Genomic DNA, 144,179 nt, shown 5'->3' with positions numbered 1-144,179 from the left:
CGGCCAGACCTACTCAGCTGGAAACGAGACGACAAAAAAACAAACAACCTCAGTCCATTTTCATTTCAACTCCGGGTAGCACTTGAAGCGGCAAACGGCCGGCAAAACTCAGCTGTACCGCCAGCTCTCAACTCGATCGAGGAATTGCGAACGACAGGCTCTCGACTCGACCCACTCTCGGCGGCTCGGTGGTGAACCAGCAGGGAGTAGATGAAAGCCGAAGTCTTTCTGTTGCCGGTTCGAATGAGGATCAGGTGCCCTAATTAAGGAGCCCAGTAGAACACGGGAGAAGGGAAATAACTGAAATGAGTTGTTAAGGACCAGACCAAGCCATTTGCTCCTTGTATTTTGTCTTGTTTGTGTTGTGGGTCGAGTTCGAAACTGTGGTGTACGGTTTTGGAGGACCCAGCTTTATGCTGTGTCTGGAGAGCTGCTTCATCGGAATGAGAGACGGGAGTACGAGGCGGAAAAGACCGGGGACACAAGCTGAGTCATAGAAAAGACCAGAGATCAGGAGCGTGTCATGAGCGACTCCACCTTGACGCAGCGAAGACGACTGAAACATCAAGATAAGTACTTACGGCGTCAGCAGTGGTTCACGACGGAGACGGTCAGCAGCTGGGTCGGCGTATTCGGCCGCGCTGTCTGAAGGACTGAGCTCGTCGGCTGATATCCTCCTATGCAGACGAAAATGTTTCCGATATTCTGAGATTTATGTGATAATTGGACTATACGTTAAAGTGTTTTCTTTTCTCATCTTTTCGGTGTTTTATTTCTTGTGGCCGATTGGACGGTCGATTGATTTTTTTTTGTTGAAGTAGAAATTGGGAATCTGATGCTGCTGTTGCTGTTCTTTTCTGCGAGTGGGGTGGGGCGTATCAGTATTTGTGATTGTCGCCATTCTTCTCTGCGAGTCAGTGGGACGGGCTCTGTTATTGTTTTTTTTCTTTCTTTTGTTGCTGTGGAGGTGGTTGCTTCGGGTTTGAGAGACTTGTTCCTTCTCTTTTTGTGCCATGGATCGGGATTGGGTTTGGGTATTGATGTCTTTTCCCCACTCAGCATCAATGGTGCTTTGCTATTTAATGTCTATCTGACTAGATGCAGAGTTCTATTATACATGCATACATTTACAGAAAAATGAAACCTTTGAACCTTTGAACTGTTCTTCCCACAGGTATTGTGCATTCTGCTCCTTAATTCTCGCATCATTGTTCACTACCGTCCTAATAATCGTTAAATACGTCTGACATTGCACCTCCCCTACTTTCAAACTTATACGTTAAATTTACGCTACACATTGGCAAGTCAATTCCGAGTGATTTCGCCTCTGCATAGGGGTTTCTGTATGGTGACTCAATCATACACTTTTCTACTGAATAATGTCTCAAATTGACTGATTTATTTTTGAATACCACGTGTGTTCTGGTAATTCACCGTTCCACTTAATTTCTTTTCAGAATCTAGTAACCTTTATGTCTTTTTTATTTTAATTTTATGCAGCACACTCTAAGTTCTACGGAAGCGTTCATCGGATATTGGGAAGAATGAAATAGGAAGATATGATTTATGGCGAGTCCGCTTCTGGCCTGAAGGGTGTTTAAAGAAGAACTACAGAGGAAAAGAAATGCGTAGTTCAGGAAGGACAACGATGCAAGGCAAGGAAACCTAATATTACCAGGTAGTTGATGAATTTAGTCAAAAGAAAAAAAAGTGTATGCAACCGAGCCTTAGAGGATTACACATCTGCGACAACAAAAATCCAGAAAGGAAATGTGAGTCTGATTGAAGTAAAATCAGAAATATTCTATAAAAAAAACATCAAGACAAAAGGCTTAACTACAATAAGAATTAATCACAAAAGGATAAATTAGGCAAAATATACTTTGAGGAGGACGATGCGGGAGTGGTACTAAATAAATCATTTACATTAATGTTTCCCAGAGGGAAATACACGTAGGATAGGGAGATTACTCCTTGTGCTGGTTGATGTGCTACAACTTTTTGAAACGAAGAAGGAAAGCCCTTTAAAATATTATGGCAAATAAATGCGCAGGGTTTTCTGGCGAATTCCAGAGTTCATTGAGAGAGACAAGAGAAAAAATGGGTGTAGCTTTGATAAATATCGTGATGTCCTCTCTAACCCATGCTGGTTCTTAGAGGACTGACGAATAGCTAATGTCTTTCGATTATTCAAGGAATGAGAGAGGAATAATCCTGGAAGCGATAGATTGGTGAGCCTCAAGTCAATGGCAGTTTGCCATCGTTTTCTTGGGTGATGACTTCTGATGATCCTCGCCCCACAGCATTTTCACAGAATGATGTCCTTCAATAAAACTGTTCAATCCGATACTTTTACCGAACATCCTCTCATGGGTTAATACAAGTATTGCTGCAAAGTGGGACAACAATTGTAAAACAAGAATTTAAACTTTCAGACATAAGTTACTTTACTAACGGAAACAAACAATTGGAGAACAAAAGGTGGCATAAAGGGCAATTTTCTTTTGTCTATTCCAATAGGAACATTTTAAAACCGTCTTTACTCTTTTCCGAAGTTTTCAAACATCGATCGGTGATGGAAATATAAACAGTATAAACTTCAACAGTGTAATTAGAATTATCTAATACATGATGGTAAGATTACAACAGTGACGCAAATACGGTTCAGTTCTGCAGTTACTTTGAATACGAGAGGATATTAGCATAAGATTGCATAAGATAAAATAAAAATGTAATTATGCCGAAGGAAATTACTGTTGCAAGGTTGCTCAGTCAGAGATTTAGAATTTTACATATGTGCATTAAACAGAAATTGTGCAAAGTACAGATGAGCAATTAAACCATACTTACACATTTAATGACGGGGGGTTGTAGCGTGGTATAGCCACAGTGAGAAAGGATCTCCTGTGGCATTCAGTGTTGCACCATGGTGGAATCAGTCTGTTCCTAAAGATGCTCCTCTATTTGTCCTGTATACCATGAAAGGATAGGAGCAATTGATCATAATGTTCCGTAGCTTCTGCAGCAAGTCCCGCTCTGACTCAACCACCAGAGAATCCAGATTCACCCCTTTAACCGTAGCCGTGCACGCAGCCTGTTACAGCCGCTCCAACTAGTTTTCCTACTTTTCTAACTTACGTTATTTTTTTCTTTCACGGTAACACGTCGAAGCTGCACCCCCTCTAACATACTGGTGAAGAGAGTTTTATTCTGGTTTTTAGCGCTGGAAATATTTACATTGGGACACGTCTCATTAGCGGAGCAGCAGTCTGGTCGCATTGTTTATTCCAGGGACCAGCTGATCGCGCTTCAGCCGGCCGGTTTAGCGAACAGAGCGGCGGATACCCCTGCTGAAATCTGGGAAAAAACACACAGAGGATGCAGAGAGGGATCAAAAAGGCGAGGAAAGAGGACCGGGTCGAGACAACAGAGACTTATGGAGAAGAGGAGTTATAAGCCGTGTCTCCCCTCTCTCATTATGGGCAATCTGAGATCTCTGGGTAATAAAATGGACGAGTTGACAGCGCTAGCCAGGAGTCAGAAGACTTTTCAGGAGAGCAGTATTATGTGTTTTACTGAAACGTGGCTGCACGAGGACATACCCGACCAAAAGGTTTCCATAGAGGGCTTCCAGACCGTTCGGGCAGATCAGAATTGCACTGAGAGCGGTAAGCGTAAAGGAGGGGGGCTTGATATTCTGGTTAACAACAGATGGTGCAATCCTGGTCATATTACGATCAAGGAACGTGTTTGTAGCCCGGATATTGAACTTTTTGCTGTTGGACTCCGGCCATATTATTTGCCAAGGGAAATCTCACATGCAATTGTGGTTGTTGTGTACATCCCTCCTTCTGCCAATCCGACGTCGGCGTGTAACTTCATTCACACCGTCGTAGCCAGACTACAAACCCAGCACCCGAGTGCCTTCATTACCATCTCGGGTAAATTCAACCATATTACCATGGCTAGAACACTGCCCAACTTCACGCAGTATGTGAGCTGAACAACCAGAGGACCCTGGACTTGATGTATGCTAACGTTAAGGATACTTACAGCTCCTCTCTCCTCCCCCCACTGGGAAGGTCAGATCACAACCTGGTGCATCGCAAACCCTGCTGCGTGCCTCTGGTGAAGAGTAAACCTGCAACCTCGAACACAGTGAGGAAATGTTCGGGGGCGGCTTATGAGGCACTCCAGGATTGTTTTGAGGCAACAGACTGGCAGGCACTCTGTGAGCCACATGGAGAGGACATTGATGGGCTCACAGAGTGCATCACTGGTTACATCAACTTCTGTGTGGACTGCAATGTTCCGGCAAGAACTGTCCTTTGTTATTCAAATAACAAGCCATGGGTAACAAAGGACATTAAGGACATCCTGAACGCTAAAAAGAGGGCGTTTAGAGATGGAAATAGTGAGGAGCTGAGGACAATACAGAGGGACCTGAAAGCCAAGATCAGGGAGGCTAAAGACAGGTATTGGAGGAAGCTTGAGTGGAAACTCCAGCAGAACAGCATGAGAGAGGTCTGGAGTGGGATGAGGACCATCACTGGGTTCCGGCAAACTAGCAACATAGGAGCTGAAGGCAGTGTGGATAGGGCCAACGAACTTAACCTGTTCTTCAACAGATTTGACACTGTGGCCCCTGCCTATCCCCTACATGATTCATCTGTTGTCGGCTCCCAACCAACACATACTCCACTCTCCCCTCCTACCCCTCCTCGCAGCCCCCCACCCTGCTCTCGTGACTACACCCCTCCCCCACCTGAAACCACCACGGTGGGCTTCACAGCTGAGCAGGTGAGAAGACAGCTGAAACGTCTCCACCCAAGCAAGGCTGCAGGCCCGGATGGTGTCAGCCCCAGGGTGCTCAAAGCCTGTGCCCCCCAGCTATGTGGAGTACTTCACCATGTCTTCAACCTGAGCCTGAGTCTCCAGAGGGTTCCTGTGCTGTGGAAAACGTCCTGCCTCGTCCCTGTACCGAAGACGCTGCGCCCCAGTGGCTCCAATGACTACAGAACGGTGGCATTGACCTCCCACATCATGAAGACCCTGGAGAGACTTGTTCTAGAGCAGCTCCCGCCCTATGGTTAGGCCACACTTAGACCCCTTCCAGTTCGCCTACCAGCCCCGACTAGGAGTTGAGAATGCCATCGACTACCTGCTGAACCGTGTCTACGTCCACCTGGACAAGCCGGCGAGCACTGTGAAGGTCATGTTGTTGGACTTCTCCAGTGCGTTCAACACCATCCGTCCTGCTCTGCTGGGTGAGAAGCTGACAATGATGCAGGTGAATGCTTCCCTGGTGTCATGGATTATTCATTACCTGACTGGCAGACCACAGTACGTGTGCTTGCAACACTGTGTGTAAGACAGAGTGGTGAGCAGCACTGGGGCTCCACAGCGGACTGTCCTGTCTTCCTTTCTCTTCACCATCTACACCTCGGATTTCAACTACTGCGCAGAGTCTTGCCATCTTCAGAGGTTTTCTGATGACTCTGCCATAGTTGGATGCATCAGCGAGGGAGATGAGGCTGAGTACAGGGCTACGGTGGGAAATTTTGTCACATGGTGCGAGCAGAGTCATCTGCAGCTTAATGTGAAAAAGACTAAGTAGCTGGTGGTGGACCTGAGGAGGGCTAAGGCACCGGTGACCCCTGTTTCCATCCAAGGGGCCAGTGTGGACATGGTGGAGGATTACAAATACCTGGGGATATGAGTTGACAATAAACTACCTGGTCAAAGAACACTGAGGCTGTCTACAAGAAGGGTCAGAGCCGTCTCTACTTCCTGGGGAGACTGAGGTCCTTTAACATCTGCCGGACGATGCTAAGGATTTTCTACGAGGCTGTGGTGGCCAGTGCTATCATGTTTGCTGTTGTGTGCTGGGGCAGCAGGCTGAGGGTAGCAGACACCAACATAATCAACAAACTCATTTGTAAGGCCAGTGATGTTGTGGGGTGGAACTGGACTCTCTGACGGTGGTGTCTGAAAAGAGGATGCTGTCCAAGTTGCATGTCACCTTGGACAATGCTCCCATCCACTCCATAATGTACTGATTAGGCACAGGAGTACATTCAGCCAGAGTCTCATTCCACCGAGATGCAACACTGAGCGTCATAGGAAGTCATTCCTGCCTGTGGCCATCAAACTTTACAACTCCCCCCTCGGAGTGTCAAGCACCCTGAGCCAATAGGCTGGTCCTGGACTTGTTTCCACTTGGCATAATTTACTTATTATTATTTAATTATTTATGGTTTTTATGTTGCTGTATCTCATCACTATTCTTGGTTGGTGCGGCTGTAACGAAACCCAATTTCCCCTCGGGATCAATAAATTATGTCTGTCTGGCTTAACAGAACAAGCCTTCCTTACTTGCTTATCAATCTTCTTGGGGTCTGCTGCTCTCACCATGCCGCTCCAGCAGATGGCAGTGTGGAATAGGATGCTGGGGACAACTGAGTCGTAGAATATCTGTAGCATATGTTATGAGTGATGAACAGACCTGATGGATAATGGGATGCAGAGTTAACTCTCCCCCCCCCCCCCCGAGAACCACGAACTATTGCTGTTGCTATGCTGCTAATGAGAGAGAGAGAGAGAGAGAGAGAGAGAGAGAGAGAGAGAGAGAGAGAGAGAGAGAGAGAGAGAGAGATGAAGCACAGGCAAGAACATCTGCTACAGATAAGAGGGAGAGAGAGACTGTTGATTTATTGTATTTTGACTCTTCCTGGATTATTTATCTTTTCACTACAAGGACTTTACTTTGCTCGTTAACATTCCTCAGGAGACAGCAGGAGTGGCCTGATTTGATGGACACAGTCATTCAGAGTTGATGGATAGCTAAGACCCCGTTAGTAGGGATAAAAGACAGGTCTGTGGAGACACCCCTCAGACACACCAGTGGACACTGACTGAGTGTTGGGAACCCACAGAAAGGTGGGGGCCTTCGGAGACCGAATCAGGAGATTGGTCAATAAAACTCGCAGTGTAACGGCAGGGCCGGTGGGGATGTGTGTGTGTCCACTCATGCCAGAGTGACGAGTCCACCACAGAAGAACGGTCCAGCTGAAGGACGAAGGGGTCACAGCTGAATGACCACAACGGTAGGACGGATTAAGAAAGCAACAGAAGGTTTGCCTGCTGCAGCTGTTACATCTCGCACTCTCTCTCTCTCTCTCTCTCTCTCTCTCTCTCTCTCTCTCTCTCTCTCTCTCTCTCTCTCTCTCTCTCTCTCTCTCTCCAACGATTACAACACAACAAACCATAACTACCTCAACACGCATGAACTGAACTGCACTTTATACTCTCCTATGATAATTCATTTACCCCTAGACATCAATAGAGCTTGTTTATTATTGCTTATTATTATTCCTACACTTTTAGGTCTATTATTGTTAACCTGTGTTATATGTATATTTTCATTATTGGTAATGTTTTGCTCATTTTACTAATAAACACCTTTAGTTTTGGTACCATCTGACTCCAACGGATATTTCTTTCTCTGCTGGTCTGACACTCAGTTACGGGGTACGGAACACATATACTGCAGACATTGATGGACCAGAGCCTCCAAAGAAAATACAGTCGTCTCTGTCCCTTCTTCTACAGGTCCTATGTATTTTCAGTCCAGTCCAGATAATTGTCCAAGTGAATTCCCGGGTACTTGTAGTCCCGGACGATTTCCACTTGATAGATACAGGAATGCAAGGCACAACTCCTTTCTGTTCGTAATGTTGAGCAGTAGGTGTTTCAATTCACTGCACTCAGTGATGTTTTCCACCTCTCTTCTGTACTCAGCCTGTTGACCCAGCCTGATGCAGCCAACAACGGCCAATTTGCATCTGGAAGTCTGAGGTAGATGGTGAACAGGAAGGAGCACTGGATAGACCGCTGAGGCGCTCCTGTGTCTCTAACCACAGTAACTGATACACAGCTCTGCAATCTCACACAGTGTGGCCATCTGGATATGCAATCTGTAATCCACTACAATAGTGAGGTATCGACCTGCTTCTCCCTGAGCTTACACCCTGGTAAAGTATGGTATTAAAAACTCTGGAGAAATGAAAGAGCTTGAATCTCACAGTGTTGCGTGGCTCGTCCAGATGGGTGCACGCCCGTTAAAGCAGGAAGAAAATGGCGTACTCGCATCGGGAGCATTCTTTTAAATGTGAAATCAGTGCCACTGGGCTGTAGTCTCTTGGCGTGGTAGGGCATGTCTTCTTGGGTACTGGAACTAGAAATGGTGTTTTCCAAAGCAGCTGGACCCTCTCCAGCCTCAGGTTAAATTAAAGATGTATTGAAAGACGGCACCCAGGGGTGTAGCACACACATTCCTAACCTTCAGGTGATGCCGCCCGGTCCCACAGCCTTTCCTGGGTGACTCCATTGACTTCTATCTTTATCTTACCTGGTCAGCAGTGAGAGTCCGTGTGTCTGTGTTCGTTGGCTCCACCGTGTCCTTGGAGAGAGACGGATGGCGAGGGATGAGAGAGAGCCGCTCGGGGTGGATGGATTCTAAAGGGGTGAACAGAAGCCTCCTCATCAAACTGATTGAAAAATAAACAATTTAAAACGTTGGCTGTGTCCCGGTCCCCCTTCAATCACAATATAATGCACTCTTCAATTACAATGCATTCTTAAAGCGAATATATCAGAGATCAACAATTGACTACAACGACCTGTCATTTCAGTGTGAGATCCCAGTTCGGTCCGGCAGAGTGATTTATTTGTGTCGGGGGATGTAATGCATTTTATCTGATTATAAATTACACACAACTCCACGTTGTGTCTCATTAAACTATTTCGAAGTAACGATTTGGGTGGATTTATGTCAGAAGAGATAGGTAATATCTTTAGAAATGTTTCTCTGTTACACAACACTCGCGGTGGTAACATTTAGGACTTAAATAGCCGGTGAAGCGCGTCCGTGGCGTGAATCGGCCAGATTCTGTGTTAAAGCCATTACCTCATTTTACAAGTCCTTGTGTTGCTCTGCTGTAATGTTTATGGTCACATGGGGCGATTTCCAAGTAACGTTGATGAACTGAAGAACTGTATTCAAGCAACAGAAACCTCATGTCGAGGACACAACTTAAAACCCGACATCGAACAAGTTGCATAAGGAAATGCCCATACTCATAGAGAAATGAAATGTATTTCACAATGATACAAAGTTAATTGGGTTTGTTCAGTGGGTTGTGGCTGATTGGAGTGATGAGTCGTTCCATGGATTGTCCCAGTGGATGTCCCTTGTATAATATAAAAGCTGGAGAAGCACTTTGCCAGTACGTAGGACATTTGGAACAACTTAGAAAAAAAGAAAGCAGCTCTGAGGTTCTTACTGGAGATGCCATATGTAACTATTTACGACGTAGCACGCATCTATTATCCGATCCTTGCAGCGTTCGGCATTCCAGGTAGGGCACTACATCTAGTTCCTATTTGAGTGGCTTCGTCTTCCTATTGCTCGTGAATCTTACAGCAAACTGACTTGACTACTTTCCAGTCCTCAATTTTATCATTTTTGTTCCTGGTAATGCTGGTAGTTTTCTTTCCCACTGCTAATCCTACTTCAAATTCCGAGGAGATTTTTGGCTGCATTTCTTCTGTCTGAGTCCACATCAACATCGAAACAATTGTTCTTCTAGGGACAAGTCAATCACCCGCAACATCAGCAGCTCTTCTAAACTGCTTGAAAGTGAATTGCGGGGGACTGGATATATCATCAACAACACAACGAATTACTCTTTATTTCAATCGCAGTCACATAACTACGTAAGTGTGAACCAAATTTCCGTTACATTGATATTTTTCTTCCAAACTACCTGATGCTCCATGTGTCCAAACATCAGATAGATTCCGAGTTCTCTGCTCCGTTCATGATGAAACAACTGAGATGTGGACTGCTCTGGACACAAACAGGATTGTTCCTCTTCACAGAAAAGCCGCAGTGAAAGATTGGTTGAATTTTCTCGGAGTGGCAGTCTTCCACAAGCATGAAGATGGCCGAAGCGAGGAATCAACCTTGGTTCTCAGTTTGGGTGATCGGATTGATCGGAGACAATTTGTCGTTTTATAAATGACAATCAACACAGAGTGAGTGCAAACAAAATGACGAGGGAGAACAATTAAAGAAACAAATGTTTTAGGAAGCAGAAAGCAGAATACACGAGTTTTGTGGAAAGAGGAGCACGCAGAGCGTTTGGGATCATAAACCCTTTATCTGCATCGGTCAAGTGAGAATCTAGGTTCCCGAAGATAAAGATTCATCATTCGGAAAACACGAGGGCGACTGCAAATGACGCTATTTACTGATTGTGTGCGTCGTGTCTTCGAGAGCGAGGGTACATTTGATATTCGTACATAACATCAAGCACATTGCACAGTTAGAGACTGCGAATACAGTCAGATGAACGTACAAACTGTAGCTGCATCATGTGCCCCTGTCAGACCGGAGAAGGGATGACTGAGTGAGTGTCACAGATAGATGATTGGTCACTATGATCAGATAGAGAATGAGACAACTGGCTGCAGAGTAGTAACCAAAGGAAATTGGATGACAGTCTCGAGAAGAAGCTGTATAGTGATAACCTTTCCGGTGTTATATTCAATCCATTTCCATTTCTGATCATCTCTGTCTGTGGAGCAATGGCCCGTTTGTATGAAGCTCGGCGCAAGTTTGCCTTCAGGAATTAATATCAAAAATCTATTTTCGGATATCTCGCACTCCCGCCTGTACCCCATTCTTCTGCAACTCGTCCACCTGTAATACTGAACTAGTTTTTTCTTTTCTTTATCTATCAGTGCAAACTTAACAACAAGTGAGTTGGCAGCTCTGCGCCCTGAAACTCCAGCAGTCCGGGTTTTTTTTTAAATTTTGTTTTCACAGCATTTTAACACATTGAGAACATAGCAAGTTCTTTCGAAGATCAAACTGACAGTCCGTTGAATCCACCAGACAAAGTTGTTTATTGCTACTGTACCGTAGCAGTCACGGTGTCGAACACGGCCCATTTCTTCTCTCTATCTCAGCCCATTCCCGCTGCAACACAATAACAGCGCGTTTTCCTTTATTTGCTGAATCCTACATTTGCTGAAAGATTTATCGACTTGAAACATTAACCATTGGTTTCCACATCCTTCGCATGACCAGTTGAGATAGGTACGTCTTTTTTTCTTTACTTCTTGTCGGACATCTGTAATATTTACGGAAGGCAGACACACAACTGCATATTCCTCCCCGTGCACTACAGCTCCACGTTAGGAAGCATTATTCGAGTCTGTTATTTACATCCTGACTTCTTAAGCGCAAGTACGCCGGTAAAGCAGGTAACGATACATGTACTGGTGTCTGCTTAGTGTATTCAGCATCTTTCTCATCTGTCAATCGGGGGGAGTGTTTGAACTTCTGTAAAGTTACCCTCTGTTTCTCTTTATATTGCAGTGAATTTAACGGCAATTGTGATTCTGTCCCGTGGAAAATGTGGACTCTCCAAATGTATCACTCACTACCTGGTGGGAATGGCTGCGGCGGATCTTATTGTGGTTGTCATTGCATTTACCGTGCAGGATATCAATAATCTCTACTCATACGCCAACTTCTTGCACATTACTCCGGTTTGTGCTTTGACGCTTGTGCTTAAAATTGCAGGCCTGGACTGCTCCGTATGGCTTACAGTTGCTTTCACATTCGATCGCTATGTTGCGATTTGCTGTCAAAATCTTCGGAAACGATACTGTACAGAGAGAGCAGCGACCGTAGTTATAGTAATAGTGGGGGCTATTGGCTTTCTCAGGTGTATTCCGTTTTACTTTATGATGGAGCCTCATGTAACAATAAACAACGTACCTTGGCGTTGCGTGCTCATACCTGAATACTTTACTTCGCCAGTGTGGAAGGCGTACGAGTTGTTTGACAGCATAAAAACACCTTTATTACCCATTTGCTTAATCCTTCTATGTAACGCTTTAACAGCGAGACACATTTTAGCGGCAAATAGAGTCCGCAAGGGACTCCGGAGTAATAATGAAAATCAAAAAGACCCTGAAGTGGAGAACCGCCTAAAGTCTATTATCCTGTTGTTCGCTCTGTCGGGTAATTTCATTTTACTGTGGATGCCCTATATCATTCACTCTATGAACTGGCAAGCGGTGAATTATTCCTTCGCAGACAAACATTTGAATACTCCGATATACATCTTTCAAGAATGTGGTATTATGCTAACGTCTCTGAGTACCTGCACAAACACTTGCATCTATGGGCTTACGCAAAGAAAGTTCAGAGAGGAACTGACAAATGGGATGAAATATGTATTGACATTAAATGGATTGCTATGTAAGTAACAAAAATCCAGCCAACTAGAACTTGGTTAAATTTGTATCAGATATCCTATAAGCTTTATTGTTTTCGTCAGCACTCCATTGACCCGGAAATGTAAATAGAAATCGCACCTTAGATAATTAAGGACTATGAAAATGGAATAAATATCTTCACTGCACAAGCGAGTCAATTCTGGTATCGATAACACTGACTTTCAACGATATTACTCACAAATAATGGGTCATGAAAAGCACACTGCTGGTAAAATTAACGCCCGCAGTTACGCCACGACATGAACCATTTTATTTCTCCACGGTGCACTGAATGTCGTCGTCAACTTGTGTTTATAACAACAGCCCGAGAGAATTTGGTGTCTAGACTCCACTCTACACTGCACAGCACTATTAATTTCATAAAGGATTACTGTGTCCAATTGATTTCGTTAACAAACAAAATCCGGTGTTAATTAATTTTTTACTATTAAAGCTGTTTTCATTTTTTTTTCATTCACTCGCGAATATTTTGTTGGTTTTTGGTGTTGGTAGATTATTTTGTTTAGTCATCAAGATATTTGCCGTCTTCGTCAGCCGCAAATGAGGAAGTTTCAGCACATCTCCTATTAACTCTTACGTTCCCATTTTCCATGGTCATTACAGGTAAATCAGACATTGGTTATACTTCTTCGAGCCTTGGTATTTACTGTCTTGGGCAGAATCAAAGATGCTGACGAATCTGTAAATAGGAGAGAGACTGAAAATCTGTCGGCGTTGTGCCACAGCAGCATCCTCTCACTCAGTGTCAGCAAGACCAAGGAGCAGAATATTGACTTCAGGAGGAGAAAAACGGGGATCCATAGGCCAATTCCTCATCAAAGGATTAGACATGTAAAGGGTTAGCAATTTCAAATACTACACTGTTATTATTTCAGAGGATCTGTCCTGATGCCTGAATGTTAGTGCCATTGCAACCAAACCACGTCAGCCACCCAGTCCATGCTTTGTTCTGAATGTTACTATTAGGTTCTAGAGCAGTTATTCACTCAGCTTCACTCTTCCCATCATTGGAATGTTCCCATTACCTATGGAATCAATTCAGGGAATCTCCATCTCATGTTCTCAATATTTATTGCTTATTTCTATGTGTCGATGATGATGATGATGATGATTTTTATTTGCATTGTGTGCTGTATTTTGCACATTGGTTGTTTTTCTGCTCGTTACGTTTACCGACTTTAAATGATTCCATTGCATTCCTTGCATTTTATTGTGGATGCCCACAAGAATATGGTGACCTATACATACTTGTATAATAAATGTATATTGTATTTTCAACTTCCAACGTTGCGCATTGTGTTCCATTCACAAATTTGCCCAATTTACATAGATGTAGCGAAACACAGATTAACATATTTCCTTGTGAATCACCTGCGTTCATTGAATCTGAGTCAACCGGATGGGCTTGTTTAATGTCATTGTATCTCAACAAACTACTTCCATCGCAACCTCTCTGCCTTCAGGAGAACAACTCCGGATCATTGGATCACAAATCGAGAAAATAAGCAACTTGATCATTTCAGAGGATTAGTCCTTGGCGCAGCATGTTAGTGCCAATAGAAGCAAAACACGACAGCATCACAGGCTGTGCTATCTTCTCGCTGTTGCCATTAAGACGAAGATATAAGAGCCTCAAGGCACACACCTATAAGTTCGAGTAGTTATTCACTCTACTACACCCTCCCCATCACTGATCTGATCCCATAACCTATTGACTCGCTTTCAAGGACTCCACATCTGATGTCGTTAATATCTATTGTTCATTACTTAAGGGGGATGATGATGATGATGATAATAACGATAATGAAGTTGATGATAATGATGATGATGGTGATGATAATGGTGCTAATGTCTTCTGTACATTGTTTTTTGCCTGTCCTGTTCGGTGAGAGTTTTCAGTGATTCTATTGTATTTCTTGAATCTACTATGCATGCCCACAAGGAAACGAATCTTACGTTGGTATATGTCGACATGTATGTACTTGGATTATATTCTTTGCCATTTAAACCTTCAACGTTGTACCCTGTATTCTGTTTACAATTTTACCTCCTCTACATAGAGGAAGCCAAACACAGATGAACATATTTCTTTGCGATCCACGTGTTCTCAATGCCCCTGAATTTCCTGTTGAATGCCACTGTATCTCAACAATCTACTCCCACCTTAATCTTTCTGTTTGCAACTCTTGCTTTATTTTTTATCGTCACCAAACGCGGGTTCGATTAAAGTGCGCAATTTAATGTCCAAAGACTCGATACTGAAGTGCATAGCTTTAAATCTGTTCGTTATTTCTGTTTGCATTGCAACTGATAGTGTGTATGCGACATTCCCTGCAATTTGCACTGTCCTTTTCATTCTATACTCTGGCACTTCTTCTACGTCTCAGGAGGCGAGAACCGAAATCATCATTCAGAACTGATGTTTGCTGCCTCCAGATTGCACTAGCGGAAGTGTCAAACTCTGTTGATGGTCTACATGTTAAATATATTAATTCGATTCAGTCCACACTATTAACAGGATAATAAGGAATAGCGGACAACAAATGCTCCAAGCGATCAAAGCATTCTGGTAATTCCACTGAAGCCGTGTGTCTGGAGCTGACCTCGTTCTTTGGCAAGTTGCTATATTAGAGCCACAAAACTGGCATTTACCCGGCAAGGTCGAAGATTTCCGGTGTATACTCTGCCAATTACCGCCCATTCTATTGCTGATCAGCTGGGAAGCAACCTGCCCACGATAGCTATGTTTGTGTTCCTCCAAAATGCCACGCAGCTCCAGTCGATATTACAGCCATATACCAAATGGTAAATCTGGTCATTAGCCATCAACGTGATAATACCCAAAACGATGTAGTCGGCAAGACACAAAGTAATTTGTAGGGGTAGTTATTCGACAGCGGTCCACGCCATTCCATACTCAAAGTGCTGGAGGAATTCAGCAGGTGCGGTAGGAAGAAAACGAATAGCTTCGAAGTTTCTGGCCGAGATCCTTCGGCAGGAAGAAATATTCCAGACATCGTGTAGTCCCAAATCTGTAATGGAATACTGTAAATCCCAAAATGCAGTGTCACAAGTCAACAAAGTTGAGGAGATTTATCACTGATCATCCGTGTCCGAGATGGGGAGACGGGGAAGTCATGTCTTGCAGAGCCTGCCAGAGTTGCCGTGCATCTGATAGCGCCTCCAACTTCGTTAGAAATTGTCTCTTCGTCCTTGAAATAGCCCTCCGCAGATCATACTTGGTTTTTCTTTTGGTACAGGCCCGGGTTGCCAGACTTGAATACCACAGATCTAGCCTTCAGCAGACGATGTACCTCCTGATACATCGTCAGCTTTTGGTTTGCGAATGTACATTAATTCTTTGAAGGCACGCACTCATCCATGCAAGCTTTAATGAAATCGCTAACTGCAGCATACTAATCCAGATCCAAAGATCAATCCCTGAATACAGTCCAGTCCAGCGATTCAGAGCAGTCCTGTAGGCGTTCCTGTGCTTCCCTTGTCCAAACCTTCTTGGTCCTCACTACTGGTGCTGCAGTCTTCAGTCTGAGCCTATACTCAGGGAGTAGGAGTACAGTTACGTGAACAGACTTCCAGAAGTGAAGGTGTGGAATAGTACGGTAGGCATTCTTGATGGGAGTGTAGTGCGTTGTTTCCTCTGGTATTGCAAGTGATCTGTTGATGGTAATAGCTTAGTGATTTTTTTTTTCAGACTGGCCTTGTTAAAATCTCCCAAAACGATGGTGAAAGCGTTATGGTGCGCTGTTTCGTCCATGTTGATCCCATTGCTCAGATCATCTAAAGCCTGCTTGATAGTGGCCTGAGGTGGAATGTAAACCGCCACCAGAATGACCCCAGAGAACTCCCGCGGTAGGTAAAAACGACGGCACTTAACTGTTGGATATTCCTTAAAATACATTCAGCCCACAATGTTGTGCTGACTCTGTAACCTACACGAGAAGCTGCTTTGAATTTCGCTACTGCATAGCTTTTTTTCCATGTATCCATCTATCTGTCCAACAGCCTCCTAAAAGACATCATTATACCCGTCTGCACCGGTTAACTCCACGCCTCACCACTCAGTGTGAAATACTTACCTCTGACGTCCCCCTTGAACCTATTAGCACCTTAAACCTATTGCCACCCGTGTTAGCTATTTCATCCCTGAGGAAAAGCCTCTGATTATCCCCACGATCAATGCCTCTCACCATCTTATACACCTCTATCAGGTCACCTCTCCTCTTCCATCGCTCCAATGAGAAAAGTTCACTCTGTGTATTTTCCTAAGGCATGCTGTCCAATCCAGGTACAATCGTTGTACATCTCCGGACGCAAAACCTTAAAGTAAAACCACTAATCATTCATCAAAATATCGTCCCATCACTTGTTTACAAACGATGTATAGAATTGCAACAGCATGCATTTCGGAACTAATCGCCACTCGCTTCGATAATTACAGTGTACTCACAAAAGAGCAGAAAAGATGCGGTAAGCGTATGAAAGGACGTAAAGAAAAAAACAGTATCAGAGCGGCTCGCCGTCCGGCTCTGTCGCTGTTGTTGTTGGCCGCCCTGGTTCCGCAGTGGTATCAGTTGTAGCACAAACGTCACAAGGATCTTGTGAGATCTTGTGAGCTTTATAATCCTGCAGATGTAACTGGAGATCGACGGATAGTGGTGAATCCCTGTGTAGAGCGTTGTCTGTCACAACTGAGCACTGAGGACTCAGTACGAAGCCTTTAAGTGCAGACTTTCCATGAAGGGATGTGGCAGGCAATAATTGGCTGTCTGATTCTTAAAGGGACAGCGACATCTAACCATACTCCGGGGAACTGGAGTACTGAGACTTGGATGGCAGCCGTTTTCCTGTCGGGACAATGGATGATAGAAATTCTTACTCAGGCTGAAGATTCTTACTCAGCGATGGAGATTCTCAATCAGTGATGGAGATTCTTACTCGGATGGAGATTCTTATTCTGGGATGCTGATTCTTACTCGGAAATGGAAATGCTTACACTGGGGTGGAGATTATGACTCGGATGGAGATTGTTACTTAGGGTTGGAGATTAGTACACAGGGGTGGAGATTGTTACTCAGGGATGGAGATTGTTACTTAGGGTTGGAGATTAGTACACAGGGGTGGAGATTGTTACTCAGGGATGGAGAATAGTACACAGGGATGGAGATTCTTACTCAGGGATGGCATTAGATATACTACAAGTGGACTCAATGAGCTTTGTTTTGTTTTCGTTTCGAAGGTAAGGGAAACCTGGCGGGTGCACACACAGGAATTTACTCGACATTTATACCCGGCCGCTTTCGATCATGTGCAACTCATCCTCGAAGAACTGTAGTACATTTTTAGGCGTGATTCACTTGCCGTTACACCACGTCAAATGATGTCTCCACTTTATTCCATTCCACGATCGGCCAGCTTTGACTCTGGGCATTTGGTAATTTATGACCCAGTATTCTTTCAGCGTGAGTAACGTGGCAGATGTTGTCTCAAGGTCATAAATAGAAACATAGACCAGTAGAGCTCGTCCAGTGAACCGGACACCACAGGAAGCGAGATAACCTAGCAATCACCCTCAGACCTGCATCAAGAGGGTCAACATGAACACTGCAGAACGTTAAAAGATAAATTTGACCATGCAGCTTTATTCAGTCTCTGTGGAGTGTGAAATACTGGCCGTCCTTTACAGTCTTAGAGTACAGGGTGAGAGTGGACAGTTCAGCAGGTGCAAGAATGAAAACACACAGTTCATTCCTAATCATGGCAAGCCACTGAGTTGGAGGACAAAATGCCGTTCCTCCCATTTATGCTCTACCTCATGATGGCAGTGAGGAAGGCCGCAGGCAGAGATTAAAGTCCTAATGTCCGTGGATTAAACATTAAACAAGAACTCAGGATCGACTGCGTGGAAAAGTATTCTATAGATTGAGCAGCCAAACTTGGTGTTTTTGTTTTTGCTATAATGTTTCTCATTGCGAACAATGAAAGTGCAGTAGCCTAGTTCGGAAGTAATGCAACTAAATGGCTGCGCCATTACCTTTCGTCAGAATGAAAGGAAGGAAGTCAACCATTACTCTAACGTACGCTAAAACTTCCACTTCCACTAAATCAATGCCCATCGTATTAGATGCGGCTGATATGGAGAAATGGTTACCATACTGCACACATGTACATCGCTAATACTTATTAATCTTCTGTATGAAATATCTCTTCCTGCCCCGCGTCAAGGAGAGAATGACAGATTTTCCACCACCATCTGAAATGTTCCATGTTCAGCTCCTTCCTGGTGAAATCCCTCTGCATTGGTGCCATTACTCTCACAGCAGAAAGGTTAAGGTTTATTATCGACAAATATCACAAGAGGCAATTCTCTGTGTGTTGCTTGGGTTCCCAGCATCTGCAGATTTTTCTCTTATTATTATGTCATGACGTTTCCGGTCAGTGAAGGCAGTTATTCGGAATGTATTGAGCCCCAAATTATCCACCCACATCTGAAAACGTTATTGATGTTTGAACTTCCATTTTCATGTCCTTCTCTAAATCAGCACCCTCGAGAACATCATCACTCTTTGTGAATCTCCCAGACCTTCTCATCCTTGGACGGAAATTATCATGTACCTCAATATTTCCTTATCTGCCTTTCTCTGACCATTAGACAAACTGATTAATTTCATCCCATATCTGACGAGCCATTGGCTTATGACTGCAGACAGCATCTAGATACAGTGAAAAGCTCTTCTTGAGTGCCTTTCAGTTCAGACCATTCAAAACATCAAGTTAACACGTCAGGAAAAATAAACAGAATAGTTGCTATTGTGGTGTATTTACAGTGAAAGGGTTGTTAAGATTGTCAAATAAGTAAATAGGAATACGTACGTTACTGATAACAACAAAACCAATTCCGAGCATCTGCAAAACAATTGTCACTGATCGTACAATTGCAATGAATGCAGATGCTCTGTCCGTTTAATTTTTTGCACCAATTCGATGGTTATGTGTACGGTGATTGAATTACTTTGCTTCACACTAGTGCGAACTTTGGTGGCAAATAGTTTACTATACGAGGGATATTGGAGTATAAAAGTATAAACTTTAACTATGAAGTCAGTTATTTGCTATGAATGTACTCAATTTAGTAGAATGAAATCTTAGGAATGTAGAGGTAACTAAAGAGCTAAAGAAATGTAGATTAGAACATTGCTCAGTTCTGAGTTTTTCTATTTGCTATGCATGTACCCAATTTGGTAGGAGACAGAGATCTTAAAAATGTGGAAGACAATGGTGTGTTAATGAGAGGTAGCTAAAGAACTAAAGAAATGTAGATTAGAACATTGCTCAGTTCTGAGTTTATTATTTGCTATGCACAGTGTACATGCAGCACGTGTAAAATGCAGCTAGAGTTTGCTTTAAAAGCCGCTGTATCCGAGGATCGGTGGGCAATCAGCGACTAGTTCAATGACTGTCTCAGCTTTGATTTGCAAATTAAAGTTTAACCCTTCTTGAAGAATCTTCTGCGTCTCCTGGTCATTTGTAAGGCACGAAAAACCACGACATAATTGGCGTCACGAACAGGATCGGATAGAGACCCGCGGAAGGGAAACGGCAGATTGGGAACGCTTCCCAGTCCTCTAGGGACCCCCACAAGGCTAACAGAATTAAGGGTGCACCCAAACAAAAGGAAAGCGCTTTTTGCGACAATTTGGACTAAGATTTCTGTTGGCTTTGAGGAGGTCTTGGTGTCTCGGAAGTGTGGAACCGCTGCCAAAGGGTCTCTCCGGTCCAAAGAATCTGGCAGAATTGGGGGTTAACGGAGGAGGCTCAGAGGATTGCTCAAGAACACTGCAGTGAGGGTAAGTACAAATAAGTTAATACGTTAAGAAAAAGTCCTCGTGGTTACCGCCTTAAGAGAGAAGGGTCTGCTCGGGCGAGGTGTTAGAATAGAATTAGGGTAGAAAGTCCTCGTGGTTACCGCCTTAAGAGAGAAGGGTCTGCTCGGGCGAGGTGTTAGAATAGAATTAGGGTAGAAAGTCCTCGTGGTTACCGCCTTAAGAGAGAAGGGTCTGCTCGGGCGAGGTGTTAGAATAGAATTAGGGTAGAAAGTCCTCGTGGTTACCGCCTTAAGAGAGAAGGGTCTGCTCGGGCGAGGTGTTAGAATAGAATTAGAGTAGAAAGTCCTCGTGGTTACCGCCTTAAGAGAGAAGGGTCTGCCTGGGCGAGGTGTTAGAATAGAATTAGGGTAGAAAGTCCTCATGGTTACCGCCTTAAGAGAGAAGGATCTGCTCGGGCGAGGTGTTAGAATAGAATTAGGGTAGAAAGTCCTCGTGGTTACCGCCTTAAGAGAGAAGGGTCTGCTCGGGCGAGGTGTTAGAATAGAATTAGAGTAGAAAGTCCTCGTGGTTACCGCCTTAAGAGAGAAGGGTCTGCCCGGGCGAGGTGTTAGAATAGAATTAGGGTAGAAAGTCCTCATGGTTACCGCCTTAAGAGAGAAGGGTCTGCTCGGGCGAGGTGTTAGAATAGAATTAGAGTAGAAAGTCCTCGTGGTTACCGCCTTAAGAGAGAAGGGTCTGCCCGGGCGAGGTGTTAGAATAGAATTAGAGTAGAAAGTCCTCGTGGTTACCGCCTTAAGAGAGAAGGGTCTGCCCGGGCGAGGTGTTAGACTAGGTGTAGAATTAGAGTAAATAATATTATCCAGTAAACAAACTGTGAATCTCTGAAATACCTTAACAAGAGAGAATAACATGACAGGTAAAGGAACAGCAGTAGAGATTCTGAGCAAAAAATTCCCATTAGCTCAAAATGAGATCACAAAAACTTCAGAAAAATGGGAAAAAAGAACCAAAAACCTGGTCACAAAGTGGCCAAGAGAAGGAACATTTGATGTAAGTTTGTGTGAAGAAATGGAGGGACTAATTAAAAAGTACAAATCAAAAGATAAATCTAAGAAAAGAGAGCAAAAAAGAGAACGAGAAATGGAAGTGCTAAAACTCTTTAGAACGGAGGGAGAAAGGCTGAGGAGGACAGGTAGAATATTGATTACAAGTAAGGAAGACACTAAGGTGCTGGAGCAACAGCCTGTTAGAGAGAGAGGGAGGTACAGTGAGAAGCTGGCTTCCGCTCCGTACCCGGATGCGAAAGAAACAGAAAAACCCCCTCCCTATAATGAGGAAGGAACCCCTAAGCAGTGCCCCCTGCTGACGGGAACAGTAAACATGCAGGGAGAAGTACAGGTTTGGGATAATGAGGAGGAGAAAAAACAATATGAGAAGGAAAGAGCGGCGATATGGAAGAAGATACAGGCAGAAAGGATAAAGATAGAACAGGTACAGAGAGAAATGAAAGAACAGATTGAACAGATGAAATACTTGAGAGAGGAAAAGGAGTCTGAGGAGTATTGATTATACCATAGAAATAAACAGACTAGAAAAGGTGACTCATTGGAGGAGCAAGAGTTAAGTGGAGAGAGAGAGAGAGAGAGGATGTGAGAATTTGTGGGGAAGAGGTAGGAGGCATAACCCTAGAAGGACAGAAGGAGGCAGTAAAGACATACCCTGAGACAGATGGGAGTCAGGTGAGGAGGAGAGCCAGGGCAGGTGGGAAAGAGGAGGAAGAATGATGCCATTGTTAGTAAAAGGATCAGGACAAGTGCAGTATATCCCTTGGGGATCCCAGGACCTAAAAGGGCTGAAAAACACTCTGCCCAATTTACATGAAGGAGCAGGGAAATGGATTAAAGCCTTTGAAGAAGAAACAGCGGGACAATTATTGGCTATGGGAGATTTGAAGGCACTGTTGATAAGGTTGATGGGAACCTCCAAATTTAACGAACTAATGGAAATGGCTGGCAAAGTAAACTCGAACGACCCAAGAACTGATGGAGATGGGTTTGACAGAGTGAGGCACAGGGTATGGCAGGCCCTCAGAAAGCTTTATCCACCCAAAGTGGACCCCAAAGCCTTAAAAGGGGATCCATTGGGAGACACTGAAAACCCAGCAGCCTACGTAGAAAACCAGTTGAAAAGGTGGAGACTGGAGACTGAGCAAGAGGTGGAGAATAGCTTATTTATGACCTCACTGTTCCGACATAGCATTTTGGATGCAATGCCACTACAAGTAAAATCCAAACTGGAGGAGGTGGTTGGGCTAACGTCAAAGACCCCACAAGAATTTAGAGACCACGTAGTCCATGCGGTTGAGAAATACCGGAAAGACAAACAAAGGTTGACTGAGCAGCAGGAAGAGGTGCAAAGAAAGTTAATACAAATGCAGCTCGAAGAACTCAAAAAGAAGGAAAAAGAGAAAAACAGAAAGATGCTGCCAGTACAGCCATCGAACTGGACAAAGCACTGCTATATGGAGGGACCAATCATACTTTAAGACAAGGGCTGGAAAACCCCATGCCAATAATTGTCTTTGAGGGAGCATTCCCACAAATGCCCTATCAGGAACAGACTAAATTCAAACAGCCCAGACAGGACTGGAAGTTCCAAGGAGGGGGACAGAGAAGCTATGGGCAAAGGGGAGGCAGATGAGGAATCCATCGTTCAGGTTATGTTAGAAGGGCAACTGACACTAATGATGATAGATACTGGAGCCACGTACACTTGCGTACAGCCACAGTATGCCCTTCACCTTCACATGTCAGGAAAGTTTATTAAGACGGTAGGGTTCTCGGGAAAACACAGTTAACACAGTGCACGGCTCCGGTGCGGTTGAGAATGGGAAATAAAGAAATTGTTTTGCCGGTGCTAGTATTTAAATGAACTCCGATTAATTTGTTAGGCAGAGATGCCTTGTTCAAACTGGAATTAAAATTAGAATGCACCAGAAATGGGCTGAGTGTGAAAAGAGCAGGGACTCAATTGATAGTGCGAGAAGACAAGAAGGCTAATGTCTTTTGGATAGGAGACATCGCAGACCAGATTCAGGAAACCTGGGAAAAATGGAAAAAGAGCGTGCAGGCTATATTACCCAGGGCTGTAATGCCCAAATCTGAGCTACATTGTACAGTGATTTTTGACGAGACTCAGAACAGGGAGTTAGAGGAGAAATGGCACCTAGAGGCATGTACCCAGCAGCACCTGGAAGGGGGAGGCTGTGATAATTGGAAAGCAAGGGGCAGCTTTACAAGTTAAGTGGAACACCTTTTTAGAAAAATGGTACAGGAAACCGGAGGCTGCGCCCCACGTAACGTTGTTGATAAATAAGGGATATCAGTCTAAAGATTTAGGACCTTTAGTTAAGAGTGCTGAAACTGTAACAGTGTGGAGGAAAATCACGGCAGAGATGTGGATATCAGAAGACAACAATTGTATTAAAATAATGGTAAGTGTAGATATGGTAGGGACAGTGAGAGAGGTCGAAATAACTCCCCACCCACACATGCCCGTGCTGGGAAAGGAAAGAGGCCAGCAGAAAGATAGAAGGATAGATGAGTTGCCGTCAATTCTGTGGTCACAACATGACACGGACGTAGGGAAAATAAAAACAGCTAGTCTGGTGGAAATAAGGCTGAAAAAGGGAGCAATTCCACCCAGGAGACCACAATACCCTCTAAGACCAGAAGCAGAAGAGGGATTAGCGTCAACAGTGCAGGGGTTGCTTGAAATAGGTGTGCTTAAAAGAACAAACAGTCCATGCAATACCCCATTGTTGCCGGTCTTAAAAGCAGATAAATCTAAGTGGAGATTGGTGCATGATTTGCGAGCGGTAAACGATGTGGTAGAGGACTGGCCAGCGGTAGTCCCCAACCCACACACGCTTTTGACTAATGTTCCACCAGAAGCAAGTTACTTTTCAGTGATCGATTTGTGTTCGGCTTTCTTCAGCATTCCTCTGGCTGAGCAGTGTCAGTGTTTGTATTTACTTACAAAGGTGCTCAGTATACCTATACCAGAATGCCGCAAGGATTTAAACATTCACCACACATTTTTAATCAGGTATTGAAGGCAGACCTAGAGGGCATGCCATTGGAAAGTACATTGTTACAGTATGTGGATGACCTGTTGATTTGCTCCCACAGTAAGGAACAGTGTAAGCAGGACACTATAACTCTGTTAGAGAAGCTAGCGCACGGAGGACATAAAGTATCCAAAAAGAAACTGCAATTCTGCACGCAGCAAGTGGAGTACTTAGGCAGGGTAATATCCAAGGGAGTAAAGGCAATAGCACCAGATCAGATTGAGGCAATAGCTAAGGCCCCAAAACCCCAGACTGTAGGGCAGATGATGACATTTTTGGGAATGGCAGGGTACAGCTCAGATTGGATAGGAGAATATGCTGAGATTGTGGCACCTTTAAGAAAGATAATGAAAGAAGCAGGACATACAAATTTAAAGAACGGCTTACAGTGGAATGGAGAGGTGGAGATAGCTTTCAGTACTATTAAGCAGGAATTGCAGTCAGCACCAGCATTACCTTTGCCTGACTACGAGAAGGTTTTTATTTGTATGTATCCAATCGACAGGAGGGTTATGTTACAGCGGTTCTAACACAAGAGACAGACACAGGAAAAGCAAAGCAGCCGATAGCATACTACAGTACGAGACTAGATGAAGTGGCTCAGGGGTACCCACCCTGTTATCAGGGATTGGCGGCGCTGTACTATGCATATGAAAAGGCATCATCGGTAACCCTGGGCTATCCTGTAACTCTGTACATACACCACAAAGTAGCAGAACTGCTGGAAAGAGGGAAATTTGTGCTGACGCCAGCCAGGATAGCAGCGTATCAGATGCTATTGACGTTTCCTGACATAACTATACAGAGATGCACTACCAGTAATATAGCCGATTTTGTCCCTTTAGACTATGAAGGAGAACCCCATCATTGTGTAGGGAAGACGATGGCATTTGCCAAATTGAGAGCAGATTTATGGTCAGAACCACTAGAGGAGATAGATAAAAAGGTTCTGTTCATAGATGGCTCTTGTTATAGGGATTATGATGGAAATCACGCAGGATTCTCAGTGGTGCAGCAGGATCAGTCGAGCTATAAGATTATTAGGATGGAGTCCTGTCCCCAACCGTGTTCCACCCAACTAGCAGAACTCAAAGCCCTGACAGCTGCGTGTGAAATGATGGAAGATGAGAAAGTAGACATCTATACTGATTCAGCATATGCTCACGGAGTATGCCATTTGTTCGGGGCAGTGTGGAAGCAGAGAGGTTTTAAAAAAAGTAGCGGAGATCCCATACAACATTGTCAGCAAATTCTAGACTTGATAAAAGCCATAATGAAACCTAAAGCATTGGCTATAGTAAAATGCCAGGCACACAAAAAGGGAAATGATGTAATAACAAAGGGAAATCAAGCTGCAGACGAGGCAGCTAGAAAAGCGTCTGGATGTACGTCAGCTGTCATTGCCCCCCAGGTAAGCCTAACTCCAGAACCTGACGTAGAGGACCTAATTGAAATACAAGGTAAGGCAACTTTGGCAGAACAGACAATGTGGAGAAAAAGGGGGGCCAAGCAGAACCCGGAAGGCTTGTGGAGCATGAAAGACGGTTTATTGGTAGCGCCCACCCCTCTACTGACAATTCTGATTTCAGAAGCGCATGGGATGGACCATTGTGCAAGGTGGGAAGTGATAAGGGAAATAAAGAAGGATGGTTTTTGGTCACTTTATTTACAGGCTTCAGTGGACTTTGTCTTGTCACAGTGCGAGGTATGCGCACAAAATAATGCTCGGAAGGGAATTACAACCCCAATAGGTCACATTCCTGTACCTGAAGGACCATTTAAACATTTAGTGATCGATTACGTAGACATGATAAAGACAATGGTTCAGCTTTTATCTAGAAAGTGGTCAAACTGGTACTACAGGCGCTGAGGATAAAGCAAAGGTTTGGATGTGTATATCACCCTCAGTCGCAGGGCATGGTAGAGAGAATTAATGGAACCCTGAAAGCCAAACTAAACAAAATTTGTGCAGATACGATACTAAACTTAATTGGGTCGATGCTTTACTGTTAGCATTGATGAGTTACCGCATGCAAACTAATCAAATAACATGCCTGACACCGCATGAGATGCTCACTGGGAAGCTATCATATCTGTGATAGGGGTGAGCAAAAATGTTGAATGGATAAACTATATATACTATAATCAGCAGAGATTCATCAACTATACCGATGATGCACTGGAGGCCTTAAGGCAACAGCTAGATGCAACTAGCAGGGTGGCGTGGCAAAACAGGTACTGGATTGGCTTTTGGCAGAAAAAGGGGGTGTGTGTGTAATGTTTGGAGAACAATGCTGCACTTTCATACTGAACAATATTAGCCTAGAAGGGTCTTTCACCAGAGCAATGAATAAGTTAAAGAATCTGCGGACGGAGGTCAAACAGAATGCAGAGTTCGGACATCAGTTATTTGGTTAGAAAGTAGACTCGGAGGATGGGGAGCATGGCTGACTAAAATAGCAATAACTGTCAGTATTATATTTTTCTGCTGTGCTGTTTCCTTGTCTCAAATCTCTTGTAGTGCGTGCTGCAACCAAACAATTTCCGATGCTCACGGCAATTACTGAAGCAAGCTTTGTGGAGAAAGAAACACCGAACATGTATCGTTACAGCCTACAACACCTGCAGGATGAACAGGAGACGACAGTGTGGGAGTAGATTGTAAGGGCTTCTGAGTCTTTTTTCCCTGTCTCAGATACATAGGGACAGGTTTTTGGCTCAGCGGCCCAGGGTAACAGGGAGAGAATACTTTGAGGTCTTGGTGCAGAAAATTATAGTTTAACCCGAGATTTGGGAATAAGTGCTTGAGTTTATTGGGGCTTTTGTGCGCAGACTCTTCATCTTCTTTCTCTGTGTGAGACCCCACCAAAGGGGGATATATTGGAGTATAAAAGTATAAACTTCAACTATGAAGTCAGTTATTTGCTATGAATGTACTCAATTTAGTAGAATGAAATCTTAGGAATGTAGAGGTAACTAAAGAGCTAAAGAAATGTAGATTAGAACATTGCTCAGTTCTGAGTTTTCCTATTTGCTATGCATGTACCCAATTTGGTAGGAGACTGCAGTCTGAAGATGACAATGGTGTGTTAAAGAAAGGTAGCTAAGAGATGTAGATTAGAACATTGCTCAGTTCTGAGTTTATTATTTTCTATGCATGTATTCAATTTGGTAGGAGACAGAGATCTTAAAAATGTGGAAGACAATGGTGTGTTAATGAGAGGTAGCTAAAGAACTAAAGAAATGTAGATTAGAACATTGCTCAGTTCTGAGTTTATTATTTGCTATGCACAGTGTACGTGCAGCACGTGTAAAATATAGCTAGAGTTTGCTTTAAAAGCCGCTGTGTCCGAGGATCAGTGGGCAATCAGTGACTAGTTCAATGACTGTCTCAGCTTTGATTTGCAAATTAAAGTTTAACCCTTCTTGAAGAATCTTCTGCGTCTCCTGGTCATTTGTAAGGCAAGAAAAACCACGACAGGGTCTGCATCAATATGCATACAAAATTCTGGAGGACCTCCGCAGGTCGGGCAGCAATGGAAAGGATTAACCAGTCGACATTTCGGGTCGCGTCCTTTGAACAGGACCGGAAAGGAAAGGGGAAGATTCCCGAATACGAAGTTTGGTGGGGCGGGGGGTGGGGGGGGGGAGAGGAGGACAGACCAGAAGGTGACAGGTGGAGCCAGGTGGATGAAGTAGAGGAACGGAATAAATGGCCTAGGTTGATAAGTGGAAAATGCAAAGGTCTAGAAAGAAAGAGTCCAATAGGAGAGAGGATCATGGGAGAAAGGGGAGGAGGATGGGCAACAAAGGGAAGGGATAGGTAGGTAAGGAGAAGAGTATAAGACCAGATTGGGGAATTAAAGAAGAGGGAAAAGAGAAAGGAAAATACCAGAAGATAGAGATATTCGTGTTCATGCTATAATATTGGACGTTACCAAGACAGTATATATGGTGTTACATCTCCAACACCTCAGGAAGAAGGAGCCGGGCGGAGAGAGATGGAGGAAAGATAAACATGAGGGCAAATAAACACGATAGGAAAAGAGGGAAAGACAGCGATAGGGAGAGACACAGTTGGGGTAGAAAGAGAGCAAAGAGAGGAAAGACTGGGGAGAGAAAGAGGGATATCAAAGGACTGGGGAGAGTACGCGGGGAAGACAGAATGGAGGACGAGAGACTACGAGGAAAGGAACGGCAGAGGGAGAGAGACTGGGTTGAGAGAAATCTGTGGGTTAGAGAGTGAGAGGAGAGATGGCGAATGGGCTGGAGAGACTGGAGGAGGGAGAGATGGTGGAGAGAGAGAGGCAGTGTAGAGAGTGGCGGGGAGAGAAACTGTGGGAGAGATAGAGTAGGAAGAGAGATAAAGACTGGGAAGAGATAGACTGCCAGAGAGAGAGAGATAAAGAGTGTGGAGAGTTAATGGGTAGAAGGATACACTGAGGAGAGAAAGACTCGGGAAAAAGTGACTGTGAGAGAAAGATTCGAGGAGAAAAACCAACAGATGGAGAGAGGAGGGGCAAGGGAGAGTGCAATGACAGAGAGACTATGGCAGACAGAGTGCTGGATATGAGATAGACTGGGAGAAGATACAATTGGGGGAGAGATGAGAGAGATAGAGATAGAGAGAGAGATGGAGAGAGAGAAAGGGAGAGAGAGAGGAGAGAGAGCTGGTCGAAAGTTTTCGGCCCGAAATCTCGACTGTTTACTGTTTTCGAAGATGCTGGTTGTCTTGCTGAGTTACTCAAGAATTTTGTGTGCATAACCTGGATTTCCAGAATCTGAAAATTTTCCATTGTTTGACGTTTACCTTTTTGAATATAGAGACTAGCCGATGCCTCGTCTCCATTCCCGGGACACAAAACTGTTCAAACTCCTGTATGGCCTTACGGACATACCGCATGCTTTTGTCCCAGGCGCTAGCGAACTGAGTTAGTGGAATGAGAGGCAATGTCCCGGTACTGTGTACAGAGGGTCTTCGCTCCCCTGTCGGGCCCAACAGTAGAAGGCGGCTGAGTTTGAAGCGTTCATCTCGGTCTCGGCTTCCCAGGAGGTGGTGGAGGCTTTTTGCCGATGGGGTGGTTACTTCCGAATGGCCAAAGGCGTCACCGTAAGCTCTCTTTCCCGCCTCCCCGGAAAGGGGAGAGCTGTTACCACATTCCGAGGCGTTCAGTGTTGATAGAGTCCTGAGGTGGAAGGGGCCATTGGGAAGGAAGAGAAGATTGATTTACCGTACCTCCGTGGAGCTGATCCATAGGGCCAGCGGCAACAGGGAGGTTGGGAGCTCCAGAGTCCCGAGAGTTGCGGGGTTTATGGTGCCTCTGGGCTCTGGGATTCCGTGGTCTTGAGGTCAAAGTAAGCATGAGGTGAGAGCGTGGGAATGTGTGGTTGGGCCGTGAGATGGAGCTCCTCGAGAGAGAGCGGGGAGATCATGAGATGGTCTTAATTTGGCTTGGTAGATAGCTTTAACTATTTACGGAATAATACAACCCAAGGCATTTATAAAATATGACGAAATTGATATTTCAGTGTAATTCATTCTGTTCCAGCAGCCTCCTTTTGTAAACATGGAATGCAGACTAATCCCACAAGCCTGTGTCTGTCCCCATACTGCCCCGTTATGTCCCCACAGCCCCGTGTCAGTCTCCAAACAAATCACCTAGCCTCGTGTCTAACCCCAAACTAATTCCACATCCTCATGTCTATCCCCAAACTCATCCCGCAGTATCACGTCTATAGCCGAACTCATCCCACAGCTTGGCGTCAATACCCAATCTAATCTCCCAGCCCTGTGGCAATCTCCAAAATAACACGATTGTTCCATTCTTTTCCTACAGCACATGGGTGCTTCCGTGCCCAAAACCATTGTTGAGGCACAGCTGGAATTCCCTTTTATATAATATATTTTATATCAGTTTCGATCTAGTATGGCGAACAGCAAATTAATGAATGCAATGATCCAACTTGCCAGTCCTCAAACTAATCCCATTGCCCCATTCGTTCCCCACTATCCTGTGTCAGTCCCCAAACTAATTACTTGGGAAAGGGGAAACATGATGCTATGAAGCTGGATTGTCGGAATACAAATCGGGAACGGATGTGATCAGGAAATGCAGAATGGGAATGTGGAGATAGTTTAGGCAGTACCTGTACGGGTTTCTGGATAGGTTTGTCCCATTGAGGCATGAAAGGATGGTAGGGTGAAGGAACTATGGTTGACAAGAGATGTGGAACACCTAGTCAAGAGGAAGAACGAAGCTGATTTAAGGTTTGCGAAGCAAGTATCATACAGGAATGTAGAGAGTTACAATGCAGCCAAGAAGGAATGAATGGAGTTGGGCAAGCTAGAAAGGGGTTGATTGGGACTTGGCAAGTCGGATTAAGGAAAGCCCTGATGTGCTCCAGATGTATGGAAAGAATACGGTTGACTAGAATGAGGGTAGGGCCGGTCAGGGATAGAAAAGGAAACATGTCTCTAGGTTTGGGTGATGTAGGCCAGGTCCTAAATGAATCCCTGCAGGCAGGATGCAAAACCGAAAAAAAAACACAAACAAGTTACTGTCACAGTCTCTTGGCGATAGCGTTTATTGGAGTTACAAAGTGATAGATTTGCTTGTGTCCATAAGTGGATACTGCGTCTGTTATTCAATTTATTCAACATGTGTAGAATCAGTTGGATAATAGATTCCCGATAATTTTAGGAGAATGTCAAGCGTTTGACCCTGTTGTAACCGATTTTGAATTTAAATAAGGGAATGGTGTACGTTTGACAAGACCAAAGTCTCATTCACTATTACAAGATACAGCAAAAGTGCTGCCTCAAAACATTTCGCAGCAATACTGTGATTTCAACTTTGCCATTTCTGAGAAAGCTAAAACTGGTTCAATTAGAATGTCTACTGATATGTTGAATTACATGCTTAGAAATGAAGAATTTGAAGAACTGACAACTGACGTCATTTCAAGCTTCTAGTGCGAACATTATGAATTCAATCACAAGTAAATTCAGACATCGAGCATGTGGATGACCTTATAACGATTAAGATGCAGCTTTCAGATGGATTAGAAATATATCTGGACAATGTTTATAGACAATGGATTTGTAACAAAGGCAGACGAGTAATGGTTTATGAAACGCAAAAGATTTGCATTGTTGTATTGTATTTCATTGGACCCTTCAATTAATAAATAAAATCAAAAGTATGCGACTTTTAAATTGTGATTCCAAAGATTCATAGTATGCATATTACAAAAGAAGGGTAAAAAGTGCCGCACAGTTTTCAGTCCGTATAAAAATGTTTTGTTCAAGGTAGTGATTCGTCCGTGCCAGTGATAAGAAAAAAAAGAGAAATTTTGTTAGTCACTGAAGCAGTGTTAGATGATTGGAGGGTGGAAATATTATTCTATTGCTCACTAAACGGAGTCTGCATAACCCTCAGCATTATAGTTCAATGTGTCTTACTTCAGTCGTAGCTAAAGTATTGGAAAAGATTTACGAGAATTTAGAGAAGCATAATCTGATTAGAGGTCATCTGTATGGCTTTATAAGGGGTTAGGGCAACCCTCATGAGCCTGTTGGAGAATTGACAAAGCACATTGATGATAGAGAATTTGATATGGTAGAAACTGATTTTCGTAAGGTGGTTGATAAGGTTCACCACGGTTGGCTCTTACAGGTAATCAGAAGACATGGTACCCAGAGAAAGTTGGCTAGTAGATATAGTATCAGTGTGTTCATGGAAGGCAGAGAATAGTTGTGCATGGGGAGTTTTCTCCATGGAGTTTGCTGACCAGTGATGTTCTGCAGAGATATGTTCTGTGAACCCCGTTTTTGTGATTTTTTTATGACTTGGATGAGGAAGTGGAGGGTGGAATTAGTAAGTTTACAGATGACATGGTGGTTGGTGGAGATGTGTGCATTGTGTGGAAGATTGTCAACAGGACATTGACAGGATGCAGAAGGTCAAATTCAAGTTTAATTATCATTCAATCATACATCAATATCATCAAACCAAACAGCGTTCCTCTGGAGCCAAAGTGCAAAACAGAGTACCAAAAGCATACAGCACACTGCAAAGATCACGTAGCACAAATTGTTGCAATAAAGCATACAGTCACAGAACATATAGCATAAGTCCAAGTGGTACGACTGCAGGTTACCCTGCAGCAGCAGTCGCTGTAGTTTCACTGAGTGAACACTGGAGCGCCGTACAGAACGAACACCAGGTGGCAGCACCAGTGAGCCGAGCAGGAGAACAACCAGACCAGCAAAGTCCCCTGGATGGCTGCACCCCGAGGCCCAGACCTAGCCTTCGCCGCAACTGAGGCAATACAGTTCCCCTACTATCAGTTTGTTTTCCAATGATCCAGTGAACTTCACATGCAGTTCATGTGCAGTTACTAATCCAATTGGGTCTTACGATCCCAATAAAAATATCGAAAAATTACTCACTCCATTTGTTGAATTGAGGATCACCTTGGTAGAAGAGTTCACAAGACCAGGCGACAACACAAGGTTATTGACTAAGATCCGCTCTGCTACTATCGAGAAACTCACTGATGGGACTAACATAATATAAATCAATATATCCCCAGAAAACTAGTGAATAAGATTCAAGCCCTAGACCACAATGTCTCCTTGTGCAATTGGATCTTCAATTTCCTCACTTGCATATCCAATCAGTTCTGATGGAAAACGGCATCCCCTCCACAATTCCCCTCTGTACAGGTTCACCATAGGCCTGTGTGTCTGATTTCTTGTCTATTCGCTTTACACTTGTGTCTGTGAGGCTAAGCACAATCATGGTAAAGTCCTCCTTACCATAAAGCACACCCACACAGTGTACTATCACAGGAAAGCAGAATCCATCAGTGACCACCACAATGAATCCTACCCACTGTTGTGGAAATGAACATCAAGGCAGAAAACAATGTTAATAACAGGATTGTTAGCAACCTAGAAGAATAATAGGGTCCACATCCAAAGAGCTCCCAAAGTTTCCATGCAAGTTGAGAGGGTGATTAAGAAGGCCTTCATTAGTCAGTGGCCTGAGTTCAAGAGCCGTGAGGTAACGTTGGAACTCTAAAGATCCTGGTTACACCACACTTGTAATATTGTGTTCATTTCGGGAGTCTCTTGTTCACCGGGATGCTGTCTGGATTACAGAGCATGTGTTATCAGGATTGGCTGAGCAAGCTGAGGCTTTTCGCTTTGGAGTGGACTATTAGAGTTGATATGATAGAGGTTTACAACGTGACAAAATACAATGAATAAGTGGATAGCCAGGGACTTTTCCCCACGCGTGGGAAATGGCTGATATCAAGGGGCAGAATTGTAAGTCGTCGTCCATATACATTGGTGTGTGTGTGAAACACCCTGCCAAGGATTATGGCAAGAGGCTGAAACATTGGGGACATTTAAGGGATTCTTAGATAAACCCACGTTTGATGGAAAATTCATGCAGGAGCGAAATTAGGTTGATTATGGGAGTGGTCAGCACAAAATGGGGAGCAGAGGTGCCTGCACTGCTCTGCAATGTTCCATTAAATCAAAGCCGATGAATATATTGAGGGCAGATGTTCAGACAGGCTAAGGAAGGACGTGGAAACAAAACAGCTGTTGTCATGGCGGAAAATGCAATTTTCCAAATGTAAACTGGGAACTTCTTATGTGATACTCACAGAATGCTGGAGGATCTCAGCAGGCCAGGCAGCAACTATGGGAAAGAGTCAACAGCGGGTGTTTTGGGCCGAGATCTGCTCACCCACTGAAAGGCCCCTTGCCTGGCCAGACTCATTACCCAACACCAGATCCAGCCTCTGGATTTCGGATCCTTCCTGGATGTACTTAACAAGTTCTGTCCCATCTAATCAACTTGGACTAAGAAATCCCGATGAAAGGTCTTGGCCCGAAACACCGACTGTTGACTCTTTCTGACAGGTACATCCCAGTCAGAAGCAAGGACAAGGCTGGCAAGGTAAGAGAACCGTGGATGTTGAGGGACGTCATGAATTCAGTCAAGAAGGAAAAAAGTGAATTATGTACAGCTTAGGAAGCTAGAATCAAAGAGCATTGTGGGGCGACAAGGCAGGCAGAAAAGAACTCCAGAAGGGAATTAGGAAAGGCAAGAGGGGTCATGAAAAGTCCTTAGCAGGTTGAATTAATGAGAGTCCTCAGGCATTCTATACATAGATCAGTACCGAGAGGATAACTAGGGAGAAGGTGGGACCACTCAAGGATAAAGGGAGATGGGGGCATTTACCAGGATATGAAGGATGTGCTTGAGGCACTTAATAAGAACTTAACAGTTGTGTTTACCAAGGGGAAGGATGAGTGGGATGGGGAGATCAGTACCGAGAGGTTTAACGTGCCAGGGTTGTTGCAACAAAGGAAGAGGTATTGATGTTTCTCTTCAGTAAGGTGGGTGTCCCCAGGGCTTGATGGGATATACCCCATGTAATTAGGAAAGGCAAATTAAGACATTACATGGACCTGACCGATATTTGTGTCTTCCCTAGCCGCAGATGAGGTCCTGGAGGACTGGAGGATAGCTCCATAATTCACGAGGACTATTCCTGGAAACTACAGACTGGTGAATTTGCATCAGTGATCGGGAATTTCCTAGGGATAAAATTTATAACCATTGGGATAATTAATGCCTAATTAGAGAAAGTCAACACAGCTTTGTGTGGGGTAAATTGTGTCTTATTAACCTGATTGACTTTTTTGATGAGCTGTCGAAGGTCATTGACAAAGGTAGATCTGTGGATGTCGTTTACATAATTTTCTGGAAAATGTTTGACTAGTTCCCTCTTGAGTCTGACCTAGAAGATTAAGACGCCTGTGATCCCTGTTGAATTGGCAGTTTGGATTCAGAACTGGCTTGCCCATAGAGGAAGCAGGGTGGTAGTCAAACAGGAATTCTTGATGGAGGTTTGTGATTATAGGATCTCTGCAGTTAGGTGTGTGTGTGTGTGTGTGTGTGTGTGTGTGTGTGTGTGTGTGTGTGTGTGTGTGTGTGTGTGTGTGTGTGTGTGTGTGTGTGTGTGTGTGTGTGTGTGTGTGTGTGTGTGTGTGTGTGTGTGTGTGTGTGTGTGTGTGTGTGTGTGTGTGTGTGTGTATAACGTGGACGTAAATGCACATGGTTGGGTTAATAAGCGTTCAGATGATAGAAATTTCAGTGGTGCGAACAGCATAGATGACTGGCGAAGATATCCAGTCGATCATTTGTAGATATGGGTAGCGAAATGGCAGATGGAGTTCAACCCAGCCAAATGTGAAGTGTTGCAAATTGCTAGGTCAAATGTATAGAGAAGTGCACTGTTAAATGTAAGTGTTCATGAGCTGAAACATCTTGGGGTACAAGTTTATAGCTCCCGATTAATGACTATGCAGGATTACTGAATGGTTAAGAAGGCAAACAGCATGCTTGCCTTTGTTAGTTGAGGCTTTGATTTTAGAAGTCAGGATGTTATGTTGCAGCTTTACAAATCTCTGGTTCCGCCATGTAGGGGTTATTGCATACAGTTCTGTTAATCCGATTATATATGGATGTCACGGATTTGGAGAGGGTGCAGAGGAGTTTTACCAGCATGTCTCCTGATTACAGGACATGTGCTATAATGAGGGTTTGAACAAACTGGTGTTAATCTCTCAGAAGCAGCGCAGCACAGGGTAGCTGTGCTAGATGTATATGACATTAAGAGAGACACGGAGTAGACAATGTCTAATACCAGGGGCCACATACTTAATGTGAGAGGGGGGTAAGTTCAAAGGAGGTGTGAGGGGCGAGTGTTTTTACGCAGAGACTGGTGAGTGGCTGGAGTGTGTGTCTGACATGGTGGTCGAGGCTAATACACTACCGTCTTTTCAGAGACACTTAGATAGGCACAGGAATGTGAGGAAAATTGAGGGATATGAACATTGTATAGACAGAAGCGATTAGGTTAGATGGCCATTTGATTACTAGTCTAATTGGTTGGCCTGTTCTATGTTCTGTGTCTACATTCCATAACATTGATCAATCTATAATGTTTTAAAATGTTTTTCAGTTCAGTGTGTTGCTTTACCATACCGAGCTCCAGAACTTCTTTCAGTATTTTGTCCAATGCTACCAACCCATTCCTCGTTCCCACAAAGGATGCACATATCACTCCCTGGGACTGAGAGCTTTTCCCCATCACCAGGCTGAGGAAGAGCGGGGAATCCTCTGTCGGGGTTCCCTCCTCTGTGAGTTTTGTGATTTCCTGTAAACAATGAACGTGTTGAGTGACAGCCTGAGTGAAAGAGAATGGAGAAGACAATATCAACTCAGTGATGGGACGTCCCGGTGACTTTGAGCACAGGAACAGTCAACAGGTAACTTCTTCATCCATTCTGCAAATTTCTGGGTTCAATCAGTAGCAGCAAACACTGACTGGAAATTACAAATCAGAATATTATTTGTGTCACAGCAGCACAGAAACAGGCCCTTCAGCCCCTCTAGTCCCTGCTGACACATTTTGTTTCTGTATAGTCCCATCTACCAGAAAAATGGTCTGAAATATCCTTGTACTTATCTACATTTCCCTTAAATATTGAAATGGAACTTGCATCCACCCTTCCATAGGCCGCTTGTTCAGCACCCTCACCAACATCTGAATGAAGAAGTTCCCCCTCAGGATCCCCAACAATATCTCCCCTTAACCTATGACCTCTGTAGCGTGAAGGAGAAGACGGGGTGGAGAGTGGACATGGGTGGGGATAGGGAGGATGAGGGAGGACGATGGTAGGGGAAGGGAGTGGGGAGAGGGAAACAGAGGGGAGTGGTTATACTTACTATACTTCAAATAAAGTAATCGTTTGAAGGTATTTGCTGCAATGTTACGAACCATACCATATACACTCTCAACCACTATTGTCATAGACGACAAGTAGCAATGTGCGTAACCCTGGGGAACACCACTTGGCACAGGCCTCGAGTCCAAGAAACAGCCTCCTACCATCACTCTCTGTGTCCTACCAAGAAAACCAACTGTGCATCTGCTTAGCCAGCTCTCCCTGAATCCCGGATGATCTAATTTTCCACAGCAACTGTCCATGCTGAGACTTATCAAAGGCCTCACTGATGTCCGTATCAGCCACGATGCTGGGACAGAGATCTCAAAGATGAGAGGGCACAGATTTAAGCAGCGGTTTAGAGGGATCTGAGGAAGGGATTTGTCATTCAGAGTGTAGTTGAGGCGGTGATGGAGGCAGGTCCCTTCACAACATTTACGAAGTGGATGAGCATTGAAACTGCTGAGATTCAGTCAGCTATGAACCAAGTGCTGATAAATGGGACCTGTGTAGACAGTGAGTGGATGGTCAGAACAGGTATGGGCGGCCAAAGGCCTGTTTCCGTGCTGTGTGATCCAGCGCTCCGGACATGCTAAATTAGCGTTGGTGGCACCACGAGGCATTGATTTCCCTCTCCAACCTGAAATAAACCAGACTGCACCCCTTGTCACCACTGCGAATATCTGTTTTTGTCAAGGTAACATACAGATTGGTCACTTCTGCTAAACAACTGGTAATTGATGAAGTTCCTGTATCTTCTTCCATTAATGTTGTTTCCTTACAGCAAAACTAACCCTCTCACTGTGTCAGAATCAGTGATTAAATCCAGCCCCAAACACTGTGCTTTCACCCCAGCACATTGTAACTGGAAACATCTCACTGAGGGTCTGACGGAGACACAACCTCTTCCCTCTTGTGATGTGATCACATCTACCTGATTCTGATGTTTTAAATACCTTCAAAATGGTTTTTTGATTCAGTCTGAAGGTGAAGGTACATTCAGCTTGTCGTCAGACCTGACAAACCATGTCTTCCCACAGCTGGTTCCACCTGTTGGTGTGTCATCTTTCCTCCACCTCCAGGGAAGCTGCATCTTCACACAAGCTCCTCACTGGAGAAGATTGCTCATCACCCTGAGACAGGGAACCACATCATGGACGCTCTCCTGAAACCGTGTCTGACTTGCTCACTTCCAGCCTCAGTCTCCTCCTCCGTCACAATGTACAAGGGTATACGTGCTATCGTAGGGACAGAAATGTGGGCAGAGGAGGTGGGGTGGCCCTGCTGGTGAGGAATGAGATTCAGTCCTTTGCAAGGGGGGACATAGGGTCAGGAGAAGTAGAGTCTGTGTGGATAGAACTGAGGAACAGTAAGGGCAAAAGGACCCAAATGGGTGTTGTCTACAGGCCACCAAGCAGTAGCATGGATATTGGGTGCAAGTTGAATAGGGAGTTAACATTGGCATGTGGCAAGGGGATTTCAACATGCAGGTGAACTGGGAGAATCAGGTTGGTGCTGGACCACAGGATAGGGAGTTTGTAGAGTGCCCACGGGATGCATTCTTGGAACAGCTTGTACGAGAGCCGACCAGGGACAAGACTATTCTGGATTTAGTGTTATGTAATGAACAGGATTTGATAAGCGATCTCGCAGTAAAGGAGTCATTAGGAGGTAGTGATCACAATATGATAAGCTTTTATCTGCAATTTGAGAAGGATAAGGGCAGCTCGGAGGTGTCAGTGTTGCAGATGAACAGGGGAAACTATGGAGCCATGCGGGAGGAGCTGGCCAAAGTTGACTGGATGGATAGTCTAGCAGAAAAGACAGTGGAACAGCAATGGCAGGTATTCTTGGGATTAATGCACAAGATGCAAAATCAGTTCATCCCCCAGAGAAGGAAGGATTCAAAGGGGGGAAAGGGGCCACAGTGGTTGACAAAGGAAGTCAGAGATTGCATAGCATTAAAAAATAGGAAATATGACAGAGCTAAGGTGAGTGGGAAGACAGATGATTGGGAAGTGTTTAAGGAACAACAGAACTTAACTAAAAAGACAATACGGGGAGAAAAAATGAGGTACGAACGCAAGCTAGCCAGGAATATAAAGGAAGATAGCAAAAGCTTTTTTAGGTATGTGAAGAGAAAGAAGATAGTTAAGAACAATGTTGGGCCCTTGAAGAATGAATTGGGTGAAATTGTTATGGGAAACAGAGAAATGGCAGAAGAATTTAATGAGTACTTCAGATCTGTTTTCACTAAGGAAGACACAAGCAATCTCCCAGATGTATGGATGGGCCAAGGACATAGGGTAACAGAGGAAATGAAACAGATTGACATTCGGAAGGAAACGGTGATGAGAAGACTGATGGGACGGAAGGCTGACAAATCCCCAGGTCCAGATGGTCTGCACCCTAGGGTACTAAAGGAGGTGGCCCTGGAAATTGCGGATGCATTGGTAATCATGTTCCAATGTTCCTTAGATTCAGGATCAGTCCCTGAGGATTGGAGAATGGCTAATGTTATCCCACTTTTTAAGAAAGGAGGGAGGGAGAAAACAGAGAACTATCAACCTGTCAGCCTGACATCGGTGGTGGGAAAGATGCTAGAGTCCATTATTAAGGATGAAATAGTGGCATATCTAGATAGCAGTGATAGGATTGGGCCGAGCCAGCATGGATTTACCAAGGGTAAATCATGCTTGACTAATCTGTTGGAGTTTTTCGAGGATGTAACCAGGAAGTTAGACTGGGGAGATCCAGTGGATGTAGTGTACATCGATTTTCAGAAGGCATTTGATAAGGTCCCACATAGAAGATTGGTGGGTAAAATCAAAGCTCAGGGCATCAGGGGGAAGGCATTGACATGGATAGAAAACTGGTTGGCAGATAGAAAGCAAAGGGTAGCGGTGAATGGGTGTTTCTCGGAATGGCAGGTGGTGACTAGTGGGGTGCCACAGGGCTCGGTATTGGGACCACAGCTGTTTACCATTTACCTTAACGATTTGGATGAAGGCATAGAAAATAACATCAGCAAATTTGCTGATGATACTAAGCTGGGTGGCAGTGTGACATGTGATGAGGATGTTAGGAGAATTCAAGGTGACTTGGATAGGCTGGGTGAGTGGGCAGATACTTGGCAGATGGCGTTTAATGTGAATAAGTGTGAGGTTATCCACTTTGGGAGTAAGAACAGGAAGGCAGATTATTATCTGAACAGTGTAGAGTTGGGTAAGGGAGAAATACAAAGAGATCTAGGAGTCCTTGTTCATCAGTCACTGAAGGTGAATGAGCAAGTGCAGCAGGCAGTGAAGAAGACTAATGGAATGTTGGCCTTTATTACAAAGGGAATTGAGTACAAGAGCAAGGAAGTCCTCTTGCATTTGTACGGAACCCTGGTGAGACCACACCTGGAGTATTGTGTGTAGTTTTGGTCTCCAGGGTTAAGGAAGGACATCCTGGCTGTAGAGGAAGTGCAGCGTAGATTCACGAGGTTAATTCCTGGGATGTCTGGACTGTCTTACGCAGAGAGGTTAGAGAGACTGGGCTTGTACATGCTGGAATTAAGGAGATTAAGAAGGGATCTGATTGAAACATATTATTAAGGGATTGGACAAGATAGAGGCAGGAAATATGTTCCAGATGCTGGGAGAGTCCAGTACCAGAGGGCATGGTTTGATAATAAGGGGTAGGTCATTTAGGACAGAGTTAACGAAAAACTTCTTCTCCCAGAGAGTTGTGGGGGTCTGGAATGCACTGCCTCGGAAGGTAGTGGAGGCCAATTCTCTGGATGCTTTCAAGAAGGAGCTAGATAGGTATCTTATGGATAGGGGAATCAAGGGATATGGGGACAAGGCAGGAAGCGGGTATTGATAGTAATTGATCAGCCATGATCTCAAAATGGCGGTGCAGGCTTGAAGGGCCGAATGGTCTACTTCTGCACCTATTGTCTATTGTCACTGGTCTACTAGACAGCTCCTGTACTCCTTCACACCTGACCATGCTTCCCCAGTTAAAATTCTCTCTCTCCACAGCCCTATCAGAAGTTGTGAGAGGCAGGTTCCTTCACACAGAGATCAGTGGGAGCCTGGAATGTGCACTTGTGTGCTGGCTGAGGTAGATAGATTTTGGACTTTTCAGGGACACTTGGATAGGCTCAGGAATGCACTTAAGACACGGTTTGGATAGATTTTTGCATAACGGGGGAATTAAGGGTTTTGCGGAAAAGACAGGTAAGTGAAGATGAGTCCATGGTCAGATCAGCTGTGATCGAATTGAATGGCGGACCAGGCTCGACGGACCAGATGACCGACTCCTGCTCCTATTTCTTATCTTCTTATCTACAGATACTGGACATGTGAAACACAGGCAGAAACTGTAGCTGAAGTTCGACACATAAACATGTAAAGCAAAACAAAATAGTGATCTTGTCCGATCAGACAACTTGTCGAGTTCTATTTGGACAGATGGTCCCAGACATGCTGACTTTTCCCACTTGTGTGTGTGAGGAAACACGGCTAAAACAATGAATGAATCTGAAAGTTAATGCAATACATGGACATGGTGTGTAGAGAGAGAGGGAGAGTGGGAGAGAATGAGAGGGAGAGAGCAAGAGAGAGACAGACAGAGAGTTAGAAAGAGAGAGTGAGAGAGAGAGAGAGAGAGAGAGAGAGAGAGAGAGAGATCAGTATTTCCGAGTTGACGTCAGTCGGAGACGGTAGGCTGAAGAAGTACCAAGTAGCGAAAGGATTCTTTCAGAGCAGCAGAAAGACACTCGCTCCAAGGCTGAAAAACGGAAGAAACTGGCAGACAGAGAAGCGACCAGTGAAGGGATATTTCAGAACAACAGGGATTTTTTTTTCGAAAGTCGTGAACAAGACAAATTGGCGGATTGAGCGAGAATGAGGAACCTCAGACCCCTCGCCTTCTGCTTTCTCGGTTACTGTGAGTGAGACTGAGAGAATGAAACTCCCGACCACACTCCCCCTCTGATTGATTGTGTTTCAGCTCCCTCACCCTCGGCTTCCCTCCTTACTCCACAGTCCGGTCATCGACTACGTCTCTCCCTTCCACCTCATACATTACCATCCTCTCACACCTCAGCACACACTGTACTCTCCAGCCTCGCTCCTCCATACTCTCTCATCCGCTTCTGACGTCCCTCCGTCTTCCCTCTCTCACCCTTACACTCCCACTCTCCATCACCTCCCCCCTCACACCCCCACCACACTTCCACTCACTCTCATTCTCCACTATTTGCTCTCTTTCCCCACCCCCATCCCCCTTCGCGACCACTGTCCGGCACTGAATCCCTCCCGTGTTCATTCCAGCACACCACCCCCGCTACTTCAATGGCTGATAGTTACAGACACACTATTGTCTGCCAGAAAAATAGACTTAGTGTTCGGTCCGGAGACTGGAACTTACAGGCCTTTAGAACTGGGTGAAGAAGATGCAGAAAAAGAGAGAGAGACTGGACTGTAGAGAAAGAAAGACACACAGCAGGATCAAAGAGAGAGAGAATGGGCTGTAGAGAGAGTCACAGCAGGATCAAAGAGAGAGAGTGGGCTGCAGAGAGGGACACAGCAGGATCAAAGAGAGAGAGAATGGGCTGTAGAGAGAGGGACACAGCAGGATAAATGAGAGAGAGAATGGCTGTAGAGAGAGGGACACAGCAGGATAAAAGAGAGAGAGAATGGGCTGCAGAGAGAGGGACACAGCAGGATAAAAGAGAGAGAGAATGGGCTGTAGAGAGAGGGACACTGCGGGATCAAAGAGAGAGGGAATGGGCTGTAGAGAGAGGGACACAGTGGGATCAAAGAGAGAGAATGGGCTATAGAGAGGGGGACACAGCGGGATCAAAGAGAGAGAAAGGGCTGTAGAGAGAGTGACACAGCAGGATCAAAGAGAGAGAGAATGGGCTGTAGAGAGAGGGACACAGCAGGATCAAAAAGAGAGAGAATGGGCTGTAGAGAGAGGGACTCAGCAGGATCAAAGAGAGAGAGAATGGGCTGTAGAGAGAGGGACACAGCAGGATCAAAGAGAGAGAAAATGGGCTGTAGGGAGAGAGGGACACTGCGAGATCAAAGAGAGAGAGAATGGGCTGGAGAGAGAGAGATACAGCGGGATCAAAGAGAGAGAGAATGGACTGGAGAGAGAGAGATACTGCGGGATCAAAGAGTGAGAGAATGGGCTGTACAGAGAGGGACACAATGAGATCAAAGAGAGAGAGAATGGGCTGTAGAGAGAGGGACACAGCGGGATCAAAGACAGAGAATGGGCTGTAGAGAGAGGGACACAGCAGGATCAAAGAGAGAAAGAATGGGCTGTAGAGAGAGGGACACAGCAGGATCAAAGAGAGAGAGAATGGGCTGTAGAGAGAGGGACACAGCAGGATCAAAGACAGAGAGAATGGGCTGTAGAGAGAGGGACACAGCAGGATCAAAGAGAGAGAGAATGGGCTGTAGAGGGAGGGACAGAGAGGGACCAAAGATATGAGAATGGGCTCTAGAGAGTGGGACACAGCAGGATCAAAGAGAGAGAGAATGGGCTGTAGAGGGAGGGACACTGCGGGATCAAATAGAGAGAGAATGGGCTGTAGAGAGAGGGACACAGCAGGATCAAAGAGAGAGAGAATGGGCTGTAGAGAGAGGGACTCAGCAGGATCAAAGAGAGAGAGAATGGGCTGTAGAGAGAGGGACACAGTGGGATCAAAGATATGAGAATGGGCTCTAGAGAGAGGGACACAGCAGGATCAAAGAGAGAGAGAATGGGCTGTAGAGAGAGGGACACAGCGGGATCAAAGAGAGAGAATGGGCTGTAGAGAGAGGGACACAGCAGGATCAAAGAGAGAGAGAATGGGTTGTAGAGAGAGGGACACAGCAGGATCAAAGAGAGAGAGAATGGGCTGTAGAGAGAGGGACACAGCAGGATCAAAGAGAGAGAGAATGGGCTGTAGAGAGAGGGACTCATCAGGATCAAACAGAGAGAGAATGGGCTGTAGAGTGAGGGACACAGCGGGATCAAAGAGAGAGAGAATGGGTTGTAGAGAGAGGGACACAGCAGGATCAAAGAGAGAGAGAATGGGCTGTAGAGGGAGGGACACTGCGGGATCAAATAGATAGAGAATGGGCTGTAGAGAGAGGGACACAGCAGGATCAAAGAGAGAGAGAATGGGATGTAGAGAGAGGGACACAGTGGGATCAAAGATATGAGAATGGGCTCTAGAGAGAGGGACACAGCAGGATCAAAGAGAGAGAGAATGTGCTGTAGAGAGAGGGACACAGCGGGATCAAAGAGAGAATGGGCTGTAGAGAGAGGGACACAGCAGGATCAAAGAGAGAGAGAATGGGCTGTAGAGATAGGGACACAGCGGGATCAAAGAGAGAGAATGGGCTGTAGGGGGAGGGACACAGCAGGATCAAAGAGAGAGAGAATGGGCAAAAGAGAGAGGGACAAAGTGGGATCAAAGAGAGAATGGGCTGTAGAGAGAGGGACACAGCAGGATCAAAGAGAGAGAGAATGGGCTGTAGAGAGAGGGACACAGCGGGATCAAAGAGAGAGAATGGGCTGTAGGGGGAGGGACACAGCAGGATCAAAGAGAGAGAAAATGGGCTGTAGAGAGAGGGACACAGCAGGATCAAAGAGAGAGAGAATGGGCTGTAGAGAGAGGGACACAGCAGGATCAAAGAGAGAGAGCATGGGCTGTAGAGAGAGGGACACAGTGGGATCAAAGAGAGAGCGAATGGGCTGTAGAGAGAGGGACACAGTGGGATCAAAGAGAGAGAATGGGCTGTAGAGAGAGGGTCACAGCGGGATCAAAGAGAGAGAGAATGGACTGGAGAGAGTGAGATACAGCGTGATCAAAGAGAGAGAATGGACTGGAGAGAGAGAGATACAGCGGGATCAAAGAGAGAGAGAATGGGCTGTAGAGAGAGGGACACTGCGGGATCAAAGAGAGAGAGCATGGACTGCAGAGAGAGAGATACTGCGGGATCAAAGATTGAGAAAATGGGCTGTAGAGAGAGGGACACAGCGGGATCAAAGAGAGAGAGAATGGGCTGTAGAGAGAGGGACACAGCGGCATCAAAGAGAGAGAATGGGCTGTAGAGAGAGGGACACAGCAGGATCAAAGAGAGAGAGAATGGGCTGTAGAGAGAGGGACACAGCAGGATCAAAGAGAGAGAGAATGGGCTGTAGAGAGAGGGACACATCAGGATCAAAGAGAGAGAGAATGGGCTGTAGAGAGAGGGACAGCGGGATCAAAGAGAGAGAGAATGGGCTGTAGAGAGAGGGACACAGCAGGATCAAAGAGTGAGAGAATGGGCTGTAGAGAGAGGGACACAGTGGGATTAAAGAGAGAGAGAATGGGCTGTAGAGAGAGGGACACAGTGGGATCAAAGAGACAGAGGATGGGCTGTAGAGAGAGGGACACATCAGGATCAAAGAGTGAGAGAATGGGCTGTAGAGAGAGGGACAGCGGGATCAAAGAGAGAGAGAATGGGCTGTAGAGAGAGGGACACAGCAGGATCAAAGAGTGAGAGAATGGGCTGTAGAGAGAGGGACACAGCAGGATCAAAGAGTGAGAGAATGGGCTGTAGGGGGAGGGACAGCGCGATCAAAGAGAGAGAGAATGGGCTGTAGAGAGAGGGACAGCGGGATCAAAGAGTGAGAGAATGGGCTGTAGAGAGAGGGACACAGCAGGATCAAAGAGTGAGAGAATGGGCTGTAGAGAGAGGGACACATCAGGATCAAAGAGTGAGAGAATGGGCTGTAGGGGGAGGGACAGCGGGATCAAAGAGAGAGAGAATGGGCTGTAGAGAGAGGGACAGCGGGATCAAAGAGAGAGAGAATGGGCTGTAGAGAGAGGGACACAGCAGGATCAAAGAGAGAGAGAATGGGCAATAGAGAGAGGGACAAAGCGGGATCAAAGAGAGAATGGGCTCTAGAGAGAGGGACACAGTGGGATCAAAGAGAGAGAGAATGGGCTGTAGAGAGAGGGACACAGCAGGATCAAAGAGAGAGAGAATGGGATGTAGAGAGAGGGACACAGCAGGATCAAAGAGAGAGAGAATGGGCTGTAGAGAGAGGGACACAGCGGGATCAGAGAGAGAGAATGGGCTGTAGAGAGAGGGACACATCAGGATCAAAGAGAGAGAGAATGGGCTGTAGAGAGAGTTACACAGTGGGATCAAAGAGAGAGAGAATGGGCTGTAGAGAGAGGGACACATCAGGATCAAAGAGTGAGAGAATGGGCTGTAGAGAGAGGGACACAGTGGGATCAAAGAGAGAGAGAATGGGCCGTATAGAGAGGGACACAGCGGGATCAAAGAGAGAGAGAATGGGCTGTAGAGAGAGGGACACAGCAGGATCAAAGAGTGAGAGAATGGGCTGTAGAGAGATGGACACAGCAGGATCAAAGAGAGAGAGAATGGGCTGTAGAGAGAGGGACACAGCAGGATCAAAGAGAGAGACAATGGGCTGTAGAGAGAGGGATACAGCAGGATCAAAGAGAGAGAGAATGGGCTGTAGAGAGAGGGACACAGTGGGATTAAAGAGAGAGAGAATGGGCTGTAGAGAGAGGGACACAGGGGGATCAAAGAGAGAGAGGATGGGCTGTAGAGAGAGGGACACATCAGGATCAAAGAGTGAGAGAATGGGCTGTAGAGAGAGGGACAGCGGGATCAAAGAGAGAGAGAATGGGCTGTAGAGAGAGGGACACAGCAGGATCAAAGAGTGAGAGAATGGGCTGTAGAGAGAGGGACACAGTGGGATTAAAGAGAGAGAGAATGGGCTGTAGAGAGAGGGACACAGTGGGATCAAAGAGACAGAGGATGGGCTGTAGAGAGAGGGACACATCAGGATCAAAGAGTGAGAGAATGGGCTGTAGAGAGAGGGACAGCGGGATCAAAGAGAGAGAGAATGGGCTGTAGAGAGAGGGACACATCAGGATCAAAGAGTGAGAGAATGGGCTGTAGGGGGAGGGACAGCGGGATCAAAGAGAGAGAGAATGGGCTGTAGAGAGAGGGACAGCGGGATCAAAGAGAGAGAGAATGGGCTGTAGAGAGAGGGACACAGCAGGATCAAAGAGAGAGAGAATGGGCAATAGAGAGAGGGACAAAGCGGGATCAAAGAGAGAATGGGCTCTAGAGAGAGGGACACAGTGGGATCAAAGAGAGAGAGAATGGGCTGTAGAGAGAGGGACACAGCAGGATCAAAGAGAGAGAGAATGGGATGTAGAGAGAGGGACACAGCAGGATCAAAGAGAGAGAGAATGGGCTGTAGAGAGAGGGACACAGCGGGATCAGAGAGAGAATGGGCTGTAGAGAGAGGAACACATCAGGATCAAAGAGAGAGAGAATGGGCTGTAGAGAGAGTTACACAGTGGGATCAAAGAGAGAGAGAATGGGCTGTAGAGAGAGGGACACATCAGGATCAAAGAGTGAGAGAATGGGCTGTAGAGAGAGGGACACAGTGGGATCAAAGAGAGAGAGAATGGGCCGTATAGAGAGGGACACAGCGGGATCAAAGAGAGAGAGAATGGGCTGTAGAGAGAGGGACACAGCAGGATCAAAGAGTGAGAGAATGGGCTGTAGAGAGATGGACACAGCAGGATCAAAGAGAGAGAGAGAATGGGCTGTAGAGAGAGGGACACAGCAGGATCAAAGAGAGAGAGAATGAGCTGTAGAGAGAGACACAGCAGGATCAAAGATAGAGAATGGGCTGTAGAGAGAGGGACACAGTGGGATCAAAGAGAGAGAGAATGGGCTGTAGAGAGAGGGACACACAGCAGGATCAAAGAGAGAGAGAATGGGCTGGAGAGAGACAGATACAGCGGGATCAAAGAGAGAGAGAATGGACTGGAGAGAGAGAGATACTGCGGGATCAAAGAGTGAGAGAATGGGCTGTAGAGAGAGGGACACAGTGGGATCAAAGAGAGAGAGAATGGCTGTAGAGAGAGGGACACAGTGGGATCAAAGAGGGAGAGAATGGCTGTAGAGAGAGGGACACAGCAGGATAAAAGAGAGAGAGAATGGGCTGTAGAGAGAGGGACACAGTGGGATCAAAGAGAGAGAGAATGGGCTGTAGAGAGAGGGATACTGCGGGATCAAAGAGAGAGAGCATGGACTGCAGAGAGAGAGATACTGCGGGATCAAAGATTGAGAAAATGGGCTGTAGAGAGAGGGACACAGCGGGATCAAAGGGAGAGAGAATGGGCTGTAGAGAGAGGGATACAGCAGGATCAAAGAGAGAGAGAATGGGCTGTAGAGAGAGGGACACAGCAGGATCAAAGAGAGAGAGAATGGGCTGTAGAGAGAGGGATACAGCAGGATCAAAGAGAGAGAGAATGGGCTGTAGAGAGAGGGACACAGTGGGATTAAAGAGAGAGAGAATGGGCTGTAGAGAGAGGGACACAGGGGGATCAAAGAGAGAGAGGATGGGCTGTAGAGAGAGGGACACATCAGGATCAAAGAGTGAGAGAATGGGCTGTAGAGAGAGGGACAGCGGGATCAAAGAGAGAGAGAATGGGCTGTAGAGAGAGGGACACAGCAGGATCAAAGAGTGAGAGAATGGGCTGTAGAGAGAGGGACACAGTGGGATTAAAGAGAGAGAGAATGGGCTGTAGAGAGAGGGACACAGTGGGATCAAAGAGACAGAGGATGGGCTGTAGAGAGAGGGACACATCAGGATCAAAGAGTGAGAGAATGGGCTGTAGAGAGAGGGACAGCGGGATCAAAGAGAGAGAGAATGGGCTGTAGAGAGAGGGACACAGCAGGATCAAAGAGTGAGAGAATGGGCTGTAGAGAGAGGGACACAGCAGGATCAAAGAGTGAGAGAATGGGCTGTAGGGGGAAGGACAGCGGGATCAAAGAGCGAGAGAATGGGCTGTAGAGAGAGGGACAGCGGGATCAAAGAGAGAGAGAATGGGCTGTAGAGAGAGGGACACAGCAGGATCAAAGAGTGAGAGAATGGGCTGTAGAGAGAGGGACACATCAGGATCAAAGAGTGAGAGAATGGGCTGTAGGGGGAGGGACAGCGGGATCAAAGAGAGAGAGAATGGGCTGTAGAGAGAGGGACAGCGGGATCAAAGAGAGAGAGAATGGGCGGTAGAGAGAGGGACACAGCAGGATCAAAGAGAGAGAGAATGGGCAATAGAGAGAGGGACAAAGCGGGATCAAAGAGAGAATGGGCTCTAGAGAGAGGGACACAGTGGGATCAAAGAGAGAGAGAATGGGCTGTAGAGAGAGGGACACAGCAGGATCAAAGAGAGAGAGAATGGGATGTAGAGAGAGGGACACAGCAGGATCAAAGAGAGAGAGAATGGGCTGTAGAGAGAGGGACACAGCGGGATCAGAGAGAGAGAATGGGCTGTAGAGAGAGGGACACATCAGGATCAAAGAGAGAGAGAATGGGCTGTAGAGAGAGTTACACAGTGGGATCAAAGAGAGAGAGAATGGGCTGTAGAGAGAGGGACACATCAGGATCAAAGAGTGAGAGAATGGGCTGTAGAGAGAGGGACACAGTGGGATCAAAGAGAGAGAGAATGGGCCGTATAGAGAGGGACACAGCGGGATCAAAGAGAGAGAGAATGGGCTGTAGAGAGAGGGACACAGCAGGAACAAAGAGTGAGAGAATGGGCTGTAGAGAGATGGACACAGCAGGATCAAAGAGAGAGAGAATGGGCTGTAGAGAGAGGGACACAGCAGGATCAAAGAGAGAGAGAATGAGCTGTAGAGAGAGACACAGCAGGATCAAAGATAGAGAATGGGCTGTAGAGAGAGGGACACAGTGGGATCAAAGAGAGAGAGAAAGGGCTGTAGAGAGAGGGACACACAGCAGGATCAAAGAGAGAGAGAATGGGCTGGAGAGAGAGAGATACAGCGGGATCAAAGAGAGAGAGAATGGACTGGAGAGAGAGAGATACTGCGGGATCAAAGAGTGAGAGAATGGGCTGTAGAGAGAGGGACACAGTGGGATCAAAGAGAGAGAGAATGGCTGTAGAGAGAGGGACACAGTGGGATCAAAGAGGGAGAGAATGGCTGTAGAGAGAGGGACACAGCAGGATAAAAGAGAGAGAGAATGGGCTGTAGAGAGAGGGACACAGCAGGATAAACGAGAGAGAGAATGGCTGTATAGAGAGGGACACAGCAGGATAAAAGAGAGAGAGAATGGGCTGCAGAGAGAGGGACACAGCAGGATAAAAGAGAGAGAGAATGGGCTGTAGAGAGAGGGACACTGCGGGATCAAAGAGAGAGAGAATGGGCTGTAGAGAGAGGGACACAGTGGGATCAAAGAGAGAGAATGGGCTATAGAGAGGGGGACACAGCGGGATCAAAGAGAGAGAAAGGGCTGTAGAGAGAGTGACACAGCAGGATCAAAGAGAGAGAGAATGGGCTGTAGAGAGAGGGACACAGCAGGATCAAAAAGAGAGAGAATGGGCTGTAGAGAGAGGGACTCAGCAGGATCAAAGAGAGAGAGAATGGGCTGTAGAGAGAGGGACACAGCAGGATCAAAGAGAGAGAAAATGGGCTGTAGGGAGAGAGGGACACTGCGGGATCAAATAGAGAGAGAATGGGCTGTAGAGAGAGGGACACAGCAGGATCAAAGAGAGAGAGAATGGGCTGTAGAGAGAGGGACACAGCAGGATCAAAGAGAGAGAGAATGGGCTGTAGAGGGAGGGACAGAGAGGGACCAAAGATATGAGAATGGGCTCTAGAGAGTGGGACACAGCAGGATCAAAGAGAGAGAGAATGGGCTGTAGAGGGAGGGACACTGCGGGATCAAATAGAGAGAGAATGGGCTGTAGAGAGAGGGACACAGCAGGATCAAAGAGAGAGAGAATGGGCTGTAGAGAGAGGGACTCAGCAGGATCAAAGAGAGAGAGAATGGGCTGTAGAGAGAGCGACACAGTGGGATCAAAGATATGAGAATGGGCTCTAGAGAGAGGGACACAGCAGGATCAAAGAGAGAGAGAATGGGCTGTAGAGAGAGGGACACAGCGGGATCAAAGAGAGAGAATGGGCTGTAGAGAGAGGGACACAGCAGGATCAAAGAGAGAGAGAATGGGTTGTAGAGAGAGGGACACAGCAGGATCAAAGAGAGAGAGAATGGGCTGTAGAGAGAGGGACACAGCAGGATCAAAGAGAGAGAGAATGGGCTGTAGAGAGAGGGACTCATCAGGATCAAACAGAGAGAGAATGGGCTGTAGAGTGAGGGACACAGCAGGATCAAAGAGAGAGAGAATGTGCTGTAGAGAGAGGGACACAGCGGGATCAAAGAGAGAATGGGCTGTAGAGAGAGGGACACAGCAGGATCAAAGAGAGAGAGAATGGGCTGTAGAGAGAGGGACACAGCGGGATCAAAGAGAGAGAATTGGCTGTAGGGGGAGGGACACAGCAGGATCAAATAGAGAGAGAATGGGCAATAGAGAGAGGGACAGCGGGATCAAAGAGAGAGAGAATGGGCTGTAGAGAGAGGGACACAGCAGGATCAAAGAGTGAGAGAATGGGCTGTAGAGAGAGGGACACAGCAGGATCAAAGAGTGAGAGAATGGGCTGTAGGGGGAGGGACAGCGCGATCAAAGAGAGAGAGAATGGGCTGTAGAGAGAGGGACAGCGGGATCAAAGAGAGAGAGAATGGGCTGTAGAGAGAGGGACACAGCAGGATCAAAGAGTGAGAGAATGGGCTGTAGAGAGAGGGACACATCAGGATCAAAGAGTGAGAGAATGGGCTGTAGGGGGAGGGACAGCGGGATCAAAGAGAGAGAGAATGGGCTGTAGAGAGAGGGACAGCGGGATCAAAGAGAGAGAGAATGGGCTGTAGAGAGAGGGACACAGCAGGATCAAAGAGAGAGAGAATGGGCAATAGAGAGAGGGACAAAGGGGATCAAAGAGAGAATGGGCTCTAGAGAGAGGGACACAGTGGGATCAAAGAGAGAGAGAATGGGCTGTAGAGAGAGGGACACAGCAGGATCAAAGAGAGAGAGAATGGGATGTAGAGAGAGGGACACAGCAGGATCAAAGAGAGAGAGAATGGGCTGTAGAGAGAGGGACACAGCGGGATCAGAGAGAGAGAATGGGCTGTAGAGACAGGGACACATCAGGATCAAAGAGAGAGAGAATGGGCTGTAGAGAGAGTTACACAGTGGGATCAAAGAGAGAGAGAATGGGCTGTAGAGAGAGGGACACATCAGGATCAAAGAGTGAGAGAATGGGCTGTAGAGAGAGGGACACAGTGGGATCAAAGAGAGAGAGAATGGGCCGTATAGAGAGGGACACAGCGGGATCAAAGAGAGAGAGAATGGGCTGTAGAGAGAGGGACACAGCAGGATCAAAGAGTGAGAGAATGGGCTGTACAGAGATGGACACAGCAGGATCAAAGAGAGAGAGAATGGGCTGTAGAGAGAGGGACACAGCAGGATCAAAGAGAGAGAGAATGGGCTGTAGAGAGAGGGATACAGCAGGATCAAAGAGAGAGAGAATGGGCTGTAGAGAGAGGGACACAGTGGGATTAAAGAGAGAGAGAATGGGCTGTAGAGAGAGGGACACAGGGGGATCAAAGAGAGAGAGGATGGGCTGTAGAGAGAGGGACAGCGGGATCAAAGAGAGAGAGAATGGGCTGTAGAGAGAGGGACACAGCAGGATCAAAGAGTGAGAGAATGGGCTGTAGAGAGAGGGACACAGTGGGATTAAAGAGAGAGAGAATGGGCTGTAGAGAGAGGGACACAGCAGGATCAAAGAGTGAGAGAATGGGCTGTAGAGAGAGGGACACAGCAGGATCAAAGAGTGAGAGAATGGGCTGTAGGGGGAGGGACAGCGGGATCAAAGAGAGAGAGAATGGGCTGTAGAGAGAGGGACAGCGGGATCAAAGAGAGAGAGAATGGGCTGTAGAGACAGGGACACAGCAGGATCAAAGAGTGAGAGAATGGGCTGTAGAGAGAGGGACACATCAGGATCAAAGAGTGAGAGAATGGGCTGTAGGGGGAGGGACAGCGGGATCAAAGAGAGAGAGAATGGGCTGTAGAGAGAGGGACAGCGGGATCAAAGAGAGAGAGAATGGGCTGTAGAGAGAGGGACACAGCAGGATCAAAGAGAGAGAGAATGGGCAATAGAGAGAGGGACAAAGCGGGATCAAAGAGAGAATGGGCTCTAGAGAGAGGGACAAAGCGGGATCAAAGAGAGAATGGGCTGTAGAGAGAGGGACACAGCAGGATCAAAGAGAGAGAGAATGGGCAATAGAGAGAGGGACAAAGCGGGATCAAAGAGAGAATGGGCTGTAGAGAGAGGGACACAGCAGGATCAAAGAGAGAGAGAATGGGCTGTAGAGAGAGGGACACATCAGGATCAAAGAGAGAGAGAATGGGCTGTAGAGAGAGTTACACAGTGGGATCAAAGAGAGAGAGAATGGGCTGTAGAGAGAGGGACACATCAGAATCAAAGAGTGAGAGAATGGGCTGTAGAGAGAGGGACACAGTGGGATCAAAGAGAGAGAGAATGGGCCGTATAGAGAGGGACACAGCGGGATCAAAGAGAGAGAGAATGGGCTGTAGAGAGAGGGACACAGCTGGATCAAAGAGTGAGAGAATGGGCTGTAGAGAGATGGACACAGCAGGATCAAAGAGAGAGAGAATGGGCTGTAGAGAGAGGGACACAACAGGATCAAAGAGAGAGAGAATGAGATGTAGAGAGAGACACAGCAGGATTAAAGATAGAGAATGGGCTGTAGAGAGAGGGACACAGTGGGATCAAAGAGAGAGAGAATGGGCTGTAGAGAGAGGGACACACAGCAGGATCAAAGGGAGAGAGAATGGGCTGTAGAGAGAGGGACACAGTGGGATCAAAGAGAGAGAGAATGGCTGTAGAGAGAGGGACACAGTGGGATCAAAGAGGGAGAGAATGGCTGTAGAGAGAGGGACACAGCAGGATAAAAGAGAGAGAGAATGGGCTGTAGAGAGAGGGACACAGTGGGATCAAAGAGAGAGAGAATGGGCTGTAGAGAGAGGGACACTGCGGGATCAAAGAGAGAGAGCATGGACTGCAGAGAGAGAGATACTGCGGGATCAAAGATTGAGAAAATGGGCTGTAGAGAGAGGGACACAGCAGGATCAAAGAGAGAGAGAATGGGCTGTAGAGAGAGGGACACAGCACGATCAAAGAGAGAGAGAATGGGCTGTAGAGAGAGGGACACAGCAGGATCAAAGAGAGAGAGAATGGGCTGTAGAGAGAGGGATACAGCAGGATCAAAGAGAGAGAGAATGGGCTGTAGAGAGAGGGACACAGTGGGATTAAAGAGAGAGAGAATGGGCTGTAGAGAGAGGGACACAGGGGGATCAAAGAGAGAGAGGATGGGCTGTAGAGAGAGGGACACATCAGGATCAAAGAGTGAGAGAATGGGCTGTAGAGAGAGGGACAGCGGGATCAAAGAGAGAGAGAATGGGCTGTAGAGAGAGGGACACAGCAGGATCAAAGAGTGAGAGAATGGGCTGTAGGGGGAGGGACAGCGGGATCAGAGAGAGAGAATGGGCTGTAGAGACAGGGACACATCAGGATCAAAGAGAGAGAGAATGGGCTGTAGAGAGAGTTACACAGTGGGATCAAAGAGAGAGAGAATGGGCTGTAGAGAGAGGGACACATCAGGATCAAAGAGTGAGAGAATGGGCTGTAGAGAGAGGGACACAGTGGGATCAAAGAGAGAGAGAATGGGCCGTATAGAGAGGGACACAGCGGGATCAAAGAGAGAGAGAATGGGCTGTAGAGAGAGGGACACAGCAGGATCAAAGAGTGAGAGAATGGGCTGTAGAGAGATGGACACAGCAGGATCAAAGAGAGAGAGAATGGGCTGTAGAGAGAGGGACACAGCAGGATCAAAGAGAGAGAGAATGGGCTGTAGAGAGAGGGATACAGCAGGATCAAAGAGAGAGAGAATGGGCTGTAGAGAGAGGGACACAGTGGGATTAAAGAGAGAGAGAATGGGCTGTAGAGAGAGGGACACAGGGGGATCAAAGAGAGAGAGGATGGGCTGTAGAGAGAGGGACACATCAGGATCAAAGAGTGAGAGAATGGGCTGTAGAGAGAGGGACAGCGGGATCAAAGAGAGAGAGAATGGGCTGTAGAGAGAGGGACACAGCAGGATCAAAGAGTGAGAGAATGGGCTGTAGAGAGAGGTACACAGTGGGATTAAAGAGAGAGAGAATGGGCTGTAGAGAGAGGGACACAGCAGGATCAAAGAGTGAGAGAATGGGCTGTAGAGAGAGGGACACAGCAGGATCAAAGAGTGAGAGAATGGGCTGTAGGGGGAGGGACAGCGGGATCAAAGAGAGAGAGAATGGGCTGTAGAGAGAGGGACAGCGGGATCAAAGAGAGAGAGAATGGGCTGTAGAGACAGGGACACAGCAGGATCAAAGAGTGAGAGAATGGGCTGTAGAGAGAGGGACACATCAGGATCAAAGAGTGAGAGAATGGGCTGTAGGGGGAGGGACAGCGGGATCAAAGAGAGAGAGAATGGGCTGTAGAGAGAGGGACACAGCAGGATCAAAGAGAGAGAGAATGGGCAATAGAGAGAGGGACAAAGCGGGATCAAAGAGAGAATGGGCTCTAGAGAGAGGGACACAGCGGGATCAAAGAGAGAGAGAATGGGCTGTAGAGAGAGGGACACAGCAGGATCAAAGAGAGAGAGAATGGGATGTAGAGAGAGGGACACAGCAGGATCAAAGAGAGAGAGAATGGGCTGTAGAGAGAGGGACACAGCGGGATCAGAGAGAGAATGGGCTGTAGAGAGAGGGACACATCAGGATCAAAGAGAGAGAGAATGGGCTGTAGAGAGAGTTACACAGTGGGATCAAAGAGAGAGAGAATGGGCTGTAGAGAGAGGGACACATCAGAATCAAAGAGTGAGGGAATGGGCTGTAGAGAGAGGGACACAGTGGGATCAAAGAGAGAGAGAATGGGCCGTATAGAGAGGGACACAGCGGGATCAAAGAGAGAGAGAATGGGCTGTAGAGAGAGGGACACAGCTGGATCAAAGAGTGAGAGAATGGGCTGTAGAGAGATGGACACAGCAGGATCAAAGAGAGAGAGAATGGGCTGTAGAGAGAGGGACACAACAGGATCAAAGAGAGAGAGAATGAGATGTAGAGAGAGACACAGCAGGATTAAAGATAGAGAATGGGCTGTAGAGAGAGGGACACAGTGGGATCAAAGAGAGAGAGAATGGGCTGTAGAGAGAGGGACACACAGCAGGATCAAAGGGAGAGAGAATGGGCTGTAGAGAGAGGGACACAGTGGGATCAAAGAGAGAGAGAATGGCTGTAGAGAGAGGGACACAGTGGGATCAAAGAGGGAGAGAATGGCTGTAGAGAGAGGGACACAGCAGGATAAAAGAGAGAGAGAATGGGCTGTAGAGAGAGGGACACAGTGGGATCAAAGAGAGAGAGAATGGCTGTAGAGAGAGGGACACAGTGGGATCAAAGAGGGAGAGAATGGCTGTAGAGAGAGGGACACAGCAGGATAAAAGAGAGAGAGAATGGGCTGTAGAGAGAGGGACACAGTGGGATCAAAGAGAGAGAGAATGGGCTGTAGAGAGAGGGACACTGCGGGATCAAAGAGAGAGAGCATGGACTGCAGAGAGAGAGATACTGCGGGATCAAAGATTGAGAAAATGGGCTGTAGAGAGAGGGACACAGCAGGATCAAAGAGAGAGAGAATGGGCTGTAGAGAGAGGGACACAGCACGATCAAAGAGAGAGAGAATGGGCTGTAGAGAGAGGGACACAGCAGGATCAAAGAGAGAGAGAATGGGCTGTAGAGAGAGGGATACAGCAGGATCAAAGAGAGAGAGAATGGGCTGTAGAGAGAGGGACACAGTGGGATTAAAGAGAGAGAGAATGGGCTGTAGAGAGAGGGACACAGGGGGATCAAAGAGAGAGAGGATGGGCTGTAGAGAGAGGGACACATCAGGATCAAAGAGTGAGAGAATGGGCTGTAGAGAGAGGGACAGCGGGATCAAAGAGAGAGAGAATGGGCTGTAGAGAGAGGGACACAGCAGGATCAAAGAGTGAGAGAATGGGCTGTAGGGGGAGGGACAGCGGGATCAAAGAGAGAGAGAATGGGCTGTAGAGAGAGGGACAGCGGGATCAAAGAGAGAGAGAATGGGCTGTAGAGAGAGGGACACAGCAGGATCAAAGAGAGAGAGAATGGGCAATAGAGAGAGGGACAAAGCGGGATCAAAGAGAGAATGGGCTCTAGAGAGAGGGACACAGTGGGATCAAAGAGAGAGAGAATGGGCTGTAGAGAGAGGGACACAGCAGGATCAAAGAGAGAGAGAATGGGATGTAGAGAGAGGGACACAGCAGGATCAAAGAGAGAGAGAATGGGCTGTAGAGAGAGGGACACAGCGGGATCAGAGGGAGAGAATGGGCTGTAGAGAGAGGGACACATCAGGATCAAAGAGAGAGAGAATGGGCTGTAGAGAGAGTTACACAGTGGGATCAAAGAGAGAGAGAATGGGCTGTAGAGAGAGGGACACATCAGGATCAAAGAGTGAGAGAATGGGCTGTAGAGAGAGGGACACAGTGGGATCAAAGAGAGAGAGAATGGGCCGTATAGAGAGGGACACAGCAGGATCAAAGAGAGAGAGAATGGGCTGTAGAGAGAGGGACACAGCAGGATCAAAGAGTGAGAGAATGGGCTGTAGAGAGATGGACACAGCAGGATCAAAGAGAGAGAGAATGGGCTGTAGAGAGAGGGACACAGCAGGATCAAAGAGAGAGAGAATGGGCTGTAGAGAGAGGGATACAGCAGGATCAAAGAGAGAGAGAATGGGCTGTAGAGAGAGGGACACAGTGGGATTAAAGAGAGAGAGAATGGGCTGTAGAGAGAGGGACACAGGGGGATCAAAGAGAGAGAGGATGGGCTGTAGAGAGAGGGACACATCAGGATCAAAGAGTGAGAGAATGGGCTGTAGAGAGAGGGACAGCGGGATCAAAGAGAGAGAGAATGGGCTGTAGAGAGAGGGACACAGCAGGATCAAAGAGTGAGAGAATGGGCTGTAGAGAGAGGGACACAGTGGGATTAAAGAGAGAGAGAATGGGCTGTAGAGAGAGGGACACAGTGGGATCAAAGAGACAGAGGATGGGCTGTAGAGAGAGGGACACATCAGGATCAAAGAGTGAGAGAATGGGCTGTAGAGAGAGGGACAGCGGGATCAAAGAGAGAGAGAATGGGCTGTAGAGAGAGGGACACAGCAGGATCAAAGAGTGAGAGAATGGGCTGTAGAGAGAGGGACACAGCAGGATCAAAGAGTGAGAGAATGGGCTGTAGGGGGAGGGACAGCGGGATCAAAGAGAGAGAGAATGGGCTGTAGAGAGAGGGACAGCGGGATCAAAGAGAGAGAGAATGGGCTGTAGAGACAGGGACACAGCAGGATCAAAGAGTGAGAGAATGGGCTGTAGAGAGAGGGACACATCAGGATCAAAGAGTGAGAGAATGGGCTGTAGGGGGAGGGACAGCGTGATCAAAGAGAGAGAGAATGGGCTGTAGAGAGAGGGACAGTGGGATCAAAGAGAGAGAGAATGGGCTGTAGAGAGAGGGACACAGCAGGATCAAAGAGAGAGAGAATGGGCAATAGAGAGAGGGACAAAGCGGGATCAAAGAGAGAATGGGCTCTAGAGAGAGGGACACAGCGGGATCAAAGAGAGAGAGAATGGGCTGTAGAGAGAGGGACACAGCAGGATCAAAGAGAGAGAGAATGGGATGTAGAGAGAGGGACACAGCAGGATCAAAGAGAGAGAGAATGGGCTGTAGAGAGAGGGACACAGCGGGATCAGAGAGAGAATGGGCTGTAGAGAGAGGGACACATCAGGATCAAAGAGAGAGAGAATGGGCTGTAGAGAGAGTTACACAGTGGGATCAAAGAGAGAGAGAATGGGCTGTAGAGAGAGGGACACATCAGAATCAAAGAGTGAGAGAATGGGCTGTAGAGAGAGGGACACAGTGGGATCAAAGAGAGAGAGAATGGGCCGTATAGAGAGGGACACAGCGGGATCAAAGAGAGAGAGAATGGGCTGTAGAGAGAGGGACACAGCTGGATCAAAGAGTGAGAGAATGGGCTGTAGAGAGATGGACACAGCAGGATCAAAGAGAGAGAGAATGGGCTGTAGAGAGAGGGACACAACAGGATCAAAGAGAGAGAGAATGAGATGTAGAGAGAGACACAGCAGGATTAAAGATAGAGAATGGGCTGTAGAGAGAGGGACACAGTGGGATCAAAGAGAGAGAGAATGGGCTGTAGAGAGAGGGACACACAGCAGGATCAAAGGGAGAGAGAATGGGCTGGAGAGAGAGAGATACAGCGGGATCAAAGAGAGAGAGAATGGACTGGAGAGAGAGAGATACTGTGGGATCAAAGAGTGAGAGAATGGGCTGTAGAGAGAGGGACACAGTGGGATCAAAGAGAGAGAGAATGGCTGTAGAGAGAGGGACACAGTGGGATCAAAGAGGGAGAGAATGGCTGTAGAGAGAGGGACACAGCAGGATAAAAGAGAGAGAGAATGGGCTGTAGAGAGAGGGACACAGTGGGATCAAAGAGAGAGAGAATGGGCTGTAGAGAGAGGGACACTGCGGGATCAAAGAGAGAGAGCATGGACTGCAGAGAGAGAGATACTGCGGGATCAAAGATTGAGAAAATGGGCTGTAGAGAGAGGGACACAGCAGGATCAAAGAGAGAGAGAATGGGCTGTAGAGAGAGGGACACAGCAGGATCAAAGAGAGAGAGAATGGGCTGTAGAGAGAGGGACACAGCAGGATCAAAGAGAGAGAGAATGGGCTGTAGAGAGAGGGATACAGCAGGATCAAAGAGAGAGAGAATGGGCTGTAGAGAGAGGGACACAGTGGGATTAAAGAGAGAGAGAATGGGCTGTAGAGAGAGGGACACAGGGGGATCAAAGAGAGAGAGGATGGGCTGTAGAGAGAGGGACACATCAGGATCAAAGAGTGAGAGAATGGGCTGTAGAGAGAGGGACAGCGGGATCAAAGAGAGAGAGAATGGGCTGTAGAGAGAGGGACACAGCAGGATCAAAGAGTGAGAGAATGCGCTGTAGAGAGAGGGACACAGTGGGATTAAAGAGAGAGAGAATGGGCTGTAGAGAGAGGGACACAGTGGGATCAAAGAGACAGAGGATGGGCTGTAGAGAGAGGGACACATCAGGGTCAAAGAGTGAGAGAATGGGCTGTAGAGAGAGGGACAGCGGGATCAAAGAGAGAGAGAATGGGCTGTAGAGAGAGGGACACAGCAGGATCAAAGAGTGAGAGAATGGGCTGTAGAGAGAGGGACACAGCAGGATCAAAGAGTGAGAGAATGGGCTGTAGGGGGAGGGACAGCGGGATCAAAGAGAGAGAGAATGGGCTGTAGAGAGAGGGACAGCGGGATCAAAGAGAGAGAGAATGGGCTGTAGAGAGAGGGACACATCAGGATCAAAGAGTGAGAGAATGGGCTGTAGGGGGAGGGACAGCGGGATCAAAGAGAGAGAGAATGGGCTGTAGAGAGAGGGACAGCGGGATCAAAGAGTGAGAGAATGGGCTGTAGAGAGAGGGACACATCAGGATCAAAGAGTGAGAGAATGGGCTGTAGGGGGAGGGACAGCGGGATCAAAGAGAGAGAGAATGGGCTGTAGAGAGAGGGACAGCGGGATCAAAGAGAGAGAGAATGGGCTGTAGAGAGAGGGACACAGCAGGATCAAAGAGAAAGAGAATGGGCAATAGAGAGAGGGACAAAGCGGGATCAAAGAGAGAATGGGCTCTAGAGAGAGGGACACAGTGGGATCAAAGAGAGAGAGAATGGGCTGTAGAGAGAGGGACACAGCAGGATCAAATAGAGAGAGAATGGGATGTAGAGAGAGGGACACAGCAGGATCAATGAGAGAGAGAATGGGCTGTAGAGAGAGGGACACAGCGGGATCAGAGAGAGAGAATGGGCTGTAGAGAGAGGGACACATCAGGATCAAAGAGAGAGAGAATGGGCTGTAGAGAGAGTTACACAGTGGGATCAAAGAGAGAGAGAATGGGCTGTAGAGAGAGGGACACATCAGGATCAAAGAGTGAGAGAATGGGCTGTAGAGAGAGGGACACAGTGGGATCAAAGAGAGAGGGAATGGGCCGTATAGAGAGGGACACAGCGGGATCAAAGAGAGAGAGAATGGGCTGTAGAGAGAGGGACACAGCAGGATCAAAGAGTGAGAGAATGGGCTGTAGAGAGATGGACACAGCAGGATCAAAGAGAGAGAGAATGGGCTGTAGAGAGAGGGACACAGCAGGATCAAAGAGAGAGAGAATGAGCTGTAGAGAGAGACACAGCAGGATCAAAGATAGAGAATGGGCTGTAGAGAGAGGGACACAGTGGGATCAAAGAGAGAGAGAATGGGCTGTAGAGAGAGGGACACACAGCAGGATCAAAGAGAGAGAGAATGGGCTGGAGAGAGAGAGATACAGCGGGATCAAAGAGAGAAAGAATGGACTGGAGAGAGAGAGATACTGCGGGATCAAAGAGTGAGAGAATGGGCTGTAGAGAGAGGGACACAGTGGGATCAAAGAGAGAGAGAATGGCTGTAGAGAGAGGGACACAGTGGGATCAAAGAGGGAGAGAATGGCTGTAGAGAGAGGGACACAGCAGGATAAAAGAGAGAGAGAATGGGCTGTAGAGAGAGGGACACAGCAGGATAAATGAGAGAGAGAATGGCTGTATAGAGAGGGACACAGCAGGATAAAAGAGAGAGAGAATGGGCTGCAGAGAGAGGGACACAGCAGGATAAAAGAGAGAGAGAATGGGCTGTAGAGAGAGAGATACAGCGGGATCAAAGAGAGAGAGAATGGACTGGAGAGAGAGAGATACTGCGGGATCAAAGAGTGAGAGAATGGGCTCTAGAGAGAGGGACACAGTGGGATCAAAGAGAGAGAGAATGGGCTGTAGAGAGAGGGACACAGCAGGATCAAAGAGAGAGAGAATGGGATGTAGAGAGAGGGACACAGCAGGATCAAAGAGAGAGAGAATGGGCTGTAGAGAGAGGGACACAGCGGGATCAGAGAGAGAGAATGGGCTGTAGAGAGAGGGACACATCAGGATCAAAGAGAGAGAGAATGGGCTGTAGAGAGAGTTACACAGTGGGATCAAAGAGAGAGAGAATGGGCTGTAGAGAGAGGGACACATCAGGATCAAAGAGTGAGAGAATGGGCTGTAGAGAGAGGGACACAGTGGGATCAAAGAGAGAGAGAATGGGCCGTATAGAGAGGGACACAGCGGGATCAAAGAGAGAGAGAATGGGCTGTAGAGAGAGGGACACAGCAGGATCAAAGAGTGAGAGAATGGGCTGTAGAGAGATGGACACAGCAGGATCAAAGAGAGAGAGAATGGGCTGTAGAGAGAGGGACACAGCAGGATCAAAGAGAGAGAGAATGGGCTGTAGAGAGAGGGATACAGCAGGATCAAAGAGAGAGAGAATGGGCTGTAGAGAGAGGGACACAGTGGGATTAAAGAGAGAGAGAATGGGCTGTAGAGAGAGGGACACAGGGGGATCAAAGAGAGAGAGGATGGGCTGTAGAGAGAGGGACACATCAGGATCAAAGAGTGAGAGAATGGGCTGTAGAGAGAGGGACAGCGGGATCAAAGAGATAGAGAATGGGCTGTAGAGAGAGGGACACAGCAGGATCAAAGAGTGAGAGAATGGGCTGTAGAGAGAGGGACACAGTGGGATTAAAGAGAGAGAGAATGGGCTGTAGAGAGAGGGACACAGTGGGATCAAAGAGACAGAGGATGGGCTGTAGAGAGAGGGACACATCAGGATCAAAGAGTGAGAGAATGGGCTGTAGAGAAAGGGACAGCGGGATCAAAGAGAGAGAGAATGGGCTGTAGAGAGAGGGACACAGCAGGATCAAAGAGTGAGAGAATGGGCTGTAGAGAGAGGGACACAGCAGGATCAAAGAGTGAGAGAATGGGCTGTAGGGGGAGGGACAGCGGGATCAAAGAGAGAGAGAATGGGCTGTAGAGAGAGGGACAGCGGGATCAAAGAGAGAGAGAATGGGCTGTAGAGACAGGGACACAGCAGGATCAAAGAGTGAGAGAATGGGCTGTAGAGAGAGGGACACATCAGGATCAAAGAGTGAGAGAATGGGCTGTAGGGGGAGGGACAGCGGGATCAAAGAGAGAGAGAATGGGCTGTAGAGAGAGGGACAGTGGGATCAAAGAGAGAGAGAATGGGCTGTAGAGAGAGGGACACAGCAGGATCAAAGAGAGAGAGAATGGGCAATAGAGAGAGGGACAAAGCGGGATCAAAGAGAGAATGGGCTCTAGAGAGAGGGACACAGCGGGATCAAAGAGAGAGAGAATGGGCTGTAGAGAGAGGGACACAGCAGGGTCAAAGAGAGAGAGAATGGGATGTAGAGAGAGGGACACAGCAGGATCAAAGAGAGAGAGAATGGGCTGTAGAGAGAGGGACACAGCGGGATCAGAGAGAGAATGGGCTGTAGAGAGAGGGACACATCAGGATCAAAGAGAGAGAGAATGGGCTGTAGAGAGAGTTACACAGTGGGATCAAAGAGAGAGAGAATGGGCTGTAGAGAGAGGGACACATCAGAATCAAAGAGTGAGAGAATGGGCTGTAGAGAGAGGGACACAGTGGGATCAAAGAGAGAGAGAATGGGCCGTATAGAGAGGGACACAGCGGGATCAAAGAGAGAGAGAATGGGCTGTAGAGAGAGGGACACAGCTGGATCAAAGAGTGAGAGAATGGGCTGTAGAGAGATGGACACAGCAGGATCAAAGAGAGAGAGAATGGGCTGTAGAGAGAGGGACACAACAGGATCAAAGTGAGAGAGAATGAGATGTAGAGAGAGACACAGCAGGATTAAAGATAGAGAATGGGCTGTAGAGAGAGGGACACAGTGGGATCAAAGAGAGAGAGAATGGGCTGTAGAGAGAGGGACACACAGCAGGATCAAAGGGAGAGAGAATGGGCTGGAGAGAGAGAGATACAGCGGGATCAAAGAGAGAGAGAATGGACTGGAGAGAGAGAGATACTGCGGGATCAAAGAGTGAGAGAATGGGCTGTAGAGAGAGGGACACAGTGGGATCAAAGAGAGAGAGAATGGCTGTAGAGAGAGGGACACAGTGGGATCAAAGAGGGAGAGAATGGCTGTAGAGAGAGGGACACAGCAGGATAAAAGAGAGAGAGAATGGGCTGTAGAGAGAGGGACACAGTGGGATCAAAGAGAGAGAGAATGGGCTGTAGAGAGAGGGACACTGCGGGATCAAAGAGAGAGAGCATGGACTGCAGAGAGAGAGATACTGCGGGATCAAAGATTGAGAAAATGGGCTGTAGAGAGAGGGACACAGCAGGATCAAAGAGAGAGAGAATGGGCTGTAGAGAGAGGGACACAGCAGGATCAAAGAGAGAGAGAATGGGCTGTAGAGAGAGGGACACAGCAGGATCAAAGAGAGAGAGAATGGGCTGTAGAGAGAGGGATACAGCAGGATCAAAGAGAGAGAGAATGGGCTGTAGAGAGAGGGACACAGTGGGATTAAAGAGAGAGAGAATGGGCTGTAGAGAGAGGGACACAGGGGGATCAAAGAGAGAGAGGATGGGCTGTAGAGAGAGGGACACATCAGGATCAAAGAGTGAGAGAATGGGCTGTAGAGAGAGGGACAGCGGGATCAAAGAGAGAGAGAATGGGCTGTAGAGAGAGGGACACAGCAGGATCAAAGAGTGAGAGAATGCGCTGTAGAGAGAGGGACACAGTGGGATTAAAGAGAGAGAGAATGGGCTGTAGAGAGAGGGACACAGTGGGATCAAAGAGACAGAGGATGGGCTGTAGAGAGAGGGACACATCAGGATCAAAGAGTGAGAGAATGGGCTGTAGAGAGAGGGACAGCGGGATCAAAGAGAGAGAGAATGGGCTGTAGAGAGAGGGACACAGCAGGATCAAAGAGTGAGAGAATGGGCTGTAGAGAGAGGGACACAGCAGGATCAAAGAGTGAGAGAATGGGCTGTAGGGGGAGGGACAGCGGGATCAAAGAGAGAGAGAATGGGCTGTAGAGAGAGGGACAGCGGGATCAAAGAGAGAGAGAATGGGCTGTAGAGAGAGGGACACAGCAGGATCAAAGAGAGAGAGAATGGGCAATAGAGAGAGGGACAAAGCGGGATCAAAGAGAGAATGGGCTCTAGAGAGAGGGACACAGTGGGATCAAAGAGAGAGAGAATGGGCTGTAGAGAGAGGGACACAGCAGGATCAAATAGAGAGAGAATGGGATGTAGAGAGAGGGACACAGCAGGATCAAAGAGAGAGAGAATGGGCTGTAGAGAGAGGGACACAGCGGGATCAGAGAGAGAGAATGGGCTGTAGAGAGAGGGACACATCAGGATCAAAGAGAGAGAGAATGGGCTGTAGAGAGAGTTACACAGTGGGATCAAAGAGAGAGAGAATGGGCTGTAGAGAGAGGGACACATCAGGATCAAAGAGTGAGAGAATGGGCTGTAGAGAGAGGGACACAGTGGGATCAAAGAGAGAGGGAATGGGCCGTATAGAGAGGGACACAGCGGGATCAAAGAGAGAGAGAAAGGGCTGTAGAGAGAGGGACACAGCAGGATCAAAGAGTGAGAGAATGGGCTGTAGAGAGATGGACACAGCAGGATCAAAGAGAGAGAGAATGGGCTGTAGAGAGAGGGACACAGCAGGATCAAAGAGAGAGAGAATGAGCTGTAGAGAGAGACACAGCAGGATCAAAGATAGAGAATGGGCTGTAGAGAGAGGGACACAGTGGGATCAAAGAGAGAGAGAATGGGCTGTAGAGAGAGGGACACACAGCAGGATCAAAGAGAGAGAGAATGGGCTGGAGAGAGAGAGATACAGCGGGATCAAAGAGAGAAAGAATGGACTGGAGAGAGAGAGATACTGCGGGATCAAAGAGTGAGAGAATGGGCTGTAGAGAGAGGGACACAGTGGGATCAAAGAGAGAGAGAATGGCTGTAGAGAGAGGGACACAGTGGGATCAAAGAGGGAGAGAATGGCTGTAGAGAGAGGGACACAGCAGGATAAAAGAGAGAGAGAATGGGCTGTAGAGAGAGGGACACAGCAGGATAAATGAGAGAGAGAATGGCTGTATAGAGAGGGACACAGCAGGATAAAAGAGAGAGAGAATGGGCTGCAGAGAGAGGGACACAGCAGGATAAAAGAGAGAGAGAATGGGCTGTAGAGAGAGGGACACTGCGGGATCAAAGAGAGAGAGAATGGGCTGCAGAGAGAGGGACACAGTGGGATCAAAGAGAGAGAATGGGCTATAGAGAGGGGGACACAGCGGGATCAAAGAGAGAGAAAGGGCTGTAGAGAGAGTGACACAGCAGGATCAAAGAGAGAGAGAATGGGCTGTAGAGAGAGGGACACAGCAGGATCAAAAAGAGAGAGAATGGGCTGTAGAGAGAGGGACTCAGCAGGATCAAAGAGAGAGAGAATGGGCTGTAGAGAGAGGGACACAGCAGGATCAAAGAGAGAGAAAATGGGCTGTAGGGAGAGAGGGACACTGCGGGATCAAATAGAGAGAGAATGGGCTGTAGAGAGAGGGACACAGCAGGATCAAAGAGAGAGAGAATGGGCTGTAGAGAGAGGGACACAGCAGGATCAAAGAGAGAGAGAATGGGCTGTAGAGGGAGGGACAGAGAGGGACCAAAGATATGAGAATGGGCTCTAGAGACTGGGACACAGCAGGATCAAAGAGAGAGAGAATGGGCTGTAGAGGGAGGGACACTGCGGGATCAAATAGACAGAGAATGGGCTGTAGAGAGAGGGACACAGCAGGATCAAAGAGAGAGAGAATGGGCTGTAGAGAGAGGGACTCAGCAGGATCAAAGAGAGAGAGAATGGGCTGTAGAGAGAGGGACACAGTGGGATCAAAGATATGAGAATGGGCTCTAGAGAGAGGGACACAGCAGGATCAAAGAGAGAGAGAATGTGCTGTAGAGAGAGGGACACAGCGGGATCAAAGAGAGAGAATGGGCTGTAGAGAGAGGGACACAGCAGGATCAAAGAGAGAGAGAATGGGTTGTAGAGAGAGGGGCACAGCAGGATCAAAGAGAGAGAGAATGGGCTGTAGAGAGAGGGACACAGCAGGATCAAAGAGAGAGAGAATGGGCTGTAGAGAGAGGGACTCATCAGGATCAAACAGAGAGAGAATGGGCTGTAGAGTGAGGGACACAGCAGGATCAAAGAGAGAGAGAATGGGTTGTAGAGAGAGGGACACAGCAGGATCAAAGAGAGAGAGAATGGGTTGTAGAGAGAGCGATACAGCAGGATCAAAGAGAGAGAGAATGGGCTGTAGAGGGAGGGACACTGCGGGATCAAATAGATAGAGAATGGGCTGTAGAGAGAGGGACACAGCAGGATCAAAGAGAGAGAGAATGTGCTGTAGAGAGAGGGACACAGCGGGATCAAAGAGAGAATGGGCTGTAGAGAGAGGGACACAGCAGGATCAAAGAGAGAGAGAATGGGCTGTAGAGAGAGGGACACAGCGGGATCAAAGAGAGAGAATTGGCTGTAGGGGGAGGGACACAGCAGGATCAAATAGAGAGAGAATGGGCAATAGAGAGAGGGACAAAGCGGGATCAAAGAGAGAATGGGCTGTAGAGAGAGGGACACAGCAGGATCAAAGAGAGAGAGAATGGGCTGTAGAGAGAGGGACACAGCGGGATCAAAGAGAGAGAATGGGCTGTAGGGGGAGGGACACAGCAGGATCAAAGAGAGAGAGAATGGGCTGTAGAGAGAGGGACACAGCAGGATCAAAGAGAGAGAGAATGGGCTGTAGAGAGAGGGACACAGCAGGATCAAAGAGAGAGAGAATGGGCTGTAGAGAGAGGGACACAGTGGGATCAAAGAGAGAGCGAATGGGCTGTAGAGAGAGGGACACAGTGGGATCAAAGAGAGAGAATGGGCTGTAGAGAGAGGGTCACAGCGGGATCAAAGAGAGAGAGAATGGACTGGAGAGAGTGAGATACAGCGTGATCAAAGAGAGAGAATGGACTGGAGAGAGAGAGATACAGCGGGATCAAAGAGAGAGAGAATGGGCTGTAGAGAGAGGGACACTGCGGGATCAAAGAGAGAGAGCATGGACTGCAGAGAGAGAGATACTGCGGGATCAAAGAGTGAGAGAATGGGCTGTAGGGGGAGGGACAGCGGGATCAAAGAGAGAGAGAATGGGCTGTAGAGAGAGGGACAGCGGGATCAAAGAGAGAGAGAATGGGCTGTAGAGAGAGGGACACAGTGGGATTAAAGAGAGAGAGAATGGGCTGTAGAGAGAGGGACACAGGGGGATCAAAGAGAGAGAGGATGGGCTGTAGAGAGAGGGACACATCAGGATCAAAGAGTGAGAGAATGGGCTGTAGAGAGAGGGACAGCGGGATCAAAGAGAGAGAGAATGGGCTGTAGAGAGAGGGACACAGCAGGATCAAAGAGTGAGAGAATGGGCTATAGAGAGAGGGACACAGTGGGATTAAAGAGAGAGAGAATGGGCTGTAGAGAGAGGGACACAGTGGGATCAAAGAGACAGAGGATGGGCTGTAGAGAGAGGGACACATCAGGATCAAAGAGTGAGAGAATGGGCTGTAGAGAGAGGGACAGCGGGATCAAAGAGAGAGAGAATGGGCTGTAGAGAGAGGGACACAGCAGGATCAAAGAGTGAGAGAATGGGCTGTAGAGAGAGGGACACAGCAGGATCAAAGAGTGAGAGAATGGGCTGTAGGGGGAGGGACAGCGGGATCAAAGAGTGAGAGAATGGGCTGTAGAGAGAGGGACAGCGGGATCAAAGAGAGAGAGAATGGGCTGTAGAGAGAGGGACACAGCAGGATCAAAGAGTGAGAGAATGGGCTGTAGGGGGAGGGACAGCGGGATCAAAGAGAGAGAGAATGGGCTGTAGAGAGAGGGACAGCGGGTTCAAAGAGAGAGAGAATGGGCTGTAGAGAGAGGGACACAGCAGGATCAAAGAGAGAGAGAATGGGCAATAGAGAGAGGGACAAAGCGGGATCAAAGAGAGAATGGGCTCTAGAGAGAGGGACACAGTGGGATCAAAGAGAGAGAGAATGGGCTGTAGAGAGAGGGACACAGCAGGATCAAAGAGAGAGAGAATGGGATGTAGAGAGAGGGACACAGCAGGATCAAAGAGAGAGAGAATGGGCTGTAGAGGGAGGGACACTGCGGGATCAAATAGATAGAGAATGGGCTGTAGAGAGAGTGACACAGCAGGATCAAAGAGAGAGAGAATGGGATGTAGAGAGAGGGACACAGCGGGATCAGAGAGAGTATGGGCTGTAGAGAGAGGGACACATCAGGATCAAAGAGAGAGAGAATGGGCTGTAGAGAGAGGGACACAGCGGGATCAGAGAGAGAATGGGCTGTAGAGAGAGGGACACATCAGGATCAAAGAGAGAGAGAATGGGCTGTAGAGAGAGTTACACAGTGGGATCAAAGAGAGAGAGAATGGGCTGTAGAGAGAGGGACACATCAGAATCAAAGAGTGAGAGAATGGGCTGTAGAGAGAGGGACACAGTGGGATCAAAGAGAGAGAGAATGGGCCGTATAGAGAGGGACACAGCGGGATCAAAGAGAGAGAGAATGGGCTGTAGAGAGAGGGACACAGCTGGATCAAAGAGTGAGAGAATGGGCTGTAGAGAGATGGACACAGCAGGATCAAAGAGAGAGAGAATGGGCTGTAGAGAGAGGGACACAACAGGATCAAAGAGAGAGAGAATGAGATGTAGAGAGAGACACAGCAGGATTAAAGATAGAGAATGGGCTGTAGAGAGAGGGACACAGTGGGATCAAAGAGAGAGAGAATGGGCTGTAGAGAGAGGGACACACAGCAGGATCAAAGGGAGAGAGAATGGGCTGGAGAGAGAGAGATACAGCGGGATCAAAGAGAGAGAGAATGGAATGGAGAGAGAGAGATACTGCGGGATCAAAGAGTGAGAGAATGGGCTGTAGAGAGAGGGACAGAGAGGGACCAAAGATATGAGAATGGGCTCTAGAGAGTGGGACACAGCAGGATCAAAGAGAGAGAGAATGGGCTGTAGAGGGAGGGACACTGCGGGATCAAATCGAGAGAGAATGGGCTGTAGAGAGAGGGACACAGCAGGATCAAAGAGAGAGAGAATGGGCTGTAGAGAGAGGGACTCAGCAGGATCAAAGAGAGAGAGAATGGGCTGTAGAGAGAGGGACACAGTGGGATCAAAGATATGAGAATGGGCTCTAGAGAGAGGGACACAGCAGGATCAAAGAGAGAGAGAATGTGCTGTAGAGAGAGGGACACAGCGGGATCAAAGAGAGAGAATGGGCTGTAGAGAGAGGGACACAGCAGGATCAAAGAGAGAGAGAATGGGTTGTAGAGAGAGGGACACAGCAGGATCAAAGAGAGAGAGAATGGGCTGTAGAGAGAGGGACACAGCAGAATCAAAGAGAGAGAGAATGGGCTGTAGAGAGAGGGACTCATCAGGATCAAACAGAGAGAGAATGGGCTGTAGAGTGAGGGACACAGCAGGATCAAAGAGAGAGAGAATGGGTTGTAGAGAGAGGGACACAGCAGGATCAAAGAGAGAGAGAATGGGTTGTAGAGAGAGCGACACAGCAGGATCAAAGAGAGAGAGAATGGGCTGTAGAGGGACGGACACTGCGGGATCAAATAGATAGAGAATGGGCTGTAGAGAGAGGGACACAGCAGGATCAAAGAGAGAGAGAATGTGCTGTAGAGAGAGGGACACAGCGGGATCAAAGAGAGAATGGGCTGTAGAGAGAGGGACACAGCAGGATCAAAGAGAGAGAGAATGGGCTGTAGAGAGAGGGACACAGCGGGATCAAAGAGAGAGAATTGGCTGTAGGGGGAGGGACACAGCAGGATCAAATAGAGAGAGAATGGGCAATAGAGAGAGGGACAAAGCGGGATCAAAGAGAGAATGGGCTGTAGAGAGAGGGACACAGCAGGATCAAAGAGAGAGAGAATGGGCTGTAGAGAGAGGGACACAGCGGGATCAAAGAGAGAGAATGGGCTGTAGGGGGAGGGACACAGCAGGATCAAAGAGAGAGAGAATGGGCTGTAGAGAGAGGGACACAGCAGGATCAAAGAGAGAGAGAATGGGCTGTAGAGAGAGGGACACAGCAGGATCAAAGAGAGAGAGAATGGGCTGTAGAGAGAGGGACACAGTGGGATCAAAGAGAGAGCGAATGGGCTGTAGAGAGAGGGACACAGTGGGATCAAAGAGAGAGAATGGGCTGTAGAGAGAGGGTCACAGCGGGATCAAAGAGAGAGAGAATGGACTGGAGAGAGTGAGATACAGCGTGATCAAAGAGAGAGAATGGACTGGAGAGAGAGAGATACAGCGGGATCAAAGAGAGAGAGAATGGGCTGTAGAGAGAGGGACACTGCGGGATCAAAGAGAGAGAGCATGGACTGCAGAGAGAGAGATACTGCGGGATCAAAGAGTGAGAGAATGGGCTGTAGGGGGAGCGACAGCGGGATCAAAGAGAGAGAGAATGGGCTGTAGAGAGAGGGACAGCGGGATCAAAGAGAGAGAGAATGGGCTGTAGAGAGAGGGACACAGTGGGATTAAAGAGAGAGAGAATGGGCTGTAGAGAGAGGGACACAGGGGGATCAAAGAGAGAGAGGATGGGCTGTAGAGAGAGGGACACATCAGTATCAAAGAGTGAGAGAATGGGCTGTAGAGAGAGGGACACAGCAGGATCAAAGAGTGAGAGAATGGGCTGTAGAGAGAGGGACACAGTGGGATTAAAGAGAGAGAGAATGGGCTGTAGAGAGAGGGACACAGTGGGATCAAAGAGACAGAGGATGGGCTGTAGAGAGAGGGACACATCAGGATCAAAGAGTGAGAGAATGGGCTGTAGAGAGAGGGACAGCGGGATCAAAGAGAGAGAGAATGGGCTGTAGAGAGAGGGACACAGCAGGATCAAAGAGTGAGAGAATGGGCTGTAGAGAGAGGGACACAGCAGGATCAAAGAGTGAGAGAATGGGCTGTAGGGGGAGGGACAGCGGGATCAAAGAGTGAGAGAATGGGCTGTAGAGAGAGGGACAGCGGGATCAAAGAGAGAGAGAATGGGCTGTAGAGAGAGGGACACAGCAGGATCAAAGAGTGAGAGAATGGGCTGTAGAGAGAGGGACACATCAGGATCAAAGAGAGAGAATGGGCTGTAGGGGGAGGGACAGCGGGATCAAAGAGAGAGAGAATGGGCTGTAGAGAGAGGGACAGCGGGATCAAAGAGAGAGAGAATGGGCTGTAGAGAGAGGGACACAGCAGGATCAAAGAGAGAGAAAATGGGCAATAGAGAGAGGGACAAAGCGGGATCAAAGAGAGAATGGGCTCTAGAGAGAGGGACACAGTGGGATCAAAGAGAGAGAGAATGGGCTGTAGAGAGAGGGACACAGCAGGATCAAAGAGAGAGAGAATGGGATGTAGAGAGAGGGACACAGCAGGATCAAAGAGAGAGAGAATGGGCTGTAGAGAGAGGGACACAGCGGGATCAGAGAGAGAGAATGGGCTGTAGAGAGAGGGACACATCAGGATCAAAGAGAGAGAGAATGGGCTGTAGAGAGAGTTACACAGTGGGATCAAAGAGAGAGAGAATGGGCTGTAGAGAGAGGGACACATCAGGATCAAAGAGTGAGAGAATGGGCTGTAGAGAGAGGGACACAGTGGGATCAAAGAGAGAGAATGGGCCGTATAGAGAGGGACACAGCGGGATCAAAGAGAGAGAGAATGGGCTGTAGAGAGAGGGACACAGCAGGATCAAAGAGTGAGAGAATGGGCTGTAGAGAGATGGACACAGCAGGATCAAAGAGAGAGAGAATGGGCTGTAGAGAGAGGGACACAGCAGGATCAAAGAGAGAGAGAATGAGCTGTAGAGAGAGACACAGCAGGATCAAAGATAGAGAATGGGCTGTAGAGAGAGGGACACTGTGGGATCAAAGAGAGAGAGAATGGGCTGTAGAGAGAGGGACACACAGCAGGATCAAAGAGAGAGAGAATGGGCTGGAGAGAGAGATACAGCGGGATCAAAGAGAGAGAGAATGGACTGGAGAGAGAGAGATACTGCGGGAACAAGGAGTGAGAGAATGGCCTGTAGAGAGAGGGACACAGTGGGATCAAAGAGAGAGAGAATGGGCTGTAGAGGGAGGGACACTGCGGGATCAAATAGATAGAGAATGGGCTGTAGAGAGAGTGACACAGCAGGATCAAAGAGAGAGAGAATGGGCTGTAGAGAGAGGGACACAGCAGGATCAAAAAGAGAGAGAATGGGCTGTAGAGAGAGGGACTCAGCAGGATCAAAGAGAGAGAGAATGGGCTGTAGAGAGAGGGACACAGCAGGATCAAAGAGAGAGAAAATGGGCTGTAGGGAGAGAGGGACACTGCGGGATCAAATAGAGAGAGAATGGGCTGTAGAGAGAGGGACACAGCAGGATCAAAGAGAGAGAGAATGGGCTGTAGAGAGAGGGACACAGCAGGATCAAAGAGAGAGAGAATGGGCTGTAGAGGGAGGGACAGAGAGGGACCAAAGATATGAGAATGGGCTCTAGAGAGTGGGACACAGCGGGATCAAAGAGAGAGAATGGGCTGTAGAGAGAGGGACACAGCAGGATCAAAGAGAGAGAGAATGGGTTGTAGAGAGAGGGACACAGCAGGATCAAAGAGAGAGAGAATGGGCTGTAGAGAGAGGGACACAGCAGGATCAAAGAGAGAGAGAATGGGCTGTAGAGAGAGGGACTCATCAGGATCAAAGAGAGAGAGAATGTGCTGTAGAGAGAGGGACACAGCGGGATCAAAGAGAGAGAATGGGCTGTAGAGAGAGGGACACAGCAGGATCAAAGAGAGAGAGAATGGGTTGTAGAGAGAGGGACACAGCAGGATCAAAGAGAGAGAGAATGGGCTGTAGAGAGAGGGACACAGCAGGATCAAAGAGAGAGAGAATGGGCTGTAGAGGGAGGGACACTGCGGGATCAAATCGAGAGAGAATGGGCTGTAGAGAGAGGGACACAGCAGGATCAAAGAGAGAGAGAATGGGCTGTAGAGAGAGGGACTCAGCAGGATCAAAGAGAGAGAGAATGGGCTGTAGAGAGAGGGACACAGTGGGATCAAAGATATGAGAATGGGCTCTAGAGAGAGGGACACAGCAGGATCAAAGAGAGAGAGAATGTGCTGTAGAGAGAGGGACACAGCGGGATCAAAGAGAGAGAATGGGCTGTAGAGAGAGGGACACAGCAGGATCAAAGAGAGAGAGAATGGGTTGTAGAGAGAGGGACACAGCAGGATCAAAGAGAGAGAGAATGGGCTGTAGAGAGAGGGACACAGCAGGATCAAAGAGAGAGAGAATGGGCTGTAGAGAGAGGGACTCATCAGGATCAAACAGAGAGAGAATGGGCTGTAGAGTGAGGGACACAGCAGGATCAAAGAGAGAGAGAATGGGTTGTAGAGAGAGGGACACAGCAGGATCAAAGAGAGAGAGAATGGGTTGTAGAGAGAGCGACACAGCAGGATCAAAGAGAGAGAGAATGGGCTGTAGAGGGAGGGACACTGCGGGATCAAATAGATAGAGAATGGGCTGTAGAGAGAGGGACACAGCAGGATCAAAGAGAGAGAGAATGTGCTGTAGAGAGAGGGACACAGCGGGATCAAAGAGAGAATGGGCTGTAGAGAGAGGGACACAGCAGGATCAAAGAGAGAGAGAATGGGCTGTAGAGAGAGGGACACAGCGGGATCAAAGAGAGAGAATTGGCTGTAGGGGGAGGGACACAGCAGGATCAAATAGAGAGAGAATGGGCAATAGAGAGAGGGACAAAGCGGGATCAAAGAGAGAATGGGCTGTAGAGAGAGGGACACAGCAGGATCAAAGAGAGAGAGAATGGGCTGTAGAGAGAGGGACACAGCGGGATCAAAGAGAGAGAATGGGCTGTAGGGGGAGGGACACAGCAGGATCAAAGAGAGAGAGAATGGGCTGTAGAGAGAGGGACACAGCAGGATCAAAGAGAGAGAGAATGGGCTGTAGAGAGAGGGACACAACAGGATCAAAGAGAGAGAGAATGGGCTGTAGAGAGAGGGACACAGTGGGATCAAAGAGAGAGTGAATGGGCTGTAGAGAGAGGGACACAGTGGGATCAAAGAGAGAGAATGGGCTGTAGAGAGAGGGTCACAGCGGGATCAAAGAGAGAGAGAATGGACTGGAGAGAGTGAGATACAGCGTGATCAAAGAGAGAGAATGGACTGGAGAGAGAGAGATACAGCGGGATCAAAGAGAGAGAGAATGGGCTGTAGAGAGAGGGACACTGCGGGATCAAAGAGAGAGAGCATGGACTGCAGAGAGAGAGATACTGCGGGATCAAAGAGTGAGAGAATGGGCTGTAGGGGGAGGGACAGCGGGATCAAAGAGAGAGAGAATGGGCTGTAGAGAGAGGGACAGCGGGATCAAAGAGAGAGAGAATGGGCTGTAGAGAGAGGGACACAGTGGGATTAAAGAGAGAGAGAATGGGCTGTAGAGAGAGGGACACAGGGGGATCAAAGAGAGAGAGGATGGGCTGTAGAGAGAGGGACACATCAGGATCAAAGAGTGAGAGAATGGGCTGTAGAGAGAGGGACACAGTGGGATTAAAGAGAGAGAGAATGGGCTGTAGAGAGAGGGACACAGTGGGATGAAAGAGACAGAGGATGGGCTGTAGAGAGAGGGACACATCAGGATCAAAGAGTGAGAGAATGGGCTGTAGAGAGAGGGACAGCGGGATCAAAGAGAGAGAGAATGGGCTGTAGAGAGAGGGACACAGCAGGATCAAAGAGTGAGAGAATGGGCTGTAGAGAGAGGGACACAGCAGGATCAAAGAGTGAGAGAATGGGCTGTAGGGGGAGGGACAGCGGGATCAAAGAGTGAGAGAATGGGCTGTAGAGAGAGGGACAGCGGGATCAAAGAGAGAGAGAATGGGCTGTAGAGAGAGGGACACAGCAGGATCAAAGAGTGAGAGAATGGGCTGTAGAGAGAGGGACACATCAGGATCAAAGAGTGAGAGAATGGGCTGTAGGGGGAGGGACAGCGGGATCAAAGAGAGAGAGAATGGGCTGTAGAGAGAGGGACAGCGGGATCAAAGAGAGAGAGAATGGGCTGTAGAGAGAGGGACACAGCAGGATCAAAGAGAGAGAAAATGGGCAATAGAGAGAGGGACAAAGCGGGATCAAAGAGAGAATGGGCTCTAGAGAGAGGGACACAGTGGGATCAAAGAGAGAGAGAATGGGCTGTAGAGAGAGGGACACAGCAGGATCAAAGAGAGAGAGAATGGGATGTAGAGAGAGGGACACAGCAGGATCAAAGAGAGAGAGAATGGGCTGTAGAGAGAGGGACACAGCGGGATCAGAGAGAGAGAATGGGCTGTAGAGAGAGGGACACATCAGGATCAAAGAGAGAGAGAATGGGCTGTAGAGAGAGTTACACAGTGGGATCAAAGAGAGAGAGAATGGGCTGTAGAGAGAGGGACACATCAGGATCAAAGAGTGAGAGAATGGGCTGTAGAGAGAGGGACACAGTGGGATCAAAGAGAGAGAATGGGCCGTATAGAGAGGGACACAGCGGGATCAAAGAGAGAGAGAATGGGCTGTAGAGAGAGGGACACAGCAGGATCAAAGAGTGAGAGAATGGGCTGTAGAGAGATGGACACAGCAGGATCAAAGAGAGAGAGAATGGGCTGTAGAGAGAGGGACACAGCAGGATCAAAGAGAGAGAGAATGAGCTGTAGAGAGAGACACAGCAGGATCAAAGATAGCGAATGGGCTGTAGAGAGAGGGACACTGTGGGATCAAAGAGAGAGAGAATGGGCTGTAGAGAGAGGGACACACAGCAGGATCAAAGAGAGAGAGAATGGGCTGGAGAGAGAGAGATACAGCGGGATCAAAGAGAGAGAGAATGGACTGGAGAGAGAGAGATACTGCGGGAACAAGGAGTGAGAGAATGGCCTGTAGAGAGAGGGACACAGTGGGATCAAAGAGAGAGAGAATGGGCTGTAGAGGGAGGGACACTGCGGGATCAAATAGATAGAGAATGGGCTGTAGAGAGAGTGACACAGCAGGATCAAAGAGAGAGAGAATGGGATGTAGAGAGAGGGACACAGTGGGATCAAAGATATGAGAATGGGCTGTAGAGAGAGGGACACAGCAGGATCAACGAGAGAGAGAATGGGCTGTAGAGAGAGGGACACAGCGGGATCAAAGAGAGAGAATGGGCTGTAGGGGGAGGGACACAGCAGGATCAAAGAGAGAGAGAATGGGCAATAGAGAGAGGGACAAAGCGGGATCAAAGAGAGAATGGGCTGTAGAGAGAGGGACACAGCAGGATCAAAGAGAGAGAGAATGGGCTGTAGAGAGAGGGACACAGCGGGATCAAAGAGAGAGAATGGGCTGTAGGAGGAGGGACACAGCAGGATCAAAGAGAGAGATAATGGGCTGTAGAGAGAGGGACACAGCAGGATCAAAGAGAGAGAGAATGGGCTGTAGAGAGAGGGACACAGCAGGATCAAAGAGAGAGAGAATAGACTGGAGAGAGTGAGATACAGCGTGATCAAAGAGAGAGAATGGACTGGAGAGAGAGAGATACAGCGGGATCAAAGAGAGAGAGAATGGGCTGTAGAGAGAGGGACACTGCGGGATCAAAGAGAGAGAGAATGGACTGCAGAGAGAGAGATACTGCGGGATCAAAGATTGAGAAAATGGGCTGTAGAGAGAGGGACACAGCGGGATCAAAGAGAGAGAGAATGGGCAATAGAGAGAGGGACAAAGCGGGATCAAAGAGAGAATGGGCTGTAGAGAGAGGGACACAGCAGGATCAAAGAGAGAGAGAATGGGCTGTGGAGAGAGGGACACAGCGGGATCAAAGAGAGAGAATGGGCTGTAGGGGGAGGGACACAGCAGGATCAAAGAGAGAGATAATGGGCTGTAGAGAGAGGGACACAGCAGGATCAAAGAGAGAGAGAATGGGCTGTAGAGAGAGGGACACAGCAGGATCAAAGAGAGAGAGAATGGACTGGAGAGAGTGAGATACAGCGGGATCAAAGAGAGAGAGAATGGGCTGTAGAGAGAGGGACACTGCGGGATCAAAGAGAGAGAGAATGGACTGCAGAGAGAGAGATACTGCGGGATCAAAGATTGAGAAAATGGGCTGTAGAGAGAGGGACACAGCGGGATCAAAGAGAGAGAATGGGCTGTAGAGAGAGGGACACAGCAGGATCAAAGAGTGAGAGAATGGGCTGTAGAGAGATGGACACAGCAGGATCAAAGAGAGAGAGAATGGGCTGTAGAGAGAGGGACACAGCAGGATCAAAGAGAGAGAGAATGAGCTGTAGAGAGAGACACAGCAGGATCAAAGATAGAGAATGGGCTGTAGAGAGAGGGACACTGTGGGATCAAAGAGAGAGAGAATGGGCTGTAGAGAGAGGGACACACAGCAGGATCAAAGAGAGAGAGAATGGGCTGGAGAGAGAGATACAGCGGGATCAAAGAGAGAGAGAATGGACTGGAGAGAGAGAGATACTGCGGGAACAAGGAGTGAGAGAATGGCCTGTAGAGAGAGGGACACAGTGGGATCAAAGAGAGAGAGAATGGGCTGTAGAGGGAGGGACACTGCGGGATCAAATAGATAGAGAATGGGCTGTAGAGAGAGTGACACAGCAGGATCAAAGAGAGAGAGAATGGGCTGTAGAGAGAGGGACACAGCAGGATCAAAAAGAGAGAGAATGGGCTGTAGAGAGAGGGACTCAGCAGGATCAAAGAGAGAGAGAATGGGCTGTAGAGAGAGGGACACAGCAGGATCAAAGAGAGAGAAAATGGGCTGTAGGGAGAGAGGGACACTGCGGGATCAAATAGAGAGAGAATGGGCTGTAGAGAGAGGGACACAGCAGGATCAAAGAGAGAGAGAATGGGCTGTAGAGAGAGGGACACAGCAGGATCAAAGAGAGAGAGAATGGGCTGTAGAGGGAGGGACAGAGAGGGACCAAAGATATGAGAATGGGCTCTAGAGAGTGGGACACAGCAGGATCAAAGAGAGAGAGAATGGGCTGTAGAGGGAGGGACACTGCGGGATCAAATCGAGAGAGAATGGGCTGTAGAGAGAGGGACACAGCAGGATCAAAGAGAGAGAGAATGGGCTGTAGAGAGAGGGACTCAGCAGGATCAAAGAGAGAGAGAATGGGCTGTAGAGAGAGGGACACAGTGGGATCAAAGATATGAGAATGGGCTCTAGAGAGAGGGACACAGCAGGATCAAAGAGAGAGAGAATGTGCTGTAGAGAGAGGGACACAGCGGGATCAAAGAGAGAGAATGGGCTGTAGAGAGAGGGACACAGCAGGATCAAAGAGAGAGAGAATGGGTTGTAGAGAGAGGGACACAGCAGGATCAAAGAGAGAGAGAATGGGCTGTAGAGAGAGGGACACAGCAGGATCAAAGAGAGAGAGAATGGGCTGTAGAGAGAGGGACTCATCAGGATCAAACAGAGAGAGAATGGGCTGTAGAGTGAGGGACACAGCAGGATCAAAGAGAGAGAGAATGGGTTGTAGAGAGAGGGACACAGCAGGATCAAAGAGAGAGAGAATGGGTTGTAGAGAGAGCGACACAGCAGGATCAAAGAGAGAGAGAATGGGCTGTAGAGGGAGGGACACTGCGGGATCAAATAGATAGAGAATGGGCTGTAGAGAGAGGGACACAGCAGGATCAAAGAGAGAGAGAATGTGCTGTAGAGAGAGGGACACAGCGGGATCAAAGAGAGAATGGGCTGTAGAGAGAGGGACACAGCAGGATCAAAGAGAGAGAGAATGGGCTGTAGAGAGAGGGACACAGCGGGATCAAAGAGAGAGAATTGGCTGTAGGGGGAGGGACACAGCAGGATCAAATAGAGAGAGAATGGGCAATAGAGAGAGGGACAAAGCGGGATCAAAGAGAGAATGGGCTGTAGAGAGAGGGACACAGCAGGATCAAAGAGAGAGAGAATGGGCTGTAGAGAGAGGGACACAGCGGGATCAAAGAGAGAGAATGGGCTGTAGGGGGAGGGACACAGCAGGATCAAAGAGAGAGAGAATGGGCTGTAGAGAGAGGGACACAGCAGGATCAAAGAGAGAGAGAATGGGCTGTAGAGAGAGGGACACAACAGGATCAAAGAGAGAGAGAATGGGCTGTAGAGAGAGGGACACAGTGGGATCAAAGAGAGAGTGAATGGGCTGTAGAGAGAGGGACACAGTGGGATCAAAGAGAGAGAATGGGCTGTAGAGAGAGGGTCACAGCGGGATCAAAGAGAGAGAGAATGGACTGGAGAGAGTGAGATACAGCGTGATCAAAGAGAGAGAATGGACTGGAGAGAGAGAGATACAGCGGGATCAAAGAGAGAGAGAATGGGCTGTAGAGAGAGGGACACTGCGGGATCAAAGAGAGAGAGCATGGACTGCAGAGAGAGAGATACTGCGGGATCAAAGAGTGAGAGAATGGGCTGTAGGGGGAGGGACAGCGGGATCAAAGAGAGAGAGAATGGGCTGTAGAGAGAGGGACAGCGGGATCAAAGAGAGAGAGAATGGGCTGTAGAGAGAGGGACACAGTGGGATTAAAGAGAGAGAGAATGGGCTGTAGAGAGAGGGACACAGGGGGATCAAAGAGAGAGAGGATGGGCTGTAGAGAGAGGGACACATCAGGATCAAAGAGTGAGAGAATGGGCTGTAGAGAGAGGGACACAGTGGGATTAAAGAGAGAGAGAATGGGCTGTAGAGAGAGGGACACAGTGGGATGAAAGAGACAGAGGATGGGCTGTAGAGAGAGGGACACATCAGGATCAAAGAGTGAGAGAATGGGCTGTAGAGAGAGGGACAGCGGGATCAAAGAGAGAGAGAATGGGCTGTAGAGAGAGGGACACAGCAGGATCAAAGAGTGAGAGAATGGGCTGTAGAGAGAGGGACACAGCAGGATCAAAGAGTGAGAGAATGGGCTGTAGGGGGAGGGACAGCGGGATCAAAGAGTGAGAGAATGGGCTGTAGAGAGAGGGACAGCGGGATCAAAGAGAGAGAGAATGGGCTGTAGAGAGAGGGACACAGCAGGATCAAAGAGTGAGAGAATGGGCTGTAGAGAGAGGGACACATCAGGATCAAAGAGTGAGAGAATGGGCTGTAGGGGGAGGGACAGCGGGATCAAAGAGAGAGAGAATGGGCTGTAGAGAGAGGGACAGCGGGATCAAAGAGAGAGAGAATGGGCTGTAGAGAGAGGGACACAGCAGGATCAAAGAGAGAGAAAATGGGCAATAGAGAGAGGGACAAAGCGGGATCAAAGAGAGAATGGGCTCTAGAGAGAGGGACACAGTGGGATCAAAGAGAGAGAGAATGGGCTGTAGAGAGAGGGACACAGCAGGATCAAAGAGAGAGAGAATGGGATGTAGAGAGAGGGACACAGCAGGATCAAAGAGAGAGAGAATGGGCTGTAGAGAGAGGGACACAGCGGGATCAGAGAGAGAGAATGGGCTGTAGAGAGAGGGACACATCAGGATCAAAGAGAGAGAGAATGGGCTGTAGAGAGAGTTACACAGTGGGATCAAAGAGAGAGAGAATGGGCTGTAGAGAGAGGGACACATCAGGATCAAAGAGTGACAGAATGGGCTGTAGAGAGAGGGACACAGTGGGATCAAAGAGAGAGAATGGGCCGTATAGAGAGGGACACAGCGGGATCAAAGAGAGAGAGAATGGGCTGTAGAGAGAGGGACACAGCAGGATCAAAGAGTGAGAGAATGGGCTGTAGAGAGATGGACACAGCAGGATCAAAGAGAGAGAGAATGGGCTGTAGAGAGAGGGACACAGCAGGATCAAAGAGAGAGAGAATGAGCTGTAGAGAGAGACACAGCAGGATCAAAGATAGCGAATGGGCTGTAGAGAGAGGGACACTGTGGGATCAAAGAGAGAGAGAATGGGCTGGAGAGAGAGAGATACAGCGGGATCAAAGAGAGAGAGAATGGACTGGAGAGAGAGAGATACTGCGGGAACAAGGAGTGAGAGAATGGCCTGTAGAGAGAGGGACACAGTGGGATCAAAGAGAGAGAGAATGGGCTGTAGAGGGAGGGACACTGCGGGATCAAATAGATAGAGAATGGGCTGTAGAGAGAGTGACACAGCAGGATCAAAGAGAGAGAGAATGGGATGTAGAGAGAGGGACACAGTGGGATCAAAGATATGAGAATGGGCTGTAGAGAGAGGGACACAGCAGGATCAACGAGAGAGAGAATGGGCTGTAGAGAGAGGGACACAGCGGGATCAAAGAGAGAGAATGGGCTGTAGGGGGAGGGACACAGCAGGATCAAAGAGAGAGAGAATGGGCAATAGAGAGAGGGACAAAGCGGGATCAAAGAGAGAATGGGCTGTAGAGAGAGGGACACAGCAGGATCAAAGAGAGAGAGAATGGGCTGTAGAGAGAGGGACACAGCGGGATCAAAGAGAGAGAATGGGCTGTAGGAGGAGGGACACAGCAGGATCAAAGAGAGAGATAATGGGCTGTAGAGAGAGGGACACAGCAGGATCAAAGAGAGAGAGAATGGGCTGTAGAGAGAGGGACACAGCAGGATCAAAGAGAGAGAGAATAGACTGGAGAGAGTGAGATACAGCGTGATCAAAGAGAGAGAATGGACTGGAGAGAGAGAGATACAGCGGGATCAAAGAGAGAGAGAATGGGCTGTAGAGAGAGGGACACTGCGGGATCAAAGAGAGAGAGAATGGACTGCAGAGAGAGAGATACTGCGGGATCAAAGATTGAGAAAATGGGCTGTAGAGAGAGGGACACAGCGGGATCAAAGAGAGAGAGAATGGGCAATAGAGAGAGGGACAAAGCGGGATCAAAGAGAGAATGGGCTGTAGAGAGAGGGACACAGCAGGATCAAAGAGAGAGAGAATGGGCTGTAGAGAGAGGGACACAGCGGGATCAAAGAGAGAGAATGGGCTGTAGGGGGAGGGACACAGCAGGATCAAAGAGAGAGATAATGGGCTGTAGAGAGAGGGACACAGCAGGATCAAAGAGAGAGAGAATGGGCTGTAGAGAGAGGGACACAGCAGGATCAAAGAGAGAGAGAATGGACTGGAGAGAGTGAGATACAGCGGGATCAAAGAGAGAGAGAATGGGCTGTAGAGAGAGGGACACTGCGGGATCAAAGAGAGAGAGAATGGACTGCAGAGAGAGAGATACTGCGGGATCAAAGATTGAGAAAATGGGCTGTAGAGAGAGGGACACAGCGGGATCAAAGAGAGAGAATGGGCTGTAGAGAGAGGGACACAGCAGGATCAAAGAGCGAGAGAATGGGTTGTAGAGAGAGGGACACAGCAGGATCAAAGAGAGAGAGAATGGGCTGTAGAGAGAGGGACACAGCAGGATCAAAGAGAGAGAGAATGGGCTGTAGAGAGAGGGACTCATCAGGATCAAACAGAGAGAGAATGGGCTGTAGAGTGAGGGACACAGCAGGATCAAAGAGAGAGAGAATGGGTTGTAGAGAGAGGGACACAGCAGGATCAAAGAGAGAGAGAATGGGTTGTAGAGAGAGCGACACAGCAGGATCAAAGAGAGAGAGAATGGGCTGTAGAGGGAGGGACACTGCGGGATCAAATAGATAGAGAATGGGCTGTAGAGAGAGGGACACAGCAGGATCAAAGAGAGAGAGAATGTGCTGTAGAGAGAGGGACACAGCGGGATCAAAGAGAGAATGGGCTGTAGAGAGAGGGACACAGCAGGATCAAAGAGAGAGAGAATGGGCTGTAGAGAGAGGGACACAGCGGGATCAAAGAGAGAGAATTGGCTGTAGGGGGAGGGACACAGCAGGATCAAATAGAGAGAGAATGGGCAATAGAGAGAGGGACAAAGCGGGATCAAAGAGAGAATGGGCTGTAGAGAGAGGGACACAGCAGGATCAAAGAGAGAGAGAATGGGCTGTAGAGAGAGGGACACAGCAGGATCAAAGAGAGAGAGAATGGACTGGAGAGTGTGAGATACAGCGTGATCAAAGAGAGAGAATGGACTGGAGAGAGAGAGATACAGCGGGATCAAAGAGAGAGAGAATGGGCTGTAGAGAGAGGGACACAGCGGGATCAAAGAGAGAGAATGGGCTGTAGAGAGAGGGACACAGCAGGATCAAAGAGAGAGAGAATGGGTTGTAGAGAGAGGGACACAGCAGGATCAAAGAGAGAGAGAATGGGCTGTAGAGAGAGGGACACAGCAGGATCAAAGAGAGAGAGAATGGGCTGTAGAGAGAGGGACTCATCAGGATCAAACAGAGAGAGAATGGGCTGTAGAGTGAGGGACACAGCAGGATCAAAGAGAGAGAGAATGGGTTGTAGAGAGAGGGACACAGCAGGATCAAAGAGAGAGAGAATGGGTTGTAGAGAGAGCGACACAGCAGGATCAAAGAGAGAGAGAATGGGCTGTAGAGGGAGGGACACTGCGGGATCAAATAGATAGAGAATGGGCTGTAGAGAGAGGGACACAGCAGGATCAAAGAGAGAGAGAATGTGCTGTAGAGAGAGGGACACAGCGGGATCAAAGAGAGAATGGGCTGTAGAGAGAGGGACACAGCAGGATCAAAGAGAGAGAGAATGGGCTGTAGAGAGAGGGACACAGCGGGATCAAAGAGAGAGAATTGGCTGTAGGGGGAGGGACACAGCAGGATCAAATAGAGAGAGAATGGGCTGTAGAGAGAGGGACACAGCAGGATCAAAGAGAGAGAGAATGGGCTGTAGAGAGAGGGACACAGCAGGATCAAAGAGAGAGAGAATGGGCTGTAGAGAGAGGGACACAGCAGGATCAAAGAGAGAGAGAATGGACTGGAGAGAGTGAGATACAGCGTGATCAAAGAGAGAGAATGGACTGGAGAGAGAGAGATACAGCGGGATCAAAGAGAGAGAGAATGGGCTGTAGAGAGAGGGACACTGCGGGATCAAAGAGAGAGAGAATGGACTGCAGAGAGAGAGATACTGCGGGATCAAAGATTGAGAAAATGGGCTGTAGAGAGAGGGACACAGCGGGATCAAAGAGAGAGAATGGGCTGTAGAGAGAGGGACACAGCAGGATCAAAGAGAGAGAGAATGGGTTGTAGAGAGAGGGACACAGCAGGATCAAAGAGAGAGAGAATGGGCTGTAGAGAGAGGGACACAGCAGGATCAAAGAGAGAGAGAATGGGCTGTAGAGAGAGGGACTCATCAGGATCAAAGAGTGAGAGAATGGGCTGTAGAGGGAGGGACACAGCGGGATCAGAGAGAGAGAATGGGCTGTAGAGAGAGGGACACAGCAGGATCAAAGAGAGAGAGAATGGGATGTAGAGAGAAGGACACAGCAGGATCAATGAGAGAGAGAATGGGCTGTAGAGAGAGGGACACAGCGGGATCAAAGAGAGAGAATGGGCTGTAGAGAGAGGGACACATCAGGATCAAAGAGAGAGAGAATGGGCTGTAGAGAGAGTTACACAGTGGGATCAAAGAGAGAGAGAATGGGCTGTAGAGAGAGGGACACATCAGGATCAAAGAGTGAGAGAATGGGCTGTAGAGAGAGGGACACAGTGGGATCAAAGAGAGAGAGAATGGGCTGTAGAGAGAGGGACACAGCGGGATCAAAGAGAGAGAGAATGGGCAATAGAGAGAGGGACAAAGCGGGATCAAAGAGAGAATGGGCTGTAGAGAGAGGGACACAGCAGGATCAAAGAGAGAGAGAATGGGCTGTAGAGAGAGGGACACAGCGGGATCAAAGAGAGAGAATGGGCTGTAGGGGGAGGGACACAGCAGGATCAAAGAGAGAGATAATGGGCTGTAGAGAGAGGGACACAGCAGGATCAAAGAGAGAGAGAATGGGCTGTAGAGAGAGGGACACAGCAGGATCAAAGAGAGAGAGAATGGACTGGAGAGAGTGAGATACAGCGGGATCAAAGAGAGAGAGAATGGGCTGTAGAGAGAGGGACACTGCGGGATCAAAGAGAGTGAGAATGGACTGCAGAGAGAGAGATACTGCGGGATCAAAGATTGAGAAAATGGGCTGTAGAGAGAGGGACACAGCGGGATCAAAGAGAGAGAATGGGCTGTAGAGAGAGGGACACAGCAGGATCAAAGAGCGAGAGAATGGGTTGTAGAGAGAGGGACACAGCAGGATCAAAGAGAGAGAGAATGGGCTGTAGAGAGAGGGACACAGCAGGATCAAAGAGAGAGAGAATGGGCTGTAGAGAGAGGGACTCATCAGGATCAAACAGAGAGAGAATGGGCTGTAGAGTGAGGGACACAGCAGGATCAAAGAGAGAGAGAATGGGTTGTAGAGAGAGGGACACAGCAGGATCAAAGAGAGAGAGAATGGGTTGTAGAGAGAGCGACACAGCAGGATCAAAGAGAGAGAGAATGGGCTGTAGAGGGAGGGACACTGCGGGATCAAATAGATAGAGAATGGGCTGTAGAGAGAGGGACACAGCAGGATCAAAGAGAGAGAGAATGTGCTGTAGAGAGAGGGACACAGCGGGATCAAAGAGAGAATGGGCTGTAGAGAGAGGGACACAGCAGGATCAAAGAGAGAGAGAATGGGCTGTAGAGAGAGGGACACAGCGGGATCAAAGAGAGAGAATGGGCTGTAGAGAGAGGGACACAGCAGGATCAAAGAGAGAGAGAATGGGCTGTAGAGAGAGGGACACAGCAGGATCAAAGAGAGAGAGAATGGACTGGAGAGAGTGAGATACAGCGTGATCAAAGAGAGAGAATGGACTGGAGAGAGAGAGATACAGCGGGATCAAAGAGAGAGAGAATGGGCTGTAGAGAGAGGGACACTGCGGGATCAAAGAGAGAGAGAATGGACTGCAGAGAGAGAGATACTGCGGGATCAAAGATTGAGAAAATGGGCTGTAGAGAGAGGGACACAGCGGGATCAAAGAGAGAGAATGGGCTGTAGAGAGAGGGACACAGCAGGATCAAAGAGAGAGAGAATGGGTTGTAGAGAGAGGGACACAGCAGGATCAAAGAGAGAGAGAATGGGCTGTAGAGAGAGGGACACAGCAGGATCAAAGAGAGAGAGAATGGGCTGTAGAGAGAGGGACTCATCAGGATCAAACAGAGAGAGAATGGGCTGTAGAGTGAGGGACACAGCAGGATCAAAGAGAGAGAGAATGGGTTGTAGAGAGAGGGACACAGCAGGATCAAAGAGAGAGAGAATGGGTTGTAGAGAGAGCGACACAGCAGGATCAAAGAGAGAGAGAATGGGCTGTAGAGGGAGGGACACTGCGGGATCAAATAGATAGAGAATGGGCTGTAGAGAGAGGGACACAGCAGGATCAAAGAGAGAGAGAATGTGCTGTAGAGAGAGGGACACAGCGGGATCAAAGAGAGAATGGGCTGTAGAGAGAGGGACACAGCAGGATCAAAGAGAGAGAGAATGGGCTGTAGAGAGAGGGACACAGCGGGATCAAAGAGAGAGAATTGGCTGTAGGGGGAGGGACACAGCAGGATCAAATAGAGAGAGAATGGGCTGTAGAGAGAGGGACACAGCAGGATCAAAGAGAGAGAGAATGGGCTGTAGAGAGAGGGACACAGCAGGATCAAAGAGAGAGAGAATGGGCTGTAGAGAGAGGGACACAGCAGGATCAAAGAGAGAGAGAATGGACTGGAGAGAGTGAGATACAGCGTGATCAAAGAGAGAGAATGGACTGGAGAGAGAGAGATACAGCGGGATCAAAGAGAGAGAGAATGGGCTGTAGAGAGAGGGACACTGCGGGATCAAAGAGAGAGAGAATGGACTGCAGAGAGAGAGATACTGCGGGATCAAAGATTGAGAAAATGGGCTGTAGAGAGAGGGACACAGCGGGATCAAAGAGAGAGAATGGGCTGTAGAGAGAGGGACACAGCAGGATCAAAGAGAGAGAGAATGGGTTGTAGAGAGAGGGACACAGCAGGATCAAAGAGAGAGAGAATGGGCTGTAGAGAGAGGGACACAGCAGGATCAAAGAGAGAGAGAATGGGCTGTAGAGAGAGGGACTCATCAGGATCAAAGAGTGAGAGAATGGGCTGTAGAGGGAGGGACACAGCGGGATCAGAGAGAGAGAATGGGCTGTAGAGAGAGGGACACAGCAGGATCAAAGAGAGAGAGAATGGGATGTAGAGAGAAGGACACAGCAGGATCAATGAGAGAGAGAATGGGCTGTAGAGAGAGGGACACAGCGGGATCAAAGAGAGAGAATGGGCTGTAGAGAGAGGGACACATCAGGATCAAAGAGAGAGAGAATGGGCTGTAGAGAGAGTTACACAGTGGGATCAAAGAGAGAGAGAATGGGCTGTAGAGAGAGGGACACATCAGGATCAAAGAGTGAGAGAATGGGCTGTAGAGAGAGGGACACAGTGGGATCAAAGAGAGAGAGAATGGGCCGTATAGAGAGGGACACAGTGGGATCAAAGAGAGAGAGAATGGGCTGTAGAGGGAGGGACACTGCGGGATCAAATAGATAGAGAATGGGCTGTAGAGAGAGGGACACAGCAGGATCAAAGAGAGAGAGAATGGGATGTAGAGAGAGGGACACAGTGGGATCAAAGATATGAGAATGGGCTGTAGAGAGAGGGACACAGCAGGATCAACGAGAGAGAGAATGGGCTGTAGAGAGAGGGACACAGCGGGATCAAAGAGAGAGAATGGGCTGTAGGGGGAGGGACACAGCAGGATCAAAGAGAGAGAGAATGGGCAATAGAGAGAGGGACAAAGCGGGATCAAAGAGAGAATGGGCTGTAGAGAGAGGGACACAGCAGGATCAAAGAGAGAGAGAATGGGCTGTAGAGAGAGGGACACATCAGGATCAAAGAGTGAGAGAATGGGCTGTAGAGGGAGGGACACAGCGGGATCAGAGAGAGAGAATGGGCTGTAGAGAGAGGGACACATCAGGATCAAAGAGAGTGAGAATGGGCTGTAGAGAGAGTTACACAGTGGGATCAAAGAGAGAGAGAATGGGCTGTAGAGAGAGGGACACATCAGGATCAAAGAGTGAGAGAATGGGCTGTAGAGGGAGGGACACAGCGGGATCAGAGAGAGAGAATGGGCTGTAGAGAGAGGGACACAGCAGGATCAAAGAGAGAGAGAATGGGATGTAGAGAGAAGGACACAGCAGGATCAATGAGAGAGAGAATGGGCTGTAGAGAGAGGGACACAGTGGGATCAAAGAGAGAGCGAATGGGCTGTAGAAGGACACACACCAGGATCAAAGAGAGAGAGAATGGGCTGTAGAGAGAGGGACACAGTGGGATCAAAGAGAGAGAGAATGGGCTGTAGAGAGAGGGACACAGCGGGATCAAAGAGAGAGCGAATGGGCTGTAGTAGGACACACAGCAGGATCAAAGAGAGAGAGAATGGGCTGTAGAGAGTGGGACACAGCAGGATCAAAGAGAGAGAGAATGGGCTGTAGAGAGCGGGACACAGCGGGATCAAAGAGAGAGCTAGACAGACTTTGTGCACTCTGTGAGTGAGGGAATAGGGCAGAGAAATCGGAAGGGAGAACCTGGGGGAAAGAATGATCCCGAGGGTGAGAGACCTGACGATATGGGAGGGGAGAGGCCCGGGGGCGAGAAAGATGGGGACAGAAAGAGACAGTGGAGAGAGGGGGTGAGAAGGAGACGGGCTGGGAATTTGAGAGGACAGAGACAGGGCATGGACAGCAAAAATGATGGAGAGAGTGGGGAGAGGGAAATACAGTAAGAGAGAGTACAAGGTAGGGAGCATTGGGGTCAAGAGAAATATTCAGAGAATTGAACTGGGAGCAATGAAAAATTGGGGAATGAGAGTGGGACAGGGGTCAACTTGAGTGGGGATTGAGAGTGGGACTGGGGGAGGAAAGAGATATTGTGGGGGACAGGCTGGTGGGAAAGAGAAATTGGGGCAGAGAAGGACGTGCTTGGGAATGATGAGAGAGGGAGCTGGGGAGTGACTGAGGTAGAAAGAATGTGGACGAGAGATAGAGAGTGAAAAGGGATTGGGGTTAAGAGAAGGTCTGAGGGGTCGAAAGAGAGGGACTGTGAAAGCAGACCAGACTGTAGGGTGGGAGAGAGAGACAGACAGGGGGAGATAAACTGATGAAGAGAGAGGCGGGAAGGGAGAGGGAGAGAGATGGTTGAGAAAAACAGGTTGGGGAAGGAAACGGCGTGAGTCGCAGGCGACAGAATGACTGGCGGGACACACTGAGAGAGACTGGGGACCGAGAGCCAGTAGAGAAATATAGGGTTAGAGAGAGTAAGAGAGGAGAGAGGGGGGGGGGGGAGAGAGAGAGAGAGAGAGAGAGGAAAGAGAGAGAGAGGGGGAGAGAGAGGGGGGGAGAGAGAGGGGGGGAGAGAGAGAGGAGAGAGAGAGAGACTGATTGATTTATACATATATATATATATATATATGGAGATAGACCGAGTGGAGAGAGGGAGACTGCGGAGAGAAAGACTGAAGTAGTGAATGGAGAGGTGGGGAGAAGGAAAGAGAGACAGAGAGAAACGGGGCGAGAGACTGGTGGTGTAGAGTGAGATTTGGATGACTGGAGGGGGGTGCGAAGAAAGACCAGGGAGAGAGGGGATTGGTCCTTTAACAGGGAGATGGGCAAGGGTGAGGAGAGAGATCTGGGGTAGGAAAAGTGATTTGGAATGAGCTGAGAAATAAGAGAAGGGAAGAGTGATTGGGGTTGGAGAGAGACAAAGTGAAGACAGATACCAGGAAGGTAGTGAGCCAAGGAGAGAGACAGGAAAAACACGCACAAAATGCTGGAGGAACTCAGCAGGCTAGGTCTCAGCCGAAATGTCAACAGGACTTTTTTCCACAGATGCTGCCTGGCTTGCTAAATTCCTCCGGTATTTTCTGTTTTTCCACATTGTCGCAATCATTCTGATCGTACACGCTCCTCCCCTGTACCTCCCCGTCTCCATGTCTACTTCCCTCCCTTGCTCTCCCACTCTCCTCCCCTCCTCCGACATGACCCTCATTCCCTCTCTCTCCTTCTCTCCACAGATATTTCCCTTCCCGCCCTCTGCGACCGTCCTCTGCGATTCTCAGACAAGATGGTCCCCTTGAGACGGGTTCCTGGCTGCCGGCAGGAGGCGGGGGGTCCCGGGGTGGATGCAGACGGGGATATAGCCAACCTCCTGTCCCGTCTGGAGTCTGAGTTGGAGTCACAGCCAGAGCTCAGTGCAGCCTGGAGCCAGGCGGGACTCGAGCTCGGTGACAGTACAGGAGGGAGCGGCCCCTCCATTAGCGAGGAGCTGGCCCAGACAGTAATGGCCTATACCCTAGAGTACCCTCCTCCGCCCGCCACTCCCTTTTACCTCATCTTCAATAGAGAGACCCGCCTGTGCCTAGCCTCCAGTCTCGAGACCCAAACCACCCCAACCTCCTGTGTGGCCTTTCGGACTTACCGCAGCCTTCTGTCCCGGGCACTAAAGGAGCTGAGGGGACGGGAGGATGTGGACCATCCCGGGACAGTGTACAGAGGGGCCTCACTACCCTTCCGGGCCAAACAGGGGCAAACAATCGAGTTTGGAGCGTTCACCTCGGCCTCTGCTTCCCGGGAAGTGGCGGAGGCTTTTACCGGAGGGGGTGGGACCATGTTCCACATCCGGACAGCCAGAGGGGCCCCGGTGGACTCTCTCTCCCCTTTCCCCGGTGAGAGGGAGGTGCTGATACCCCCTTGTGAATCATTCCAGGTCGATAAGGTCCACCACTCAAAGGGACCGTGGGGAGGGGAGGGGAGGGTGGAGATCTTCCTCACCTCGGTGGAGCTGCTCGGTGGAAACTCCGGTGGCAGGGAGGGTGGGAGCCCCGCAGTCCCGGTACTGGTGGGGTTGGCGGTGCTCCTTGTGTCGGGGATTCCATGGTCTTGAGGTCAAAGGAAGTGTTGGGTGAGAGTGCGAGAATGCAGTTTAGGGCCTTGAGTGGGAGCTGACCGATGGAGAGAGGGTCTTAATTTAGCTCGATAGGTCACTTTAACCATTTACGGAATAACACAAGCCGAAGACTTCTGCAAAATACAATAAAAGTAATATCTGATTCATTCTGCTCCAGCAGCCTCCCTTCATAAACGGGGAACACACACTAAGTACCTTCACCCCTGAGTCATTAACAAAGTAATCCTGTTGCCCCGCGCTCTCCTCACAGCCTCGTGTCAATCCCCAAACTAACCACACTGACTCGCGCTCTGCCACAGTCCGCTGTCAGTCCCCAAAGTAATTAATTGTGCAAAGTAGAAATCTGATGCGATCAGTCTTGAAACTCAAAGAGTAAATCGGGAGTGGATGTGCTCTGGGAAATGCACAATGGGGATGTGAAGGTATTTTAGGGAGCACCTGCAGGGGATTCTGGATAGCTTTGGCTCATTGAGGCAGGGAAAGGATGGTAGTGTGAAGGAACCATGGTTGGCAGGCAATGTGAGGCATCTCGTCAAGAGGAAGAAATCAGCTGATTTAAAGTTTGGGAAGCAAGGTCTGACAGTGTTGTGGAGAGTGACTAGGCAGCCAGGGACGAACTGAAGAATATATTAGGAGAATTAGAAAGGGCCTCAAAAAACTTAACTAGGATTAAGGAAATCCCCAAGGCATTTGAGATGACTGTGGAGAGGATGATGACTCGTGTGAAGTCCAGTCAGGGATAGAAGATGAATCATGCACTGGAGTCGGGGGAGTTAGGGCAGGTCCTCAATGAAGATTGTACTTCAGTATTCACCAGTGAGAGGGATCTTCAGTTTGTGAGGACAGTGTTAAATGGGCTGACATGCTGGAACATGTGGAGGTCAAGAGAGATGTGATCGAGCTTTTGAAAGACGCAACAACTGGCAAGTCCTCTTTTATGCTCAGGTTACTGGAGGAAGCAAGGGAAGAGATTGGTGCACTCTTGGCAATATTTGCCTTATCAATAGCCACAGAAGTAGTGGCTGAAGATTCGAGCGTGCAAAATATTATTTTTTTGTTCAAGGAATGGAGCAGGGGTAACTCTGAAAATCATATTCCAGTGAGTCATTATTCAGTGGTGGTGAACTGTTGGAGAAGATTCTTAGAGACAGGATGTATGGGAATTTGGAGAAGCAGAGCCTGATTGGGAATGGTCAGTATGACTTTGTGAGGCCTCAGCAGTTTGGTAGAATTCTGTAACAAAACACATTGATAAAGGTAGAGAAGGTGATATGGTATAAATAGACTTCAGTGAGGAATTTGATACAATTAACCATGGTAAGCTTTTTCAATAGGTATGGTTTCCACAGATATCTGTCCTGGGATCTCCATCTTTGGTGATTTTTATAAGTGATTTGGATAAGAAAAGGGAAGGGTGGGCTAGTGTGCTTGCAATGATATGGAAGTTGATGGAGTTTTAGACGGTGGTGAAGGCTGTCGTAGGTTACAACAGGATGCAGGACTGAGCTGGGTAGTGGCAAATGGAGTTCAACCTCAAAGTGATTCACTTGGGAAGGATGAAATTGAAGGCAGAGTACAGGGTTATTGCCAGGATTGTTGGTTGTGAACAGCTAATTCAGGGCCAATCCACATCCTACATGTGGAAGGTTTAAAGGCCATCTGACCAGAGTACAGGACGGGTATGTTCCAGTCACAAGGGAGGACAAGGATGGCAAGGTAAGGGAACTGTGCATGTCGAGAGAAGGCATGAATGTCATCAAGAAAGAAAAGGATAAGTATGTAAAGCTCAGAAACCTCAAATCAAACAGAACCCTGGAGGAATATATTTTTTTTAAAAGCAGCAGGAAATGACAAAAAAAAAGGGAATTAGGCAAGACAGAAGGGGCAGGGAAAAGTCCTTGGCAAATAGGATTAAAAACAACCCCATGGCATCCTATACACACATCAGGAGCAAGAGGATAAGTAGGGAAAGGGTAGGACCACTCAAGGATAAAGGGAGGGACATTTGCTTAGATATGAAGAATGTGGGTGAGATCCTTAATGAGTACCATTCATCAGTATTTACCAAGATGGATGTCAAAAGTGGGGAGATTAGTGTTGAGGGTACTAATATGCTGGATATTTGTAAATAAAAATATTGCATCCCTTAATAACATTGAGGTGAATAGATACCAGGTTATTAAGAAAGTGAAGAGATTGCTGGAGATTTGCCGCATATCTTTATGTCTGCCCCAGCCACAGGCAAGGTCCTAAAGGACTAAAGTTGATTTATTTTTCAAGAAGGGAACCAGAGTTAAACCTGGAAACTACTGAGCACTGGGTCTCACATTAATGTCCAGGAAGTTACTGGAGGGAATTCAATGAGATGGGATTTATGAGCATTTGGAAAACCATGGCCTAATTAAGAGAGACAGCTTGGCTGTGTGTGGAGCAAGACATGTCTCATAAACTTGTTTGAAAATGTTGATAATATGACAAGGATGACTGATGAAGGTAGAGCTATGGATGTTGTTTAAGTGCATTTTACAAAAGCCTTTCCAACAATATCTCCTATGGATGAGAGGGGACATGCTATAATGAGTGGCTGGCCAAACTTGCATTGTTTTCTCGGGAGCATCAGTGGCTGAGGGTAGATTTAGTAGAGGTTGATAAGGTTATCAGAGTTAATACACAATATCTTTTTCCGGGTGTAGAAATGTCTCATACCAGAGGCCGTGCTTCTAATGTGAGAGGGGCTGTTCAAAGGAGATGTGCAAGGCAAGTTCTTTTACGCAGAGGTTGGTGATCATTCCAATACATGCCTGGGGTAGTGGTAGAGATGGATACAATGGATAATTTTAAGAAACACTGAGATAGGCACATGAATGTGAGGGAAATGGATGGATATGGGCATTATGCAGGCATCAGGGAATAGTTAGTTGGCCATTTGGTGAGTAATTTATTTGATTCTCATACCGTGCTGGACTGTTCTATGTTCACGCTCTATAACATTGTTATGTCTACAGTGTTTCAATGTGATTTTCAATTCAGTGTGTTGTTTTACCATACCAAGATCCAGAACTTCTTTCAGTATTTTGACCAATATTGCCAACTCATTCCACATTTCCACAAGGGATTCGCACATCATTCCCTGGGACTGGGAAAGTTTCCCCATCATCGGGCAATAGGAAGAGTGGGGAACCCTATGTTGGGGTTCCATTCTCTGTGAGTTCTGTGATTTTCTGTAAATAGGAGACTCGATGAGTGACAGACTGAGTGAAATAAAATGGAGTTCCAAGTTTCAAAGTACATTTATTATCAAAGATTGTATAAATTACACAACCTTCAGATTTGTTCTGCTCACAGGCAGCTGCAAAGGAAGAACACCAAAAGATCCAATTTAAAAAAATAATAAAATAAAGACCAACACCCTATGCACAGAGAAAGAGGCAGAAACACAACTCAGGCAAACGAAAGAAGTGAGCAAAAACATTCCAAAACAAATCAAGACATTAAGTCTGAACCCAGGAGCAGCCTGGTCGGCGCAAAGCCTCAGTATGAGTCTGTCATATTGGGGGCACGGAGCAGGCACCCAGGGCAATCTTCACAGACTCAGCACCATGGAGAGAGCAGTGAACATCGTGGGAGACAGTGAGTCTCTAGGACTTCTAGTCCATTGTCCTAGAGTTTAAATTACCCAAACAGCATATAATACCTCGCACTAGCTCCCGGGTTGTGCTGCAACAAAACACACCAGGCCTAGATCACGCCGCCCAGCATCTCACTTCGGGCCCAGAGTTCATGGCCCTCGATTTCTCTAGTGGCTTGACACCAGAGCCAACCTGCCTCATACCTTGGCCAGTTCTGCAGGCATTGGAACACCCCTGCCTCAGCCTCTACTCTCCAAATGGCTGTGTTGATTCAGCGACGTACCAGCACGGTTCACCTTCAAATTCACTTCACCTTCGCTCACCTCTTCATTGCCTGCTGTGATAATTTAACACAATTTACTTAAGAAAAGTTGTTATCAGTAATTTCTTTAGTTGAATTTCTTACATTTCGAACTACCAATCAGCTGTTGCGTGTGCTTGGTGGCGTCATGTTAAACCGGAGAAGCCAATACCTACTCAGTGATGGGACGTCCCAGTGACTTTCAGCACAGGAACAGTCACTGGGCAGCCTCTTCACCCACTCAGTAAATTTCTGGGGTTCACTCATCAGCAGCAAAGCACTGACTGTGAAAATTACAGATCAGAATATTATTAGAGTCATGGAGCACAAGGCCTTTCGGCCATTTAGTCCATGCTGACCTGCTTTCTCTGCATATTCCCATCTACCTGCACCATGGCCCACATACACCATTCAAATTTCTCTTAAATCTTGACATTGAACTCCCATCCACCAGTTACCGTACGCAGCTTGTTCCACATTCTCCACAAACTCTCCACCCTTCAAAAATAATTCACTTCTCAACTTTAATCTATGAGCTCTAGGGCGTGAAAGAGAATATGGGACGGAGAGAGAAGATGGGTGGGGAGGGGGAACATGCATGAAGGTGGAGACGATGGTATGGGGATGGTGAGACTAAGTGGGGAGAGAGAAAAACAGAGTTTTATACTTACTATCTTTCAAAATGAAGTAATTGTTTGAACTTACTTGCTGCAAAGTTACAAACCATACCCTGTACAGTATCAAATTAATAATATTATTGATACAAATCAAATTATGGATATAGATGACAAGTAGCAATGGACATAACCCTATGAAACACCACTATGCTCAGGCCTCGAATCCAAGAAGCAGCCTCCCACCATCTCTCTCTGCTTCGTACCATCAAGCTAACTGAGCATTTGGATAGCCAGCTCTCCCTGGATCCCATGTGCTCCAATTTCCCACAGCAATAGTTCAAGCTGAACCTATCAAAGGCCTCATGGATGATCAAATATGGCACATTCTTGGCACAAAGATCAGAGTGCACAGATTTAAGCAGAGGTCAAAGAGGTTTAGAGGGATTTGAGAAAGATATCCGGAACACACTGCCCAAGGTGATGGTAGAGGCAGGTCCCTTCACAACATTTACAAAGTGGATGAGCGTTGAAACTGCCGAGATACAGTCGGCTGTGAACCAATTGCTGATAAATGGGACCAGTGTAGACAGTGAGTGGATGGTCAGAACAGGTATGGGCGGCCAAAGGCCTGTTTCTGTGCTGTGTGACCCACCACTCCGGACATGCTAAATTAACGATGGTGGCACCACAAGACATTGATTTCAAAACTCTAAGCCCCTCTCCAACCTGAAATAAACCAGTCTGCACCCCTTTGTCACCACTGTAAATATCTGTTTTTGTCAAGGTAACATAGAGATTGGTCATTTCTATGAAACAATTGGCAATTGATGAAGTTCCTGCATCTTCTTCCATTAATGTTGCTTCCTTACAGCAAAACTAACCCTCTCACTGTGTCTGAATCAGTGATTAAATCCAGCCCCAAACACTGTGCTTTCACCCCTGCACATTGTAACTGGAAACATCTCACTGAGGGTCTGATGGAGACACAACCCCTGTCCTCTGCACATGTGATCACATCTCCCTTGCTTCTGACATTTCAAATACATTCAGAATGGTTTTCTGATTCGGACTGAAGGTGAAGGTACATTCAGCTCATCACCAGACCTGACAAACTATGTCTTCCCGCAGCTGGTTGAACCTGTTGCTGCATCCTCTTTCCTCCACCACCAGGGAAGCTGCATCTCCACCAAACCCCTCACTTGAGAAGATCGTTACATCTGTGACAAAGGAAATCATATTACTGTCACTCTGCTGTTACCGTGTCTGACCTGCTCACCTCTGGGTATCCTCTTGACTCACTCTCCTCAGCAAGGCTCTTTCCTCAGTCACCATCTGTGAGAACAGAAAAAAAACTAAAATGATCTATTACACAGCTCCTGTACCCCTTCACCCCGACCATGTTTTTCCAGTTAAAACTCTCTCTCCTCAGCACCTTCCCCATTCCTTATCCCATTGTCAACTCCAGATATGCCACCAGATCTGAACACACTATCAGGATATTTATATTTAACAAGAGTCTGTACAAACCCAGGAAATGCTGCAGCGATAGAGGACCCTGGTCAGACCCCACTTGGAGTACTGTGCTCAGTTCTGGTCGCCTCACTACAGGAAGGATGTGGAAACCATACAAAGGGTGCAGAGGAGACTTAAAGGATGTTGCCTGGATTGGGGGGCAAGCCATATGACAATAGGTTGAGTGAACTCAGCCTTTACTCCTTGGAATGACGGAGGATGAGAGGTGACCTGATAGAGGTGTATAAGATGATGAGAAGCATTGACCATGTGGATAGTCAGAGGTTTTTTCCCAGGGCTGAAATGGTTGCCACAAGAGGACACAGGTTTAAGATGCTGAGAGTAGGTACAGAGGAGATGTCAGGGGTATGTTTTTTACTCAGAGAATGGTGAGTGCGTGGAATGAGCTACCGGCAAAGTTGGTGGAGGCGGATACGATAGGGTCTTCTAAGTGACTTTTAAATAGGTACATGAAGCTTAGAAAAATAGAGGGCTAATGGTGACCCTAGTAATTTCTAAGGTAGGGATGTGTTCAGCACAACTTTGTGGGCCGAAGGGCCTGTATTGTGCTGTAAGTTTTCTATGTTTCTAAACCCGTGTCCTTCTCTTATGCAGAGGTTACTGACTCCCACTCCCCCTTCCCAATCTGCACCCTCCGATTATGACGGCGATAGCTGCTCCCAGACTCTAACAAACACAGCAAGATTAGACAGTAATAATTATGAAGAGATAATTGTTGTGCCTCCGGAAAGGTCTGATCCAATGGACAAAATACTCCTTTGTTGCAACCGGGACCAATTCTCCACAGGTCACGCTAAGTCCAATAAATCATCCCCCTTTCTCTCAACAGACTCCCTCCCCCGGCTACGGTCCCACACCCTGCCCACACTCACCTCACTCCCACACGTCCTCACAGAGACAGAATACTGTGTTCAGTTGCTTGGGGAATACTGTGCTTGGGGAATCACATCATCACAAATACAGTAACTGATCCCACTGGCTCGGGCGCAAATGTCTGCAGGGTCTGCGGGACCAGAAAGCCTGGGGCCTCCAGCCGTCCGGTAGAGTTCAGTCTGGGCCTTTCCAATTGCAACCCTGTCGCAATTTACACAAACTCGACATCATCCCTGCTCACCGCCGCCCGAACGTGAGAACCACAGGCATCGCCTGCGCTTAGCAGCAGGGTGTCACAGCGCTACCAATGGTCGGAGGTCGCCATATCACAAACGGTGGCTGGAGGTCCCCGCAGCGCCGCCCTGTCTGGAGGCGCCCACAGCGCTGTCGGTGGTCGGAGGTCAGAGGTTTCGGCTGTCAGGCCGTTTCACTGATACACCCGATCTCCAGATCGATCTCGTCCAGCCGCCTCAGGGAGCACTTTGATGACCAACAAACATAATTCCTCTCAGCGTTCAGCTGTCTAAAGGAGTCTCTGTCCTTTAGAGAAAGGTTTACTTCAACAATGTCAGAGTGTTTAGTTTACCAGGAGACAGGGACTGCTGGTCCCAGCGGTCTTCTGTTGACGAATCGTTGTGTGTAGAGGCCACTGGCCACATCTGTTTTACATTTGAATTCAGGGTGAAACCCGAGATTAAAATTTGTTTTACAATTGAAATGATAAGAAACATTCATTCAGCTGATTTTAATTATTAGCGCTGACGTCACACACGCGCACAGAGACGGTACATCGGATGAGCTAACGATCACCTGACCTCTCATACCCTCACCCGCAGTTGGTTACACCCAATAGTAGAGGTGGACCAGTCGACACGGCGTTACCCCTTGTGACCCCGCCTACCATTCCCGCCCCGCATTCCCCATCACAGCGGAGCAAACCTCAAAGTAAACGTCCCACTTTTTGATTCATTTCCATTTCCCTCCAAGGGAAGTTGGGGCGTTTGTGAATTAGACCGGTTGTTGGTCCCGGTGGGGTCAGGAGAGGCTCATCTGTGGAAATGTCTGAATCCACGGTGGTGGCAAGCAGGGGGATTCACCACATTGGGGAACAAACACCGGCAGACTGTTGACCTGCAAGCGGGGCCAATGGTCTGGGGAAATGTAGGGATAGGAATGCTGTTGAATGGGGGTGGGCAAGAATGGACCGGCCCGGGGTCTTATTGAATGACAGAACGGTCTTGAAGGCCGAGTGGCCTGCTCTTGTTCCTTTTGTCTGTGTGTTTAAAGAGAAGGAATAACCAGATCCCTCCCGGGACTGCAGGATATCCCAGTGGGTGTTGTAGGGACCAGGGCTTGGAGCCTATTTGGGTCAAATGAGTCAACTATTTGGCTAAGGGACCAAATTCAACATTTCCAAGTCTGTTATTCACGCAAATTGAATTATTGAAAAAGACATAAAGCCTATACATATATGTTGATAATGCCACAAAATTTATATTTGTAATGTATTGTTAATGATATGAAACTTGTATTTCTATATCGCAAATGACATAAAACATATGTCTAAATTGTTAACGACACAGAATTGTATAGTTTCTGCTCCGTGTGTTATCTGAAAGTACTTGCCTGTGATGCTGCTACTGAGAATGTGGAGAGGGTGAGGGGTACGTGTAGAGGGGGGACGAGGGGTTAGTGTAGCAAAGTATGTTTACAGGACTGGGGACAGAGTATGTATTTGGGGAAGTGTAGGAGGACAGGGAACAGGTAACTAAAATAGAGTAACAGACAGGTAACCATATTTGTGAATGTAGTGCCACACTTTTGGGTATAAGTATGACCTCTGTGAACCGACAGATTCGGAGTTGGCTACTGTACGCCTGGAGTGTGTGTGGTTGCAAACTCTCTGCTGAATAAAAACTGTTGCAGAGGTTAATTTGTGTCTCTGGTGTTTTTTCCTCAACTGAGCAGGTTAACACTACAAGTCAGTGTTTCTCTGTACTTGTACTGTCCCGTACTCTCACACTTGGCAATAAATTCAACGGGACCTGAGAAAACTCAGTGAGATTTGAGTCCTAATGATCACCTTGGCACTTCAGTAGGTCAGATGTAAAGAGACTGTTAAATGCAAGACCCTGAACAGTGTTGATAATCAGAGGGATCTTGGAGTCCAATTTATTCGCTTCCTGAAAGTGGCTACACAGATAGACAGGGTGGTTGAGGAGGCAAATGCCATGCTTGTGCTTTATGAGTCGAGGCATTGAGTTGAAATGTCAGGAAGTTATGTTGCAACTTTATAAAACCTGAGTTGGGCCACATCAGGAGTATTTCATACAGTTCTGGTCGCCCCATTCCAGATGCAATGTGGAGACTTAGCAGAGGGTGCAGAAGTGGTTTCCCAGGACATTGCCTGGATTAGAGGGCATAAGCCATCAGGAGAGGTTGAACAAATTTGGGTTTCTTTGGAGCGGTGCAGGCTTGGGTGAGACATGATTGAGGTTTATGAGTGGCAGAGATAGAGTAGACAGCCAGTATATTTTTCCAGGATTGAAATGTTTACTTTCATGATTTAAGGTGAAAGAGGGTAATATCAAAATACATGTGAGGGACAAGTTCTTTTCCACACAGAGTGGTGGGTTGCTGGAATGTGCTGCCAGAGGTGGTAGTAGAGGCAAATGCATTTGGGGACTTTTAAGAGATGTTTATGCAGCGAAATGGATGTGTGGAAAATGGAAAAAGACGGATATTGTGTAAGCAGAAGGGATTAGTTTTGTTGGCCATTTGATTACCAATTTAATTGGTTCTGGACCAAATTTTGGGTCGAAGGGCCTGTTCCTGTGCTTTCCTATTCTGATAGATAGATACTTTATTCATCCCCATGGGGAAATTCAACATTTTTTTCCAATGTCCCATACACTTGTTGTAGCAAAAACTCATTACATACAATACTTAACTCAGTAATAATATGATATGCATCTAAATCACTAACTCAAAAAGCATTAATAATAGCTTTAAAAAAAAGTTCTTAAGTCCTGGCAGTTGAATTGTAAAGCCTAATGGCATTGGGGAGTATTGACCTCTTCATCCTGTCTGAGGAGCATTGCATCGACAGTAACCTGTCGCTGAAACTGCTTCTCTGTCTCTGGATGGTGCTATGTAGAGGATGTTCAGGGTTTTCCATAATTGACCGTAGCCTACTCAGCGCCCTTCGCTCAGCTACCGATGTTAAACTCTCCAGTACTTTGCCCACGACAGAGCCCGCCTTCCTTATCAGCTTATTAAGACGTGAGGCGTCCTTCTTCTTAATGCTTCCTCCCCAACACGCCACCACAAAGAAGAGGGCGCTCTCAACAACTGACCTATAGAACATCTTCAGCATCTCACTGCAGACATTGAATGACGCTAACCTTCTAAGGAAGTACAGTCGACTCTGTGCCTTCCTACACAAGGCATCTGTGTTGGCAGTCCAGTCTAGCTTCTCGTCCAACTGTACTCCCAGATACTTGTAGGTCTTAACCTGCTCCACACATTCTCCATTAATGATTCTGTGTTCCATGCTCTTTGTCAAGTAGCTTTGGGGTAATGGAGGCAAAAGGAATGTGGTAGCAGCAGGTCAGCTGTAGCTGAAGTGCAGCCAATGTTTTTGGGTGTGTGACCATATTTCTGCTAGAATTAAGCCTTTTCCATTTATCCGGGCTTCCGTGGCAATTGTACACTTCAGTACAGCCTCCATCTAGAACATATATGTCAAACTCAAGGCCCGCGGTGGAATTATCTTTGGCCCGCGAGATAATATCTAATTACTATTAAAGCTGGCCCCAGTAATCGAAGCGCCTATGGCGTATGATATGGCTAATGCTGAGTTTATTCAGGTACCAGGTTTTCAGGGTTTTTAGTGTTTATTCGGCAGTCTTCTTCATAAGAAACGGAATTTGTAAAGTGAAACACATTGTAGTTATAGCAGAGACTGAGACACATGAGAGCAGGCTGAAAAAACGGAGGCAACGAAAGCTGCGTTCGCACGCGTCCGACTGATCCGTCCCGCATGAAGCTGCATTTTGCTCAATCCGGCCCGTGACCTAAAATGAGTTTGACACCCCTGAGAAGTTCCAAAGCAGCAACACAGACTGACTAATATCTGCACACAATTCACATAAGGAATCGGTTTATTGTTCTTTTGTTTTAATTTTAACTGTTTATTTAATTTAAATAATTTACCTTATCTAAATTCAGTGTTTCAGCTATTATTGTGTATTACATTATACCTCTGCTGTAAATAAAACAAATTTCATGAATTTTCCGGTGATATTAAACCTGATTCTGATGATGTCATGGGAGAGCCACCCATCGGTCACGTGATCGAGTTTGCCGCAGATTTGCGGCGTCCGCTGGTGTGTTTTCCGAGGCTCCGCCCCATTTGTGACGCAACAACCACTTTGCACATGCTCAGTCCCGGAGAAACGGTGTTTCTTTTCTCGTTCTGTATTGAACCGGGACGGCGGCAGCGGATCATCTGCGGGGTCGCGATTGCGAGACAGCCCTCGCCCCTCCCCCGGGGCAGGGAGCTGGGGGACGAATGACTCTGCAGAACTGGTCATCAATTTCCAATCGGTGAGTATTAACATCAGCACGCGTGATCCCAGCAGGCACAATAAACTGGCTCTGCAATAGAGGCTCGGAAAACCCTGGCAATTCTGGACAATGTTTCTCACCCTCCGCATGCCACCTTGGCTGAATAGAGGAATAATTTTAGTAATGGACTAAGACAACTGCGCTGCTCCAAAGAGCGAAAAATGAGGTAATTCCTACCCTCGACTCTATAGTGAGTCAACCTAGAAGATGTTAACACAAGGTCGGGAGTGTTGTCAGAGGTTACAGCGGGACAACGATAGGATGCAGAACCTTGCTGAGAAGGTGGCAGATGGACCTCAGCCCAGATAAGTCTGTCATGGTTCATTTGGTAGGTCAAATTTGAAGACAGAATATAGTATTAATGATAAGATTGGGGAGAATTTAATCTAGAATCGTTGGGGTGTGGGAACCGAACTGAAGAGATGGAGGTAGTGTGAGAGGTGATAGAGAAGGGATACACTCAGACTGATGGTTTGAGATGTGTTTATTTTAATGCAGGGAGTATCATGAACAATGCAAATGAGTTTAGAGTGTGGATTAATGCTTGGAGCTATGATGTTGTGGCCATTACAGAAACAAATGGGTCAGGGTCAGGAATGGTTACTTCAAGTGCCAGGTTTTAGATGTTTCAGAAAGGCCAGGGAGGAGGCCAAAGAGGTGGGGGCGTGGCGCTGTTGATCAGAGATAGTGTCACAGCTGTAGAAAAGGAGGAAGTCATGGAGGGATTGTCTACTGAGTCTGTGGGTAGAAGTTAGGAATAGGAAGGGGTCAATAACTGTACTTGTTGTTTTTAATAGACCACACAATAGTAACGGACATCAAGGAACAGATAGAGAGGCAGATTCTGGAAAGATGCAATCCTAAAAGGTTGTGGTGGTGGGAGATTTTAAATTCCCCAATAATGATTTGCCTCTCCCCAGATCAAGGGGTTTAGATGGTGTGGAGTTTGTTAGGTATGTTCAGGAAGGTTTCCTGACACAATATATAGAAAGCCAACAAGAGGAGAGGCTGTACTTGATCTGGTATTGGGAAATGAACCTGGTCAGGTGTCAGGTCTCTCAGTGGGAGAGCATTTTAAAGATAATGATCACAATTCTGTCTCCTTTACCATAACATTGGAGAAGGATAGGAACAGACAAGTTAAGAAAGCATTTAATTGGAGTAAGGGGAAATATGAAGCTATCAGGCAGGAACTTGAAAGCATAAATTAGGACCGGATGTTCTCAGGTAAATGTCCAGCAGAAATGTGGCAAATGTTCGGGTGATATTTTCGTGGAGTTCTGCATAGGTATGTTCCAATGAGACAGGGAAAAGGATGGTAGGGTACAGGAACCGTGGTGTACAAAGGCTGTTGAAAATCTGGTCAAGAAGAAAAGAAATGCCTCTCGTGTGAGATGTGGCAGTCTTGGGGGAACTCCCCTCTCCCACAGAGTCACGTCTGCCAGAAGTGCATGCGCTGGGTGATCTGGAAGACTGTGTGAGGAATCTGGAGCAGCAGCTGGATGACCTTCGACTCATAAGGAAGAATGAGGCAGTCATAGATGAGAGCTACAGTGGGGTAGTCACAACTAGGCTGCCGGAAGCAGGTCATTGGGTGACAGTCAGTCGGGGGAAAGGGAAGGTGAGTAAACACGTAGTGCAGAGCACCCCTGTAGCCATTCCCATGAATAATAAGTTTACCGTCCTGGATACTGTTGGTGGGGACAACCGACCAGGTGTAAGCCACAGTAGCAGAGCCTCTGGCACTGAGTCTGACCCTGTGGTACAGAAGGGTGGGACGGAGAAGAGGAGAGCTGTCGTCATTGGGGATCTATAGTCAGGGGAGCAGACTGGAGATTTTGTGGACATCAGAAGGAAACCCGCATGGTTTGTTGCCTCCCAGGTGCCAGGGTCCTGGATTTCTCTGACCGGGTGCATGACATTCTGGTACGAGAGGGAAAGCAACCAGAAGTCGTGATACATGTTGGTACCAACGACATAGGCAGGAAGAAGAATGAGGTCCTGAAGTGTGAGTTTCGGGAACTAGGCAGAAGGCTGAAGAACAGGACCTCAAGGGTGGAGTTCTCAGGATTGCTGCCAGTGCTACGTGATAGTGATGGTAAGAATTGGAGGAGATGGCAGTTGAATGCGTGGCTGAGGAGTTGGTGCAGGGGGCAGGGTTTTAGATTTTTGGATCAATGGGATCTCTTCCGGGGAAGGTGGGACCTGTACAGATTGGATGGGTTGCACCTGAACTGGAGGGGGAGCAATATCCTTGCAGGTAGGTTTGCTAGCATGGTTCGGGAGGGTTTAAAATAATTTGCAAGGGGGATGGGACCCGGAACGATAGAGCAGTGAAAGAAGTGCATGGAGTAAAGGCAGATCTAACATATAGAGAGGCTTTGAGGAAAGAGAAGCAGAATAAAGGGTGTAAAGGTAGTAAGGTAGAAGGGCTAATGTGTGTGTACTTCGATGCAAGAAGCATCAGGAACAAAGGTGATGAACTGAGAGTTTGGATACATACATGGAATTATGATGTAGTGGCCATTACGGAGACTTGGCTGGCACCAGGGCAGGAATGGTTTCTCAATATTCCTGGATTTCATTGCTTTAAAAGGGATAGAGAGCGGGGGGAAAGGGGAGGAGGAATGGCATTATTGGTCAGGGATACTATTACAGCTACAGAAAGAGTGGGTAATGTAGCAGGATCCTCTTTTGAGTCAGTATGGGTGGAAGTCAGGAACAAGAAGGGAGCAGTTACTCTATTGGGGGTATTCTATAGGCCCCCTGGTAGCAGCAGAGATACTGAGGAGCAGATTGGGAAGCAGATTTTGGAAGGGTGCAAAAATAACAGTGTTGTTATCATGGGTGACTTTAACTTCCCTAATATTGATTGGCACCTGATTAGTTCCAAGGGTTTAGATGGGACAGAGTTTAAGTGTGTCCAGGACGGATTCCTGTCATGGTATGTTGACAGGCCGACTGGGGGGAATGCAATTCTGGATCTAGTATTAGGTAACGAACCGGGTCAGGTCACAGATCTCTCAGTGGGTGAGCATCTAGGGGACAGTGATCACCGCTCCCTGGACTTTAGCATTATCATGGAAAATGATAGAATCAGAGAGGACAGGAAAATTTTTAATTGGGGAAGGGAAATTATGAGGCTACAAGGCTAGAACTTGCGGGTGTGAATTGGGATGACGTTTTTGCAGGGAAATGTACTATGGACATGTGGTTGATGTTTAAGGATCTTTTGCAGGACACTAGGGATAAATTTGTCCTGGTGAGGAAGATAAAGAATGGTAGGGTGAAGGAACCATGGGTGACAAGTGAGGTGGAAAATCTAGTCAGGTGGAAGAAGGCGGCATACATGAGGTTTAGGAAGCAAGGAGCAGATGGGTCTATTGAGGAATATAGGGTAGCAAGAAAGGATCTTAAGAAGGGACTGAGAAGAGCAAGAAGGGGTCATGAGAAGGCCTTGGCGAGTAGGGTAAGGGATAACCCCAAGGCATTCTTCAATTATGTGAAGAACAAAAGGATATCAGGAGTGAAGGTAGGACCGATTAGAGATAAAGGTGGGAAGATGTGCCTGGAGGCTGTGGAAGTAAGCGAGGTCCTCAATGAATACTTCTCTTCAGTATTCACCAATGAGAGTGAACTTGATGACTGTGAGGACAATACGAGTGAGGTTGATGTTCTGGAGCATGTTGATATTAAGGGAAAGGCAGTGTTGGAGTTGTTAAAAAAACATTAGGATGGATAAGTCCCCGGGGCCTGATGGAATATTCCCCAGGCTGCTCCACGAGGCGAGGGAAGAGATTGCTGAGCCTCTGGCTAGAATCTTTATGTTCTTATTGTCCATGGGAATGGTACCTGAGGATTGGAGGGAGGCGAATGTTGTCCCCTTGTTCAAAAAAAGTAGTAGGGATAGTCCGGGTAATTATAGACCAGTGAGCCTTACATCTGTGGTGGGAAAGCTGTTGGAAAAGATTCTTAGAGATAGGATCTGTGGGCATTTAGAGAATCATGGTCTGATCAGGGACAGTCGGCATGGCTTTGTGAAGGGCAGCTCGTGTCTAACAAGCCTGATGGAGTTCTTTGAGGAGGTGACCAGGCATATAGATGAGGGTAGTGCAGTGGATGTGATCTACATGGATTTTAGTAAGGCATTTGACAAGGTTCCACACGGTAGGCTTATTCAGAAAGTTAAAAGGCATGAGATCCAGGGAAGTTTGGCCGGGTGGATTCAGAATTGGCTTGCCTGCAGAAGGCAGAGGGTCGTGGTGGAGGGAGTACATTCAGATTGGGGGGGTTGTGACTAGTAGTGTCCCATAATGATCTGTTCTGGAACTTCTACTTTTCATGATTTTTATTAACAACCTGGATGTGGGGGGTGGAAGGGTGGGTTGGCAAGTTTGCAGACGACACAAAGGTTGGCGGTGTTGTGGATAGTGTAGAGGATTATCTAAGATTGCAGAGAGACATTGATAGGATGCAGAAGTGGGCTGAGAAGTGGCAGATGGAGTTCAACCCGGAGAAGTGTGAGGTGGTACACTTTGGAAGGACAAACTCCAAGGCAGAGTACAAAGTCAATGGCAGGATACTTGGTAGTGTGGAGGAGCAGAGGGATCTGGGGGTACATGTCCACAGATCCCTGAAAGTTGCCTCACAAGTTGATAGGGTAATTAAGAAAGCTTATGGGGTGTTAGCTTTCATAAGTCAAGGGATAGAGTTTAAGAGTCACGATGTAATGATGCAGCTCTATAAAACACTGGTTCGGCCACACTTGGAGTACTGTGTCCAGTTCCAGTCACCTCACTATAGGAAGGATGTGGAAGCATTAGAAAGGGTACAGAGGAAATTTACCAGGATGCTGCCTGGTTTAGAGAGCAGAGATTACGGGAGCTAGGGCTTTACTCTTTGGAGAGAAGGAGGATGAGAGGAGACATGATAGAGGTGTATAAGATATTAAGAAGAATAGATGGAGTGGATAGCCAGAGCCTCTTCCCCAGGGTACCACTGCTCAGTACAAGAGGACATGGCTTTAAGGTAATGGGAGGGAAGTTCAAGGGGGATATTAGAGGAAGTTTTCTCACTCAGAGAGTGGTTGGTGCGTGGAATGCACTGCCTGAGTAAATGGTGGAGGCAGATACACTAGTGAAGTTTAAGCAACTACTAGACAGGTATATGGAGGAATTTAAGGTGGGGGGGGGGGGTTATATGGAAGGCAGGGTTTGAGAGTCGGCACAACATTGTGGACCGAAGGGCCTGTAATATGCTCTACTGTTCTATGTTCTAAAAGTTTATGAAAGGGTCAAAAAACTAGGTTATGACAGAGATCTAGAAAATTACAACACAAGCAGTAAGGAGCTTAAGAGTGAAACTAGGAGAGACAGAAGGGGCCATGAGAAGCTCTTGGTAGGCAGGATTAAGGAAAATGCCAAGGCATTCTATAAGTATGTGAAGAGCAAGAGGATAAGATGTGAGAGACTAGGACTAATCAATTGTCACAGAGGAAATGTATGTATGGAACCGGAAGAGGAGGCGGAGGTACTTAGTACTTTGCTTTAGTATTCACTACGGAAAAGGACCTTGCCAATTGTAGGGATGACTTACAGTGGACTGAAAAGGTTGATCATATATAAAGAAACAATGTGCTGGAGCTTTTGGAAGGCATCAAGTTGGATAAGTCACTGGGACCGAATGAGATATACCTCAGGCTGCTGTGGGATGCGATGGAGGGGATTGCTGAGCCTCTGGTGATGATCTTTGCATCATCAATGGGGATGGGGCAGGTTGCAGATGATTGTTGAGTTGCAGATGTTGTTCCATTATTCAAGAAAGAGGGTCGAGATAGCCAGAGAAATTAGAGACAAGTGAGTCTTACTTCAGTGGTTGGTAAGTTGACGGAGAAGATCCTGAGAAGCAGGATTTATGAACATTTGGAAAGCCATCATATGATTAGGAATGGTCAACATGGCTTTGTCAAAGGCAGGTTGTGCCTAGCTTGATTGAACTTTTTGAGGATGTGACTAAACACATTGATGAATGTAGAGCAGAAGATGTAGTGTTTATGGATTTTAGCCAGGTATTTGATCAGGTGGCCCATGAAAGGCTTTTGCGAATGCAACAAGGCATGGGATCCAAGGGGACCTTACTTTGCCTTCTGCGGGCAAGCCAATTCTGGTTCAACAATGAGTGGTTGTAGATGGGTCATATTCTGCATGGAGGTTGGTGACTAGTGGTGTGCCTTAGGGATCTGTTCTCTTCATGAGGAAGTGGAGGGATGAGTTAATACATTTGCTGATGACACAAAGGTTGGAGGTGTTGCGGATAGTGTGGAGAGTTGTCAGAGATTACAGTGGGACATTGGTAGGATGCAAAACTGAGCTGAGAAGTGGCAGATGGAGTTCAACCCAGTTAAGTGTGAAATGGTTCATTTTGGTAGGTCAAATATGGCAGAATATAGTATTAATTGTTTACCTCTTGGTAGAGGATCAGAGGGTTCTTGGGGTCTGAGTCCATAGGACACTCAAAGCTGCTGCGCAGGTTGATTCTGTGGTTAAGAAGCTGTATGGTGTATTGGCCTTCATCAATCGTGGGATTGAGTTTAGGAGCCGAGAGGTAATGTTGCAGTTATATAGGACCCTGCTCAGACCCCACTTGGAATAATGTGCTCAGTTCTGGTCACCTCACTACAGGAAGGATGTGGAAACCATGGAAAGGGTGCAGAGGAGATTTACAAGGATGTTGCCTGGATTGGGGAGCATGGGTTGAGTGAACTCGGCCTTTTCTCCTTGGAACGATGGAGGATGAGAGGTGACCTGATAAAGGTGTATAAGATGATGAGAGGCATTGACTGTGTGGATAGTCAGAGGCTTTTTCCCAGGGCTGAAATGGCTAGCATGAGAGGTCATAATTTTAAGCTGCTTGGAAGCAGGTACAGAGGAGATGTCGGCTGTAATGTTCTTATGCAGGGAGTGGTGAATGCATGGAGTGGGCTGCCTGTGATGATGGTGGAGGCAGATACAATAGGGTCTTTTAGGAGACTCCTGGGTAGGTACATAGAGCTTAGAAAAATAGAGGGTTATGGGTAATTTCTGAAAAAAGTACATGTTTGGCACAGCATTGTGGGCCGAAGGGTCTGTATTGCTCTGTCATTTTTCTATGTTTCTACATGGAGCTTAGAAAATTAGAGGACTGTGCAGTAGGTTAATCCTAGGCAGTCTCTAGGTTACATGTTTGCGTATCAGGAGAAGGTGGGAGTGGAGGATGCTATCACGTATTTGCTGCACAAATCCCTCTCTCACCTGGATGGGGTCAGTGGTGCTGTGAGGATTACATTCCTGGACTTCTCTAGTGCTTTTAACACCATCCAGCCTGGGATCTTAAGGCACAAACTAACGGAGATGGGAGTAGACTCTCACATGGTGGCTTGGATAGTGGACTACTTGACAGATAGACCTCAGTATGTGCGATTGGGAGACCGTAGGTCTGACACGGTGGTCAGCAGCACAGGAGGGCCGCAGGGGACCGTGCTCTCTCAGGTCCTGTTCACCCTGTACACATCAGACTTCCAATATAACTCGGAGTCCTGCCATGTGCAGAAGTTCGCTGATGACACGGCCATAGTGGGGTGTGTCAGGAATGGACAGGAGGAAGAGTATAGGAAACTGATACAGGACTTTGTGATATGGTGCAACTCAAACTACCTGCGTCTCAATATCACCAAGACCAAGGAGATGGTGGTGGACTTTAGGAGATCTAGGCTTCATATGGAGCCAGTGATCATTAATGGAGAATGTGTGGAGCAGGTTAAGACCTACAAGTATCTGGGAGTGCAGTTAGACGAGAAGCTAGACTGGACTGCCAACACAGATGCCTTGTGCAGGAAGGCACAGAGTCGAATGTACTTCCTTAGAAGGTTGGCGTCATTCAATGTTTGTAGTGAGATGCTGAAGATGTTCTATAGGTCAGTTGTGGAGAGCACCCTCTTCTTTGTGGTGGCGTGTTGGGGAGGCAGCATTAAGAAGAGGGACGCCTCACGTCTTAATAAGCTGGTAAGGAAGGCGGGCTCTGTCGTGGGCACAGAACTGGAGAGTATGACATCGGTAGCAGAGTGAAGGGCGCTGAGTAGGCTACGGTCAATCATGGAAAACCCTGAACATCCACTGCATAGCACCATCCAGAGACAGAGAAGCAGCTTCAGCGGCAGGTTGCTATCGATGCAATGCTCCTCAGACAGGATGAAGAGATCATTACTCCCCAATGCCTTTCGGCTTTACAATTCAACCGCCAGGGGAAAGATATGTTAAAGTGCCAGGGTTATGACTGAGCTTAAGTTACCATTCAATGTATTTTAGTAAACTAGTTAAGAACTTTTTAAAAGCTATTTATTAATGCTTTTTTTTGAGAAGGTGATTTTAGATGCATATCATATTTACACTGAGTTAAGTATTGTATGTAATTAGTTTTTGATACAATAAGTGTATGGGACATTGGAAAAATGTTGAATTTCCCCATGGGGATGAATAAAGTATCTATCTATCTATCTATCTATCTATGTTCGGCATAACCTTGCGAGCTGAAAGATCTGTACTGTGCTGTAGATTAGTGGTCGCCTACCCATCGATCGTGATCGACTGGTCGATCTTTGAGACTTTCTCATATACTGTTGAGAGATTGTTTCCAGGTTGCGGGATTTTAGTCCGTTGTTTCTTCCCAATGTGCATGTGTGTAGCTCCCCCGCCCCGCACTACACAGTGTACTTCAGAGGTCCCCAACCACGGGGCCACGAGGAAACGATATGAGTCAGGTGCACCTTTCCTCAGTCCCTGTCACGCCCACTTTTGAACACACACGAGATCATCAGTCGCCTAAACGCAGGGACACCCTTGCGCCAGGGATCACTGTTTGGCCTCGCGCAGCCGGTGGGAAGTGCCGTTGATAGTGGCCTGGAGCACAGACAGATGGGTGCCGTCTCTAAACCTGTTTAGCACACAGAATGTTCGTGGGGAACCCAGTGCTAAAATATTTGCAGACGACCTAATTCGGGCTTAGGGTTTCGTAAGTATCAGAGCAGCTACCTCGCTGCGAAGCAAACTTTAGTCGGCCAATAGATCCTATAAGGGGGTCGGGCGTTCTCCCTGTTGCATTCCTCCTCACTTGCTCGGTCGGTCGGTCACTCCAGACTGCAACCACTGCGGCCCCGGCCTGGGGACCTTCGGCCCTGACCTTGTCCTCTCACCCCATCCACGACCAGCTGCACCTGGCTATGGTGGTTGGCGGCGAGCAGACGGAGGCTGCAGTTTGGGCCAGGAGGCTGTCTAATGAGGCAATGAAGCCCTCAAAACTGCTTCGGTACCCTGAGTCCAAGCACCCTGCTCTTGGAGACAAACCGTTGAGTTTTTTCAGCGGAAAAAAAATGTGAGCAAGCGGGACAGAAGCTAAGTGCCGAGAGCCGCGAAAACTAAACTGTGGAATAGACTGGACATAAGGAACCTGCCTGCTTCGAGTATTCTGTATTCCGGTTGTGTTGAACACCACCACCCCCCCCCCACCCCGCCCTCGCCGTCGGCCGGCCTGCAAGAATATTGTCAGTATTAAAGCTGTCCGCGGAGGACAAAAGGGTGGTGACCCCTGGTGACTGCACATTATTTCTACTTCTGGGTTGTGGGATTTTACTTCTGGTCTTTTCTGCCCCGGTGCACATGCGTGTAACTAATCGATCTGGGGTCAATCTTGCCTTTCACTAAGGCCGAAGTAGGGGATCTTGGGCTTAAAAAGTTGGTGACCATTACTGTAGATTTATATGATTCTATAACCGTGGAAGTGCTTCCCCTCCTATTAGACTATTTGAGGTATCTTTTTTTTATTATTTCCTACTTCTCTTCTCATACTTCTATGTCTGTGCACTTGTAATGCTAATGTGACACTGTAATTTTCTTTGGGATCAATAACATATCTACCAATCTGTCTTGAGGCCGTTTCTGAGTGGGGAGGTCTGATGTCAGTCAGTAAATCCCGCTAACTTCCCCAAACTGGTGTCTTTGCCCTGCTTTCTGGACAGAAACTGCTGGGGGCGGTCCGGGTTGTGGGACCTTCACACTGAACCGCCGCTCAGCCCCTGGTGCTCTGGTCATCAGAGCAGGATGAGGTGGTGATGTCGGGTCTGAACCCATCCGATGAGTGTTCATGGGGAACTTTACCTTCATCACCCGGCCCAGAGACAGATCCACACTTCGCATGGATCAATGCCTAGGGTCGATAATTGTTTACATAATTCCAGGACATGGGAAGCGGTTGTTCAGCCTGTTGTGTTCTTGCTGATGGGGAGTAATCGTACCTTCGGGACACTGCCACATGTCTATGTGGAGTTTCCTTTTCACAAGGCAGTGAGATCCAGATCGGTCACGCCCTTTCACAGTGGGTGCGTATTTTTTTTCTAGACTCCATTCTGCTACGACCCACCAAATTGCAGTCAAATTTCCGGGTATGTTAACCCTATTTATGCTGGAATTGACACTTTTCCAGTTATCAGGGCTTCTCAACAATCTCTGCACTCAGTTGAGCCCCTCCTCTAGAAGTTCCAGAACAGCAACCTGGGCTGTCTAACATTTACACGCAATTAAAATGAGTCATTGGTTTATTACTCTTATTTCAATTTTGCACTGCTTATTCATTTTAACATATTGAAGTTCGGAGATTTTTTAAGTATTATTATGTAACAGAATGTACTGCTGCTGTAAAGACAACAAATTTTATGACATTCGCCGGTGATATTAAGCCTGATTCTGACATTATCCTGGGAGAACCACCCACTGGTCATTGGATCCAGTTTATCCCAGAACTGCAGCATCTGTGGGTTTATTTCTGAGGCCCCACCCCTCACTGTGATGTCACAACAATTACCTTGTGCATGCTCATTCCCGGGTGGGCAGTGTTCCCTCTCCGTTCTGTTTTGACGTGGGTCGTCGGCAGCAGATCATCTGTGAGATTCCGATTGCGGGGAGCTTACCATTTACCTGGGCTTCTCAGAGAACTGTACACCAGCTCAGTCTAACATTTGTACACAATCACTGGATCTGGGTTTGAGAGGGTGAGCAGCTTTGAGTTCCTCAGCATAAACTTCACCGAGGATCTCGCGTGGTCTGGACATACTGGCTATGTCGTGAAAAAGGCACAACAGTGCCTCTTGCATCTCAGATGGTTGAAGAAGTTTGGTATTTGCTTCCAAATCCAAAGAACTTTCTACAGGGGCACAATTGACAGCATCCTGACTGGCTGCATCACTGCCTGGTGTGGGAACTGTGCCTCCCTCAACTGCAGGACTCTGCAGAGATTGGTGCGGACAGCCCAGCGAATCTGAGGATGTGAACTTCCCAGTATTCAGGACATTTACAAAGACAAGTGTGTAAAAAGGGCCCAAAGGATTATCGGTGACCCAAGTCACCCCAACCACAAACTGTTCTAGCTGCTACCATCCGGGAAACTGTACTGCAGCAAAAAAGCCAGGACTAACAGGCTCTGGGACAGCTTCTTCCACCAGGCCATCAGAATGACTCATTCATACTGACATAATTGTATTTCTATGTTATATTGACTATGCTGTTGTACATAATATTTATTATAATTTACTATAAATTGCACATTGTACATTTAGATCGAGACGTAATGTAAAGATGTTTACTCATGTTTACTCATTTATGTAAGTAATAAAGTCAATTCAATTCAAAATGGTCAATTTGTTTATTATTTTTCATGGAGCATGGTGCAGTGGAAGTCTTGTGTGATGTACCATCCATACAGATCAGTACAGTACATTCAGGTGGTATAAGGTAAAATATATTTGTACTTGGGCGAAAATGCTGGGATCGGGACTCTGGGATGATGGAACTGGCAGTGTTTGGGATTCGGTCCAGGTTGGTGCTTCTCCAAAATGGACTGAATGTTTCTCAGAAGAACATAAGAAATAGGAGCAACAGGGTCTCAAGGTGGCGCTTATGGAGTAAACCACTTTTAGGCTTTGCTCCAAACCTTTTATGTCTTTTTAACCTACAAACACCCCTTAAAGGATCTTCTTATACTTATTCTAAAGGGGTCTAAACATACAGAATCTTTCTTTTTAACTATTTGAATTATTCTCAACTTTCTGAAATGTCTAGAGCAAAAGAATCGAAACAGACGAAAGAACCGATAACTTTAGAAACAATTGTGAAGCTTATAGAAGACAAATTTGAAGAACTGGAGAGAAAAATAACCGTAAAGCTTTTTCAGTTTGATGAGCGTTTAAAGTTGTTTGAAGAAAAACTCCAAACACTTACACTGGAATCACAAAAACAACAAGCAAGTCTTTTGGCTCTTGAAGAAGCCACTCGCAAGAAAGATCGTATAATTGAAACTTTACAAGAAGAGCAAACTTCGACTTCTCAACAGATGGATCGTTATAAAGTTAAAATTACTGATTTGGAAAATCGCTCTCGAAGACAAAATCTTCGGTTAATTGGGATTCCGGAAAAATTTGAGAGCGGTAATCTTACCGTTTTCTTCTCTAAATTTCTAATGGATGTCTTTGGTCCAGAGGTACTGGACTCTCCTCCGATAATCGACTGGGCACACCGTGTCTCCCGTTTTCGGTCTGATTCAAGTTTGAAACCACGACATGTAATTCTTCGGATCCATTACCCTCATACCAAAGAGCGTTTGATTCGGGCGGCCCGGAAAAAGGGTATGATCAGTTTTCAAGAGTTTAAATTTCGCATTCTGGAAGATTATAGCCCTGAAGTCTTAAGGGCAAGAATGGCTTTTAGACCAGTTATGTCGAAAATTCACCAGAAAGGCTGCAAGCAAGCGCTGCTATTTCCAGCACACTTGAGAGTCACTCTTAATGACGGAAATTTTCGGCTGTTTAAATCTCCAGCGGATGCTCGAAGTTTTTTGGAACAATGACATTCTATCGGGTTGACCAATGTAATAATTAGTCTATAGATTTGGATCTTTTACAGAACAATGTTTGGTTTTTTTTGGGTATGGCTTACATGTATTTTTTATATACGGTTAAAGCTCTTTTTTCTTGGCTTATTTTGACTTTATTATTTTTCCATATTATTAATCTATTAGCTTTGAAAATAACTTATTAGGGTTTTTTCTTTTATGTTTTTCTTTTTAAGCTGATATACACTTTTTTATATTTTTAACATTTAAATATTAAGATTTTTAAAAAAAAATAAAATGTTCTTTCTTCCCGACCGACTTTAGTGCTTGGAACGTCATATCTGTTTTGATGTGCTTGAAAGTTTTAAATTCTCATTTAAAATACCAATCCAGTAGTAGTCATTTATGGGTTTTATCGTTTTAATATTTTTAACCCTTTTGTTTATCTACATTTATAATACTAATTTTATATTTTAACTTTTGTTACACCATCCCTCTCTTATAATGTGGGTTGTTTGTATTTTTTTTTAACTTTGTTTTGTCTGAGTTGCCGTCTTGAGACATGGGGGTAATTTTAGTGTTAGATTGCCTGCTTGCCTCTTTTTGGCTTTTTTCCTGGGGTTTTGAGGGTGGAGGGAGGGGGATTTTTCTTTTTTTCTTTTCTTTTTGCTTGCTTTTTGCTTAGTTTTATTTCATGGGCTTATATGAAACTACAAAAATGGTCACAGTGCTGTGACTTCCGGTTTCTCCTTGAACTTACTTCCTTCTTCCGGGTTCATGAGTTCACTTTTTTTTAAACTTATGTGTTAACTGTAATAAATATTGTCAATATGGATAGGACTATTAACTTTGTTTCTTGGAATACTAATGGTTTAAATCATTCGATCAAACGAAAAAAACATTCAAAATATTCCATAGAATGAATGCCAATGTTATTTTTGTGCAAGAGACTCATGTAAGGAAGGTGGATAGTCAACGTTTGTTTAGGTTTTGGAAGGGCCAACAGTATCACTCAAATTCGCAAGCCAAAGTAAGAGGTGTTTCCATCTTTATAGATTCATCAACTTCTTTTATACATGATGAAACAATTTCAGATCCGCAAGGTAGATTTTTGCTTATTACTGGTCTATTTTTTAATCAAAAAGTTGTTTTAGTTAATGTTTATGCTCCAAATACTGATTGTCCTGAATTTTTTAAATGTTTATTTACATCCTTTCCTAATTTGAATCAATATAGATTGATAATGGGTGGGGATTTTAACTGTTGTTTAAACCCTTTGATGGATAGATCCAAGCCCACCCAAACTCTTCCAAATAAATCGGCTTCTCTCATTAACTCTTTTATGATTGATTCAGCTATTTGTGAAATTTGGCGTTTTCTACACCCTAATGACAAAGAGTTCTCATACTTTTCCCATGTTTATCATAATTACTCAAGAATTGATTACTTTTTCATTGATCACCATTTACTTACAGATGTTATTGATTGTAAATATGACTCTATTACCATATCTGATCATGCACCTCTGAAGTTATCTATTAAGATAACGGATTCATATATTAATGCTAAAGTTTGGAGGTTCAATCCTGTTTTATTGCAGGATTCTGACTTTGTTAACTTTATTAAACAGCAAATTGATTTGTTTTTCTCAACAAATTCTACAGCAGAGATCTCTAGTGGAATTTTATGGGATACTTTTAAAGCATATATTCGTGGACAGATTATTTCATATTCTGCTGGAGTTAGGAAACGAACTAATTCTAAAATATTAACATTAGTTGATAAAATCAAAGCAATTGATAAGATTTATTCAATGACCCCTAGCAAAGAACTTTATAAAGAAAGAGTGGAACTTCAAATGGAGCATAGCTTATTATTATCCTCCTCGATTGAAAGTCAGTTAATTAAATCAAAAACCCAATTCTATATATATGGAGATAAGTCTGGTAAATTAGTAGCTAACCAATTGAAAATTGTTTCGGATAAACGACAGATTACTAGGATTCGTAAACAAGATGGTACTTTGACGGTCGATCACAAAGAGATAAATAAAGCCTTTCAAGATTTTTATAATTCCTTATATCAATCAGAATTAACTAAGGACTCTTCTATAATACATGAATTTTTAAGGAAATTGAATATTCCAAAAGTAACTGTTGAGGATAGTGTATTTTTAGATACACCTATTACGGAGTCTGAAATAGAAAAGGCTATTTTTTCAATGAATTCGGGTAAAGCTTCTGGTCCAGATGGTTTCTCTGCAGAATTTTTTAAATCTTTTTCTTCCATACTTACTCCTTGGCTTTGTAAAATTTTTAAAGATTCATTAAGTATAGGCAAATTACCACAATCTTTTTATGAAGGTTCTATTTCTTTAATTCTTAAAAAAGATAAAGACCCTACTGAATGCGCATCCTATCGGCCTATATCCTTGTTGAATACGGATTTTAAGATTTTTAGTAAAATTTTGGCTATTAGATTAGAAAATATATTACCTCATTATTTCTGAAGATCAGACTGGATTTATTAAAAATCGCTATTCATCTTTTAACATTAGAAAATTAATTAATATTATTTATACCTCTTCATCTAAAATACCAGAATGTGTCATTTCTTTAGATGCCAAAAAAGCATTTGATAGAGTCGAATGGCCATATTTATTTAATACAATGCAACATTTTAATTTTAGTTCAAAATTTATATCATGGTTTAAATTAATATACCATAAACCCTTAGCTTCGGTTTTTACCAATAATCAAAGATCCCCTTTTTTTCAGTTATTTCGTGGTAGAAGGCAAGGTTGTCCTTTAAGTCCTTTACTATTTGACATTGCTTTAGAACCTTTGGCTATAGCTATTCGTGAATCACCCAATATTCTCGGTATTACCCGTGGGGAGACGACGTATAAGGTATCATTATATGCGGATGATTTGTTATTATATATATCTGACCCTGAAAGATCTATTCCTGCTATTTCTTCTTTGCTCGCTCAATTTAGTAACTTTTCTGGTTATAAATTGAATTTTAATAAGAGTGAACTATTTCCATTAAATATGCATGTTCCAATTTATAAACATTTAACATATAGAATTGTTACAGATTATTTTACTTATTTAGGTATTAAAATTACTAAAAAACATAAAGATTTATTTAAAATTAATGTTCTACCTTTAATTGACCAAATTAAGCAACTTGCTATTAGGTGGTCTCCACTATCTTTGTCATTGGTAGGCAGAGTTAATGCTATTAAGATGATGATACTACCTAAATTTTTATATTTATTTCAAGCATTACCAATTTTTATTCCTAAATCTTTTTTTGATATTGTTGACTCTAAAATATCTTCTTATTTGTGGCAGAACAAAAATCCTAGATTAGGCAAAAAATATTTACAGAAGCCTAAAAAGGAGGGTGGCTTGGCTCTACCAAACTTAAGATTTTACTATTGGGCAGTTAATATACGGTATTTAATATTCTGGACACAAGAATCGACTATAGCTGCTTGCCCACAATGGGTAAATTTGGAATGTAAATCTGTGCAAGATTTTTCACTGATTTCAATCTTAGGATCTTCACTTCCTTTTTCTTTATTCAAAATGAATAAACAGATAACTAATCCCATAGTCAAATATACATTACGAATTTGGTTTCAATTTCGTAAATTTTTTGGCTTGAATAAGTTTATGCTGTCATGTCCTATAATATCTAACTACTTCTTTCGGCCTTCATCTATAGATCAAGCTTTTCTTTTATGGAAAACAAAAGGTAAAACATGTTTTCGTGATCTGTTTTTCGATGATAACATTATATCCTTTGAACAGCTATCTAATAAATATAATTTACCTAAAACCCATTTTTTTAGATATTTGCAAGTTAGAAATTTCTTGTATAATGAATTAAAGTCTTTTTCAAAAGAATGTCCATTGGACATTACAGAAAGAATTTTAGCCCTCAAGCCTTGTCAAAAGGGTTTAGTAGCTATCATGTATAATATGATTATGAGTGTACAGCCAGATGTATCAGAAAAAATTAAGAAGGAATGGCAAGAATTGCATTGTCCTATATCCACTGAGCAATGGGAAAATTTTTTATCATTGGTAAATTCGTCCTCTATTTGTGCTAAACATGCCCTAATACAATTTAAGGTTGTACATAGAGCTCACATGTCTAAAGATAAACTTGCTCGATTTTATTCTCATGTTAATTCAACCTGTGACAGATGTCATTCTGATGTTGCTTCATTGACTCATATGTTCAGGTCTTGTCCTTGTTTACAAAATTATTGGAAAGATATTTTTAATATTATTTCAGGAGTTTTAAATATCAATTTCCAACCGCATCCTTTTACTGCAATTTTCAGTTTACCAATGATAGATAATAATCGTCTATCCGCTTCATCTCAACGAATGATTGCATTTGTTACATTAATGGCTAGAAGATCTATTTTACTGAATTGGAAAGAAATTAACCCTCCAACTGTATTTCAGTGGTTTTCTCAAACTATCTCTTGTTTGAGTTTAGAAAAAATTAGAAGCGTGGTTTTTGATTCTTCAGTTAAATTTGAAGAAACTTGGAGACCATTTATTCAACATTTTCATATGAGTTAAATGGTCTGATCCTAAATCTTACTTTTATTATCCTTAATTATTTGGATGGAGGTTCGGAGTTATTGGCACTACTGTATGTATTTAACATTATGCAATGGCCCATGTTGGTTAGTTTTTTTTTCTCTTTTTTTGGGTTTTTTTTTTCTCTTTTTTGATTCCTTTTACATAAATACTATGAGTTTGGGAGGCCTTATATATTGATTATTATATATCTGATTGTCTATTTAAACTATTAATTATGTATTCTCAAACGCTTTGTATTCATATTTCATTTATGTTTTTCTTAAAATTAATAAAAAGATTTAAAAAGAAAAGAAGAAATAGGAGCAACAGTCGGCCAACTAGTCTGTCGAGCCTGCTCTGCCATTTAGTAAGATCATGGCTGATCTGCCCATGGACTTATTGACACCTACCTGCCTTTTCCCCATAACTCTTATTTCCCCCACTAAGCAAAAATCTATCCAACCTTGTCTTAAATATATTTACTGAGGTAGCCTCCACTGTTTCATTGGGCACTGAATTCCACAGATTCACCACACTCTGAGAAAGGTAGCTCCTCCTCATATTCAACCTCATTCTAGTCTCATGTATCAGGAGAAACAGCTCTCCTGCCTCTATCTTATCTATCCCTTGCATAATTTTATATGTTTCTGTGAGATCTCATCTCATTCTTCTGAATTTCAGCGAGTACAGTCCCAGGCGACTCAGTCTCTCCTCATAGTCTCACCACCTTATCTCTGGAATCAACTTTAACTTCAGCCATTTCTTTCAGTACCCTGTCTGGACCAGGGACTTAAATTTCTTCAATCCCACAAGTTTACTCAGCACTACCTCTTTAGTGATAGCTATTGTATCGAGGTCATCAGCTTCCATCGCCTCCATTATGTCTCTCTTTGCCACGTTAGACGTGTCCTGCACTGTGAAAACCGACAGAAAATAGTCATTCAAAGTCTCAGCCATTCCTCATTACACACTATCAATTTCTCCTTGTTCTCCAAGGGACCTACATTCACTTTAGCCGCCCTTTTCCACTTAATATAATCATAAAAACCTTTACTGTCCATTTTCAGATTTTGTGCTGTTTATTTTCATAATAGAGTTTCCTTTTCTTTATTGCTCACGTTTTGATTCTTCGTTGCTTTTTAAAGTCTTCCCAATCTTCCAGTTTCCCACTACTCTTGACAACCTGGTGTGCATAAGCTTTTAGTTTGATGCCTTTTTTTTAATTCCTTAGTTATCCAAGGCTGGCTCTCCCCACTCTTACTGTTCTTGCTTTTAACTGGAATATACTTTTGTTGAGCACCATGAAAGATCTCTTTGAAAGTCTTCTACTGTTCCTCAATCGTCCCACCATATAGCCTGTGTTCCCAGTCTACATTAACCAAATCTTCACTCATCCCATTGTAGTTTCCATTGTTTAGGCATAATACACAGGACTTTGATCGAACTATTTCACCCCCCATTTTAGGAGAATCTAAATTATACTGTGTTCACTCTTTCTAACAGGATCCCAAATTACAAGATCACTAATTTTACCTGTCTTATTGCACAGAACCAGATCTAAGATAGCACATCCCATTGTATGTTCGGTAACATGCTGTACACGAAAGCTATCACGGATGTGTTCTATGAAATGCTCCTTGAGACTGCCAATCTATGTAACTCCCACCAGTGATTTCCCCCCTTACTATTCCTAATCTCTACCCAACATTCTGCTCCTTAGATATTATATCCAATCTCACTATCACCCTGATGTCACCCTTAGTTAAGAGCGCTACCTCACCTCCCTGACACCATCCTTCTGTATTATCTGATATCCTTTAATATTTCATTCCCAAACCTCTCCACACTGCAACCCCATCTCTGTAATGATACCCCTTTGTACCAATTTGTGCCACAAGTTCACTGACTATTTTGAATACTGTGGACATTTAGATAAATTGCCCTTAAATTCATTGTGCTTGTAAAAACTCTTTTTTTTCTCTTTTGCACTTGACTTTTCTTTACTCCACTCTTATTTTCTCTTCTATCTTTTATTTTTTCTTTAACTTTATTCACACATTTTTCTTTTACTTTATCCATACTTTTCCAATGGGTTGAACCGACCACCTATTATTTAGTTTAAAGCCCTATCCACAGTCTTAGTTATTTTCAAAAACGCATAGTGTGGACACCTATCATTTTTACGCGAAACCGGCGTTTTCAAAATTATCCGGTCTAGTGTGGATGTAGCCTGAGAAGCAATGACGACTAATCAGAGGAGAAAACAAGTTCCCCCACAGGGAGGGGCAATGATTAAGTGGACTGTTGCATATTTACAACAGCAGAAATGGCCCCAGGTGTTCAGTGTTCAATCCTTGTTTGGAAATTCCCCCTCACTGTCACCAGTCTGTCAGGCAGTGGAAATCAAACAGAAACTCGAGATGCTGGAGATCTGCAGTAAAAACAGAAAAAGTTTTGAAGTCATTCTGGCAAAAGGTCATGAATCTGAATCAATAAATTTATTCCTTTCTCCACAGTTGTTCCTTACCTGCTGAACATTTCTAATAATTCCAGTTTCCTTTTATTACATTCACCCTGGAATGGTTTAAGTCTCCTGGAAGTGTACCTGTGCACAGTCACTCAGTTTGTAATTGTTGGTCGAACAGTAAAGAAACCATAGCTTTTCCCAGTAAATTATCCTGCTACCCATTTGTCTGTTATTCTTTCCCTTATGACTTTGAAACTTACCAAAATATTATGACTAACACAATACTCAGATGGATTTTGCGATTTCATGGCCCCATAACCTATTTGTAAATGACAGTAACATAGCTGACTGAGGATAAACACAGCGCTTTGATTCCCCAGTGCATCATATTCCCATACACAATTATCAGTGTGTGGTGTAGTGTTGCTAACAAGGTTCACAAGGATAATTTCAGAAGCAGCCCCTCACTGGGCTTGTATGCAAACCTGGCTTGTTAGCCAGCTCTGCTAACGGCCATGAGACTAAGGGATGAGAAGGCCACGTTTCATAAAGAATAAATGTCCAGGGTAGGTACGATCTGGGTTTCAACCAAACTTTCCTAATATTGACTTTTAACTTTCCTAATGTTGATTAGCATCTCCTTAGCGGTTTAGATGGGATAGAGTTTGATAAGTGGGCTCAGGAAGGTTTCCTGATACAATATGTAGATAAGCCAACTAGACGAGAGGCTGAACTTGATCTGGTATTGGGAAATGAACCTGGTCAGGTGTCAGATCTCTTGGTGGGAGTGCATTGTGGAGGTAGTGACCACAACTCTTATCTGCTTCATCGTAGTGCAGGAGAGGGATAGGAGCAGACAATTTGGGAAAATATTTAATTGAGGTAGGGGGAAGTCTGATGCTATTAGGCAGGAACTTGGGGAGCATAAATTGGGAGCAGATGTTTTCAGGGAAATGCATTGGCAGAAAAGTGGCAAATGTTCAGGGACATTTGCATGGAGTTCTGCATAGGTATTGTATGTTTCATTGAGGCAAGGAAAGGAAGGTAGATTTAAAGAACCATGGTGTACAATAGTGGTCACCAACCCATCGATTGCGACCGACTGGTCGATCTTTGCGACTTTCCCAGTAGATCCCGAAAAAGATGAAAAATAAATACACAAATACTGTTAAGAGATTGTTTACGGGTTGTGGGGTTTTAGTTTCATTCTTTCTGCCCAGTGTGCATGTGTGTAGCTCCCCGGCACTACACAATGTAATTCAGTGGTCCCCAAACGCCGAGCCGCAAGGAAATGATATGATTTGTCGACATGAAACGATATGAGTCAGCTGCACCTTTCCTCATTCCCTACGACGCCCACTGTTGAACTTGAATGCACGCGATAAAAACACAAAATGCTGGCAGAACTCAGCAGGCCAGACAGCATCTATGGGAGGAGGTAGTGACGACGTTTCGGGCCGAAACCTTTCATCAACCTATTCCTCCCACTGTCCTAGGTAGTGTTAATCTAATCACAAACAAGAGAAATTCTTCAGATGCTGGAAATCCAAACAACACCCTCCTAATGAAGGGTTTCAGCCCGAAATGTCGTCACTATCTCCTCCCATAGATGCTGTCTGGCCTGCTGAGTTCTGCCAGCATTTTGTGTTTTTATTTATTTCCAGCATCGGCAGATTCACTCGTGCGCCTTAGAATGCACGCGAGGACATTACGCACGCAAGGTCATCAGTTGCCTAAACACAGTGACACCCTCGCGCCAGGGTTCACTGGTTGGCCTTGGGTAACTGGCTGCCTCACGCGGCCGGCGAGAAGTGCCGTTGCTACTGGCCTGGAGCGCGGACAGATGGGTGCCGCCTCTAAACCTGTTTAGCACACCGAATGTTCATGAGGAACCCAGTGCTAAAATATTTGCAGATGACCTAATTTGGGCTCAGGGTTTTGTAAGTAGCAGAGCAGCTACCTCGCTGCGATCTACTGAAAATCATCCCTCTAGATAAACTTGTTGGCCGATGATCCTACAAGGGGCTCACGTCCTGTCGCGCTCCTCGGTCGGTCGGTCACTCTCTCTGGACTGCGGCCCCGGCACAGGGACCTCCGGCCCTTACTTTGTCCTCTCACCCCACCCCCAACCAGCTGCACCTGGCCAGGTCGGGCAGGAAGCTGGTGTTCAGGCCCGGAGGCTGTCTAATGCTTTGGTACCCTGAGTCTTAAAGACAAAGCCATTGAGTTTTTTAAGTGAAAGAAACATAAGCAAGCGGGACAGAAGCTAAGTGCTGAAGCCATGTAAACTAAATTGCGGAATAGACTGGACATAAGGAATCTGCTTGGAGTATCGCTGTATTCCGGTTGGTCTGCAAGAATATTGTTAATATTAAACCAATCCGCGGTGCAAGAAAGGGTGGTGACTCCCAGTGTACGTACATTATTTCTACTTCTAGGTTGCGGGGTTTTACTTCAGTCTTTTCTGCCCGGTGCACATGCATGTGACTGACCGATTTAGTAGGTCGATCTTGCCTTTCACTAAGGCCGAGGTCGGGGATCTTGGGCTGAAAAAGGTTGGTGACCACTAGTGTACAAAGTATATAGAAAATCTAGTTCAGAAGAAAATAAAAGAAAAGGTTCAAGAAGCTAGGTGCTGTTAGAGCTCTAGAAAATTACAAAGTTGCTAGGAAAGTGCTTAAAAATGAAATTAGTTTAGTCAGAAGTAGCTATAAGAAGTCCTTGGTGAGCAGGATTGAGGAAAAGCCCAAGGCATTCTATGAGTATGTGAAGAGCAAGAGGATGAGCCGTGTGAGAATAGGACCAATCAGGAGCGATAGTGGAAATGTGTGGCTGGAGTCAGAGGAGATAGCTGAAGTACTTAATGAATACGTTGGTTCAGTATTCACCAAGGAAAAGTACCTTGGCAGTTGTGGGTATGACTTACAGTGGACTGAAATGCTTGAGCATATAGGCATTAAGAAGGAGGATGTGCTGGAGTTTTTGAAAAGTATTGAGTTGAATCATTCACTGGGCCTGGATGAGATATACCCCAGGCTACCGTGGGAAGAGAGGGAGAAGATTGCTGAGCCCCTTGTGTTGATTGTTGCATCATCAACAGGGATGGAAGAAGTACCGGAGGATTGGAGGTTTGCAAATGTTGTCCCCTTGTTCAAGAGAGGAATTAGAGATACCCAGGAAATTATAGACCGGTGAGTCTTACCTCAGTGGTTGGTAAGTTGATGGAGAAGATCCTGAGAGGTAGGATTTATGAACATTTGAAGAGGCATAATATGATTAGGAATTTTCAGTATGGCTTTGTCAAGGGCAGGTCATGCATTATGACCCTGATTAAATTATTTGAGGATGTGACTAAACATATTGATGAAGGTAGAGTTATAAATGTAGTGTACATGGATTTCTGCAAGGCATTTGATAAGGTACCCCATGCAAGGCTTCTTCAGAAAGTAAGGAGGCATGGGATCCAAGGGGACATTGCTTTGTGGATCCAGAACTGGCTTGCCCACAGAAGGCAAAGAGTGGTTGTAGATCTGCAGCAATCTGTTCTGGGACTCGCCTCTTTGTGATTTTTATAAATGATCTGGATAAGGAAGTGGAGGGATGGGTTAGTAAGTTTGCTGATGACACAAATGTTGAGGGTGTATTGTGGATAGTCTGGAGGGTTGTCAAAGTTTACAGAGTGACATCGATAGGATGCAAAACTGGGCTGAGAAGCAGCAGATGGAGTTCAGCCCTGATAAGTGTGAAATGGTTCATTTTGGTTGATTCAATTTGAAGACAGAATATAATATTAATGGTAAGTCTCTTGCAGTGTGGAGGATCAGAGAGATCTTGGGGTCCATGTCATAGGACACTCAAAGCTGCTGCACATGTTAACCGTGATTTTAAGAAGGCATACTTTGTTCAGTTCTGGTCATCTCACTACAGGAAGGATGTGGATACTGTAGAGAGAATGCAGAGGAGATTTACAATGATGTTGCCTGGATTGGAGGGCGTAACTTATGAGAATAGTTTGAGTGTACTTGGCCTTTTCTCTTTGGAGTGATGCAGGAGAGGCAATCTGATTGAGTTATATAAGATAATGAGGGGCATTGATAGCATGGATAGATGGAGACTTTTTCCCAGAGCTGAAATGACTAACACAAGGGGAGTAGTTTCAAATTGCTTGGAAATAGGTAGCGAGGGGATGTCAGGGGTAAATTTTTCACACAGAGATGGGTGAGTACGTGGAATGCACTACCGGCAGTGGTATTGGAAGTGGATATGATTCAATCTTTTCAGAGCCTCTTAGATAGCTACATGGAGTTTAGAAAAATAGAGGTCTATGCGGCAGGGAGATTCTAGGCAGTTTCTAGAGTAGGTTACATGGTTACACTGTGGGCTGAAGGGCCTGTAATGTGTTGTAAATTTCTCTGTTCTGTGTTCCATGTTCAAGCAGGAACTTGATGATGCTCTGATTAAACAAATTTTGATTTGAGTGAATACTGCCCATGCACTATTATTAGTTGGCAAGTAATAACAGAATGTATAAGGCATAAGATTATAAACATTGTATATTTACTACTTTCAGCTTTACCAAACAGTTATTAAGAGAAAGAAAAGAAAAAAAGTTGCACATCACAGTTACACCAGTTTAAAAATGCACGTTGTTAGGAATCGTATCTTCCAAAAGCTGGGTATGACCGTTACTCATGGTGCTGAATTCTCATCACCAATCACCCGTAGAACTTCCCATCTTGGACCGCCTCGTCTTGCAAGCACTCCTTCCAATCGCAACTTCCTGTTGTATCAAATCCTACAGCTATCTTTCCTGATCTCTCCACATCTCCCACCAAAAAAACCATGGTCCTTCACAAATTTCTCTCCGCTCTGGAAGCTCCTCCCAATTCCACCATCCATATTGGCTGACATACGATGCCTAAGTTGAACATCATAACCCCTTATCTTTGGGTAAAGCCTGAACATTCTACCAGCAGAACACAGAAAACTACAAAATCAAATACCCAGAGCATTAGCGTGAGAAATCGTAACCAGGGCAATGATTAGGATCATTTGATGAACCAGGGCGTGTGCTCAATTGAGTTCAGAGGGATGGTGGTGTGGGGGGGGGGGGGGGGAGGAGGTGGTTACTTAAGCCTACCAAATACTGAAAGTCCTGGATAGGGAGAGGACGTTTCCATTAGTCAGAGAGTCTGCGATCTCAGAGAACGGCCTCAGAATGAAGGAGCTTCCCTTTAAAAGTGAGATGAGAATATTTTCAGCTAATGTGTAGAATTTGTTGCCGTAGAGGGTGGTGGAGGCTGTTGTTGAGTGTTATGCAAATATTAATTTCTGATTGCTAAGTAGCATCAGGGTTACAGGAGGAAGGCAGGAATGTGGCATTGTGGGGTTAGTGATATCAGCCATGGTTGAATGGTGGAGCGGACTCGATGGACGGAATCACCTAATTTTGATCGTACATCTCATCTCTTACCATAATGGAGTGATGAGTGATTCACTTCATGTCCCATGTCAAGTCTTGTGAAGTGTTAAGGATAATTACAGATTTGCTCACTGATGTCATTAAATTTGTCTTCAATGTTTAAATTCAGTGAATTTTAATTTCAGGGTCATTGAGCAGAAATGTTTTGTTCTGCTTTGTATTGTTAACGTGCTTCCTTATATGTCTGGTTAAAGTTTGACCTGCAGTGAGAGATTTATTGGAAGTAAAACCCACAACTGGAAGCAAACCACGACTGAAGATGAGGGAACGGCAACAAGTGAACCAGCCCGAGGACTGAGAGCACCAACTGGAGAGAACACTTTTGACCCAGAGTTTCCATTCATTCAGTCAGGAGAAAGTTTGGTGAGTCTCATTTACTCAAACTCCGGTCCTTTACACATTACATACCTGTACAAAGAAGGTATGAAATAGTTGGAGGGAGGTGGATTGTGCCCAGAAGTACCAGTTATGCCTGTCAGACTGAGTTGCAATCGCTCCAGGTCTGGTAATGTGTTGTCAGTAGCCCAACTCTATAAAGCCATTCCCATTCCCAAACAGTGTTTGCTCATTTCAGGGTCTTGCTCATTCTGAAGTAGCTTTCGGTCAGTTCTGATGTTTCCTTACTTGGCTGTGTTACGTCAGCATCAGCACAAAATCTGTTGACAATTTCCTCCCTTTTATAAGATGCCCCAAGTGTTTTGTGCTGTAGTGAATGCAGAAATGTGGAATTCCCATGAACTGCAGCAGCATATCAATGCCTCCTCTGGCTATTCCAATCTGCAATGATACACTTATCCTGGAGTATATCTCCATGCAAGACTCTACTGAGAACAAACCCACTTGTCCCACAGCACATTCCCTTCAGTTCTAACTTGCAAATGTCAACGAATAATTTAGATTTATTTCCACCAGTCATCACCAAATAATTTTCTACGCATGAAATTGAGAACCTATGAAGTGGGAACCTATTCAGACATGGGATTTGGACCAAAGGGATGGGTTATACCTGAAGTAGAGATGTACTGATATCCATGTAGGTATGTATGCCAGTGCTACAGAGGGGGATGGGCAGTTAAAATCAGCTGGTAGGCGACACGAACCATTGTCCTTGGTAAAATGATGGAGCAGTTGATATCACGGTAGATGCAATGTTCAGAGAGCCTGTGGAAGGATGGGCTGTGGACAGGGCATCATATAGTCAGTTGGATGGGTTGAAATGTATTTACTTCAATACAATAAGAGTAACTTAGAACATGGTTCAGTACATGGATGATACCATTACACAGTTGATGTTAAAAGGACAGGATTGGCTGTTTGATGTTCCAGGGTTTACTTGTTTCAAAAGGCACATGGAGGGAGGTGAAAGGGGAACAATCGTTATTACTAATCAGGGATAGTATCACAGATAAAATGAAGGGTATCGGTGGGACTGTCTAGTTTAAGTCAAACTCAGAATGGGGAAGGGAGTAATCACTCTCTAGCCCCCTGTAACTATTGCTGCCTCAATGGCCAGCGGGACAATGAGTTTGAGTAAGTTGACAAGTTTTGGAAAGATGCAAATATAACAGAGCCATTGTCATTGGTGACTTTAACTGACCTAATATTGTTTCCCATCTCCATCTTTACAAAATGTTTAAATGGGGAAATTGTGTTTTGTGTCCAGGAAATCATATGTGGATGGGTATGTGGAATGGTGGAGCCTGGAGGGATGGGGGCTCATTAGTGGAAATTGAAAGCATCTCGGTGGTCAGCATGCTTTCATTGGGCTGAAGGGTCTGTACCCATGCTCTCTGGCTCTGTGATTCTATCATTTGGATGCACCAGATATCGCTGCACAGACATACAGACCTGGTGTCGATGTTGATGTTAACAGGGATGGCTTGGTCCCTAAGCCAACTACTGCTCTGATACAGGGGATGGAGGTACTGTCAGATTTGCAAAGAAATCACACTCTCTGACTCACTGTCTGCTTGTTGTGTGTCATTCAGAGCATTACCAGCAGGTGGAGCTTTTCCTGTTCCAGGAGCAATGTGCACAAATTGCAAAGTACATCTTAATATCAGAATAGATATTTGTAACAGATTGATAGGTTCTTGATTGGATCAGAGATTGATAGGTTCTTGATTGGACATGGCATCTAAGGTTACGAGGAGAACTGTGGTTGATAAGGAGATAGGAAAAGGGGATCAACCATGTTTGAATGGCAGAGAAGACTCGATGGACCAGATGTCCTAATTCTGCCTCTATGTCTTGTATGTCACCACACACAACTCTGAGGTTAATTTTCCTGCAGACACACAGCAAATCTATAGATAACAATGAAAGTCAGTGAAAAAATGAAGTTGACGACAAACTGTGCAAATGCAAATATAATTAACAGTAAATACCTAGAACATTGAATAACAGGATAAAGAGACTTTAAAGTGAGATCATTGGTTGCGGGAGCATCTCAGTAGATGGGCAACAGTGTGTAGTCAACCCCATTGCTCAAGAACCTGATGATTGAGAGGTAGTAACTGTTCTTGAACCTGGTAGCTTGAGTCTTGAACTTCCTGAACCTTCCACCTGATAACAGCGCTGTGAAAAGAGCCTGGCCAGGGTGGTGAGGATCTGTGATGATGGATGCTGCTTTCCTGCAACAGCATTTCATGTGGTTGGGAGGGTTTTCCCCGTGATGTACTGGGCCAAATCCACTAACTTTTGCATGATTTTCTGTTGAAAAGCATTGCTGTTTCCGTACTAAGCTGTGATGCAGCCAGTTGATACCCTCTCGACAACACATTGATTGAAGTTTTTGATATCATGCTGACTCTCCACAGAATCTTAAGGAAATAGTGGCACTGTTGTACGTTCTTTGCAATTACATGCACACGCTGGGATCAGGACAGGTCGTGTGAAAGTAAGTATTGAGGCCAAGATCTTGGAGGTACACGAAAAAGATTCTGGAGGAACTCAGCAGACCAGGCAACATCTATGGGGAAAAAGTACACTCGACGTTTCAGGGTGAAACCCTTCATCAGGACTGGACAAAAATCTGAGTGGATTAGAAAGGTGGGTGGAGGGTAGAGAGCAACACCAAATGATAGGTGAAACTTGGGAGGGGAGGGATGAGGCAAAGAGCTAGGAAGTAAATTGGTGAAGGAGACAGAAGGCCATGGAAGAAAGAAAAAGAGAAAGGTGGGGGGGGGGGGGAATGAGCACCAGAGGGAGGTGCTGGGCAGACAATGAGATAACATAAGACAGGGACAGGGGGATGGGCAATGATGAAGCAGGTGAGGCTTTACTGGAAGTTTGAGAAATGAATGTTCAGGCCATCAAGTTGGATGCTACCCAAACGGAATATAAGCTGTAGTTCTTCAAACCTAAGTGTGGCCTTATGACAACAGTGGAAGAGGCCGTGGGTGGACAGCTGGGAATGGGAAGTGGAATTAAAATGGGTGGCCACTGGGAAATCCGCTTGTTCTGGCGGATGGAGCATAGATACTTGGCGAAGCGGTCTCCCGATCTACGTTGGGTCTGACTAATATACAAGAGGCCACACTGGGAGCACTGAACAGAGTATTTTGCCCCAACACACTCACAGGTGAATTGTCGCCTCATATGGAAGGACTGTTTAGAGCCCTGAATATTAGTGAGGGAGGAGGTGTAGGGGCAGGTGTAGAATTTGTTCCACTCACAAGGATAAGTGCTAGGATGAAGATCAGTGGGGAGGGACAAATGGACATCGGAGTCATGTAAAAGGTTCATGCAAAGTCACAAATGGTATGAACATCGAATTCTCCAACTTCCAGTAATTCCCTCCCTCTCCCTTCCCCCATCCCACCTTCACTCTGTCTCCTCTTCTAGCTGCCTATCACGTCTCATGATTCTGCCTTCTTCTACTACCCATAGTGCTTTACCCTTCTTCACCTCTCCTGCCAATCCCCTCCCTGCTCCCTCTCCCCCACCCCTTGATCTTTCCTCTGATTGGTTTTTCACCCTCCCCCCACCTTCTCTATAGAGCCCCTGCCCCCTCCTTCTTCAGTCCTGACGAAGGGTCTCGGCCTGAAACGTTGACTGCTCGTTTCAACGGATGCTGCCCGACCTGCTGAGTTCATCCAGCTTGTTTGTACGTGTTGATTTGACCACAGTATCTGCAGTGTACTTTGTGTTCACACATAGAAGGGTGGGTTAGAGTTTGTAAAATGTGTCCAGGAAAGTTTTATAAATCAATATACAGAGGTACCAACTAGAGAGGATGCAATATTAGATCTCCTATTAGGAAACAAGTTAGGACAGCTGACAGAAAAATGTGTAGGGGAACATTTTGGTTCCAGTGATGAGAACACCATTAGTTTCAACTTGATCGTGGATAAAGATAGATCTGGTCCTCGGGTTGAGGTTCTAAACTGGAAAAAGGCCAAATTTGAAGAAATGAGAAAGGATCTAAAAAGCATGGATTGGGACAGGCTGTTCTCTGGCAAGGATGTGATTGGTAAGTGGGAGGCCTTCAAAGGAGAAATTCTGAGAGTGCAGAGTTTGTATGTTCCTGTCAGGATTAAAGGCAAAGTGAATAAGAATAAGGAACCTTGGTTCTCTAGGGATATTGGAACTCTGATAAGGAAGAAGAGAGAGATGTGTGATATGTATAGGAAACAGGGAGCAAATAAGGTACTTGAGTATGATAAGTGCAAAAAAAAACTTCAGAAAGAAATCAGGATGGCACAAAGAAGACATGAGGTAACTCTGCCAGTCAAAGTGAAGAATTATCCAAGGAGCTTCTACAGGTATATTAAGAGCAAAAGGATAGTAAGGGATAAAATTGGTCCTTTTGAAGATCAGAGTAGTCAGCTATGTATGGAACCAAAAGAAATGGGGGAGATCTTAAATAGGGTTTTTTTTTGCATCTGTATTTACTAAGGAAGCTGGAATGGAGTCAATAGAAATAAGGCAATCAAGTAGGGAGGTCATGGAACCTATACAGATTGAAGAGGAGGAGGTGCTAGCTATCTTGAGGCAAATCAGAGTAGATAAATCCCCAGGACCTGACAGGGTATTCCCTCGGACCTTGAAGGAGGCTAGTGTTGAAATTGCAGGGGCCCTGGCAGATATATTTAAAATGCCGGTATCTACGGGTGAGGTGCCGGAGGATTGGAGGATAGCTCATGTTGTTCCGTTGTTTAAAAAAGGCTCTAAAAGTAATCAAGGAAATTATAGGCCAGTAAGTTTGATGTCGGTAGTAGGTAAATTATTGGAAGGAGTACTAAGAGATAAGATCTACAAGTATTTAGATAGACAGGGACTTATTAGGGAGAATCAACACAGCTTTGTGTGTGGTAGGTCATGTTTAACAAATCTGTTAGAGTTTTGATGGGAGCAATCCTGCAGAAAGCAGAAAGTGGGGGTGAGGGAAATATCTGTTTGGTGGTGGGATACAATTGGAGTTGACAGAAGATTCTGAGGATTGTGCGCTTGACACAGAGGCTGGTGGGTTTCTGGGGTCAATTGTACTTTTTTCCTCTAGATGCTGCCTGGCCTGCAGAGTTCCCCGGATTTCCAATAACTGCAGATTTTCTCTTGTTTGTGAAGATCTTGGAGGTTACTGATTAGTTTTGAGGAATGATGTTATTAACTGCTGAGCTATAATCAATGAAGAACACTCTGTATTCATCTTTGCTGTCCGGATGTTCCAGGGTTGTGTGAAGAACCAGGAGATGGAATCTACTGTGGACCTGTTGTTCTGGTGGGAAACTGGAGCGTATCCTGGTCACCTCTAAGACAGGAGCTGATGAGTTTCATCACCAGCCTCCTCTTTCAAACAAGAAGATGACAACCAACCATCATCAGTCAGAATCAGAATGGACACAGGTATGATCACTGGGATCTGTATAATTAAACTTCTGTCCTGTTGTGCATACGTAGCCAAAATATTAAAGAAAGTAACATACACAATTGCTAATGGGAGCACAGAAAAATGCCATCAAATGGGATTATCAATCCTGTGAAGTGGCCTTGAGTCCTGAACAATCAAACAGTTCCAGCACAGGGACATGGTACCGGCAATGGTTGAGTCACTCCGCTTGCCATGGAAAGCCTCCTTGGAGCAGGAGCTCCTGAAGCAGGTGGATGTGGGTGAAACACGGACAGGAGGACAATGCACATAACAGTCCAGGGAATAGACAGGTCTGTTTCACATGGAAGATGCCTCCAAGCTGCAATTATAAAAGATAGAAGCTGATGATTGGAGCATTTCCAGGAGTTCACAAATGTGAGAGAATTGTTCATGTTATGGAAGGGCAACAGTCAACTTCCCATCTGCTTTCCTGATTGTTGTTCATTGGATGATGGGACTTTGCTAGAGCGTGTTTTTAGTGTCAGGTTGAGCACTTCTCCAGTGAATGGCGTGGTGAGAGGTGGTCCAGGAGCAGGAGATGGTTCATTGTAGGTGAGTTGTGATCCTGCACAAATGAATGGCTGGCCTGAGGACTGATGGTGAATGTGGATTTCTTAACATATTTCATATCCTCAGCGAAATGGGACAGAACTAAAGGATGTAAAGCAAGGATGGTTTGCACAGGGAATCAGAGGGATATCAGGGCAATGACATGTCCGAGTAGGATTTAATGGCACCCCAAGGCATGTCATATATTAAAATGAGGGTAATAACATACAAAGTGCTGTAGGAAACCAGCAAGTCAGACAGAGAGTGAGGAATAATCAAAGTTTCAGGCCATGTCTCCATCAGAGCCTTAGTAGCCTAATGTTGGCTTGGCCATACAAAACAGAGGCAGGGCTGGGGAGGTGTTTTTTCTGACTGAGTACAGTTTGTTTAACAGTCATTCAACTTGGTAATACACAAACACAAGCACAGAAAGATGATACAGCCACGCAAAAAGAAAGTCTAGAGCCGATCCATGAACGCTGCAGGAATCTGCAGTCGACCACAATACATCTCATCCTCTGCCAAGCACATACTGGGCTCGAGGCCTCAGCCTTGGTCTGACCAAGGTCACGCAGGTGTGTGACCAGTAGTGTTTCACAAGGATCACTGTCTGGCCCCGTTTAAGTAAAGATACTTTTACCGATCACCAAATTACAGATGATACAGAAGCTGGGGGAATTGTGTAAACTGGGACCTTGTCAACGGGATCAACAAAATATTAGCTAGTTTGAAATATGGGCAGTGAGATGGCAGAGGGAGTCTAATCTTGGCAAGTGTGAAGAGTTGCACTCTGGGAGGTAAATGCTACAGGGAAATGTATAGTAAATGTCAGGACCCCGTGGATGATTGATATATGGACGGATCTTGGAGTGCCAGCATGCAGCTCCCTGAAAGTGGCAGCACAAGTGGATGTGGTGCTGGTGAAGTGTAGCAGCATCAGGTAGACTTATACATCAGGAAGTTGTGTGAGACTTCGGTTAAGACTCAGTTGCTGTATTTTGTGCAGTTCTGGTACTCAGCACGGAAATGACGTGGAGGCTTTGGAGACGGTGCAGATGTCCAACACGATGCTTCTTGTTACAGAATATTGGATAACATGCAATTGCTTTCTTTGGAGCGTTGGGGTCTGAGATCTTCTCATCGAATTCATAGATTGATGAGAGGCACGGATAAGGTGGTGGTTAGTCCAATGCTTTATAGTACCAGCAACAAGGTTCGATTCCCACCATTGCCTGTTAGGCGTTTGTATGTTCTCGCGTGGGTACATGATCGATGGGTTTCCACCAGGTGCTCCGGTTTCCTCCCACAGTACAAAGACGTACCCGTTGGCAGGTTAATTGGTCATTGTCAATTGTCCCGTGATTAGGCTCGGATCAAATGACTGGCCAGCACAGCTCGCAGGGTCGGAAGGGCCTGATCCACGCTGGATTTCAATGAGTAAGTAGTCTGTGACTCATGTGCAAGTGGCAAATACTACAGGTTTAAGGGGAAAGTTTAAAGGGGATTTAGGATGCATGTTTTCCAAAGAGAGTAAATTGAATTGAATCGACTTTATTACTTACATCCTTCATATACATGAGGAGTAAAAATCTTTACGTTACATCTCCGTTCAAATTTCTAAGAGATCAGCGTCTGGAATGTGCTGCCAAGGCAGGAGCCGGAAACAGATACTTAGCAGCATCGGAAAGGTGTTTGAGCCCATGAGTAGGCCAGGAATGGTAGATATTGACCTTGTGCCTGTAGATAGGATCATTTTAAGTTCACATCATGGTCGGTCCAATCATGGTGTGATCTTGTACGGCTGTTTGCAGATCGAAATTCTGCAATCTCCACTTTCCTGTCAAATTGTGTCAATCACCAACTGTTCCAGTTGACGAGATTCTATCGAGACCAACTGGAGCAGGCGATTGAGGAGGGTGTGGAGGGACTCGGTCTCATGTTAACATATGAGGATCACTACACGGGGAAGGAGTGTCACGTAAGTTGAAGAGACACAGACTGAGTGTAGATTCTTCTACCGCTATCACAGATCAACAGATGTTGTGTAATTAAAGGCCAAGATGCTTGAATCAGTCGTAACAAAGGAGTCTCTATGTGCAAGTACACTCAGCTTTTATTTAACCAAAAACAAGCCTCTGTCTAATTCTCTGAACATTCGTTTTAGACAGGTGAGGATACAGGCAATGACTGTCAGTTAACTGTAAGTGAAGGGACAATTTACAGATATTACAAGTGGACAGAGAGCCACTTTACACTGCTCTGTCTCATATTGCTTAATATTCCCAATGCACGCCACTAATGGCCCTGCAACAGACTGTTCTGTTGATGACCCTGAGGTTCCCACGTACCTTATTTACAGTGACTTGTTTCTCCGCCCATCTGTTGTCTACCTTCACCATAATCACAAATTGACCAGGCACTTCTGAATATTGCCTCTCCTTTGAACTGCTATCCTTCTTGTATTTGATCAAGTGTCCCATCTTTCCTCATGGTTTGGTAAATTTGTCTTTTGTGACTGTTAGATCTAGTTTGTAATTCCTGCTGTTCATAATGTTCCGATCGTAAGACGTATGATGAGAATTCTGCTGTTGGGCCCATCGTGCCTGCAGTACTATGCCATCATGTCTGATTGATGTTCCCTCTCAACCCCACACTCCAGCCTCTCCCCATAACCTTTGACGCCCATAGTGATCGCGAACCTATCGACCCCTTTAAATATACCTGATGAGTCAGCCTCCACAGCATGTTACAGACATCACCCTTGTGGACAGAGGAATGTTAACATGGGGGTTGCAGATTTAGTACAATTGAAGATGCAGTGGTCTAAGCATGCACAGTTAAATAATTCCCTACAGAACCCTTTCCAGGACTCACCTCTTGCCACCCAGACCGAATGGCAGCGAAGAGCCACTCATGGTACGTAACCCGCATGTCCCCCATTCCCCCGTGAGGCAGCTGACGGAGCTGGTCCGAACTCTGTACGACTACCAGATGCCTTTGGTCTCCCTCACATGCACAGAAGTCCTGAAATTGCTGGCTGCTCCTCGTTGCCATTTCCCAGTTGCAGGCTGAGACGGGATCACTCATCGAGCCTGGCAGTGAAGTGTGAGCCTGCTGCAGCTCTTCAGCAGTTACCCCGTTGAAACCCGACCGGGATCTTGTCGTAGTTTGATCTGGAGTTGTCGCAGTCCATGTGCTCTGTACTCACTGCCCTGGGGATTTTCTCCTGGAGCTGATCCTTTCCTCCTGCCTGCAGTCGCCTCCCCCTGCTCCTCAATATATTCCCCATTGTTCTTAACAGAGCGTGACTGAGCTCGCGGAGAAAGGAAACCGAGCGGGCGCTTCCAAACTCCTCCTGGATCTGGTGATGGAGAAGGGCTCCGGTGCCCGGAGGGTGATGTGGGAATCCTTAGTGAAACTACATCACCATTTACCGAAGCTGAGCTGAATATTGAATGAAATACAGGAACGTGGTACATTGAAAAATATACTGGGTGTTAAGGTGTAAATGCTGCTGGATTTACAGTATTAGACAGAACAGACTTCACACAAGCTAATCTGTTTGAACAGGTGACAGCCAGTTCGCCTACATGGACGCTGAATGGGGATTATCTGAAGTGCCCACTCACCTGAAAGGTAAGCGATGGAACGGAAAACACAAAACCTTAATTTCACTCTGAGAATGCATATGGCTGTTTCTCTCGGAATCTAGTCGTCAGCTTCTGTCGTTGGGTTTGATTGACTGGTAGCGATTTGGACTTTTCACAATCATTTGCCACCCAGAAGGTTGCGAGCTATTGAGCACGTTCAGTCATTCTCCGCAGTGAACGATGCAGTTAGCAAGCTTGGTAATTCCGTGTTTGGCAGCACCAACAAGGAGTCCCGAGAATTGTCCGATCTTACAAAGGGATCTATTTGGATCTACGAATCACAACCCAGGAAGTTTCACTTCAGGAAGTCCTCCAAGAGCAGGAGGCTGATATCCGGGGATTCCTCAGCAATCCAGTGACCATTACAACGATTGTGTGTCAGGTCCTCAGAGTACAGAAGGCCGTGGAGATATTATGGAGGCTTAAGGCCAATACTGGCTCAGACTGGCTGGGGAAAGAATAATTATTCTGTATGGCTCGGGCTTGACACTAAGAGATTCAATCTAAAGAAAATGACAGTGGAGCTGGAACAGTATGAGGAAAATAAAAATAACTAAATGATTTAGAACAGGGGTGGGCAAACTTTTTGACTTGTGGGCCACAAAGGGTTCTAAAATTTGACAGGGGGGCCGGACCAGGAGCAGATGGACGGAGTGTTTTGGTAATACACCTCATAAGAGAAAATAAAATATCATGGGATATGTAGAAAACATGTGCTTTAATTTCAATTGAAAATGAACAAATGCATTACAACAAAATATCTGTCTTTGAAGTCCCATGATATTTAGCTATTTATTGAAATGACTTTTAAAACACTGAAAATTAAATGAATAAAATACAGCTTTTTTTTAATAGTAACAGTTATTATTTTAAAGCACTGAAAATTCTGTTATCCTTCAAGATATTATCATCATCACTCTCCTCCTGACTGTCTTTATTTCAAAAACGGTAGGAGATGCAGGTCTACTTGTCCCCTGTGCCAAAACTCAACAACGACCAGCACAAGGACAGTACATTGACAGCGCGCCAGTATGCGGAGCGCGTTATTTGATCTGGAGCGCATTTTTTATTTTAAGAACGTACGTGCACCTGCGCACTACTCATGTCCATCACTTAACAGAAATTACATGTAACATGTAAGGCTTATTGAAAAAAATATTTTCAAATGCATTTTTTACATAACACAATGAAGAAACTTATTTTTAATTTCAGTGGGAACAGTGTTGTTGGTCTCCCTTTTTAGCCAGCGCATCAAAGTCTGGATTTAGTTATGTTGTGGTGATTCTCAGGATGGATCTGAGGTGTTGGTCAGTTAACTTGGATCTGTGGCTGGCTTTGTTGATGTTCATGACGCTGAACGCCTGTTCACACAAATAGGTCGAGCCGAACAACGCCAGCATCTTCTGTGCCGTCCTCCGAAGGTTTGGAAACACCTCTTTACCAAGTGAAGCATAAAAGTCATTCAGTTTAAGAGAGTTGAACTTCTCTTTTAAGACGGAGTCAGACTGAAGGTCGATCAGTTTCTCTGGTGCTGTTTCAGGATCTTGTGACAGGGGACAGGTTACCAACTGAAGTGACTTGTCAATTTTTTCAAAATCAGAAAAGCGACGGCAGAATTCTCTGTGCAGCGCATCCAGTGACTCGCTGTATTTTTTCACATTTGCGCCGGCCTCTTCCAGCGTGGCTAGTGTGGGAAAATGAGTGAATAACTTATTCAAAATTTGCCTGGAGAAAAAAGCCAGCTTGGATTTAAAGGTGGAATAATACGCTGCACCTCAACAAAGGTCAATGTAGATAGAGTGCGTCATCTATTGGGAAAACGCCAGAATTGCGGGGGAAAAACGTTAACAAGGTTTATTAATATAATTTCATCAAGTTCTGCGGGCCGGATTAAAAAGCTTAACAGGCCGCATATGGCCCCCGGGCCGTAGTTTGCCCATGCCTGATTTAGAATCAGAGCTAGAGGCTGAGAGTGAAGGAGAAAGGAATCTCGGAGAGAAGCCATTTTTTTTTTACACTGCTCAGGGAAAGGAGGCTGGACTGCGCAGGCACGTGACATCAGCCAGTAGAGCACCAAAAGCTTTAAAAAGGCAACCACCATATCCAGCGGGCAGCAGAGTGGGATGGCTTTGGCTCAACAGACTTTGGCATGAACAGGCAGAGGCGAGGGCAGGTTCTGGTAAGTTTTGTTTTGTTCGTTCAGAGTAGAGAGAATGCCAGGCAGGATGTGGGAATGCTCCTCTTGCAGGATGTGGGAAGTCTCCCTGACAACGATACCTGCAAGAAGTGCATCCAGCTGCAGCTCCTAATAAACCATGTTAAGGAACTGGAGCAGGAGCTGGATGACCTCCGGATCATTCAGAAGAATGAGGAGTTTACAGATAGTAGTTTCGGGGATAACTACGCTAAAGGAGCAGCACACAGGCAATTGGGTTACCGTCAGGTGAGGGAAGGGCAAACGGCAGGCAGAGCAGGGCTCCCCTGTGGCCATTCCCTCCAACAACAAGTATACCAATTTGGATACTGTTGGGGGGGGGGGGGAAATGACATACCTGGGACAAGCTGCGGCAGCCGGATCTCTGGCACTGAGTCTGGTTCTGCAGTGCAGAAGGGAGGGGGGGAAGAAGAGGAGAGCAGTAGTGATAGGGGACTCTATAGTTAGAGATAGAGACAGGAGGTTCTGTGGTTGTGATGGAGACTTCCGGATGGTTTGTTGCCTCCCCAGGTGCCAGGGTCAGGGATGTCTCTGATCCCGTGCACAGCATTCTGAAGTGGGAGGGTGAGCAGCCAGATGTCATGGTACACATCGGTACCAATGACGTAGGAAGAAAGAGTGAGGAGATCCTGAAGAGTGAGTATAGAGAGCTTGGTAGGAGGTTAAAAAGCAGGACCTCGAGGGTGGTAATCACAGGATTGCTACCTGTGCCACGTGCCAGTGAGGGTAAGAATAGGATGCTCTGGAGGATGAACATGTGGCTGAGGAACTGGTGTAGGGGGCAGGGTTTCAGATTTCAGGATCATTGGGACCTGTACAAGAGAGACAGGTTAAACCTGAAATACAGGGGGGCCAATATCCTTGCAGGGAGGTTTTTAGTGCTATTGGGGAGGGTTTAAACTAGATTTGCAGGGGGATGGGAACCAGAGTGCCAGAGCAGATAGTGGAGCAGAGGTGAAAATAAACGATGTTAAAGTTTCATGCAAAGTCTCAAATAGAAGGGTTGTGTGTGGTGGTAATAATCTGAGGTGTGTCTATTTCAATGCGAGGAGTATTGTGGGGAAGGCTGATGAGCTGAGGGCGTGGATTGACATGTGGAATTATGATATTGTAGCCATTAGTGAAACTTGGCTACAGGAGGAGCAGGACTGGCAGCTCAAAGTTCCAGGGTTCCGAAGATTCAGACGTGATAGAGGCAGAGGGATGAAGGGTGGCGGGGTGGGGGGGGGGTGGCATTGCTAGTCAGGGAAAATATTACAGCAGTGCTCAGGCAAGACAGATTAGAGGGCCTTCCTAATTCCTGTCCGGGTTCCTGATGGAGCTTTTGGAGAGGGGATTCTGCCCGGTGTGTAGTGTACACATTCCCACACCTCACCATCCAACAGTTTGTAGCGGCACTCGCAGGATTCCTGATTTCACATACCAGTGATAAACTGAAATTCCCCGCTAAAGCTCGGAACACAACAGATGGGCAATTTGAGGTATATCTCCGTTTTGTTGCTTGTCTCTCCTCCCCAGTGACAGCTCGGGGCCTGGAGGAGCTTCTGGGTCCATTTCCTCATCAAACAACCTGCCGGGTGATTGACTGGGTGAAGGAGGAGGTTAAACGCCAGAGTGGAAATGATACAAGGAGCCTCCTGAACACATTGCACTACGTGTTTGAGTCTCAGAATCGCGGACTGGCCAAGGCCACACTGGGATCTGTGGAAACACTTTCATTCCGTGGATTGACACTGACCCCGATTGACTGTGCGGTCCTGTCTCATATCATCGGACTCTGTGATACAACTGCCGTATTCAGTATGAAGGAATCCAGCGGCTGGGACCCGGGCTGCACAAGTGCCAGGAGTTGGGGTAACTTGATTTATCTCTCAGTCTGAACAGTGAAACTGTTCCATTGTGTTGTTTCAATGTGAAGGGATTTGGGTAAAACTGTAGTAAATCAGATAGTGAAGAATTATGACAAATGACTGGGGTTGGGTCAGTAATTCCCCAGGGATGGAAGGGTTCTCTGTGAAGGGATTTTGGACTCTTCATCAGATCAGTGAACAGCAGCCATTGGTTTAATGGGGGTAAATCAGAGGAGCGGACTTTTCTCACTGCCTGTGACAACAGACTTCTCAATGTTACTGACACCCAGAAGGACACCGACTGCAGCAGATGTGTCAGAGCGTCACAGCCACTTCCCGACCAGGTACAGGAGAGGGTCAGAGGACTGTCTCAGTGAGAGGGAGAGAAATACCTCAGTGAGATTGTCCTCCCCCTGCCTTTCCCGGGTGTGACTATTGCCTGCACTCCACCGAAGTGAGTTTGCTTTCCCAGCCGGCATTTGGGCTTCCCCTTCTCCCATTGTGGGCCTCAGCTCAGGCCAGCTGAGATCAGCTTCAGTATTTCCTCCTCTTTTAGGATCTACTGTCTCATTGCTATCCTCCTCTGGGATCTCTTATTTCCATCCCCCTTCCTCCTGCAAGGATCTCTCTTCCCCATTCCCCCGTTCCCCCTGTCAGGATCTCTCTTCCCCATTCCCCCTTTCTTCCTGAAAGAATCTCTCTTCCCCAACCCTTCTGCCTGTCGGATCTTTATTGTTCATCACCCTTCCTGCTGTAGGATCTCTCTACCCCATCCCCTTCCTCCTGTCGGATTGATCATCCCATTGATGTTTACAGGGTCACACTGAGAGATTAAATTACTGACATTTCTGAAGATGGGCAGAGAGGGACTTTGACAGTGATGGAAATCCAATTATTTA

At 46.4% G+C, this 144,179-nt stretch overlaps 1 protein-coding gene and 1 long non-coding RNA gene across 2 annotated transcripts; one reads left to right on the top strand and one right to left on the bottom strand.

Moving 5' to 3' along the window:
* The first annotated feature begins 41,867 nt into the window (after positions 1-41,867).
* On the top strand, positions 41,868-92,237 carry LOC140731651 (uncharacterized). Its single transcript, XM_073053279.1, has 2 exons — positions 41,868-42,103; positions 91,199-92,237. The coding sequence occupies exons 1-2, from the start codon at positions 42,061-42,063 to the stop codon at positions 92,065-92,067; spliced, it is 912 nt and encodes a 303-aa protein (XP_072909380.1). The 5' UTR covers positions 41,868-42,060; the 3' UTR covers positions 92,068-92,237.
* Positions 92,238-95,369: 3,132 nt separating this feature from the next.
* Positions 95,370-99,808, bottom strand: LOC140731660 (uncharacterized). The gene is made up of 3 exons (XR_012099886.1): positions 99,044-99,808; positions 97,915-97,970; positions 95,370-96,057 (listed from the first exon to the last, which is right to left on the bottom strand). It is a non-coding gene; the product is annotated as an uncharacterized lncRNA (long non-coding RNA).
* Between the last annotated feature and the right edge of the window lie 44,371 nt (positions 99,809-144,179).

This window comes from Hemitrygon akajei, chromosome 1, assembly GCF_048418815.1.
Source record: "Hemitrygon akajei chromosome 1, sHemAka1.3, whole genome shotgun sequence".
NCBI classification, from domain to species: domain Eukaryota; kingdom Metazoa; phylum Chordata; class Chondrichthyes; order Myliobatiformes; family Dasyatidae; genus Hemitrygon; species Hemitrygon akajei.
Note: the sequence above shows the minus strand (reverse complement) of the source record. Positions and strands in the feature narration are given on the sequence as shown.

Excerpts from the sequence above, each read along its gene's own strand:
- LOC140731651 (XM_073053279.1), top strand. The coding sequence starts at position 42,061 with ATGAGGAACCTCAGACCCCTCGCCTTCTGCTTTCTCGGTTACT. Across the intron at positions 42,104-91,198 it reads CTTCTGCTTTCTCGGTTACT|ATATTTCCCTTCCCGCCCTC; the intron begins GTGAGTGAGACT and ends TTCTCTCCACAG.